Source organism: Schistocerca cancellata, chromosome 1, assembly GCF_023864275.1.
Source record: "Schistocerca cancellata isolate TAMUIC-IGC-003103 chromosome 1, iqSchCanc2.1, whole genome shotgun sequence".
In the NCBI taxonomy this organism is placed as follows: Eukaryota; Metazoa; Arthropoda; class Insecta; order Orthoptera; family Acrididae; genus Schistocerca; species Schistocerca cancellata.
In genome coordinates, this window is record NC_064626.1 from 1161137095 (window position 1) to 1161281273 (window position 144179).

Sequence of the window (144179 nt, forward strand, 5' to 3'; positions counted from 1 at the left end):
AAACCTCTGGTGCTGCAAGTGAGTAAATGGAAGCTATGCCTAGAATTCTCATACATTCAATTTTTTAAAAAACATATCGTGCTGGTCAAGGTAAGTGAAAATTCAACGTCTAGCTGTCCTCGACTTTCTTCTTATGTGGCGTGGCTTTTGTTAGTTTTTAATTTTTGAAATAATGGCCTCATCTTATACGATACTTTCTTTCGGAACGCTGAGGGCTTTTTCTTCGTTATTGCAATTATTGTTTGAATTTGAGGAATGCTGGCATTGAACTTCGTTCTCTCGAACAATTAAGCTGTGTCAATCTATGGATTCACTACCCTATTATCAATTTCATCGGGAACTCGTAGGTATGACGCCACCAACAGTGTGACGTAATTGAATTTTTCACTGTGTAAAATAAATATTATTTACATCTACACCAATAATTCGGAAGCCAGCTTATGTTGTATGGTGGAGGGTAATGTGTATAACACCGCCACTTCCTTGCTTTCCTGCTCCTGTGGCGAATGGTCCCGGGAAGGAACGATTGTCGATAAGCCTGAGTGTGAGCTACGGAAGGGAAAAACCGATAACTGGATTTTAGTTCCGATTAACCGGTATTTTTCGGTATTTGTTTGGTCTTAGTTATAACAGGTGTTTTTTTAAATTTTTTATTAATAACTGAGTAGAAAAACCGAAATATCATTTAGCCACAGCAGCAGTGTTAAAGGTTTTCATTTTTAAATAAACATTTTTTTAAAATAAGTGTATTTTTTATTCGTAACATTTGTATTGGTTTGAAATATTGCCTTATTATAGAAAATGGGAAAAACGATCAGTGCTGTTTTAATAACAATGCCGACAGAAACGAGCAAAAATCACATAGCACAAGAATTTTGTACAGCATTATTTAGACAATAATGTTCCCATTGCCGTGTGTCTTGGCATAAGGTACGCGTGTACGTATAGTGCGCCGGACTTTACTCCACCTGAACTATATGGTAGTTCCTCGTTGTCGTCGCCGGACCTAAAAAAAATGGTTCAAATGGCTCTGAGCACTATGGGACTTAACATCTGAGGTCATCAGTCCCCTAGAACTTAGAACTACTTAAACCTAACTAACCTAAGGACGACACACACATCCATGCCCGAGGCAGGATTCGAACCTGCGACCGTAGTGGTCGCGCGGTTCCAGACTGAAGCGCCTGGAGCCGCTCGGCCACTCGGGCCGGCGCCGGACAGCCGTTGTATTTCAGAATGGCACCAATCCTAGCCTGGAAATGTTTTGCAATGTGACCAATGAAATACAATGCTTCATTTGCTTATAAGATCAAAGATTTGTCTGCCATTTCTATGAAATAATGAAAGAGGAAGGAAATCATGATTACAGCAACAAATTAAGAACTTAACAATTCATTCATAGTATAAAATGAAAATAGAAAGTACCAAAAGGTGGACTGGCAAATTTTTTTTATTGTCATCTTAATTTAATACTTTGGCTGTATGTATCTTGAAACAGAGCCAAAATTTTTCTGTCTTTTCTCGATTTATACGTTTGTAACAGGAAGTAATATCAATAAAAAATAAAAAATCGGTCGTTCCAGAAACCGGTTATTTTGAGCAGTTTTAACTGTCAGGTTAAAATGGCATGAGAAAAAACCGATATAACCGAAAACCGGTTGTTTCAGCGATAACCGCCATCCCTAGCGTGAGCTCTGGTCTCTATAATTTTACTTTCATGTTATTTTTGCGAGATATACGTAGGAGGAAGCAGTATATTGGTGGACTCCTCTAGGAATTTTAGAAGTAAGCCACACCGTGCTGTAGAATGCCTCTTTTGCAGCGTCTGCCACTGAAGTTGGCTGAGCATTTCTGTGACGTTTTGATACTTACTAAATGAACCAGTGACGAAACGCGCTGCTCTTCTTTGGATCTTCTCGGATTACTGTATCAGTCCTATCTGATAAGGGTCCCTGATTGACTAGCAGTATTCAAGTATTGGTCGAACGAGGCTTTTGTATGTTACCGTACCAGCCGGCCGGAGTGGCCGTGCGGTTCTAGGCGCTACAGTCTGGAGCCGAGCGACTGCTACGGTCGCAGGTTCGAATCCTGCCTCGGGCATGGATGTGTGTGGTGTCCTTAGGTTAGTTAGGTTTAATTAGTTCTAAGTTCTAGGCGACTGATGACCTCAGAAGTTAAGTCGCATAGCGCTCAGAGCCATTTGAACCATTTTTGCTACCGTACCTCCTTTGTCGATGGACTACGTTTCCTGAGAATTCTTCCAATGAATCTCGATTTGCCAACTGTTTTACTTGTGATTAGTTTTATGTGGTTGTGCCACCAGCAGCGGACCCGTATGCTTGCTCTTTAATGGACATGACTGCTTCCTGTGATTGTTCTGCACTTGTATGATTATTAAGGCCCGGATTTTAATGACTTAAAAAACAGCGAAATAATTAAGCATTTACGAGTTACAACTCATTTTTACCTTAAAAATAAAATATGTCTTTATATTAGTTTACTTGAAAACATTCTTGTCGATTTTTTTAGATACTTGTACCAGCTCCGACGCCGGCTCCATGGGACCTGAGGGGGGCCGAGCTCCCTCAAAAATTCGTTTGGGGGGCGGAGTCCCCCCCTCCTCCCAATAATGTAAGTAAATTATTAGTTACATTATGCTTTGTAAAATCACAAAATTGTGTTGGAATTGTTTATTTTCCATTTTTGACGACAGTTACCTTTAAAAATATATTCAGTAATGATTTAAAACAAATAATTATTACGGTAGTAAGCAGGTTAACTGAAAACGAGTTTCCAGAAGGCTTTCGACACCGTTCCTCAAAAGCGTCTTCTAATCAAACTGCGTGCCTGTGGAATACCGCCTCAGCTGTGAGATTGGATTCGTGATTTCCTGTCAGAAAGGTCACAGTTCGTAGTAATAGACGAAAAGTCATCCAGCAAAACAGAAGTAATACCCGGCGTTCCCCAAGGAAGTGTTTTAAGCCCTCTGTTGTTCCTGATCTATATTAACGACGTAGGAGACAATCTAAGTAGCCCTCTTAGATTGTTTGCAGATGATGCTGTCATTTACCGTCTCGTAAAGTCATCAGTTGACCAAAACGAATTGCAAAATGATTTAGATAAGATATCTGTATGGTGAGAAAAGTGGCAATCGACCCTGAATAAAGAAATAGAAATCCGCTAAATTTCGATTACGAGATAAGTCACACAAAAATGAAGGCTGTAAATTCAACTAAATACTTAGGGATTACAATTACAGATAATCTAAATTGAAACGATCACATAGATAATGTTGCAGGTAGAGCAAACCAAAGACTGCGATTCATTGGCAGAACACTTAGAAGGCACAACAGGTCTACTAAAGAGACTGCTTACACAACGCTTGTCCGCCCTATTCTGGTGCATTGCTGTGCGGTGTGTGATTCGCATCAGGTGGCACTGACGGATGACATCGAAAAAGTTCAAAGAAGGGCAGCTCGTTTTGTATTATTCGCGAAATAGCGCCACGGACTTGATACGTGAATTGGAGTGGCAATCACTAAAACAAAGGCGTTTCTCGTTGCGACGGGATCTTCTAGTGAAATTTCAATCACCCATCTTCTCGTCCGTTTGCGAAAACATTCTGTTGGCACCCACCTACATAGGGAGAAATATCATCACGACAAAATAAATCAAGGCTCGCACAGAAAAATTTAAGTCGTTTCTCCCGCGCGCCGTTCGAGAGTGGATCGGTGGACACACATTTTGAAGGTAGTTGGTTGAACCCTCTGCCAGGCACTTTATTGTGAACAGCAGAGTTATCACGTAGATGTAGATGCTAACCTGCGAGTTGGTTGATGGACTGGTGTGGTGTGTATGTGATGCACAGTCTTATAAATCAGAGCGGGCATGCTTATCATCTTCTTGGCCTTCTTTACATATGACACTACTCTGTAGTTGTGCTTGTCGGTTAGGTAAGTTCATTGTCTCAATATGCCAAATATTATCTCGTGATTTCTTTTAATCTGTGCCTTATTGATGTCTATTACAATTTTCATGTCATAAAGAAAATCTGCACCTAATATTGCTCCTGAAACCTCTGCCAGAATGAGAGTCCAGGAGTTGCCTTGCTTGAGTGTTAAATCTATCTCTAACTTGCACATCATTTTAGTAACTATTGCCGATTTATTTGCTGCAATTAATCACATTAACGTAATGATAGTCTGCAAAAGTAGTACAATGACATCTGATGCACAATCCACTAGGAAATAGCGGCGTTATTTAATGTGACTGACATACAGCCTTCTGGAAGGGATAAGGAAATTTTTAAGACTGCCCCCCACCTGTATGTCGTAGGCGCTCTTCTCGAATGTTATGGCTCGCCACACCTATTGCTCCTCTTTGGTTAAAAGCATCAGTTTGAACATACTGTAGCTCTTTCCCCAAAACGCTGGTGGACCAACACATTTGTCCCGTTGCAGTTTTTTAGAAACATATTTTTGTCGAATTTTCTGTACTCCTGCCACCACTTACGATACAGCTCTCTCCTTAATTATTGCCTTGTATGCTGCACTTGGACTGTCCAATGTCACATGTACTCTCTTGGCTACCTCCAGCACAGCATGTGTGTCGTCATTGCCGCAGGCTGCAATTGCTGCTTTTACCATGCCTGACAACTGAGCCAGTCAAACATGCTTGAGTGTTGCATCCAGCAAATCCACTTCTTTGACAATCCCTCGAAGATGACTCGAATATTCTGATGGCGCCCTATCCCTTATGTGTTCCTCTTTGAGCACCTGTCATATGTGTTGACTCAACGGTGTCTGCACTTTGATAACTGCAGTATTTTTAAATGTTTTATATGGTCATTCTACTGGATGTCAGAGTATCACACCCTCTCCCCTTGCTGCTACTCCAGCATCATGCACATTCACTGTCATTGTGAACTTCTTGTGCTCGTTGATGAACTCAGTCTGACCAAAAGTGAGTTCGATCCTTGCAAAGCAAGTTCTGGTTTTCTAGTATGTACTGTGGTGTTTGTATTTTCATCGGTTGCTCATTTTTCATCATGTTGCTGTTATATACTGATGCTTGTGTGTTTGTCATTGGAGTAGTTAGTATCTCTAATCTCAATTTAAGTTCTTCAAGTTGTTTCCTTATCTAATTTTGGAGGCTTCCCAATCGCATTTCCTCAGTTTTCTGTAAAGCCTGTGAATCTCAGTTGCCTGTGCATACTACTTCTTGTTGACAGTTTTCATAGTCACCACTTTAGCCTATGGGGCTTTTATGTTAATGTAACTACAGATAAAACTATGGTTTGAGCCAACTCTTTATTGTGCTAATCAAATTAGAAAGATAACTGACATCAAGGGTAGCTCTCTCTGCCGAAAAAAGGAAGACTAAACATATTAGGGCTTGACACTTTTCATGGAGTAACCACCAGTGTGCTCTTTACACTTCTACTACATCACTGGTGGTTCATACAATACAACAAATGAACTTTCCACCTGTCCATAGACAACGCATTCCATTCATTTACAGTCAGGGTCAACGCCAACCCCTGCACCAGGTTTCAATTCTTTTCAGGTCTTGCCGCATTTTGCTACAATTTTCTAGCGTTGAAACATTTTCATATACAACAGTATCATCAGCAAGCACCTTCTTGGGGCTCCCGACATTATCCCCTAGGTGATATACATATTTTTAATGGTCCAACAACACTTCATTGGGGTACACCCAAAGCTACGTTAAGCTCTGAAGATGTTTATCAGTTCAGGGTGCCATCCGGTATTCCGTTTGCTAGGAACTCTTTAATCCAAGAACAAAGCTGGTCTAGTATCCTCATATTTTGTCCTTTAGGCAATAATGCATAATTGAATTGAATGTCTTTGGTAGTCAAGGAAAAGGACATCAACCCTGGCAGCTGTAATTTACTGTCTTCTGGACCTCATGGGCTAGGTTTCTCAAGATCATTATTTGTGTAATCCATCTTAATATGTACAAAGGAGACCTTTGGTCTCCAGAAATGTCATAATACATGAGGATAAGTGTTTTACAAAATTGTACAAAGAGACCAAGTTAGTTAAATGTTCCATTGATCAATCTCAGTGTAACCATTATGATGTGGAATATGTCAAGTACACAAGAAATGCACACATGAATCAAGGTTTCTTTCTTTTTTTTAAAAAAAATAGCTTAACATTTTTATTACCTACCCCATTCCCTTAAATGGCAAAAAATGCATATACCTATACATTTATTTATTCCCATTCACGAATTCATCTATGGTATGGAAGGAGCTGTCAAGGAAATATGATTTCAGTTTATTTTTGAAACTATTACTGCTGTCTGTCAGACATTTTATTTCATCTCATAATTTATTGAAAATTTTGCAGCAGCATATTTTACCCCTTCTCTGTGCCAGAGATAGTGTAAGTCTCTCTTTCTTCTGGTATTGTAATCATGAATGTCACTGTTTTTGAATTGGTCCATGTTGTTGAGAATAACTTTCATTACTCAGTAAATGTACTGTGAGACTGTTGTAAGAATTCCTAACCTTTCAAACAGATGACTACAAGATGAGCTCCACATGCTATTCTAACCAACTTTTCTTTTTAGCAGTGAATACTTTTTGCCTAAGTGTTGTGTTATCCCAAAATTTTATCCCATATGACATCAGAGAGTGAAAGTATGCAAAATATGTTAGCTTAATAATTTCTATATTCTCAAAATTAGCAATTATTCTGACTGCAAAAGTTGCTATAGGTAATCCAAAACATGAATTTTCCAATTAAGATTCCAGCCCATAATGAGAGGTACACTCAAAAACTTAGTATGCTCTACCCTGGCTACTGACTTCTGTTGATGTGTTATTGAAGGAACTGTACTCCTTGCAGCAGAAAATTGGATGCACTACCTTTTTTCAAAGCTCAGAGCAAGCCCATTTGCAGAAACCCAATTGATAACTTTTCCAGGGACATTATTTGTATCATTTTCTATTGGAGTTTCTTTTAGTGGATAAATAATGCTGCTTGTATCATCAGCAAACAGTGTCAGTTTAGCTTCTTGCTTCACATGAGAAGGGAGATGTCATTCACATATATCAAGAACAGAAGGGGACCTATGATTGAACCCTGTGGAACACCCAACGTAGTTTCACCCCAGTTACATGAAGTGGCAAACATCCCTAAATCACTTAAATCATATAAAGAAACTTTTTGATTCCTGTTCTGCAGATATGACTTAAACCACTCACATGCTGTTCCATTTATACCATAGAACTGTAATTTCTGTAAAATAATGTCATGGTTCACAAAATCAAGTGCTTCGGATAAGTCACAGAAAATTCCTAATGATTACATTTTACTATTTAAAGACTATTATGTGCACAGTGAAATGTATGTTACTGTCTCATTGGAACACAATTTTTGAAATCTGAACTGTGATCTACTAACAAGGGAACATCCCCATCGCACCCCCCTCAGATTTAGTTATAAGTTGGCACAGTGGATAGGCCTTGAAAAACTGAACACAGATCGATCGAGAAAACAGGAAGAAGTTGTGTGGAACTATGAAAAAATAAGCAAAATATACAAACTGGGTCGTCCATGCGTAAGATAGGCAATATTAAGAGCACTGTAAGGCGAGGAGCTCCGTGGTCCCGTGGTTAGCGTGAACAACTGCGGAAAATTTTAACTTTTTATTTTCAGTTTATGTGAAAAAATCTTATGTTTTCATCACTTTTTTTGGAGTGATTATTACATCCACAAGAAAACCTAAATCGGGCAAGGTAGAAGAAACTTTTCACCCATTCGCCAAGTGTACTAGTTAGGTGGGTCGACAACATATTCCTGTCATGTGACGCACATGCTGTCACCAGTGTCGTATACAAAATATCAGACGTGTTTTCCTGTGGAGGAATCGGTTGACCTATGACCTTGCGATCAAATGTTTTCGGTTCCCATTGGAGGGGCACGTCCTTTCGTCAACTAATCACACGGTTTTGCGGTGCGGTCGCAAAACACAGACACTAAACTTATTACAGTGAACAGAGACGTCAATGAACGAACGGACAGATCATAACTTTGTGAAAATAAAGAAAGCAAAATTTTCAGTGGAGGGCAGATTTGAACCAAGGACCTCTCGTTCCGCAGCTGTTCACGCTAACCACGGGACCACGTCGCTCCTCGCCTCACATTGCCCTTAATATTGCCTATGTTACGCATGGACGACCCAGTTTGTATATTTTGCTTATTTTTTCATAGTTCCACACAACTTCTTCCTGTTTTCTCGATTGATTTGTGTTCAGTTTTTCAAGGCCTATCCATTGTGCCGACTTATAACTAAATCTGAGGGGGGTGCGATGGGGATGTTCCCTTGTAAGCATCCCATTATTGTTGAGATGGCTAACAGCCATTGAGTACATTACCTTCTCAACAATTTTTGAAAATGCTGTAAGCAAGGATACTGGCCGGTTATTATTGACATCTTGGTCTCCCTTTTTGTATAGAGAGGCTTTGTATATATATTACTGACAAAGGCCTTTTTGTTGTGCCTATTGCGACTCAGCATCTCCGCTGTATGATCAGTAGCAACACTCCTTCTCTAATATTTCCACCATAAACTGTAATTATTGTTTATTTTCCACTATTGGCCAAATTTGGTTATTATGTCATTGTCATTTGTTAGGCGACATGCACGAGGACAGGCCATCAAGCAATCCGGCCACCAGAATACGGCAGACAAACATAACACTTCCATAAAATTTGTATAAAAAACAGTTTAAAAGCTGTAACAGAACTGACATCAATGCCCAATGGTGCAAGTCAACTAGACAGTGTTCTCGTTTTTGCTATTGTCTTATCATTGTCTCGGGAGTCTAATCATCATACACAGCTAATACTTCAACTTTGGAAATATGTACTTTATGATGGCTGCACCAGAATTTCCCACCCAAAGGATTGCACAAGTTCTCATTTACCATAGTCTTTTCAGTCTAATAAACAGATTATCCATATCTTTCTTTCTGACCGTTTGTTATAGACAGAGTGACAATTTTCTCATGGTAGATTGACTGATAATATTTTGTTGAAGTAAACATTCAATGAAAAATATCCATTTCTTGTGCCAAAGAATGATTTCCATCATTCCCTGCCAGTGAAATTGATGTTTTAACTTTTTTCTTGGATGAAAAGTGTATGTGATAGCATTAGCACTCATTCTGAGATGTATTTATAGCTGTCCAAGTTTCATCTCAGGTTTCAACATAGTTCGGAATAATCGTCTTTCTTATGTCAGGTTATTAAGCTAATACTTTGAGAGGATTTGGAGTCAATGTGGCCAATTTGAACTTGCTTTTCATGCAAAATGGTGATAGAATAGTTTTCTTGCATATGGCACATCATGTGGGAAACTGAGGAAATAGAACTTCTGAAAAATTAAATCAGTTTTCAATTTTTATTAACATGTATTTACTCTCTGGATAATCCTGTTACAAAACAGGCAGTCCAAAGCTATGTCGACACAAACAGAAGAGAGATCAAATCTGGGTCTGATGAGAATTATGACCACTGACAACATAATAAAAGTTCTAAAAATGATCAACACTTGAAACAGAAATTTAGCTGAGAAAAGACTGTACAAGTGAGCAACTACTACAATAATACTTTCTCTGCTACCTGAGAATGGCTCTTAAAAATATTTTAATAATCCACTGCTTCAAAGCTGCACCAGATCACACAGTTCATAATGCATTAGAGTCAGGCTAAGAAGAGAATTGCACATGAATTTTGTTACATTGTTAATGATGCATATAGGAAACAAAAACTTATGTGTGTAATGTGAAATGTAAGCTGAAAACGCATAGCATCTGATAAGAAAAATTAAAACTATTATTAAAAAATACTTTCAAGTTTTATTTTGTCCAGCTGTATTTTTACAGTTAATACTGATAACAAGACCAAAGAACAATTACACAAAACACCCCCAACATATGGAAAATTCAGGTCTTCTACCTGAAATTTCCAGTATGCATCAATAAAAGTTGACTAGAGATTTGCACAGGATTATGTCTCATCACTTAACTGAATCTTATCAGTCTGACCACACAGAAGGCTGCCAGTTACACAAAACACGCAGTTAACAAAGCAATATGAACGAAAACATGTCCAACATATAGATTACTATTTAATAAGGGGCAGCTGACCATCCATCACTTTGCTGATGGACAAAGTGTCCACTTCTATTTATTACTGTGTTTAATACTTCAAGCTGCTTTCTTATGTGTTGGAAACTCCAATTATCGTCAGAAGATACAACATTCTTTTCAGTAAATAACTTCTTGCTTCCTGGCATTAATTTATCACCCCAACTGTTATTGTGGCTGGTTATTTGACAAGTTTGTGTAACAGATAAATGAAAATAAAAGTCATGCTACTGAAATGCATACACATATTTAACAGTTGTGCTTAATAAGCTTTACAGTCTCACTGTACATAGTACTAATGTCAGATTATTAACAAACCTAAATACATTTTATTTTAGACCACCTCTGAAGTAATTGACAGTGTATTAACTAAAATTTTGTACTTTATTCTGTATTTCTGATATTATGAGTATTACTTCTGTGACAAGCCAGGAAACAGGACTGTTACTATCTACTCCCAAGTCTACATTAACTGTACAACATTACATTTTAACTTTTCTGTAACTTTTATGTTTTCTTATTTACATACATTAGTACGAAAAATGTAATATAAAAATAGTTTTAGCAATTTAACTTTTATATAAAATTTATGACAAATTTAACTAGTACATAAAAATTTTTGGAATCCTCTAGTATGGATACCATTAGAAAAATAAATGATCACATTTATTATGCAGCATTTCATCCCTTGCCCTAAATGTACACAATAATAAAGTGTTGATACCAAAATCAGAGAGAAACAGTTATAAAAAATAAATGCTTATCGTAGTTGTGATAAAAACTACATGGAAGTACAACATAGTGCCTTGGTTTTTAAGTGAGGAGTCTCTCCATCAGATTACAGGTTGGATTTGAATAGTGGTTGCATGTACTTTTTGAAGGACATGTTGACAGGTTCTCTGTTGAGTGGACTTTTTAAAGCTTCATCGAAGAGACGTTGGTACACTTGGCCGTCCCAGGAACCCAATGTAGAGCGCAGAATTTCATCACAGATATCAAAACCATCTACAATACCGACTGCATTTGGCCTTATTAAAGTCAATAGGGATTCCATCCACAGCTGCACATCCTCTATGTCTTGAGGCTTGGCTCCAGCAAACTGGAAATGAGAGAGAAATATTGAAATGAAAGGAACAAATGAGAGTGGCCTGACATGTAATTTTATAATATATTCTTTGACACACTGTGTTACATCTGATATAGTAGGATCGCCCTCCTGAAGTCACATGAATGATATCACTTTTCAAAGTTAACAGCCTCTGACAAATATTTATGCTAATATCAAGTTGTATACTAACCCGAAGAAAGTCACCTGACCGTTGCAAAACCCAGTAGGTGGCATATAATTCACAAAGCTGGGCCAAAACAGCTCGAAGAGCATCTGATGTTTCCAAACTGGATACTCTCTCAGCAAATTTTTCCACAATGAATGCACGGCAGTGAGACTGCAATCATCAACAACAAATTAATTATAATATCTACAGAAAACAGTTATTAATTAATAAACTATTTTCAGTCCTACAAACAAATACAACATTACATTGAACAGTGATCAATTATTGTAGCCAAGATAGACACGGAGCCCACACCTATCACAGTAGTACAAGTATATAAGTCAACTAGCTCCGCAGATGGCGCAGAGAGTGAGGAAATGTATGATGAGATAAAAGAAATTATTCAGATAGTTAAGGGAGACAAAAATTAATGGTCGTGATGGACTGGAATTAGATAGTAGGGAAAGTAAAAGAAGGAAAAATGCTAGGTGAATATGGACTGTTGGAAAGGAATGAAAGATGAAGCCACTTGGTAGAATGTTGCACAGAGAATAATGTAATCATCATTAACACTTGATTTAAGAATCATAAGAGAAGGTTGTATGTGTGAAAGAGACCTGGAGACACCAGAAGGTTTCAGTTTGATCATATAATAGCTAGATAGAGATTTAGGAACCAGAGTTTAAATTGTAAGACATTTCCAGGGGCAGATGTGGCCTCTGACCACAATCTGTAGGTTATGACCTATAGATTAAAACTGAATAGCTCGAACAGTACACGGGTATACTGCCGGTTCATAGTGTCCAATGGGCACAATATTTCAGCGATCAGACATGTCGCCATCGTCAGGTGCGCTGCCGAATGACTTCCTGAGGGCGGGCAGCCGATTTAAATCCCCTCCCCCCGCAGGCCGCTCTCTTTGCCGTCCGCGCTGGCGGTCGCGAAGACGTGGGCGTTGGACCCTATGAACCGGCAGTATATCCGTGGACTGTTCGAGCAACAAATACACTGGGAGAAACTGAAGAATCACATAAAACTGAATAAACTGGAAAAAAGGTAGAAAATAAGGAAAGGAGACCTGGATAAGTTGAAAGAACCAGGGGTTGTTGATAGCTTCAGAGAAAGAATCAGGCCACGGTTGACTGGAAAGAAACACAGTAGCAGAAGCATGGGTAGCTCTGAGAGATGAAATACTGAAGGCGACGTTGGATCAAGTAGGTAAAAAGACAACACCTTGTAGGAATCCTTGGATAACAGGTCAGATATCGAATTTAACTGATAAAAGGAGAAAATTAAAAGCTTGAGCAAAAGAAGGGATGAGTTGATAGGACACATTCTGAGACATCAGGGGGTCACTAATTTAGCATTTGAGGAAGTGTGTTGGGGGGTAGAGGTTGGAGGGAGTAAACATTGTAGAGGGAGACCAAGAGATGAATACGGTAAGCAGATTCAGAAAGATGTAGGTTGCACTAGTTATTCGGAATTGAAGTGGCTCGCACGGGATAGAGTAACATGGAGAGCTGCATCAAATCAGTCTTCAGACTGAAGGCCACAACAACAAACAGACTGTGGATAATCCCCAAATGGATTGATGAACTTTACATGTGGATTCGTGCCAACCCTCAGACAGCAAATTCTTGCAGTCAAAGAGATGTTATTGCTCCTCCTGACTTCGGGTCTCTTCATTCATTCATTCACTCATTGTGTTCTGTTACATCACATAGGCCTTCAAGGTTATAGATTGATTACAGTTATAAATTGACAAAGAGAAGTGAGAAATTAATTTTGTACGTTGCATCGTCAACTAACTGTAAGTAAATTCTGTACACAGGTTAAAACAAACATGCTGAAATTAGTCGAAAAGCTGCTGCTCTGAAAGACACACTGCTTCCTCAGTTATTCTAAATAGCTGCTTTTTATTTACCATTAGTAGCTTATTCGCCAGCTTATCAGCTGTACTTGAGTCTGTGTTTAATAACTATTGGTATTATTTACAGTGACCAAAACAAACTGGTTTCTTCACTCCTTAAGCAAAGAGAGCATCTGTAAATACCTATGATTTTGACATTAAAAAATTTAAAACTTTATCGTCATTTTTTATTGTGACATCTTCTGCAAAGTAAGAGCAAATAAATATAAAAAATGGCTTCACATTAATTAACTCTTTATCAACATTCTGTCATGATCTGCTAGCTTTAAGAAATCTGAGTATTCCATTTCCAGTTGTGTAAAATGTTTCAGCTTCCAACTGTGTAAAATGCTTTAGGTAAAGTAACTGTTTTTCTCTTTTTTAAAAAACCTTTTTAATGGTGCAATATTGCCTAAAACTCAAAAGTATTTTATTCATGTCAGAAAATGTTGGCTGAAAATGAGTCAGTACAGAAATAAGTGGAAGTGATCAAATAACTAAAACACATTAAAAAATTTTGTTGTTTCTGATGGTACTATGTACAATTTAGAAAATTTAACTTTTTAGTCCAAAATGGAAATTCACATAATAGCCATCATAAAATAGCTGTAGTTCCTATCTGTATCACTGTGTCACTCGTGGTTAAGCTTTCTGAGCTATGTTCCAGCGTATCAGCCATTACTGTCTTCCACTCAACTCCATTTCATGCTTTTTCTTTTTCGCTCCAGAAACTTTTGTTATCACTATTGTTGTCACAAGATATCTTGCTTAGTGAAGCCATGTTTATGCTAAGTTTAATTTACACCTAAAATTAATTGGAATTCATTTTCTATTATAAGCAACATTTTCTTTGATACTAATTTGTGTTGGTGTACGGTACCCTTGTCCTCACTACAGGTTGATCTCTCTCATCTTGGGGTTATGCATGGGCAGCACTTTCTTTTTAACTCTCTCCAAACTATCCCTCGCTCCTCTTGAGGAAGTAAGTATTAGTTCTGAAATCTAGGTAGTTGGCCGCTTTTAGTTTTATATTTGTCTATGGGAAGTGCAACCCATACACTCTTCTGAAAGTAAGCAATGGCCACTCAATCTCATAATTTATTAGTTTTCTTGACTGAATTTTCCTTTGATAGAGTTTGCATATAGTAACTCTAATTAACATAAAACTCCGTTGGATTTCAAATAAAAATTACCTTCCGTCAATCCCTTAAAGTACTTTCCATTAACATTCCCATTCACAAAAAGTAAAAAGTCTGAAAATGTCTAATAATAAGTAAATGTAGCTTACAGAGTAAAAGTAGTACTACGAATGCAAGTTAGAAGGATTATGTCATTTGGTTTCAGTTGAAGACACACTCACCTCTGCGCACTGTACAAGTTCTATAGACGTCATATTCCAGGCGTCCTCAGAGGAATATCCACCTCGTATCCTCCTTTCCATGTCTTGGTGACAAAGCTTAATTTTTCTGTGTACAAACACACTTAATTGAAAATGTGCAATTTTTGGCATATAATATCATCAGTTACTAATAAAACAAAATTACTACAATAGAATTCAAGAGAAGCTATATCAACTAATGGATATTTTGTGATACTTCAAGTCAACTAAATCATTAATAACTTACATAAGCAGCTCATTGTTGCACCAGTGAATGAATTTAAGAAAAGATTAAGGAAATACATACTGAATAATTTGTGATTAATATTCAAGACCATGCACTAAGTGAATAAATGTGTTCGGTCTGCATACATCTCATTTGTACATCAGCAACATTCACGGAAACACAGGAATTAAAAAAAAGGGGGAGCATGGATATTTTACTTTAAACATTTCAACTTCTTTAATCAACAGATTCCCAATTTCTTTAGCACTCCCTTCACTTTTTTGCTGTAATTTTATTGCAGCTCCCTAGTAGCAATGGAAGAGATGCAGATATCAGGAAGGTGTTCCCTTTTTGATATTACTCTCAAGTCACGTGCAGTTGGAGAATTTCGTTAATTTTATGCAAATCTTTCTTAGTAAAAAAATCTGATGTCTCACTAAAATAATCTTTCTCTCTCCTCTTTTAAGGGAATAGAAATATTGGTTCAGATGAACTTTTAAACAGCATAAATAAGCAAGCGCTCTACCAACTGAGCTACCCAAGCACGACTCACGCCCCGTCCTCACAGCCTTACTTCTGCCAGTACCTCGTCTCCTACCTTCCAAACTTTACAGAAGCTCTCCTGCGAACCTAGTTTGGAAGGTAGGAGACGAGGTACTGGCAGAAGTAAGGCTGTGAGGACGAGGTGTGAGTCGTGCTTGGGTAGCTCAGTTGGTAGAACGCTTGCCCACGGAAGGCAAAGGTCCTGAGTTCGAGTCTCGGTCAGGCACACAGTTTTAATCTGCCAGGAAGTTTCATATCAGCACACACTCTGCAGAGTGAAAATCTCATTCTGGGAGCATAAATAAGCAACAGGAAGGTCCTGATTCAGCAAATATTTTTGACATGAAAAATTTTAGAAACTCATTTCCCCGTCCATTCAGGGTGTAGGTACAGATATTGTGATAACTGGTGCCTTAATACATACCCACTTCAGTGTTTTAGTTGTTTTTTCTCTGCATCTAACAGTCTTCCCACAAACATATCACATAATTTACTACCTGATGTTTTTGTAACTGCACCATGAAGTGGATGACTACTTCAGTATAGACTATCTGCTTTGCAATCTACATTTTTAATACCTGACCTGTTACCCAGGGGAAAATAAATGTTAATGTCTTGCCTGTGTCATGCGTATTTGGAGGTACCAACCAACCTAAGAACATATTACTTGTAACAGTTACAATTATTAGTCTGTAAATGAAGTGAATATTGATGGTGTCAGTACACTGCCCCCCCCCCCCCCCCCCCCCGGGCACCCCCATCCCCACCATCAACAGAAATATCTGCACTTATACCCCTAACACACTGTATACAATGGTGACATACTGATTGTATCTTCCTCAACATTCTATACAAAGACTCCATCTGATCCTGCCTTACACAGATATCACAACGATATTTAATATTTGCTGATAGTGTCAGTATTCTGACCAAGGCTCTAAACTCAACCACACAATCAAGATATGTGCCAGATAAACTTCTAGTTAGTACACAGAAATCTGATGTGTAATCTTAAAACAGTCTGTAATGTCCAATCCCAAATATGTAAAAATAATTTAATGTTCTAAAAAGTAAATAAATGTAATCTGGGTCACAGCTGCTGCAAGCCTTCGAACATGAATGCCACTTTGATAGCTAGGCTAGTTATTGGTCACATATTACATGAAGATTCACTGGTAAAATGTTTTATATTTTGTACTGGGATGGATGACACATGCAAAATGATCAAGGAACTCTGTTTGTCTAATTTGGATTCAGAATATTATCTTTCTGTGTTAATATGCATGTAAATACATTAACTGAAAGAGACTTGCTTTGCTTTGTCTACTTTTCCACTTGTAGTGTGATCCGAAGACTGGTTTGATGCAGCTGTCCATGCTACTCTATCCTGTGCGAACCTCTTAATATCTCAATAACTACTGTAACCTACATCCTTCTCAATCTGCTTACTGTATTTATCTCTTGGTCTCCGTCTACGATTTTTACACTCACACTTCTCTCCAGTACTAAACTGGTGATTCATTGGTGCCTCAGAACATATCCTATCAACCAATCAATTCTTTTAGTCATGTTGTGCCACAGATTTCTTGTCTGTCCAATACTATTCATCTAACTTATGTTGCCACAAAAACGATTTGCTGCTTTGCTTTTGGATGCAAATCTGAATAAGTTTTGAGGTTAAAATAAAAGTTTTTTGTCAAACATGCTACTTTCAGTTGTCCATGCAAGATAAAAGACTTTTGAAATCCACTCCGCAATGTTAGAATGTTTGCCATTGCATTTTGTTGATTGTCATGCTGTATACTAATCTCACTGGAAATCGGAATCTTTTAAAACAAGATGGTACGTTGAAATAAATGGAATCTGTGGTGTGAATACTGACATTACTTTTCCACTAATTTCTCTGGTTCACGTAGTTTTATAGAAACATTTTTTGCAAGGGCGTACTGGGAACACTGAATTCAGGAATTCTGTTAGGTGCTTTTCTGACTGGGATTTATCTTTTCTTGCCAAAATTATTCTTTCACACATCTATTCTTTGTCTGCATGCTTTCTCTCTATAACAGGATATGCCTTTCTATGGGTTGTTCCTCTCTCTTTACTATCTTGCACAACTCATTGTCTAACAAGATCATGCCACAGTGCAGATCAATGAAATATGTGACGTTTCAAAGTGATAATCTAGAGAGAACACTGCAGAACATTCAAAAACATTTGTTAACATTAGAGAGTACTCATAAATACCTAAGAACATTAAAGAACAATCTTGAGTTTCTCACTTGAAAAATCCACTGATGCAAAAGAGACAGTCTGGTGACCACACAAACACTCATATCTCCACAATCACAATAGCTAATCTCCACAATCACAATAGCTACCACCACTTGGCCACTATAGCGCACAATGGAGGATTGAAGGGTAGTTCGCACCAGACACAAAAGACAGCTATATGAGTATATGAATGCATGGTGTCCATGCTTTTGGACATGCCCAAAAGAACAGACACCACGCAAAATCCACAGCTGTGATACATTATATGGAAATTGAAGGTGGGGAAGGGGGGGGGGGGGGGGGGGGAGAGAAATGAAAGGAAGAGGAAGGGGTTACTGATGTTAGATGCATCAAGACATTACGCGGAACCAGTGGCGACAAGTGATAATGTGTACCAGATCAGGATTCAAACCCAGGATCTCCTGCTTACAAGTCAGGTGCGTTAACCAATGCACCATCGGGACACAGTGTTATTGCAACAGCACAGATTACCTCGGCACACCTCACGGCCGACTCACATTCCCACAGAGCACCGTCTATCTGCAGTCCCTATCCATTTCCTCATGCTTGGATGTACTTGTGTATCCACCTTGAAGAAGTTGGATCCATGCCCAGCTAGGCGAATCAGTTGTACAAATGCGGATAGGTGGCGCTCGGTGGTAATGTGTGTTGGCTGTGAGGCATGCTGAGACAGTCTTCGCATTTACGATAACATACCAGCCAGCCCGGATAGTGTAGTAATTAACGCACCTGCCTGGTAAGCAGGAGATCCCGGGTTCCAATCCGGTCCGGCATACGTTTTCACTTGTTGTCGCTGATTCCACGTAATGTCCTGATGCAGCTGACATCAGTAATCCCTTCTCTTTCCTTTCCTTTCTTTCCACCCCTCCCTCCTCCACCTTCAATTTACATATATCAAAAACCAGTCATTGGTAATGGGTGGTTTTGAGCCACTGCCACTATATTTTTCAACCTTGCCATTCTATAGGATAATTTTCTTCTAAAACAGAAAATTTCAATATGTCATTTAAAGCACACAGTGAGAAAATTATTCTTTTAAAATCTACATATATACTCTGTAAACCATTGTGCAGTATATGATAGTGCGTGTTTCTGACTATACCATTGATCATGGACTCTTCCTTCCATTTGTGTATGGATCATGGGAGGAATAACTAGTTAGAAGTTCCTGTGCTCACTGTACTTCAGCTAATATTGCCTTTGCAATATGTAGACGGTTCTACTATATTCCTAAATTCCTTAAGAACATCATGGTTGCCTTTGACAGTAAAGTTATTTATTTAACACCCACTATTTCCATTTTGGCTGTGTGGTCATTATCAAGTAGAATACTGTGAAACTATGCTTCAGCTCATGTCAAACTGTAAGAACATATTTAAAAGTTTGCGGCGGTACAGTGACCTCACATGGCAATGTTTCTGCCATAGTGTAGCGATCAGCCATTGCTTATGTTTCAGTGCGGAAGTGATCGGTATCAAATTGTGGCATGTAGATTGAAATGCTGAATGTTATCAAAAGTGTTAATATTTACTGAGTGTTTGAATAAATCATAATTCATGGGCCCTTAACAAGCAATTTTCTCACTTGAAATAAGTCACTGTAGTAGCCCTGGAGGGATTATTTAATGAGATTAGCTGTACGGAAAGTTTGTTGGAAAAGCAAGGAGAGACTGCAATGTAAATATAGAGGGGCTGGAGAAATACTGACAGTGTTGTTATACATGAAGAACGATGACAAGGACATCACATTCTGAAACGATCTTTGGATCCAGAGCTTGAGTGCTAGCATCTGTGTATGGTGAGTGAATTAGACATTTTTAGAGGTGCCTCGACTTCCAAGCAATGTTGGTAGACTGTGAATAATCTCATTTTAATTATAATTTGTGTGTGCAGTATGTAAGTGAACAACAATGTTTAGTCAAACAGAGAATGATAACATAATCAACGGAGAGGACAGTCTTAATCAGGACAGTGGTGTGTTAATGAATCAGAACTGTGTGGAATTCAAAATGTAGATGCCCCAGGAAGTGGAAATACAAACTTGATTGTAAATGTTGAACCAAGCCATGCAGTAACAGATAACAATAGGGTTGAGGTTGTAGGAAACGAGGATGTACTGATGCAGTTTTTACAAAAACTGAATGCTGATTTGAACAAAGAACTATGATCATGAGCAAAATCTGAACAAAAAATTCAAACAACATATTAAAAACTGGACAAAATGTTTGATCAAAAGGTAGTGGATTTTGTAATGAGTGCCAGGGTCAGTTTAATAATTTTGTTCAGGAATGTAGGAGTCATGCACAAGGTTACAGCACAGTATCAAGAGATTGAAGCAGATGTAACTAAGATACAGTAACAAGCCAACTCACAAAAAGAAGTATTAAAAGAGCTTTACTGAGCAGTGCCATTACAAATAAGGAGGTATGTCTAGTTCAAACTGCGTGTCAAGAAAATAAGAAATCAGTCATTAAAGTAGCATCAGGTGTGCAACAATGTTTCAATCTAGGATAAAAAATACAGACACTGGCACAATTAAAAATGTAAGAATATGCCATACCCCAGTAGATACAAACATTATCCAACAAGAAATTGAAATTTTAATGCAAGAAAATCATGGCACAGGTTGTTGTCAAAACTTTGTTAACATTGTGCTTGGTCAAGGACAGCTAAAGAATTTGACCAATATAAACAATTACAATCCGTGGATTTCATGAAACAATTTAAAGTTGTATTTGCATGAATTCAAAATGAATAAAAAAAGAATCGATATTTTTGTATAAGACACATGCATGCAGGTGCTAGGACATGGGTAAACTGTGTATCCAATCAGTATACTCAGGATCGGCACAACGAGTCGATGCGTGGATTTCTTCAAAATCACTGGAAATACAGTAATTATCTGAACAATCCTATGTGTTGATAATTTAATCATAATTTTGATAGAGCATTTACCATGGAAAGTAAGGAAACAGTTAGCACTGTGTAAATTTGATGATTTTGATGAGTTATAATGGGTTGTTGTTCATATAGAAGAAATATATAATGAAGGAACACTGAGTGGATCAGAGTGAAACTCAACTCATCCTAATGAACTGTTTCAATGAAACGATGCACCGCAGAAAGATAATTATGGACCTACAATGCGGCAATCAACAGCAACACAATGCCACAAGAGGAGATGAACATTCGAGAAATTACTGGTGTAATGATGAGAGGAGAGAAAATGATTTTGGTAGACATAACCAGCAGATAGTAGATGATGGAAGAGTTTGGCATTATTTGTCACTCAGAGGTATGGATGACAGACTAGGAGTTTCGATGAGATCTGCTCCAGAATGTCTGGAAAGTCTACTGGGTCAAATAGGAGAATACAAATGATTAAGTATGAAAGTGAAGATATTAGGACTGAACTACTGAGAGAAGATACACACAATGTAAATAAAGTGTTGAATCCAGTAATTGAACTTAGTGTAAGTGGACAGAAAATTACAGCAATTTTAGATTCTGACAGTGGTACTACAGCAATTTCTAAAAGTTTGCATGAACAGCTTCAGGAAACAAAAGAGGTACCTGTTTTTCCTGTCAATAGTGTGCATATCATTACAGCAACTGGGCACAGAAGTTGTGCTGTTACTGGATGGACACTCATTAGAAGCAAGATTTTAGACAGATATTCTTGATTCTTTGTCTGTGGACTGGACTTCTGGCAATGATTGGCTGGCAGAAAGAAGATGTAAGATTTATTATGGAAGAGGGTGTTTAAGTGTTTGTGATGGGAATGATGAATTGGAGGCTTGTTTCATCAGTTTAGTAGAAGAAAAGGAGACATGTCTGCAGGATTAGGAATTAGTGTGATTCAAAACAAAATAGATAATATTGAAGCACCAGTGTACATGAAAGAAAATGTGTCTAGAGGAAAGGAAGAAATAGTTCGAGACGTCACATCAAAACTTCAGGAAAAAATAGATGACTTAGTAACTTGCCAGCTTCTTATTGAGAGGAATTACAAGAAGTTTTATGTATGTGCATGCCAAAGTATTTTCAAGTAAACAAGGATTTATTGAAGGGATGTAAATATCATATTAAAGTGTGGCCGCATGAGCCATTTAAAATTAAATCATATTTGATACCATTACCGTATTTACTCGAATCTAAGCCGCACTTTTTTTCCGGTTTTTGTAATCCAAAAAACCGCCTGCGGCTTAGAATCGAGTGCAAAGCAAGCGGAAGTTCTGAAAAATGTTGATAGGTGCCGCCACAACTAACTTCTGCCGTCGAATATATGTAGCGCTACACAGGCATCCTTTGTAGGCACAAAGATAAATACTGGCGCCAAAACCTCTGCGTCAGTAAATAAAATTTAAAAAAAAAATTGGAAGACGAGCTTTTTTTCTCCGCCCGAGTTTCGACCACTGCTTTTTCATACACAATCCAACGAAGTAAATACAAATTCCGTATTGTTCATCTTCGAATTTCAAATTACTACGAAAATCCGACTGGTAACACTGGGATTTTTGTCAATATGGCCAACTCTACGTTCTGAATTTTTTCCTACTGTGAGAAGAGATGGTTGCTAATAGGAACCTAATGAAATGTGAATCACATGCAGTATTCTCTTCACCATAAGAATAATACGAATATAAACATTTTGCCATGTATTCTTTCGTGTTTGCTTCTATCTCATTTAAATCCTGTCTACCAAATAAACTACGAAACTAGAGTGAGACAACAGCAAACGCGGAAGAATATACGTATCGTGTCATGTTTATATTCGTATTACTCTTATGCCTAATAGTGATACAGTCAGAAATGAAGCACGGCAACTGACTAGATTTTTAAATCTAAGATGACTAATTTCTGTGCAGAATTTGATGTACTAAAGAAGCGGCCGCAAAGATTTTCAAACGGAGAAAAATTTTCGCCAAACTCTCGTTCAGAACATGTTCTATCATACGCAGTCTATTATTTGGTTCTTGTTGATCATTATCAAAGAAAGCAGCAGTCTATGTAACAACAAATAGCAGTCTCTTGCCATTGTTTCGCTAATGAGACGATTCCTCTCTTTTTTAAATTGTAGGCGGCGGTAGCGCGCACAAAAGCCTGCCATGCCGCGAGCAGCAACAGGCCGTAAACACACACTATCAGAATGCGACAAACAATGCATGACACAGTATAGTAATGCATTTTCAGCTTCGAGTGACTGACGTAAACACCTATAACATAGAAAACGGCACTTATCAGATCAAAGCAAAATAGGCAATCGATTCAAACCAGACGAAGCACGTGAAAAAGGACGGGTATCCGTATAAATACGGACGGAGCGCGTGACACATAGCAATGGCTACCTGGTAAAGCTTAACTGCTAAGCTTTCGACTCGACCCAAACTACTGTAGCTGTATCGTCATTCATTCGACCTAAATTGTGTCTCATATTACAATGGACCAACTTTGTTTCGATTTGGAGGTGCGGCCTAAAACTTTTCTCTCCCCTTGAATTTCGAGTCTCAAATTTCAGGTGCGGCTTAGATTTGGGAATTTTTTTTTTTCCTTTATTTCGAGTCTCATTTTTCAGGTGCAGCTTAGATTCGAGTGCGGCTTAGATTTGAGTAAATATGGTAGCTAGAAGAGAGACCATAGGAGAGGAGATTAAACACATGGTGATCTCTATGACAGATTGGATAGTGAATATTGCAATCAGATACATCCAGTCGTTAAGAAAGATGGATCCATCAGGCTGGTGCTGGAGGTTCGAGGTATTAATTACATTATTTTGCCCCACAGGGATCAGCCCAAAAATATAGAAGATTTGCAGAAGTTTGCTGGCACTTGTTTCCTTAGTAGCCTTACATCATATGTAGCTATTGGCAATTGGAACTGGAGGAAGGGAGCTGAAAGTATGCTGCATTTTTGTTCAGTGGATGGTGTTATCGTTTCAAATGGATGCCATTCTTTTAAACATTTTGCCAGCAACATTTCTAAGAACTCTAGATGACATTCTTGGAGAACAACTCATACAGCACATAATCGTGTATGCTGATGAGATTTTAATCACGTCTCCATCTTCTGAAGAACACATGTATATCCTCGATCAAGTTTTGAATACATTTGAATCAGCTGGAGTTACAATCAGTTTGCAAAAGTCTGAATTCGCTTGAAAGAAAATCTAATTTTTAGATGTGTTATCTCATCAACAGGGATTGAAACACATGAAATCCATTCGAGCAAGGCATAATAACCCAGAACTTTTATTAATTGTAAACCAGATCCACAGAAATTACAAGCTGTATGCAGTTTTCCTGTGTCAACATCTGAGAAATAACTTCAATCTTTTCTTAGGTTCTATGGGTATTATTGTTGATTTCTGAAAGGACATTGTCAGTCATCATCTGCGTTACTGTCATTAATCAAGAAGAACTCTGTTTGGAGCTGGGGGACTGAATAACAAGAAGCATTTGATGAGATACAGTAACAACTTTTGGAAGCTCCACTATTACACCAGCCTGACCTTAATGAACCATTTTATCTTAGAACAGATCCAGTGAGTGTGGTCTTGGTGTTGTTCTATATCAAATAATCATTGAAGATGGTAAAGAACAGAACTGTACAGTTGACGTTTACAAGTCATGTTTTGACAGCATGGGAGAGAAAATATACAGTGACAGAAAGAGAAGTGCTTGCAATTATTTGGGGGCTTTGAACGATTCCACTATTTTCTTCTGGGACGGCGTACTATTGTACGGACAGATCATATGGCATTATCTCTCCTTCTGCACTGTAAATTATTTCTTAATTGTCTTGCCAGATGGGCTGTCGCTCTGCATGAATACAGTTTTGAGATTCACTACATTCCTGGTGAAACAAATGTGGTAGCTGATGCTCTGACACATCTTCCTCAAAATATGAAAAATGTTTGTACAGATACACCACATGTGAAGGACATCAAAATTAATTTCATGAAAGGATTTGAAGGAGAATCAAAAGTTTGTTCCTTTTTATGTAATATCAAAGCAGAGCAAGAGGCGGATGAGGTACTAAAAACGGTAAAGAGAATATATTCTGATGTAGCAGAAGTTAAAATTCAAAACTATTAAATAAACTTTTGGGAAACAAGGATTTTGTCAAAAATAGATGTCAGACACACACACACACACACACACACACACACGGAACTTCCACACACATGACCACAGTTTCTGGCAGCTGAAGCCACTCCACTATATGTTGAGTAGCAACTATCCTTTTCATAATATTGTTACATTCCATCCTGGATTTTCCATAGTTTGAATGTGTTATCTTGTACAGAAGAACAGGCTTGAACTCCGAAGAATGGAGGCTTTGCGTACCACAGCATATGACTGATTAATGTTCTAATTAAATACATCCACTATGGTTTTGGAAATTTTGGTCTGAAGAAATGCTTACAGCAATTTGAAAAACAAGTGACTTTCAACGACATCTCAGTGAGTTGGCAGAGTATTAAAGAATATGACTTATGTCAGTATACCAAAATATCTACAACGCAACATAAAGGACTTATGTACAACGTTTTGCCACATAAAATGGGTGAGATTATTGGGTTAAATCTTCTTTGACTTCTTCCAAAGTCTCATGGAAACTTCATACATAGTCATCATCGAATTATTTTCAAAATTTGTTCATTTCTTCCCACTAAGAAAAATTAACAGTAAGATTGTCATTAAGAAATTGAAGGAAGGTTACTTTCTGAATACCATTCGACTGTGCAGTATTTTGACAGATAACAGACTGTAATTTCATTCTAAGGTATGGAAATCATTTATTGAAGAGGAAAGAATTCGCCACATTGCTTCGTAAACATACAGACCTGCATCAAACCCAACAGACATACAATGCGCATACTTGGACGACTGTTTAGAGCATATTGCGGAAGGAAGCACATTAATTGGATCAATAAGTTGTCCGACTTTGAAGAGGTAATGAATAGCTTAATCCATGATAGTGCTGGTATTCCAGCTTGTACCGTTTTGCATGGTAAAGGACCTGACAATATCTTCAATGAATTTATTTATTTTCCATCACAAAGTGAATTGATGGCTGGGGGGCAAAAAAAAGGGGAGGGGGGGCGCAGCAGCAACAGACAGCTCTGAAGCAAATGGATGACTGTGGTGTGCGTACTGTAAGACCTTCAGTACACACACCATCAGATTATTTGACTTGTCGCTCTAACGAAGTAGGCGAGTGTGAGCAATGTGTCTTGTGGTCTTATCGTAGCGTGTTTATCTTCTGCCGTTAGGTCAGATGATAGAAATGCCAGTTGCACGCTTAGAGTAGCAGATTGACGGTGACAAACTTGGAACAGAACTTGATTGATTTTCACACACATTAATTAAAATAATAACAAGCATAAAAATTTTGTAACTTGGTTCTGGATGCTATTTACAATTGACAATCTGAAGTTCCTTTGGTATTGGTTGTTGTTGTTGTTATGGTCTTCAGTCCTGAGACTGGTTTGATGCAGCTCTCCATGCTACTCTATCCTGTGCAAGCTTCTTCATCTCCCAGTACCTACTGCAGCCTGCATCCTTCTGAATCAACTTAGTGTATTCATCTCTTGGTCTCCCTCTACAATTTTTACCCTCCACCCTGCCCTCCAGTACTAAATTGGGGAGCTTTTGATGCCTCAGAACATGTCCTACCAACCAATCCCTTTTTCTAGTCAAGTTGTGCCACAAACTTCTCTTCTCCCCACTCCTATTCAATACCTCCTAATTAGTTATATAATCTACCCATCTAATCTTCAGCATTCTTCTGTAGCACCACATTTCGAAAGCTTCTATTCTCTTCTTGTCCAAACTATTTATCGCGCATGTTTCACTAACATACATGGCTACACTCCATACAAATACTTTCAGAAACTACTTCCTGACACTTAAATCTATACTTGATGTTAACAAAGTTCTCTTCTTCAGAAATGCTTTCCTTGCCATTGCCAGTCTACATTTTATATCCTCTCTACTTCGACCATCGTCAGTTATTTTGCTCCCCAAATAGCAAAACTCCTTTACTACTTTAAGTGTCTCATTTCCAAATCTAATACCCACAGCATCACCCGACTTAATTCGACTACATTCTATTATCCTTGTTTTGCTTTTGTTGATGTTCATCTTATACCCTCCTTTCAAGGCACTGTCCATTCCGTTCAAATGCTCTTCCAAGTCCTTTGCTGTCTCTGACAGCATTACAATGTCATCGGCGAACCTCAAAGTATTTATTTCTTCTCCATGGATTTTAATACTTACTCCGAACTTTTCTTTCATTTCCTTTACTGCTTGCTTAATATACAGCTTGAATAGCATCGGGGAGAGGCTACAACCTTGTCTCACTCCCTTCCCAACCAATGCTTCCCTCTCATGTCCCTCGACTCTTACAACTGCCATCTGGTTTCTGTACAAATTGTAAATAGCCTTTCGCTCCCTGTATCTTACGCCTGCCACCTTCAGAATTTGAAAGAGAGTATTCCAGTCAACATTGTCAAAAGCCTTCTCTAAGTCGACAAATGCTAGAAACGTAGGATTGCATTTTCTTAATCTTTCTTCTAAGGTAAGTCGTAGGGTCAGTATTGCCTCACGTGTTTCAACATTTCTACGGGATCAAAACTGCTCGACCCCGAGGTTGGCTTCTACCAGTTTTTCCATTCATCTGTAAAGAATTCCTGTTAGTAATTTGCTTCTGTGACTTATTAAACTGATACTTCGGTCATTTTCACATCTGTCAACACCTGCTTTCTTTGGGATTGGAATTATTATATTCTTCTTGAAGTCTGAGGGAATTTCGCCTGTCTCATACATCTTGCTCACCAGATGGTAGAGTTTTGTCAGGACTGGATCTCCCAAGGCTGTCAGTAGTTCTAATGGAAGATTTTCTACTCCCGGGGTCTTGTTTCGACTTGGGTCTTTCAGTGCTCTGTCAAACTCTTCACGCAGTATCATATCTCCCATTTCATCTTCATCTACCTCCTCTTCCATTTCCATAATATTGTCCTCAAGAACATCACCCCTGTACAGGCCCTCTATATACTCCTTCCACCTTTCTGCTTTCCCTTCTTTGCTTAGAACTGGGTTTCCATCTGAGCTCTTGATTTTCATGCAAGTGGTTCTCTATTCTCCAAAGGTCTCTTTAATTTTCCTGTAGGCAGTATCTATCTCACCCCTCATGAGATAAGCCTCTACATCCTTACATTTGTCCTCTAGCCATCCCTGCTTAGCCATTTTGCACTTCCTGTCAATCTCATTTTTGAGATGCTTGTATTCCTTTTTGCCTGCTTCACTTGCTGCATTTTTGTATTTTCTCCTTTCATCAATTAAATTCAGTATTTCTTCTGTCACCCAAGGATTTCTACTAGCCCTCATCTTTTTACCTACTTGATCCTCTGCTGCCTTCACTACTTCATCCCTCAGAGCTACCCATTCTTCTTCTACTGTATTTCTTTCCCCCATTCCTGTCAATTGTTCCCTTATGCTCTCCCTGAAACTCTGTACAACCTCTGGTTTAGTCAGTTTATCCAGGTCCCATCTCCTTAAATTCCCACCTTTTTGCAGTTTCTTCAGTTTTAATCTACAGTTCATAACCAATAAATTGTGGTCAGAGTCCACATCTGCCCCGGGAAATGTCTTATAATTTAAATCTGGTTCCTAAATCTCTGTCTTACCATTATATAATCTGTCTGAAACCTTTTAGTATCTCCAGGATTCTTCCATGTATACAACCTTCTTTCATGTTTCTTGAACCAAGTGTTAGCGATGATTAAGTTATGCTCTGAGCAAAATTCTACCAGGCGGCTTCCTCTTTCATTTCTTAGCCCCAATCCATATTCACCTACTACGTTTCCTTCTCTTCCTTTTCCTACTACCAAATTCCAGTCACCCATGACTATTAAATTTTCATCTCCCTTCACTACCTGAAATATTTCTTTTATCTCATCATACACTTCATCAACTTCTTCATCCTCTGCAGAGCTAGTTGGCATATAAACTTGTACTACTGTGGTAGGTGTGGGCTTCATGTCTATCTTGGCCACAATAATGCATTCACTATGCTGTTTGTAGTGGCTTATCAGCACTCCTATTTTTTATTCATTATTAAACCTACTCCTGTATTACACCTATTTGATTTTGTATTTATAACCCTGTATTCACCTGACCAAAAGTCTTGTCCCTCCTGCCACCGAACTTCACTAATTCCCACTATATCTAACTTTAACCTATCCATTTCCCTTTTTAAATTTTCTAACCTATCTGCCCCCCCCCCCCCCCCCCTGCCATGAACCACGGACCTTGCCGTCAGTGGGGAGGCTTGCGTGCCTCACTGATACAGATAGCTGCACCGTAGGTACAACCACAACAGAGGGGTATCTGTTGAGATGCCAGACAAACGTGTGGTTCCTGAAGAGGGGCAGCAGCCTATTCAGTAGTTGCAGGGGCAACAGTCTGGATGATTGACTGATCTGGCCTTGTAACAATAACCAAAACGGGCTTGCTGTGCTGGTACTGCGAACGGCTGAAAGCAAGGGGAAACTACGGCCGTAATTTTTCCCGAGGGCATGCAGCTTTACTGTATGATTAAATGATGATGGCGTCCTCTTGGGTAAAATATTCCAGAGGTAAAATAGTCCCCCATTCGGATCTCCGGGCGAGGACTACTCAAGAGGACGTTGTTATCAGGAGAAAGAAAACTGGCGTTCTACAGATCGGAGCGTGGAATGTCAGATCACTTAATCGGGCAGGCAGGTTAGAAAATTTGAAAAGAAAAATGGATAGGTTAAAGTTAGATATAGTGGGAATTAGTGAAGTTCGGTGGCAGGAGGAACAAGACTTCTGGTCAGGTGACTACAGGGTTATAAACACAAAGTCAAATACGGGTAATGCAGGAGTAAGTTTAATAATGAATAGGAAAATAGGAATGCGGGTAAGCTACTACAAACATCATAGTGAACGCATTATTGTGGCCAAGATAGATACGAAGCCCACACCTACTACAGTAGTACAAGTTTATATGCCAACTAGCTCTGCAGATGACGAAGAAATTGAAGAAATGTATGATGAAATAAAAGAAATTATTCAGATAGTTAAGGGAGACGAAAATTTAATAGTCATGGGTGACTGGAATTCAAGTGTAGGAAAAGGGAGAGAAGGAAACGTAGTAGGTGAATATGGATTGGGGCTAAGAAATGAAAGAGGAAGCCGCCTGGTAGAATTTTGCACAGAGCACAACTTAATCATAGCTAACACTTGGTTTAAGAATCATGATAGAAGGTTGTATACATGGAAGAACCCTGGAGATACTAAAAGGTATCAGATAGATTATATAATGGTAAGACAGAGATTTAGGAACCAGGTTTTAAATTGTAAGACATTTCCAGGGGCAGATGTGGACTCTGACCACAATCTATTGGTTATGACATGTAGATTAAAACTGAAGAAACTGCAAAAAGGTGGGAATTTAAGGAGATGGGACCTGGATAAACTGAAAGAACCAGAGGTTGTACAGAGTTTCAGGAAGAGCATAAGGGAACAATTGACAGGAATGGGAGAAAGAAATACAGTAGAAGAAGAATGGGTAGCTTTGAGGGATGAAGTAGTGAAGGCAGCAGAGGATCAAGTAGGTAAAAAGACGAGGGCTAATAGAAATCCTTGGGTAACAGAAGAAATATTGAATTTAATTGATGAAAGGAGAAAATATAAAAATGCAGTAAATGAAGCAGGCAAAAAGGAATATAAACGTCTCAAAAATGAGATCGACAGGAAGTGCAAAATGGCTAAGCAGGGATGGTTAGAGGACAAATGTAAGGATGTAGAGGCTTATCTCAATAGGGGTAAGATAGATATTGCCTACTGGAAAATTAAAGAGACCTTGGAGATAAGAGAACCACTTGTATGAACATCAAGAGCTCAGATGGAAACCCAGTTCTAAGCAAAGAAGGGAAGGCAGAAAGGTGGAAGGAGTATATAGAGGGTCTATACAAGGGCGATGTACTTGAGGACAATATCATGGAAATGGAAGAGGATGTAGATGAAGATGAAATGGGAGATACGATACTGCGTGAAGAGTTTGACAGAGCACTGAAAGACCTGAGTCGAAACAAGGCCCCCAGAGTAGACAACATTCCATTGGAACTACTGACGGCCTTGGGAGAGTCAGTCCTGACAAAACTCTACCATCTGGTGAGCAAGATGTATGAAACAGGCGATATACCCTCAGACTTCAAGAAGAATATAATAATTCCAATCCCAAAGAAAGCAGGTGTTGACAGATGTGAAAATTACCGAACAATCAGTTTAATAAACCACAGCTGCAAAATACTAACACGAATTCTTTACAGACGAATGGAAAAACTAGTAGAAGCCGACCTCGGGGAAGATCAGTTTGGATTCCGTAGAAATACTGGAACACGTGAGGCAATACTGACCTTACGACTTATCTTAGAAGAAAGATTAAGGAAAGGCAAACCTACGTTTCTAGCATTTGTAGACTTAGAGAAAGCTTTTGACAATGTTGACTGGAATATTCTCTTTCAAATTCTAAAGGTGGCAGGGGTAAAATACAGGGAGCGAATGGCTATTTACAATTTGTACAGAAACCAGATGGCAGTTATAAGAGTCGAGGGACATGAAAGGGAAGCAGTGGTTGGGAAGGGAGTAAGACAGGGTTGTAGCCTCTCCCCGATGTTATTCAATCTGTATATTGAGCAAGCAGTAAAGGAAACAAAAGAAAAATTTGGAGTAGGTATTAAAATCCATGGAGAAGAAATAACAACTTTGAGGTTCGCCGATGACATTGTAATTCTGTCAGAGACAGCAAAGGACTTGGAAGAGCAGTTGAACGGAATGGACAGTGTCTTGAAAGGAGGATATAAGACGAACATCAACAAAAGCAAAACGAGGATAATGGAATGTAGTCGAATTAAGTCGGGTGATGTTGAGGGTATTAGATTAGGAAATGAGACACTTAAAGTAGTAAAAGAGTTTTGCTATTTGGGGAGCAAAATAACTGATGATGGTCGAAGTAGAGAGGATATAAAATGTAGACTGGCAATGGCAAGGAAAGCGTTTCTGAAGAAGAGAAATTGATTAACGTCGAGTATAGATTTAAGTGTCAGGAAGTCATTTCTGAAAATATTTGTATGGAGTGTAGCCATGTATGGAAGCGAAACATGGACGGTAAATAGTTTGAACAAGAAGAGAATACCGTATTTACTCGAATCTAAGCCGCACTTTTTTTCCGGTTTTCGTAATCCAAAAAACCGCCTGCGGCTTAGAATCGAGTGCAAAGCTAGCGAAAGTTATGAAAAATGTTCGTACGTGCCGCCACAACTAAATTCTGCCAGCGAATACATGTAGCGCTACGCAAGCATACTTTGTAGGCACAAAGATAAATACTGGCGCCAAAACCTGTGCGTCAGTAAATAATTTTTTTTTTTAAAAAGTGGAAGACGAGATTTTTTTTCTCCGCCGCGAGTTTCGACCACTGCATTTTCATACATTATCCAACGAAGTAAATACAAATTCCGTATTGTTCATCTTCGAATGTAGCACAATTTCAGTGTACTACGAAAATCTGACTGGCAAGACTGTTTGGGATGTTTGTCAATATGGCCAACTCTACGTTCTGAATTTTTTCCTATCTGTGAGAAGAGATGGTTGCTAATAGGAACCTGATGAAATTTGAATCACATACAGTATTCTCTTCACCATAAGAATAATATGAATATAAACATTTTGCCATGTATTCTTTCGTGTTTGCTGCTATCTCATTTAAATCATGTCTGCCTAATAAACTACGAAACTATAGAGTGAGACAACAGCAAACGTGGAAGAATATACATATCATGTCATGTTTATATTCGTATTATTCTATGTCTAATAGTGATACAGTCAGAAATGAAGCACGGCAAGTGACTAAATTTTTAAATCTAAGATGACTGTAATTTCTGTGCAGAATTTGATGTAATAAAGAACCGGCCGCAAAGATTTTCAAACGGAGAAAAACTTTCACAAACTCTTGTTCAGAACATGTTCTATCATACGCAGTCTATTATTTGATTCTTGTTGATCATTATTAAAGAAAGCAGCAGTGTAAGTAACAACAAATAGCAGTCTCTTGCCATTGTTTCGCTAATGAGACAATTCCTCTCTCTCTCTCTCTCTCTCTCTCTCTCTCTCTCTCTCTCTCTCTCTCTCTCTCTCTCTGTTTTTTTTTTTAATTGTAAGTGGCGGTAGCGTGCACAAAAGCACTATCAGAATGCGACAAACAATGCATGACACAGTGCAGTAATGCATTTTTAGCTTAAGAGTGACGCAAACACCTATAACAAAGAAAACGGCATTTATCAGATCAAAGCAAAATAAGCAATCGATTCAAAACAGACGAAGCACGTGAAAAAGGAAGGGTATCCGTATAAATACGGACGGAGCGCCTGACGCATAGCAATGGCTACGTGGTGAAGCTTAACTGCTAAGCTTACAACTCGAACCAAACTGCTGTAGCTGTATCGTCATTCATTCGGCCAAATTGTCAATCATATTACAATGGACCAACTTTGTTTCGATTTGGAGATGCGGCCTAAAACTTTTCTCTCCCCTTGAATTTCGAGTCTCAAATTTCAGGTGCGGCTTAGATTCGGGAAATTTTTTTTTCCTTTATTTCGAGTCTCATTTTTCAGGTGCGGCTTAGATTCGAGTGCGGCTTAGATTCGAGTAAATACGGTAGAAGCTTTCGAAATGTGGTGCTACAGAAGAATGCTGAAGATTAGATGGGTAGATCATGTAACTAATGAGGAAGTATTGAATAGGATTGGGGAGAAGAGAAGTTTGTGGCACAACTTGACCAGAAGAAGGGATCGGTTGGTAGGACATGTTCTGAGGCATCCAGGGATCACCAATTTAGTATTGGAGGGCAGCGTGGAGGGTAAAAATCGTAGGGGGAGACCAAGAGATGAATACACTAAGCAGATTCAGAAGGATGTAGGTTGCAGTAGGTACTGGGAGATGAAGAAGCTTGCACAGGATAGAGTAGCATGGAGAGCTGCATCAAACCAGTCTCAGGACTGAAGACCACCACAACAACAACAACAACAACAACAACAACAACAACCACCTATCTGCCCGATTAAGGGATCGACATTCCACGCTCCGATCCGTAGAACGCCAGTTTTCTTTCTCCTGATAACGATGTCCTCTTGAGTAGTCTCTGCCCAGAGATCCGAATGGGGGACTATTTTACCTCCGGAATATTTTACCCAAGAGGACACCATCATCATTTAATCATACAGTAAAGCTGCATGCCCTTGGGAAAAATTACGGCTGTAGTTTCCCCTTGCTTTCAGCCGTTCGCAGTACCAAAACAGCAAGGCCGTTTTGGTTAGTGTTACAGGGCCAGATCAGTCAATCATCCAGACTGTTGCCCCTGCAACTACTGAAAAGGCTGCTGCCCCTCTTCAGGAACCACACATTTGTCTGGCCTCTCAACAGATACCCCTCCATTGTCGTTGCACCTACAGTACGGCTATCTGTATCGTTGAGGCACGCAAGCCTCCCCACCAACGGCAAGGTCAATGGTTCAAGGGGGGGAGGGGGTATTGGTATTGGTACGTTAATCTTATTCTCACATATAACTCTGATACTTGACAAAAGTGTCTATGCATTTATCTTCATGGCTGTGTACAGGAATATGGTAATCTTATTAGGGCAGACTGAAACTTGACTATAGACTGGTACAGACTGGTGCAGACAAATGCAGACTGACTAATCGGAGGTCTGTACACTCATTATAATACCTCGCGATTTCATGTATCACTGCTCGAGTGTGATCCGTGAGGAGAAAAGGTTCTATGTTAGCAGCAATCTCATTGGCTGAGTTATATATTAATACGCAGATCGGCGGAAGCAGAATTTGGTCCGTCTCTATGGCAGTGGCATCTCGTAGTGCGGAGACAGATGAGCGCTGTGCCTGTGCTGTTGTGCTTAGCGGGGCGCGCTCTAATGGGAAAGTTGTGTACGCGCTGACTATGCGGAACTATTTACACAACAATGGCCTGGGCAAGAAAAGAAAGACAGAACCATTTAGTGAAACCTGTTGTGTATAAGATCAGAGATTGTTTATTAATACAATACCATTTTAAATAGTCCGTAGCAAAGGAAAAATTTATGAAGTTTTTACATTACTATTTGGGACCATTTAGAATTTTGAGAATAGTACAACCCAACTCTGTTGAAATAGAAAAACTTAATGGGAAAAATATTTTGGACCTCATCTTGTTGAGAACATTAAACTGTATCACATGAGGCTGGAAGGAAATGGAGAAGAATAGTGCGATAGTGATTAAGACCCACGTCGTACCTTTTAAGACGAGAACAGACTGGTTGAGGATTTTTTTCCAGTGAGTTAGGATAAGATATTGATTGAGTTTTTTCTTTGTACTCTGTTATTAAGATGTTAATAACAGAGAATTAATGAATAGTTTCATTTTTTGCAAGTGCTGTGATGTAATATGTCTTGTGATGGTTTTCAAACTTAATTTGCTTAGGAATTATTACAATGTGAATGTACTTAAAGTTCATCTCTGTGCCATTTTTAATTGTACTGTGAGCATGTGATGATTACATTTATTTTTGTTGTGGTTAAAGTGAAGTGTTCTGCCCAGCCATGCTACATTACCACCACCGCTGTAAGCAGCGCAATCATAATTCCTCTTCCCCCACTCCACCAGAGCATCTCTGTGTGCAGTCACCCTACCCAGCAGGCCATGGACGACGGGATGTTTATCAGCAAACCAACATGATGCGGAGCAGTGACACTGGTGTGAATCCCGTGTAATGTATTTACTTTGCTGGTTAGGTACCCACTACTGTAGTGATTAAATGTGATTCCAAAGTGCAACAAAAAATATTCTTGGATATTGCAAAGATGTAAGGTATTTATGTATTCATGTATTTGTTTCATGCACTGACTGCCACTGAAATAACATTTGCCCCCCCCCCCCCCCCCTTTCAAAAAATCCATTAATTACAGATGATGGCTGTCACTTTGATTACTTATTTATCTGTGTGGGTGCTTTGTTAAGCCTGTGATTACTTGTCTTCTTGTTGTGTTATGACAATATTTCATCTTTGATTATGGTGATAACAAGATCATTAATTTTATTAATGATTATTACTGTCCGGTTTATCAGTGCTTTATTGATTGATCTACTGAAATTGATTACTTCATTGAATAATTAAAAAGTTGATTACTTCATTAGATACTTTAATGATGAAGTTTAAAGTTGATGAATTCAGTTAGGAATTAAAGACAGAAAATGTACGGGCACAAAGTGGACTGTTTTGATGATGCTAAAAATAATTTCTCTTGGTAATGTGGTGTGGTAACTCTCTTGGAATGACAATAACTTCAATATTTCTTTAATTAAGGTTATATCTTATACTCGTCTGCTCTTTACTGTTTACTGGGGCCCTTCTTACATGACCAATTTCTCACTGAAACTTTGTGTCACCATAAATTTCCAGGCAATTAATTTTTGAGATCTGAGAGCATGTGAGGGTAGTGTCTTCACATGACAAGCCCTGTAACTGGGAAACATATACTATCAAAAGGGAAGCAACCTTGTAAAAAGACACGTGTCATAGACCGGCTGTTACATAAACACTGTTCGACCTTTTACATCGACGTGACTACCACCAAGTTATCAGTTAGAATGAATGGACATAGGCAACACGCAATATCCTGTTGCAGAGCATGCTTTACAACATGGCAGTTGTGACTTTGGTGCCTGTTTCACCACACACACACCATCTGGATTCTTCCCTCAGATACCAGTTTTACAGAACTCTGCAAGTGGGAACTAACACTACAACGTGTCCTAGGTTCTCGCCACCTCTCCATTTCTCCACAGTAGCTACTCCTTTCTTCACCCCATTTTAGTTTTCTACATCTTTCATTTTCTGACTTATCTATTTTTTGTCGTCCCCTCCTACCTCTGTTACGTACAATGCGCTTGGCTTTTCACTCTTATTAACTCATGCATGATGTTTCATCATTAATCTCTGTCTTGTGTATTACCTTGTCAGCCACCTTTAAACTCTCAGGTTTTCAAATCTTGTCTGTTGCAGTACCCAAAAATCACCCTTTCTTTCCCATCCCATCTGGTAAAAATGTGTTTGGACACAGAAGATTTTTCTATTTGCTTTTTTTTGTCACATATCAGCCATAATAAAGACTACAGTTTCAAAAAAGCTATCACCTTACAAGCAAAGTGTATCCCACACTTTATGCTACAGGTCAGTGCAACAGGATGATACTAGTGGCTAGTGTGTCACTACTAGTGGCTAGTGTGTCACATGGTACACTGTGTACTCTTGCTCCACATCGTCCACCATCTGCCTTCTTATATGCACACTACTTTTGTGCTTTGTCTTTAGTGAGTTCAACAGTGATGGACTAATAAACTTACTTTCTTCTAGTCCTGGTGCAAGGTACAGAATATGTTCCTAGTGGAATCTACACATTTTTTGAAAGTTTGTAGTATTTTCTAACCACATGCAAAAAGTATTTAATGACCTATCCATGGTCCTAATCTGGTGGATGTGAGGGAAAAAAATTCCTTGAAAACCATTTTGCTTTCCCCATGATCCTGAAACGAAAGTATCTGTGCCATGTCCCATCTACAGCACTGCTCCATTACAAACAAGAAACTGCTTACAGTGAACCAAAGGACAAACACTTTTGTCGCAAACACTGGTTTGTATTTTATAGCATAACTTCCATATGCTTTGTAAAAGCTTCATTAACATTGTTTTCTGTACATACCCTGCAGCCACTTGCCAGTATGCATGGATGAGTCCCTGCATCGTTTTCTCAAAGGTTCCCTCACTGCCTCTGCCTACAGCTTGGCGTAAGTAAGCCACCGTTGGTGTCAGTGCCTGATTGCTGGCAGCAAGGCCCCATGCTTTCATCAAGAACCTGCAGAAAGTTAACAATGATTTTACAGTTGAACAACATTTAATGCAAAACAAAATAATGTATCTTCAGAAAACAAACTGCAGTGAGTAATGACAGATAAAGAGTAACTGTGTTGAGATGCAGTAACAGCCCAATAGAAACCAATAAAAAGACAGCTGACACTGAAATTTGTTCAACTAAAGCATCCATTCCATTTCACAGTGTATAGGGTTGAGAGAGTGAGTGAGTGAGTGTGTGTGTGTGTGTGTGTGTGTGTGTGTGTGTGTGTGTGTGTGTGTGTGTGTGAGAGAGAGAGAGAGAGAGAGAGAGAGTGAGAGAGCAGGTAAGGAGGAGGGGAGGAGGGGGGGGGGCAGTGAGGGTGAGAAATAGGGAGACAGAAACATTTAAGAGTGCATATATTTGTAGCCATGGATTTCTGTCTAGCAAAATGTATGGAAATTACTGAATCACTTATCAGTTAAAAAATCTACAGATATACAGCTCATTTCAGGAGGAGCATATTTTAAGAGATGGTAGTATAGACTAATTCAAGTAAAACATTCCATATCACAATGCATCCAGTTTTATTGTTAACAGAAGCACAGCTGTTAGAATGTAACTCAAACAGAATACTGACAGACGGTTTTTACGCAAATACAATTGATAAACTTCAAAGTTGATTTTAATAAATTCCACTTATGACTTAAAAGTGCTTTTGAATTCTCTCTTCTCTGTTTGCGTGGTTACCTTTTCTGTGTAGACTTCGCCTTTCAACCATCACCACAGGCAAATATCTAAAAGGGACAAGACACATGAAATTTCTGCTGATCCATCTTTCAGGGATTGTTAGGTTTATATGATGTCTCACCTAACTAATACAATGTGCAGAACAACGTACTCTCCCTTGTAGCCAAAGGAACCTCTTCCCATAATGCTAGAAGCTAGTTTCCAGTGAATTCTAAATAACTGGTCCATGCAAGACAATGTGGTAATGCAACAGGCTCAATCAGCTAATTGTCTATTATACCATACTGCACATTTACAGAGAAACATTCTTGAAAATGTGACTCCACAAAGGCATGTGAGTTGTCATTGAAGCAACAATGTGAGTTATCAGTGTTATTGGATACAGTTATGAGTTAAAGTGATATGAGTTAAAGTGGCTTCATCTGTAAACAGTATTGATGAGATTAGCTGCTGATTTGCAATTATCTGACAACGACATTCCAGTTGTCCACCTTTATATCCTCCTTGAAGGTCCCGAATCCACTGTAAATAGTAATGATACAGGCTCTGCATATACAATGTCTGCCACATTTTTGTATGTGAAACACAGAGACATGTAGCAACTCTGTGTGTGCTTGTTTACGGACTATACTCTACAAATTTAATAATGCTTTGCATGAGGTCTGCTCAAAAAATTCTGGAACATTCGTAATTTCACGGTCACTGCTGTGTTGGAGTGAAATGCAGTTGGCATCTCTGCAAACGCCAGTTTTAATGTGTCAGTGCTCGAAGTTTCATTGCTGTATGTCAGTCAGTTGTTGTTCACTGCTGTATTGAGTAGAATGTTGTGTCGCACAGTTTGTGAATTTTGAGAGGGCAGAGTTACAAGAGCAACGTGTCTGCATTGAATTTTGTGTGAAACTCAAATAAACCTTTACAGAGACACAGCAAATGATACAGGATGCCTACAGTTATGAGTGCTTAAGCTGTACTCAGTGTTATGAATGGTTTATGTGGTTTAAAAATGGCCAGACGGAAGTTAAAGACGACCCTCATTCAGGACGCCCTTCGATGTCTACTGCCGATGCTCATGTCAGGAATGTCAACAAAACTGTGCATGCCAGTCAAAGACTGACTGTCCGAGAGGCTGCAGAGGAATGTAAGATTTCAGCTGGATCATGCGTGAAATCCTGACACGGCACCTTTTAATGCATCGTGTTGCTGCCAAGTTCATCTCACGGCTCGTGAGTCAAGACCTGAAAGGCCTTCACCTTGCAATCCATGAAGAGCTTTTGGATCATGCAAATGAGAACAAGATGTTCCTTAAGAGAATTATAACGTGATGAGACTTGTGTCTACAGTTATGATGTTGAAACCAAGGTTCAGTCTTCACAATGGGTTAGAAAAGGTTCTCCAAAACCAAAACAAGCTCATCAGGTCAGGTCAAATGTCAAAGCCTTGCTGACAGTTTTCTTTGACTTTAAAGGACTAGTTCATCATGGATTCAAGCCAAAGGGAAAAACTGTTTATCAATGCTATTATTGGGACATGTTGTAATGCCTGCAGGAAAACATGAGAAGGAAATGGCCTGAAATATGGTGAGACAATTCATGGCTCCTGCATCACAATAATGCACCTGCACATTCATCCCAGCTGGTGCGTGACTATTGCACAAAAAATGAAGTCACTGTGCTGCCTCATCCTCCCTACTCTCCCTCTCCAGACCTGGCCCCTGCGGGCTTTTTTTTTATCTCCGAAGTTGAAAACGCTGTTGAAAGGATGAAGATTTGCAACGATAGATGAAATAAAAGAAAATTCACAGACAGTGCTTCGTACTATCCAGCAAGAGACATACTTCGCACTATCCAGCAAGAGACATACTTCGCACTATCCAGCAAGAGACATACTTCGCACTATCCAGCAAGAGACATACCCAGACTGCTTCCAGTAGTGGAAATGGCATTGGGAGTGGTGTAACAATTGTGAAGGAGACTATTTTTAAGGATACCATGCACAATAAGTAAAAGGTGAGCATAGAAAAAAAATTGTAGACAAAGTTCCAGAATTTTTTGAACAGACCTCATACTTCATCCACACCCTCTTCATTTGCATGTTCAGATGAACTATGACTGCCGGACACTGCACCAGCCTCTCATAGTTTAATAAAAACACAAGTAAACAATCTTGAACCTGCTGCTCTGCAGTTAGAAAATCATCTACTATATTCTCTTCAAACAGCAGCAGGATTTTCGTTTCAAAATCTGTACACAGTTACCTTATTGGCAGACTGTATTTTTAAATATGTGTGGCATGTTTAAATGATAGAGTGGAATTGGCCAGCAAATCAGTCATGGTCCAAAAATACAATTATCTACACTCAAATGCAACTTCACAATCATAACATGTAGGCTTTCATGGCCAATGTCTTCATTAGCTAAAACTTCTGAGCTGATAGGGGGGGGGGGGGGTTGGGTTGTTTGGGGGAAGAGACCAAACAGCGAGGTCATCGGTCTCATCGGATTAGGGAAGGACGGGGAAGGAAGTCGGCCGTGCCCTTTCAAAGTAACTATCCCGGCATTTGCTTGGAGGATTTAGGGAAATCACAGAAAACCTAAATTAGGATGGCCGGACGCGGGATTGAACCGTCATCCTCCTGAATGCGAGTCCAGTGTCTAACCACTGCACCACCTCACTTGGTCCGGGCTGAGAGGCTGTGGTCGATCTGTAAAAGACTCACCTCAGATGATGTTCCCCACAGTTGGCAACGAAACATCAGGAAGAAGTAGTTTTACAGATTGACCACAGCCTCTCGGCCTGGAAGTGTTAACTATTGACAATTTCACAACTTGAACTCCAAAAGAAAATGATAGTTAATGACTAAACCCATGGTAAAGTGGAGTACTAACATGTGAAATGAAATCTTATCTCTGTAACTAGCTGTATCTCTGAACCAATAAAAATTGAGCACATGTTATAAGGAATGTTTTATTTGAATTAGTGTATTAGTACAAACTAATTCAATAAATATTATTTATTTACTATTCCTCCTAAAAACAGGTATATTCACATGCAATGTGCCATGAAATGAATATTAAAAGCTGTGAAACTCTTATAATTTCCTTTGAATGAAACGTTACTGGTTTGAAACATTTGGCCTCCAATCTGCTGATTTTTTAACAGAACTTGTACTGTTCCACTCATTTATACACACCTATTCTTCATCAGTATAAATAAAAAGAGGAAAGTGTTAAAGTAAGTCAAACATTCCCATATCATAAATATAGCACTTCATTTTATACCATTCTAAATCCTATATTGCTTTACAGCTGTTTTATTCTTCTGTTTTCCCAAATATACAAAGGCACTAACTGTGGCAGTACTATAAAGTTATTACCTGGCAGTCTGCAGAAGCATAACTGTGTTCTCTCCCTCGTATGTGCAGGCAGCAGTTACAAGTCCATAGATGCAGGGAAGATTGCTGGATGTCATGTAACCGTGACCACCACACGCTAGCCGGCAAGTTTCCACTCCTGCAGCTGCATCTGCAGTTGCAACAGCTTTCAGACAACATGACATTGCATGCAGCTAAAAAGAAAAGTAACTTTAAACAACAGCTGCAGTTGTTTTATTGATTCTTTCCTTTTTCCTGATATTACACATGTTTGAAACAATAAAACACATGTTCTCTTCAGAAAGAAGAAGAAGAAGAAGAAGAAGAAAGGATACTGTAGAGAATTGGCTTAGCCACAGACTAGGAGACTGTTTCTGGAATGAATTTCTCACTCTGCAGCTGAGTCTGTGCTGTGTTGAAACTTCCTGGCAGATTAAAACTAATTGTACACCTGGACTTGAACCTAAGCTTGTCTTTGAGTGTGGATCATGAATAGTGCCTGGCTGTCTCAGAGCAAGAGCACTCCACATGAAAGGCAGAATTCTGGTTTTGAGTCCTGGTCCAACCTAAAGTTTTAATCTTCCCAGAAGTTTCAAAACAATGCACACTGCCTTGCAGAGTGAAAAATTGATTTAAGAGTGAAACCAGTAGTTGGCCTGTTTTGACTTCACATAGGCGGTTTCTGTTCTTTGTTTATGGTGAAATTATACCACAATTTGATGTGTCACTTGTACCTGAATCAAATGATTTAGATTACGTATGTTACAAAACAAATAAATCACAATTCACACTTCTGGTACAGTTGAGTTTGATATGTAGATTGGGATGCTTGTGTCATCAGAAAACACTGTAGTCGAACAACCCCTGTCACTTTTTAATCATGTGCCAGTTAATTACAAAGAAATTATGGTGGACAATGAATAGCAGAGGAGAACAGTTGCTAATATGTTATTACCTACAGGTGTTAAATTTTTGGTTACAGCTGAAAATGGATGGGGGTTTGATCCATTCAAGCTTGCTTGACGTATGATGAGGCAAAACTCACATAATCTAAAAGACTATGCCTTAACAGGACTGTAACATCAAAGTAATTTTCCACATTAATGAATGGTGTACATTACATATGTACTTAATAAATTATCATTCTGTGGATAAAATAGAGTTAAGAACACTTATGTAAAAGAAAATAATTATTTTTCTCAATTTCAGTCCATAACTGGTGCTGGAGACATCAGATATACTAGTATAACCATGCTGTGAACTCATCATCAGAGAAAGTTAACTAGATGCAAATAAATAAGCTTACAAAACTGTAAATGTATTGTAGGGAAGAAAGTAAGTTAAACAATTCTGGATCAGTGGTTCTTGGATAATGAAAGCAACCAGAGGTTCACCAGTCTGTTTAACTTACAATTTTCTTTGTTGATAACCCAAATAAGTGTTTCAGTGTTAGTTTTTATCTAATTTCATTTTATATTTATTTCATTTACCTTTCAAAACTTGCCCAAGTAGCTATGATTGTGAGAGAAGCAGTGGTCAAAGTCATATGCTATGTCATTGTAACTGTCAGTTTGTTCACAATTTCAAAAAATGCAACACACTCTGTCTAACAAACCTCAATGTAAATAGCCTGTGTTTTTTAATCTGATCTGCTCTTCTTTCCCATGGAATTTGCACTCCTCTCATCCCCACGGGCCTTTGATCCTTTTTGTGCAGATTTTTTTTTACAGATTTCAGTATGCAGGCTTAAATTAATTAATTTTTATAAATACATTGGAAACCCCAGATTGGAATCTCAACAATGTAGGAAAAGAGAGATTGCTACTTAGCAAAAGATGACTTGTTAAGTTGCAGACAGGCACAATTAAAACACTCTTACACATTAGCTTTTGGCCACAGTATTTTTCAGAAAAAAAGAGGAGAAACACATGCACAGTCATTCACACAAACAAGCACACCTCACACACACATATCCATCATCTCCAGCAGCTCAGACCAGAATTGCTGCTTGTGTTCTACATTACACTTGCATTCCGATCCAAGATGTTGGAGGTGACCGTTATGTGTATGTGAGGTGTGCTTGCTTGTGTGAATGAATGTGTATGTCCTTCTCTTCTTTTTCCTGATGAAGACAGCGAATGAAAGCTAATGTGTAAAGTCTCTTAATTGTGCCTCTGCTACTTAATGATCTTCTTTATGGCAAGTAGCAATCTATCTTTTCCTACACAGTTAATTTTTATTCATTATTTTAACAAATTTTTTTACACGAGTCATGTACGCAAGAAAGTAAAAAACAAATGTGAAATGACTTACCTCAGGCAGTCTTTCCATCTCACCAGACTCCAATTCAGATGTGACACTGTTATACATTTCCCAAAGCCAATTGGCACTAAAGCGCAGGGCGAAGTACAAGGCAATATTTGGGAACAGTTTGTACTGTTGTGTAACATAATCTATAATTTGGGGTTCCCTTTGCCTAAAATAAACAAACAGGATTAATAAATTACAAATTTACACATTTTGAGTATAGCATGAATAATGTAAAACCAAACTCGTGCTCTTCAAGTACTGTCTTGTAAGAGACAAAGATGCAGATAATCAAATGGATTTGGCATTTCTTGACTTTCAGAAAGCTTTCGAATGTAGGTCACACAGATGTACACTACTAAGAAAACTACTTTACATCATGTAAAGTCGCAGTTGGTTCACTCATGTGGAATGCTTGTACGAGAGTCTACTACTCAATAGAATATCCAGTGATGTAACATCACAAAGGTCATTGATATACATAGGAGAAAGTAAGGGCCTATGAAGGAACCTTGTGGGACACCACATGTAATTAGTTCTCATATGGATGATGTGAATAAATGTACACAGTTTAAGTAAATTGAGATATTATGGGGTCACAAGAAATGCTGCAAAATGGCTCAAATTGTATCACTCTGATAGGAAACATACGGAAAGAAATTAATAACTTGTGGTGTCCCACAAAGCTCCATCTTAGGGCCCTTACTTTTCTTCTGTATACTTATTCACATTGCATCAGTACTAGCACAAGATCCCACACCTGTTTACTTGTTGATGACACACAGTGTTTCAATAAACAGCAAATCAAGTATAGTTTTAGAAAGATTGGTTAATGAAATTTTCATCAACATATGTCCAATTTTTTGTCACTAAACTTTGAAAAGGTCTACTATACACAGTGTAAAACTTTTAACACATTTCCATCAGTACACGGCTAAAATATGATGAAAAACAAGTAAAAGAGATTGACAGTGTTAAATTCTTGAGATTATAACTTATAATAAATTCAACTTGGAGCAGCATACCACAGAACTGTTGAAGTGTCTAAACATTTTTTTTTATTTGCAATATGGATGTTGTCAGACATAGGTAGTAATAAAAAAGCTAGCATATTTCACTTACTTTCATTCCACAATGCCATACAGGATCAATTTTTGGGGAACTCAACCAACCTAGTAAAGGCTCAAGAGTCTAATAGTGTGTAATATGAATTATTTAGTCACTTATTATTATTATTATTATTATTATTGATGTTGTTGTTGTTGTTGTCGTCATTACAACAAGTTATGCATCCCCAAGGGCATCCTCACTATGCATCTATGGAATCTAAAATAAATAAGTGAACAAGAAGTGCACCCAAATGCCTATTCCTGGTACTACGCTTTTTGATAACAGCAACCCAAAACAAGGTCTGTTAGAATTACACATTTTGAAACAATAAGTCACTTCTATAGAAATAAACGCCTGTATGTTTGGTGCAGTATGTGAATTTATTAGGAAGGGTTGCAAATCAAAGAATATGACTCATAAGAATGAAATGAATTGAATAGATTCAGAGTACAGTGTGTGTGAATTAACAGAAAATTGAACTATTATTGTATGTTTTATGACAATCTGAAGGGTTTCTGAATTATCCTAAAAATCAGTCAGCAAAAACAGTTGCCCACAATAACTACAACGTTAACTTCAAAAGTGAATGTATGATAAGCAATCAGTAGTTAATAAATTAATCTTTACTACTACTAATACTACTTTTAAATGTGCCTGTCCACTGCTCAGCATCTCCTCTATGTGACGAGTAGCAATTTGTCTAAATTCATATTGATAATTTTCAGAGAAAGACTTTAAAGCATTTATTTGCAGAAAATCTCTCTTATGTACCACTTATAAAACTGATTTTCTCAATATTTTTCATTGTAGTCACAAGTCTTCTTCAAAAATAGTAGATCAAAGCCTGCTGACATATTATGAATGAGATAGTTACAGTTTTAATGGGAGGAACTTGTTATTAGCCAAGTGATACAATATTATTTGAGGGGCATTCCATGATGATCTACAATTTATATATTCACTATGAAACTCTCTGTCTCAGCAGATACATGCACTTTTTTTTACACCACCAATGTGGTAACTACTTTATGTCCTCCTTGATCCACTTTTTCAGTGTCTGTTGCAGCCAACGCAGGACACCAGCTCGAAGTTCCTGGTTGTTTGTGGAATGACGTCTTCGCAATGGTTTCTCATAGTCATGAATAGGTGGTAATCAGGAGAGATCAAGTCAGGAGAATACGGTGCGTGTCGCAGTACCTGAAACCCCTCACGGTTGTCTGGCTTGGATGAGGATGGGCATTATCATGTTGCAAGAGCACACGTTTCACCCATTTTCCTGGCCATTTACTTTGAATTGCATGGTGCAACCTCTGAAGAGCCTCCAAATACATCATGCTGTTGATGGTGGTCCCTGGTTCCAGTCAGTTAATGAAGGGGTTCCATCCTTGTCCCATGTGATTTTCCCTGAAGGCATTGTATCGGACTTTTTCAACAGGGTGCTACCTGTATGCTTCTATTGCCTTGATTGGGCTTTGATCTCCAGCTCATGGTAGCAGAGTCATGTTTCATTGCCAATCCTGAGTTTCGATACACCACCTTCCGGATCCTAGTTGTGGCATTGAAGGGAGGCCACTGCACATGTCTTCGTAATGTTGTGTTTGTGCTGCATTCAGGGATCTGGGGATCCACATGGTGGACACCTTCCTGAGTTTGACCCTTTGAGTGCCTGTGGCTTCTTCCTGAAACTATTATTTCATTCCAGAATGAGATTTTCACTCTGCAGCGGAGTGTGCGCTGATATGAAACTTCCTGGCAGATTAAAACTGTGTGCCCGACCGAGACTCGAACTCGGGACCTTTGCCTTTCGCGGGCAAGCGCTCTACCATCTGAGCTACCGAAGCACGACTCACGCCCGGTACTCACAGCTTTAATTCTGCCAGTACCTCGTCTCCTACCTTCCAAACTTTACAGAAGCTCTCCTGCGAACCTGGTTCGCAGGAGAGCTTCTGTAAAGTTTGGAAGGTAGGAGACGAGGTACTGGCAGAATTAAAGCTGTGAGTACCGGGCGTGAGTCGTGCTTCGGTAGCTCAGATGGTAGAGCGCTTGCCCGCGAAAGGCAAAGGTCCCGAGTTCGAGTCTCGGTCGGGCACACAGTTTTAATCTGCCAGGAAGTATTATTTCATTATTTTTATAATTACCAGTGCCTTTAGCATGAAACAACTAACGCTGCCACTGATGCTGTTGCAAGACAGAGACCTCTAGTGGTACAGTGAAGTACTTCTACTAATACCGTACATTGTAGCAGTCACTTATAGCGTTGAGAGCAACAGTCAGAGCACGGAGACTGTGCTAGTGATTGTAGGCGATTGTAAATTTATTGTAATGTAATTTGAGTTTGTACTACTGCTTTTATGAGTGGTTTCAAACTGGAGCCATTGGTGCAATATGAATTTGCGAAACAAAATTTATTAAATTTTAGGCCCACTTTTGCTTGTTTTTAGGACTATAATTTGTTTTACATGTTACGAGTTCATGGAATTTCCAAGATGTGGGACTTCGCCAAGGAAAAATGCGAGTTTGCTTTCACACGTATCATATGAAATGATGGCTGGTTGAAAACTATGTCCCAGCAGTTCCAAAGTAAAACTACCTCCTTAAGACAATTGATTGTTTACAGTTGGCTGATTTCTTCTTTTATTTTATGCTCACTACAATAATAAAGGTTGATTTTATGAAAAAATTTAAAATTACACTTTTGTTTGTTTAAAATTACACTTTTCACATTGCTGGGACTCAAAAGATTAAGGTGTTCATGCACTATGCAGTGCACAGTGCTTTTTGCAAGACCTGTGGCTGCCTCCAATTCTGTGAACATTATGCACCTATTCTCCTGACTACACTTTTTCACTCTTAAAATGCTAACTGGTGTTACCAATCTTTTCCTTCAAGACTGGTTCCTTTTTCCATTGATGTGCAGCCATTTTTCCAGCCATATATCCAATTGTACACAGTTTTTCTTGCTGATGCACACTTTCCACACACTGCCACCAGTCACCTTTGAACATCCAAAATATTTATACCCTCCTTCCACAGAAACCAAGTCCTCCAGCACTGTCTTTGATGAACACTCTCCATCTTCTCCACCCACATTATGACAGCAGTTGAGAAAATGGGTTGTACTATATGGTGATTACATGTTTAATAACTGTCCTACTACCGAGACCAAAGCACGATGCACTTGTAATCATAATGATATGTCAGATGTGCATCATGAATGATAGTAATAAATAAAGTGTAAATCAATATGAAATGCCCTTTTACTTAGAAGCTACAGTAGGAATTTCATTAAGTACAACAGTCTCCTCATTCATATACAGGGTTATTACAAATGATTGAAGCGATTTCACAGCTCTACAATAACTTTATTATTTGAGATATTTTCACAATGCTTTGCACACACATACAAAAACTCAAAAAGTTTTTTTAGGCATTCACAAATGTTCGATATGTGCCCCTTTAGTGATTCGGCAGACGTCAAGCCGATAATCAAGTTCCTCCCACACTCAGCGCAGCATGTCCCCATCAATGAGTTCGAAAGCATTGTTGATGCGAGCTCGCAGTTCTGGCACATTTCTTGGTAGAGGAGGTTTAAACACTGAATCTTTCACATCACTATGCATGAAACTTGCCCGCACGCGTTCAACCGTTTCTTCGCTCACTGCAGGCCGACCCGTTGATTTCCCCTTACAGAGGCATCCAGAAGCTTTAAACTGCGCATACCATCGCCGAATGGAGTTAGCAGTTGGTGGATCTTTGTTGAACTTCATCCTGAAGTGTCGTTGCTCTGTTATGACTGACTGATGTGAGTGCATTTCAAGCACGACATACGCTTTCTCGGCTCCTGTCGCCATTTTGTCTCACTGCGCTCTCGAGCGCTCTGGCGGCAGAAACCTGAAGTGCGGCTTCAGCCGAACAAAACTTTATGAGTTTTTCTACGTATCTGTAGTGTGTCGTGACCATATGTCAATGAATGGAGCTACAGTGAATTTATGAAATCGCTTCAATCATTTGTAATAGCCCTGTAGAATCAACCAAGAAGTCAATGTCTTATAAAATGCTTATTCTACAAAACAAAAAATATATGCACACATACCCTGCTTTCATCTCCGATTGCCTTCGCACAGCGCTGTACCTTGTAGCAATTGTAACTGCTTTTGACAAGTGGCTGGACATATCCTGTACTAGAACAACTCTCACAAACATCATTGTTCCGTATGTTAACTTGTCACTAGGAGACTTCACATATGTACCATCCTAAAAGGAAATGTCAGTCTCAGTTTTATTTGGCAATGAATGCCTTGGCTATAGATAATTTGCAAAACTCAAACATGCTAAAACATAAATATAGCTTTAACACATTCACAATTAAATTACTCACATAATCTCCTGAAATTCGGCATTTTTTTCCCTAATAACACTCCATTATTTCTGTGCTGTGCTAAAAGCCAATTTTTACACTTCTCCCAAAAGAAATTTTGTAGCAGTATTTCCTTATGATTTTGCTAAAAGAAGTGCATAATTATTCCTATAGTAAAACAATTACTGGCTATTAGTGATGGTTCTTCTGTGTGTGCCACATAGCAGTGAACATTTGTCAGTTCCTTATTAATACTATTTTTATGCTATTGTAAGTATTCTTATTGCAGTTCATTAGCATCTGACTGAAACAAACAGAAATGAGGATTCTGAAATACATTTTCCATTATATTTTTGTACCAAAATCTCTGGTATTTATGTGGTATGTGAATTTATCAGAGTCACCTGTTTTATCATTTTGAATAAATGTGCTGTGCAATGTTCCAAAACAATCCTGTGGGCCTCATGAATCATCATCTGTCACAGTATGTATGATGATGCAAATGTTAAAGACATTCTACAATGCACAAAAAAAGTATCACTTTTTTAAAGCCTCATAATTTTCTCCCACATTGGCCAAAATTTTGAAATTTGGCTCAAAGACGCCTAGAAGCTTCCTTTGTAATGGTGCAAAAGCGTAATGCCTGGTGATATCACTCTTGGACTCACTGACAATTCAAACAAGGTGTCAACACATGCAAAAAGAAGGCCACAGCTTTGAAGTTGATGTGAGGTGTAAAATGGGATAATGATGTCACATTGGCACCAAATTTCACCACAATTCTGCCCAGCACCATCATGGACATGTCACACAATGGGGAGGTCATCACATTTCCCACATTTCACCCCCTTGTTTTGACGCCTCTGCGACGGAGGTAAGGACCGCAATACTCAGCATTGAAATCACATGATTTTCTTTTGGATGATGGAGAAAAAGATTCCGGGCTACCTACTGCTCAGAACTGACAAAAAAAAGTTCTCAGTAAGTGGCATAAAGTACGTCAGTGAAACCATCCCTTCCCTTAGGGTATGAATTCCCACATATATCGCGGTCTAAAACAACAGTTCACGACGTTCTTGACAATGTTCGCCACTGCTGACATCCCTCAGGCGATTCAACCCTACTGTAAGGACATTTTGGGGCTGCAATTGCATTGAATGTGATCCAACTCATTTGGCATGTAGTAAGATTGTAATTTTTGCTCTGGTATCCAGGGTGGCTGCACTAGACTGTTCAAAACCATTCTTTGAAATTTGAACATGATTGAAGCAGCAAAGGGCTCTTATGCTTTTGCAGCCTTCCTGTTTCGTATCATCTTGTGGCGTGATTACGAAGGAGTGGAACATAGAAATGTGCGTGAATAAATCAGCAAAGGTCCGTCTAAGACCCACCAGTTCGGCAACATCCTCGGTGCCCCCAACCTTTGTTAAGCACGTTAGATATGTACCTGCCAGGGACCTTGGCACCCATTCAGCTATGTGGTGCCTTCAGGGTTGGTCAGTTGGGGATATAATGCGAACACCTTGTGAACTACACAAGCACTTGTGTATCCTGTTGCCACAAACTGTTCTGTTTGGAGCAGAAGTAAATCCAGACCAATACCACGGATATCAGTGCTCGCTAGTATTTGCCTACCATATCTCTGACAACCACAAGCAATAACACAGGAATGGATGAAACTCAAAAGATACAGAGAATTACCAGTTCATGAAACCTTGTTCAATTGACCACACAAACAACTAAAAATCTAGAAATCAATATGGGTAAACAATGGTGAACTCATTCCAAAAACCTATGGTCTAAGGCAGTGATTTGCAATGTTTTTGGGTCCACAGCTCCAGTGATCGGTATCGCATTGTGTTCAGTGATGAATTGCGGCTCTTTATTACCCCAGATCACAATCATCAATGAGTAAGGTGGGGACCTGGGAAGAGATACCATTTTTCCAACATTACAGAGAGGCTTAGTGGTTTTACTCCTGGCATTATGGTGTGGGAAGTGATTGGGTACGATTTCAGGGCATGGCTGGTAGTGAATGTGGGAACTCATACAGCATAACAATGCCCCATGGCCCTCTCACATCCTCATGTGTTATTTCTCATGCCATACTATTGTGGTGCCATTTTTCAATAGTTTAATGTTCGCTAACACATGGCACATGTCTCTATGAACTGTCTATGTGAAGTTGAGGTATTCCCATGGCCAGCAAGGGCTCCAGACCTGTCTCTGGTAGAACGTGTGGATCTGGCTCAGACATCAACTCTGTCCCACCCAGAATGAAGGATATCAAGGACCTGTTGAAACAGTTGTGGGTCAGCTCGCTTCAGGAGAGGATACACTGATTTTACGTCACCCTTCCCACCTGAATCAGTGGATGCATCCAGGCCAGATGGAATGCATAATCATACTGATAAGTGGGCTCATACACTGGGGTGACAAAAGTCATGGGATACCTCCTAATATTGTGTCAGACCTCATTTTGTCTAGCATAGTGCAGAGACTCGATGTGGCATAGATTCCACAAGTGTCATTGGAAGACCCCTGCAGAAATACAGAGCCATGCTACCACTGTAGCTGTCCATAATTGCGATAGTGTTGCCGATGCAGGATTTTGTGCACCAACTGACCACTTGATTCTGTCCCATAAATGTTCGAAGGGTTCCATGTTGGGTGATCTGGGTGGTCAAATCATTCACTTGAAATGTCTAAAGTGTTCTTCAAACCGATTGCAAACAACTGTGGTCTGTAACATGGTACACTGCCATCCATAAAAATTCTATCATTATTTGGGAACATGAATGGTTGCAAATGGTCTCCAAGTAGCTGAACATAGCCACTGCCAGTCAATGCTGTGTTCAGCTGGATCAGAGGACTGAGGCCATTCCATATAAACAAAGGCACACCATTATGGAGGCAGCAGCAGTTTGTACACTGCCTTATTGACAACTTGGGTTCATGGCTTCATGGGGTCTGCACCAAATTTGAACCCTACCAGCAGCTCTTACCAATGGATATCGGTACTCATCTGACCAGGCCTCTGTTTTCCAGACATATACGGTCCAATCAATATTATAAAGAGCCCAGGAGAGGTGCTGCAGGTGATGTTTTGCTGCTAGTAAAGGCACTCTCATCAGTTGTCTTCTGCCACAGCCCATTAACACCAAATTTTGCTGCACTGTTCTGAAGGATACATGCATCTTATATCCCACATTGATCTCTGCAGTTATTTCATGTAGTGTTATTTGTCTGTTAGCACTGGCAATTCTACGCCAATGCCACTACTCTTAATTGTTAAGTGAAGGCCGTCAGGCACTATATTGTCCATGGTGAGAAGTAATGCGTGAAATTTGGCATTCTCAGCACATTCTTGACACTATGAGTGTCAGAATATTGTATTCGCTAACGATTTCTGAAATGGAATGTCCCAAGTGTCTAGTTCCAACTATCATTCTGTATTCAAAGTCTGTTAATTCCCATCTTGTGGCCATAATCGTGTTGGAAACCTTTTCACTTGAATCACCTGCGTATAAATGACAGCTCCACCAACGCACTCCCTTTCACACTTTGTGTACACGGTATGACTGCCACATGTGTATGTGCATATTGCTATCTCATTACTTTTGTCACCTCAGTGTACTCTCAAGTTCTTTGTAAAAATGACTCAATTTACTAATCACTGAAATAGCGAAACATACACTTTGAACTTATGAAGTTTCATTTTTTTCCCCTGTAATCTTCTAGATGCCTCACTTTTTCTGTCAGGTGTGTAGATATTGGTATTTCATAAGCAACTCTAAGGTGCAGCTGCACTATTTCTCCCTTTCTGTATTTCATTATCTCATTTTATCATCATGGGCACACAAAGACGCCTGTAATGGAACCACACTACGAAACATGCATATGAATGACTGGCAAAATAATGTTCAGCAATGAAAACTCCTGCGAAAAAATGTCTGATTAGCAACATGAACAGAACCCTTCTGCAACTCATATGACCTCTACACGTCATTTGGTGGGTGTGCTCACTGTTCTTATGCCTACAGTTCTATATAGTGGTAAAAGATATAATTGCTGTCACTGTAGTTCCAATTAAAATAACTGGTACCTTGATGTATTTGACCTTTCACCATCCACACATCTGTCCGACAACACACATGCTTTTAGACATATGATACTAACATAAAAAATGATATGAAAATCCAAGACTGTATCAGAGAGATTTAAGAAAGATTACCTCAAGCACTTGTGAATTCTTCATCAGCATATTTTCTCGAGGAATACGAACACTTTTGAAGCCTAGATATCCATTGTTTGTGCAGTTCATCCCCAGCTTTGTACCTATTTCTCCTATTACAATACCTGTTGGAAAAATGTTTGAAAATTGCACACATTGTTAATTATTTAACTCAAAGCTTATCTAACTGTGTTCACCTGTACAGTAATAATACTTATTTTGAGTGCTAAGTAACAATACTGTTATGTGCCCGAAATGTTCTTTTACTAAATAAAAATGTCAACAGAAGAAATTTTGTTTCTGTTACTTATGCTCACCCAGCCAGTTTCAAGTACATTGAATTTTTTTGGGATTGTGCGGATGATATTTTTCTCCAAGTCTGATGGTATGTCCCGATCTCACAGATTCAACACACCGACTTGAATAGTCGTTTGGTTGTGACTTCTCCTAATAACTTTAGAATTTCCAAAGCAATGTTATACCCCTTCTGCCTTATTTGATTGCAAGTCTTCCAAAGCCCTATAAAGCCTGACTAATACTGGATCTCCTGTGTCTTCCATATCAATTCCCACATCATATTATCAGGCAAGACCTCCCTCCATAGAGGGTTTCATTGTATTCTTTCTACTTATCTGTTCTCTCCTTTGTGTGTAACAGTGAAATTTCAGTTTCATTCTTAATGTTGAGGCCCTTGCTTTTAATTTTAACAAAAGCTGTTTTGACTCTTCTGTATGATAAATCAGTCTTTTTCCTAGCTCCCCTGTGCTTCCTATTTACTTCACTCTTAAGTAACTTACATTGTTGTAGTCCTGTCTTTTCCTAAACATTTTTACACCATCTCCTTTCATTAATCAATTGAAGTATTTCTCTTGTTACCAAACGTTTCTTCACAGTTACCTTCCTCGTACCTATGTTTATCTACCCAGTTTGTTGATAGTCTTTTTAAAAACATCCATTCCTCTTCAAATTAACTGTCTCCTGAGGTGTTAATTATCTCAGTAGCAATAGCTTCAGAGAACATCGAAAACATCTCATAGTTCTTGAGTACTACAGTATTCGACTTTTTTCCTTGATGATTCTTCTTCACAATTCTCTTAAACTTCAATCCACTCTTCGTCATTGCTAAATTGCGATATGAATCTATATATGTTCCTGGGTACACATTACAGTCCAATAACTGGCCTAGGAAACCACTCATCCACTGCCACTGACAATGAGTTGATTATTTTGATGAAACTTCTCGCAACAAAAGGGCACAGTTTGAGGTTAAAAAGCAGTTTCCCTCCCTCCCTCCCTCTCTCTCTCTCTCTCTCTCTCTCTCTCTCTCACACACACACACACACACACACACACACACACACACACACACACACACACACACACACACACACACAATTGACATTCACAACTGTAGATCTCTGTATGTGAGTGAAACTTCAACAGATTCTGTATGTCATAGTAACTATCAATAGTATTAATGATAGCATTGTTTACATCACAACTTACGTTACTGTTTTATTTATTTATTGTCATATGTAGTGATATATGTGCATCATATTTTATTAGCAGAGAAACCACCATTTTCAAACAGACTGCTGGTTTTTCAATTACAGTCTGCCATATATTATTCATTCAGTATGGTGAAGTACTGCATAAATCATAATTTAATCAAACTGACAATTTCCTGTAAGTAGCTAGTCATTTTATAACAAGATTAATCAATGAATTTTCTTTTTACAACGCTGTGTAAGCTCCCAGAAGCTACACATTGGATGTGAATGTGTCTGCAAATACACCATTAATGCATTTCTGAATGATTGTGGATCACTTGTGACAATGCCATTTGATATTGTTCATCCATTATTGTAAATTGATTCACACTTTCAGTGATTAATCATATCTGAGTTTATTTTACATCAGCAAAAAGAAAGCGTGATCAATAGCCCAGCACTCTTCAGGAACATTTGTAACTTAAAAATACTGACATCACAGTAAAGGATTATTAAATTTACCTGGCAATGGATGATGAGTCTCCTCATCCCTTAGCTGCACAATAAATGGATGAATTCCATGACACTTGCCCTTTGTGTGAAGCTGTGCCATGACAACTGCATAATTTGCTGTCTGCCCCACTGCAACATGAACAGAAATCCATGAACCTCATGTTGGAAATTTAACAGGAATATTTTTAGATTTATTTTTAATGGTAATGCAACTTGATATTAAAGCAAAGAACATTTTAATTGCAATACTAAAACGTCCTTAAAAAAATTAAAAGTAAACTTATCTCCAACATGAAGGTTGGCTGCTTTACTAGGCGCAGTTCTACAGGATGTGGTATGCCCCACCTTCCTCTGTCCTTTGATTTACCTTGCCAGTTATGAGCGAGCTATAGTTTAATATGGACTCTAAACTGTGGGGCAAACTGACATTTTTGCATGATTCAGTCTTTGCCAAGGGTAAAAGAAATGAAAAGTGACAGAAAAATTCCTAGTTCTGACAGGGAATCAAACCCTGAGCCTTTGAATTGTAGTCTGGAACTTACTATCGAGCCACACATTGTCAAATTAATAAACAATTACCTAATCATCTTCGTAAGTTATATGCACATTGCAAAAGAATAAAACAACTGTATATATGAATAAGAAAACTAAACATAAAAATTTGCAACCTGAATAACAACTGATCAAATAGCAGTCATCATTAAGAAATACAGAAACTGAACTTTGGTAGTACTCTTAGTAAATTTGGATGATGGGAAATTACAGTTTCTTCTGTTGGATACATGAATAAAAATGGAAAAAGGACACGTGATGGACATGTGGTAAGGTGTGGTGTTTCTCTTCTGTTAATGTATACTCTACCCCACCGACATCTATACCTTAAGGAATATGTCAGAGGGTAAATCTACTTTTGGTACTATTGTCATTTCCACCTACCTTTTGTGTTCCCTTTGCAAACGTTTCAAGGATGTTTGTCAGTAAGCCATCATACAACCTCAGAGTTCTCCGACTTTCTCATCACTGTTACTTTGCAAACTGTATGTGGGGGATCTAATGCCTTTCTTATGGTGTCTGCCACAGGAGAAGTTTGATGAGCATCTCTGTGATGCTAAAATTTACTAAACTAGGCAATTATTTTCTATTAATATGGCTTGATAGTCCTGCAATATTTTAGAAATGACAACATTTTCCAAGTGGTTTGTTATTAAATGTTTAAACTCAAGCTCACGCTCACAAATTTGCCCTATTATGTCATTCTCAAATGACAGCTCACTGTGAAGTGTGTCAGTGCATAACTGTTCCTTTTAAGAGGACACTGTCCTCATCTCAACCACGTTTACAAATTGCATATGCATAACAGGACACAAGTATTTGTCATTTATATAAAAGAATGATTCTGCACTGATACACACCTTAGTGAGCTGTCTCTCAGGAAAGGCATAGGCTAAAACTTCAGTTGTGAATAAAGACACACAACAACAGTCCAGGGAGGAAAAAGTCATGTCTAAAATAAACCATATTCAGAATGTCGTGTACTCCTTTGTATTTCCCATATCCCAAACTGGCCAGAGATTCTCAAGCATCGACAGAGTGTTTTGTAAGCCACGTTGCATCGGCTTGAGTGAGCCACAATTTGGTTGCCAGTTATGAAAACCCAGTGGCAGGCACTGCAATACTGCTACCTCTGCATCCTGAACTCTGCAAGCTGCCTTACGAGGTGCCAGCTCACTTCACATACAATGCCTGGGACAGCGCTTTTCAGGCATACATGACAACAAGCAGGGTTTCCTGTCACAATGATGCTGACTTGACAAGTATAGGTAGGCCTCCAGCCCAGCAGAGGAGCACATGCTGGGGACTCATCTCTCGTCATCTGACATTAGACTATACCTGTCCTATCCTGCCCCGATGTCACCCTGCACTATTGCTGGGGCCGTGCTGCACTTCGAGTCCAGTCCTGTTTATGATTCCATCCAGACCAATGATGCAGCCTCAGTGCCAGCCGACTGCCTCCATAGTCGATACTAGATGCAGTCATGGGCCTCATAGTGCCAGCTGGCATGATGTTCTATGTAAGTATACTGTAATTGATATCCTCACCAGTGAACTACCTAGCAGCAGGCACTAGCTGGTCAGCTTCACATTCTAAAACATTCTGTGGTCTCCCACCTTTTTTCCAGCAGACAGGGTCCTGTCGTGTCATGGCAAGAGGATGAGTTAGTAAGGAGGACGTGGGAGCAGTAGTGGGGCAGACTCAGTCAAGTGAATATGTAGTGAAATAGCTGTGAAACAGAAACACACAACGTGGATTATTATGTGTTTAATACTGCATTAAGGGAAATATTTCACTGAAACAGAAATGTTCCACCATCCATGGCTTTTTTGGAGTGTATGAACTTTAAAATTTGTCAGTATTATTGAAGTTAATGGCTGTGATATAATTAGGCATGTTTTCCATTGTCATTAATGTCAGATATGTTATCTTTTATTCTAGAAGGATCTTACTATCTCTGATTATAAATTTGGTAGTAAATAATTACAGATATGCCAAGTACAGTCTGGCAGTAATTTCATTTTTATGTGGTCATGGCTGAAGTAAGCCATTTGTCCCATAGTCTGATTGCTAACCATGAGAAATACGGCCAGAAAGCTTGAAATTATGGCTGGATAGCTTAAATCTCAGGCATCAAACTATATCTGTTCTGGTGGAGCCTACAGTAGATATCAGTGTCTAGCACTCCATTAACACCAGAGATCATGGGTTAATCACAGGCCATGCCAAACATGGTTTGCTGTCACACAGCCTACCCACAACTCGCACCGCTGGTTGCCTCTTTGTGGTGGGGCTGTGCTGACACAGTCCATCTCAGTAATTCTGCCCTAGATGGCTGTAGCTATCATTGGGGGTGGCATGTTCTGTCATCTCAATGGTTCTTGGATGCAGGCACTGGCCAATTCTGCCATACAGGATGGGCTGCTAATAAAAGCTGTTTAATTCAAGACGGCCACCAAGTGAGAGCACAGATATTTTCTTCGTCCCCAAAAAGAACTTATTGAAGACAAAATAGTGTCAAATTTAAATTTTCTTAGTTTCATATACTTGCTGGAGTGTCTATTCTTGTCACACAACTGAATATTAGCGACCCAGCAGAGCTTATTCTTGAAAAAACTTCATGTTATCTGAAGTCCCAATAACCGCGGCATAACCTGAAATTTTGCGTGACAAACACAAAAAAATTCTATGCAAGTTTTCTTGATAGTGCAAAATTTGTTAAAAAAAGACAGCTACTAGTTTCATTATTGTCTATTGTCTCGGTAAAAGTGTAATTAAACATTTCTAAATTGTATTTAACTAACACATTTTGTACTGTTTACCACTTAGACAGACACGATCTAGGCCTAAATTTTCTGAGTTATAAACATTTAAAAACTTGGCAAAACACATTTGATAATGTAAATTCTCTAAAAGCAAAGTAATTACTAATTCATTCTTCTGTCATTGTATCTCTAAATCAGTACAAAACAACAACAACAACAACAACAACAACTGCACATAAGACTTTTTTTTCCACACACACACACACACACACACACACACACACACACACACACACACAAAATCTCGCGTCCTTGACAAATTTAAAACCTTCTTCAAACTTAATTATTCTTTCGAAACTACCCATGAGTGAGAAATGTGGGAGCTGTTATAGGGTAGTGAGTAGAGTGATTTGTTGCTAATCTTGCAGGAAATATTTTCACAGGGAGGGGGAGGGGGGGGGGCGATGCAGTGGGAAGAATGTTGGGAGAACAGAAGAGGCTCTCTCCTGGTACTGCAGAGTATGCAGTAGGAACATACTGATTGGGGAACAGGAAAGGAAAATCCGTGGCCTTCAGGCACAGTTGGAGGAAGCAAAGAAGGAACTGATAAGGATCAATGGAGATAGGGGGCAGGAGGGTGGTTGGGAACTGGCAGCTGGTAGGAGGATAGGAAGAAAGAGAACGCAATCTGACGATTTATCATCAACACCAAAAACAGGTATCTACCACTGCCAGAGTTAAGGCAAGAAGAGCCTCAGGTAGAACGAGGAGCAGGAAATGTGCAGCACGCTTCAACCAATGCCAAGAAGCCTAGGAATGTACGAAGTGTTAGGAAGAAGAAAGTGCTGCTACTTGGTAGTAGCCATGGGTGAGGTGTAGGCCCCCGGTTACAGGAATGTTTAGGGGCAGTGTACCAGGCCACCAGTATCTTCAAGCCAAATGTAGGGCTAAGTCATGTAATAGAGAACTTAGGGTCTTTATATAAGGACTTTACAAAAGAGGGCCACATAGTGATAGTGGGTGGAGTGATACTAAAATGTAGACTTTCACGGCCGGAAATATCATGTCAATTATAATTATCCGGGCTGTTATGCCATGGTCGGTTGATGAATTCTGTGACGATTCCCAACGTTTCGTCTCCGACTGCGGGAGACATCTTCAAGGACAGCCGGAGGACATATTGGTCAGCTTCGATGTGGTATCGCTGTTTACCATGGTTCCACTTAATGATGTATTGGAACAGCTGGATCGAATTTTTCCTGCCGATATTTCAGAACTGTTTAAGTGTTGTTTGACGACCACATACTTTAAGTGGAATGAACAGTTTTATGAGCAAATGGATGGCATGGCTATGGGAAGCCCCCTAAGTCTCGTAATTGCAAACTTCTTTATGGAGAAATTCGAAGAACAGGCCTTAGGTACTGCCAGCAAAAAACCAAATGTATGGTTCTGATACGTGGATGACACGTTTGTGTTGTGGAGACATGGTAGGGAGGAACTAAGCCAGTTCCACGAACATCTGAACAGTATAAACTCGAGAATTCAGTTCACAATGGAGGAGGAGGTAGATGGCAAGTTACATTTCCTCGATGTGCTTGTTTTTAGAAACGAAAATGGTAGTTTGGGCCACTGAGTATACCGCAAACCCACGCACACGGACCGTTATTTGCACCAGGATTCGAACCACCACCCACAACTGAAGCGGGGTGTTATCAAGACGTTAGCAGACAGTGCTAGAAATATTTGTGAACCTGAGTTGCTCGATGCTGAGATGGAACATCTCCACAATGCACTAATGAAGAACGGATATTAGTCCGCCGAAATAAAACATGCTTTGAGGCAGCCACGCAGAAATCATACTGACGTACAGGCTACTGCAAAATCTAAGGTTTTCCTGCCGTTTGTTAAAAATGTAACTGAAAGAATAGGGAGGATCTTGACGAAGCGGAATATTACTGTAATTTACAAGCCCACCAGGAAGATACAGGAATACCTTAAGCCTGCCAAGGACGCTCGCAAACCACTGGAAAAAGCTGGAGTGTATAGGATCCCATGCAGCTGTGGTGATGTTTATGTGGGTACCACTAAAAGAACTGTTTCTAAACGTTTGGAAGAGCATAAGGGAAATTGTAGAAGAGGAGAAACGGAACGATCAGCTGTTGCGGAGCATGCTTTCCAGCCAGGGAACCACAATATTCGTTTCGAGGAGACGCAAGTACTAGTGGCCACAAGCAGATATTATGAAAGGCTCTACAGGGAGGCAATCAAAACCGCTAAACACCCAAATAATTTCAACCGAAAGGAGGAGGGTGTGAAATTAAACGGTATATGGATGCCGGTGTGAAAGAAGATGTGTACCACCCGTCCACTACTGGGTGATGGCAACGGCGATCGACGGCGACGGACAGCGGCCATTGCACTGACGTTTTCAAAACACGTGACGTCACGCCGCGGTGTGGGAGCGCGCGGACACGGAATTTAGCGGCAATCAGTAGCGAGCCAGTGGGTGTGTTGGACCTTCCATTGAGCTACGGACCCCCTTGAAGATGTCTCCCGCAGTCAGAGACGAAACGTTGGGAATCGACACAGAATTCATCAACCGACCGCGGCATAACAGCCCAGATAATTATAATGGACAGTGGGTGGGGTGGGAACAGTTTGGAGAGGGATGGGGCATATGACATAGGTGGTGACCTGGAAAAGATAGCTTCCCTGACTCATGGCACCAATGTACACTTTGTTGAGCTGTTCCAGCATCATGATCGACCACACCTTGATGGAGCTGTGAGGCGAATCAATGTGTGGTTAGAGATGGCCCTGAAGGCAACCAACTTCGCTCAAGTTTCTCTGGTGCCCATCGGGACTATCAACAGATGGAGTTTCACTAGGCATGGCCTACACCTAAACAGGACTGGGAAGGGAAGATTGGTACAGCTGAAATTGTGGGGGGTGGATCCTGGGCCACACATGGTCAAATACCTGTGGTCATGGGTAGGAATAGTAAGTCTTTTTTAGGATAAATCCAGACAACAGGGTCCCCTGCCTAAAGAGTATCTCCAGCAATTTAAAAAATACTGAAACAATCACACAAATATAGATTTTAACACTCCAAATGTCACTAAGAAAAACAAACCATTGGAAAGAGTAACATGGGGCATTTCACTGACTTAACAATCCTCCATAAAAACATGCAATCAATAAAAAATAAAATACAACTATTAGAAGTTGAGCTCCAAACTTAGAACTGCACAGTTACTGAGCATTGGCGCAGAAAAACAGAAATCCAACATGTAGTATTATCATTGTATGACAGGGCAAACTCTTACTGCAGAACTGCTTCAAGGGGTGGAGGATCATGTATTTATATCAGAAAAGGAACACAGTTCAAATCAAGACATGCCCTCAGTACAGTAAGTGAGGACAAACACTTTGAAATATCGGCTATTGAATTAACAGGGCTTGATATCACCAAGAAATTAATCATTTTGTATGTGTATATATCTCCCAGTGGTAGTGTGGACACTTTTTTCAATAAATTAACAGAAGTTCTAGATAAAGTCTCAAGTACGAAGGTCAGCAAAATTCTGTATGGGGACATTAATATCAACACTAATATGATAAATGAATCTAGCAGTACCCTCATAAATATCCTTCAGAGTTTCGGCATGTCCCTATTGGTCAATAGTGCAACAAGGGTTACTACACTGACTGCATCAGTAATTGACCATGTTACCACAAACATGGACAAGCAAAAATGTGACATAGCTGTAAAAGATCTCTGACTATCAGACCATCTCTGTCACATAACAGTAAAAATCAGGCAACGAACCATTCCCTGAACTACAAGCCTACAAATGACATCTATCAGAAATCTAAATAAAAGATTTTTCAAAAGAACTAGCAAAACAAAGCTGGGATGAAGTGTATAAGGAAACCAATGTGAGTATGAAATTCTCTAAATACTCCATATTATTTAAACTGAACTTTGAAAAGGCATTTCCAAAAGTATGCATGTCTGTATCAACGTCTTACAGATACAGATGGATAACAGCAGGTGTTACGAAGTCCTCCCAAACGCTTAAATACCTCAGTTCCATGAAAGAGTGCCGCAATGATCCAGAATTCTTAAATTTCTATCATAGATACAAAAAGATCTATAGGAAGATGCTGATTTCTGCAAAACAGTCATTTAATGACAAAATAATATATAATGCTGAGCATTAAAGCAAAACAGTCTGGGATGGTATAAAAAAAGGAAATGGAGAGAGGCAAACAGTTAGTGTTTTTTTTTTTTAACGTCCCATCGACAATGAGGTCATTAGAGACGGAGCACCAGCTCGGGTTAGGGAAGGATGGGGAAGGAAATCGGCCGTGCCCTTTCAAAGGAACCATCCCGGCATTTGCCTGAAACGATTTAGGGAAATCACGGAAAACCTAAATCGGAATGGCCGGAGACGGGATTGAACCGTCGTCCTCCCGAATGCGAGTCCAGTGTGCTAACCACTGCGCCACCTCGCTCGGTAGAGGCAAACAAATGCAGAATAACATACTGCTAAGGGAGGGGGATAAGGTAATAAATGATCCACAACTCTTATCAAACTATATAAACAAGCATTTTTCAAATACTGCAGAGAAGTTACAGCAAAAATTCCCCAAAGCAAATATAACACCTGTAAATAATGTTGCACTAAATACAATGATGTTACTTCCAACCACAGAGAATGAAGTCAATAAAACTGTTCAAAAAGTAAAAAAATAAAATGTCAGAAGGCTTAGATGAAGTACAAATATGTGTACTGAAACAATGCTTAGAGATTATACAAGGCCCCTTAACAAATATAATAAATGAATCCTTCACATCAGGGACATTTCCAGAGCAGTTAAAACAGGTAAGAGTTGTACCTTTGCTTAAGAAAGGTAATGCAGAAGACATAGAAAATTACTGGCCCATTTCCCCGCTGTCACCATTCTCAAAAATAATAGAAGCAATTATGAAAGACAGATTAATGAATTACCTGAATAAATACAATCTTTTAAGCAAATCAAAGTTTGGTTTTCGATGTGGCAAAAATACAGAGTCAGCGATAGTAGAATTCACTAAAGTTGTACTTGATGCTCTTGACAAAGATATTTTTGGATCTTTCTAAGGCCTTTGATACAGTTGACCACAAGATTCTATCAAATAAATTAGAAGCACTATGAATAAGAGAGGTAGCTAATGACTGGTTTCGATCATACCTAGCAGATAGATTACAAAGAGTAGAGATAAAAAACACTTATCAGAATCAAAATACATTAATATAGGGGTTCCGCAAGGTAATGTATTAGGACCAATACTATTCCTGATATACATCAATAACTTTCCCAGTACTGTTACTAATGGTGAAAAAATTCTCTTCGCTGATGACAGCAATATTATAGTCACTCAGAAAACATGAGAACTTGCAGAGAAAGCAAATGAAACTCTCAAGGAAGTTTACGATTGGTCAACAAGCAATGAAATGACATTGAACATAAAGAAAACGAATGCTATGAATTTCATCTTGAAGAGGGGAAAATGATGATGTTAAATTAAATGTAGATGGCACCTCTATAGACTGTGTAAGAAATGCAAAATTTCTAGGAATGAATATTGATTGTCAATTGAAATGGTGTGGACACACAAAGGTACTTGCAAACAGGATGTCATCAGCATGTTATGCCCTCAGAATCCTATCATCAGTGTGTAACATGCAGTGTCTTTTAGTTACATACTATTCATGCGTACACTCCATTCTTAGCTATGGCATTGTTTTTTGGAGAACAAATGCACAAAACATGAACACAATTTTCAAACTTCAGAAGAGAGCCATATGAATAATAACCAAAAACAGTGGTCGAGCTCATTGTAAAGATCTGTTCAAAACACTGGGGATTTTAACTGCTTTATGAGAATGTATTTACCAGTCAGTTTTACACATCAAAAATAACAATGGTAATAACTGCACAAACATCTCTGCCCATGACCATGGAACAAGAGCTAGACTCAACTTACATTTGCCAAGAAAAAATAAACATAAAAATAAAAACAGCATTTTCTACCAAGGAATAAAACTGTACAATAAATTACCGAAAGAGACTAAAGAAATTGCAAAAATACACTTATTTAAAAAGGCATCTAAAAAGTACCTGTAATGCAATCCTTTTATACATTGAAGGATTACTTAGATAAAACACAGTAGGGCTTTGGTAAAAAAAGATGTTACACAAATAAATAAATAATAATAATAATGATTATAAAAGATCCAACATTTTGTTTAATGCCTTCACACAATGTTTTTTCCTTCTTTTTTCCTTTTCTAGAATAACAGAAATGCTTACCCCCAAGCTATGCATAGCACAATACTAACACCTCTTCCTCTTTCTGAGCTCAACATCTCTCTCATTATAGAGGACTGCTGACCCAGGTTTTCAGGATAGCAAATGGGAAGTTGCAGTACAGAAAATGTCCCAGAGATACCAGTGTGTGTGTGTGTGTGTGTGTGTGTGTGTGTGTGTGTGTGTGTGTGTGTGCGCGCGCGCGAGCGTAGTGAGTGAAGTGTTATGAAACAATGTGTGTATAGTTTGTGCAGTGACTGATAGTGAGATATGAGTGAACAGTGTGGCATTATCATTATTAAATAAGTTATTTGTAAAAAAAAGTATTGTATACTAGGAGTAAATCAAATGACTGTCTCTAACTAGAAGTCTGTAAATGTATATGTATACAAATTAGCTTAATTTAAATTGGTCTAAACTTGTAAATACTTTGACATGTCCTCTATCCTTGTAAAAAGAGATCTATGGATGAACAAAGCAGCAGCAGCAGCAGCAGCAGCAGCTGCAGCAGCTGCTGCTACTGCTACTACTACTACTACTACAACTACTACTATTTCCAAGAACATTCTTTGGCTTTGTTGTTGCCTCTGATCTGGTGTTACCCATTCTCTGAGGTCATCCATACATAACATCCTGATGGCCAGGGAGCCAGTCTGCCACCAATGAGTGACTACGTATTTGTCAACAAGCCGGAAAGATACATACGAGTTAAATACCCTTGAGTTTCTTCCAATGAATCTCAGCCTGGCAATGACATTTCCTATGTTCTCTCTGATTAATCCACTTCTGGTCCTTCTGGAGACATACTCCAGGATATTTTACAGTTGTTACTGTTTCCAGTTCTGAGCACAATGTGTATATTGAAAAATAATAGACCTTCCCCCTCTATTTATGCAGACCATGTTACATTTATTTATTTTGAGGTTGAATTGCCAGTCCATGCACCAAGCATTAGTGTTCTACGAATCTTTCTGAATTTAACTATAATTTACAGGCATTTTTACTTTTGTATAAGCAACAAATCGTCAGTGAACAGCCTCTCAAAGCTTCCAACATTGTCCATGTCCTCACACCATAGCTGAAATCATGGAAAGGATATGTACAGCTGTGGATAAAATCCCACTGAAAATACTAAATCAGGATATGGCAGTCGGTTCACTGTCTGGAGGAATGCATGGAACATGATAGTGACCATCTGTTATGGTGTTATACTTAAAACCAAGTGAAGGGTGTATATGATACACAATGACATACATTTTTCTTTATTTTCAGTGTGCGTTTCAATAAATTTTTTGTTTTGTTTCAAAGTTCTGTACTCTTTATAGCCTACCATTCATTCTGTCAGCCCTGTATGTTTCACCTATTTTCTGTGTCATTTACATTATTACTGTAATTAAGCTGTAATTTGAATTTTTCCAAACACTTCCTTACATGCATCTACACTGCTCAACAAAAGTTTGGAATCCTATCATAAAATGTAGTCTACAACACTAGAGGCCTCACTGACCTGGGCACTTCATGCGTTATCAACTTGCTCATGGATGGTGTTTACTATTGGGCGCTCTCTGGCAGTTTTCCAGTCATGTAAACATATGACTGCCACAGCGGCACACTGTGAGCAGTCTAGTATCATTCAGTTTGTTTTCAGCAATGCAGTATCATGCCATGTAGAGGTGGTGGTGGTGGTGGTGGTGGTGGTGGTGGTGGTGGCGGTTAGTGTTTAACGTCCCGTCGACAACAAGGTCATTAGAGACGGAGCGCAAGCTCGGGTTAGGGAAGGATTGGGAAGAAAATCGGCCGTGCCCTTTCAAAGGAACCATCCCGGCATTTGCCTGAAACAATTTAGGGAAATCACGGAAAACCTAAATCAGGGTGGCCGGAGACGGGATTGAACCGTCGTCCTCCCGAATGCGAGTCCAGTGTGCTAACCACTGCGCCACCTCGTTCGGTCCATGTAGAGGCCATACACCACTTTGATGGATAAATGGCGCGAAACTGCTACGGTCATTAGCGCCCGGTCTGTTACTTAGGAAAAGGTAAAAAGAAACGAAACTGGAAACCAGCAGCAATGGGAACAAAACTCAAAAAATTGGAGAAACTAAAAACAGAAGAAAAGCTTTAAAAAACCACTATAGAAGGGGGTTGGTTGTCCCCAGAAAGAGCTTCAAATGACGGACATCATCTCACTGGCACTAATAAACTCGAGAATGCGATCGGCTGAGCGCGTGTCATCTGCTAAAATGGAAGATATATCAGGCGACAGCTGTAGACGGGCGCATAACGGAGTAAAAAAGGGGCACTCAAGAAAAAGGTGTCTTACCGTCCACAGCTGGGAGCAGTGGGGACAGAGTGGGGGAGGATCGCCACTTAAAAGATGTCGATGGCTAAAAAGACAGTGCCCTATCCGGAGTCTAGTTAAAATTACCTCCTCCCGATGACGCGTTCGGGAGGAAGAGGTCCAAGCACAGGGAAAAGGTTTCACGTCCCACAATTTATTATTGGGAAGTGTCGACCAATGTGCGTGCCATAAAAAAGCAACACGATGACATAAAACACTCCGTAGATCGGTGAAGGGAATCAGGCGAATAGCTGGCCGAAGAAGAGAGACTGCTGCCTTGACCGCTATATCGGCCGCCTCATTTCCACAGATACCAACGTGTCCTGTGATCCACAGGAACGCCACCGAGACGCCCCCCAAGTGAAGCAAGTGGAGGCAGTCCTGAATCCGGTGGACCAGAGGGTGGACAGGGTAGAGAGCTTGGAGACTGAGGAGAGAGCTGAGAGAATCTGAACAGATAACATACTGTATCCGCTGATGGCGACGGATGTATTGGACAGCCTGGAGAACAGCATAAAGCTCCGCAGTATAAACCGAACACTGGTCGGGAAGCCGAAATCGATTTGGGGTGTCGCCAGCAATGTAGGCACTCCCAACACCTAACGATGTTTGTGAGCCATCAGTGTAAATAAATGTGGCATCCTTCATTAGTGCGCATAGAGCAGCAAATGCCCGACGATAGACAAGTGAGGGGGTACCATCCTTGGGAAACTGACAAAGGTCACGGAGCAGGCAGGTCCGGGGACAGAACCAAGGCGGTGCTGTACCCCAAGTTGTCAAGAAAGTTTTAGGAAAGCGAAAGGAAAGAGAATGGAGCAGTTGACGGAAGCGGACTCCCGGTGGTAGTAGAGGGGAAGGGCGGCCTACATACCCTAAATCCAAGGAGGCGTCAAAAAAATTTTCATGGGCCGGGTTTGCAGGCATGGAAGACACGTGGTTAGCATAACAACTCTGAAGGACTGCTCGCCGATTGGACAGCGGGGGTTCAGCAGTCTCAGCATAAAGGCTTTCCACAGGGCTGGTGTAGAAAGCTCCAGACACTAAACGCAATCCACGGTGGTGGATAGAGTCGAGACGCCAAAGAATAGACGGCCGAGCAGAGGAGTAGACTATGCTTCCATAGTCCAATTTCGATCACACTAAGGCGTGATAGAGGCGGAGGAGGACCACTCGGTCCGCTCCCCAGGAGGTACCATTCAAGACACGGAGGGTGTTGAGGGATCGCAGACAGCAAGCCGAAAGATAGGAAACGTGGGAGGACCAGCGCAGTTTTCTGTCAAATATAACAGCCAAGAATTTAGCGACGTCCACGAATGGAAGGTTAACAGGGCCTAAATGTAGGGAAGGCGGAAGAAACTCTGTTCGACACCAAAAATTAACACAAACGGTCTTACTGGGAGAAAAGCGGAAGCCGGTTTCGATGTTCCAAGAGTGGAGGCTATCGAGACATTCCTGAAGAAGTCGTTCAAGAAGGCTGGTCCGTTGAGAGCTGTAGTAGATTGCAAAATCGTCCACAAAGAGAGAGCCCGAGACATCAGGAAAGAGACAATCCATAATTGGATTTATGGCAATGGCAAACAGTACAACACTTAGCACGGAGCCCTGGGGTACCCCGTTTTCTTGGGAGAAAGTACGGGAGAGAGTAGTGCTTACCCGCACTCTAAATGTGCGCTCTGCCATAAATTCGCGAAGAAAAAGGGGCACCGACCGCGAAAGCCCCAAGAGAACAGTGTGCGGAGGATGCCTGTCCTCCAACAGATCAAAAAATATCGCTGCTGTTTGGTGTTTCCGGAGAAAATTGTTCATGATATAAGTGGAGAGAGCAACAAGATGGTCAACTGCAGAACGACGCTTTTGGAAACCACATTGGGCAGGTGTTAAAAGACTGCGGGATTCCAGCCACCAACGTAAATGGCAATTCACCATATGCTCCAAAACCTTGCATACACTACTCATGAGAGAAATGGGGTGATAGCTAGAGGGGAGATGTTTGTCCTTTCCAGGTTTCGGAACAGGAACGACGATAGCTTCCCGCCATCGTCTGGGAAAAGTACTGTTGGTCCAAATTCGATTATAAAGGCGAAGGAGGTAACGCAGACAATGGTATGATAAATGCAGCAACATTTGGATGTGGATACCATCCGGTCCTGGGGCGGAGGAGCGAGAAGAAGAGAGTGCATGTTGGAGTTCCCGCATGGAGAAAACAGTATTATAGCTTTCGTGATTTTGAGAGGAGAAAGCAAGAGGTTGCCCTTCCGCTGCACGTTTCTTCGGGAGAAATGCTGGCAGGTAATTTGAAGAGCTCGAAATCTCAGCAAAGAGTTGACCCAATGAGTTAGAAATTGCGACGGGGTCCACTAATGTATCATGCGCGACAGTGAGCCCAGAGACCGGGAAGAAACTAGGCGCGCCAGACAACCATCGAATCCGACTCCAAACTTCCAAGGAGGGAGTGAAGGTGTTAAATGAGCTAGTAAAGAAGTCCCAACTTGCCTTCTTGCTATCGCGGATGATGCGACGGCATCGCGCACGGAACTGCTTATAGCGGATACAGTTGGCCAAAGTAGGATGGTGTCTGAAAACGCGAAGAGCACGTCGCCGCTCACGTATTGCGTCACGGCATGCCTTGTTCCACCAAGGAACTGGGAGGGGGGGGGGGGGGGGGGGGGGGAGGCACCGGGGCAATTCGGAGGTGTAAGGTATTGAACGTTCCGCAGCTGTAAGAATAACGTCTGTAATATGAGTGACCTCATCGTCGACACTAGGAAAGTGACAGTGATCGACTGTCACTAGAGACGAAAAAAGTGTCCAATCAGCTTGGGCAAATTTCCAGTGTCGCGGGCGCATATATGGCAGTTGTGGCTGCAATCGAAGGACACATGGAAAGTGGTCACTCAAGTGTGTATCAGCAAGGGCGAACCATTTGAAGCGCCGAGCTAGCGGAACAGTACCGACTGAAAGGTCCAAATGAGAGAAATCTGTCATGGAGGCAGACAAAAATGTAGGGTCCCCAGTGTTGACGCAAACAAGATCCGCTTGGTGGAAGACGTCTATCAATAGTGAGCCACACGGACAAGGATGTGGAGATTCCCAAAGCGGGTGGTGGGCATTGAAGTCCCCAACCAGCAAATATGGGGGCGGAAGCTGACCAAGAAGATGAAGGAGATCAACTCGTGCCACTGGTGTGGATGATGGAATGTAGACAGTACAAAGAGAGAAGGTGTATCCAGAAAGGGAAAGACGGACAGTGACAGCTTGGAAGGAAGTGTTTAAGGGGATTGGGTGATAATGGAGAGTATCATGGAGAAGAACCATGAGTCCTCCATGTGCTGGAGTGCCCTCAACAGACGGGAGATCAAATTGGACTGACTGAAAATGGGGGAAAACAAAGCAGTCATGGGGACGCAGCTTTGTTTCCTGAAGACAGAAGATAACCAGCGAGTAGGATCGTAAGAGGATCGACAATTCATCCCGATTGGCTCGAATGCCGCGGATATTCCAATGGATAATGGACATAGGGTGGACAGAAAATGGAAGAATGTGACCAAGGTTGCCGTCAATTCAATGACTGCTCAGAGCTTGCAACCGACAGCGTGGAACGGCATTCAGCCGAAGGCAGAAGATCCTGATCCATAGGTTGTTCAGGAGTAGCTCCTGCCACCAGTGATCGGCCGGTTGATCGGCCGCCAGCAGTGCACCTTGGCGACACAGAAGACGGCCGAGGGCGGCTACCGCCATGTGGTGCTATAGAAGAGACATGCCGTGGCGGAGAAGGAGAGGAACTGGGTTTCTTATTAGCCTGCTTGGAAACAGGATGTTTAGATGAAGGAGGAACTGACGGTTGTGAAGTTGGGGTATGTAAAAAATCTTCACGAGTAGGCTCTTTTTTGGAAGTCTGGGTGTCTGACTTTTGGGCTCGAGATTTAGCAGAACCCGATGAAGGGTGAGCCCTAGAGTGAGCAGGTGAAAGTGGGGAGGTTGAACGGGCGATCTTTGCACTGGCTGATCTGATGACCGTGGCACTAAAGGTGAGATCACAAGTCTGCTTGGCCGCCTCCTTTGTTGGCCGAGGAGAGGCAAGAACACTGCTGTATTTACCTGTCTGAGGCACAGTGGGCTTTCGACTGGCGAATAATTTTCGAGCAGCAAAGGTCGACACCTTTTCCTTCACTATGATTTCCTGAATGAGCTTTTTGTCTTTAAAAATGGGGCAATCTCTAGAGGAAGCAGCGTGGTCACCCATACAGTCGATGCAACGAGGGGTTGGAGGTGGACAAGCACCCTCATGGGCATCCTTGCCACACGTAACACATTTGGCCGGATTGGAACAGGACTGACTGGTATGATTGAACCGCTGACACCGATAGCAACGCATACGGTTTGGGATGTAAGGGCAAACGGAAATTATCTCATAGCCCGCTTTTATGTTCGATGGGAGTTGAACTCTGTCAAATGTCGAGAAGACAGTACGGGTTGGAACAATGTTCGTGTCAACCCTTTTCATGATTCAATGAACAGCCGTTACGCCCTGGTCAGACAGGTAGTGTTGAATTTCCTCGTCAGACAATCCGTCGAGGGAGCGATCAGGACCTCACTGAAGCTGCCACTGAGGAGTGGGACCTCACATCTCAAGATAAACTTGATAATCTCTTCCAGAGTGTGCCTCACAGAGTGGAAGAACTCATCCATGTGTGGGCAGGACATACTCACTACTAAAGATTATCATCATGATGAGGTAAAGATTATCACTGTTGTTATTGCAAGATGTACACTTAAGAGAGGGTCTGCTGTGCTCTGCAAGGATTTTTTGTAACTAACCACAATTGTTGTTGTTTTCAGAAGGAACTATGTTTATTTTGTTAAAAAGGTATTTTAAAAACCTCAATTGGTTTATTATAAGAAGTCATTGTAGTAAACTCTATGATATTCCAGACTTTTGTTGAGGTGCGTATATTCTACTCCAGCCAGGGGCAGTCAAGGTTTTGCGATCACTGAGTACAGTTACTATGTGAGTCTGAGATGTGTATCCACTGAAGATAGTTACTGTCACGACTTTGAACTACTACTTGTAGAATTACATTAGGTTAAATGGAGCATATATAAGCACTGGCCTGGTGTTAAGAGGCATATATATTTTTAAATTGATGTTTGAGATAATCATTGTAAATATGCTTGAGGTGCAGTAAATTTAAAATGAAGTAAAACTTAAATTCATCCGTGTTGTTTCCAGTTATTTGGTAACCATTCAAAGCAGTTATTTAGTAGTCAGTGAGACAAGAAGACCATACAGAGGACTCCTGAGGCATCGAAATGTACAAGTGAGAAACGTTATAACTTGAATTGGTAGTTTTTGCTTCAATAAAATAAGTCCATCCACAAGTAACTCCCTTGGCACCCTCCTCATCCAAGTAAAACAAGCACTGCACATATGTCTGTAACAGGCAGAGTTCCATGACCCAACAGTCAAAACTGTATGTCATGAATAACAAACTGTACTGAAAACACCGCACAGAAAAGAAAGTCAAATAAAACTTTCGTTTGTGGGCACACAGCTTGAAGGCATGTTAAGGTAGCAATTTTCAATCATGATATAATTTGAGAACATACAGATATTTTTTATGATGATAATGGGTATGTTTAGCATGCTGCATACTCTATTTATATCAACAAAACTTTTAAATGTGCTAAAGGGTGAAGGAAATGAAACCATAACTTACATCCACCAGGCCACCATTTGTACGATGTTAATGTAGGAGAATTCAAAACAAATTCTTTAGTTTTAGGATCGTAATGTGCCGTTGTCTCCAGCCCTCTAATAAAAGTACCATGTCCCAGTTCCGTCTGAAAATAATGAAAGATGAAAGATATAAAACTAAAATTAGGGAACTTCTATGAGTTTCTTTACATTTAAAATGAATGACTAACAATTACATAATTCTTAACTCACACATATTTGTCTATATTGTTCAGTGATCCATTCCTGTAAACAGTTGCACAAATTTTAACACGTACTAATTTTGCTATATGATGTTTTCATAGAGCAATTTTTCCAGAAAAGTCAACATCAACTACCATCACAAAGAACTAGTAACATACAAACTTATAAATGAATGCACAAGGTGGCAACCTGTCATCAACAGTGCAGCTCTTCCATAATGTCAGCCTGACAACAGGATCCCTGTCAATACTGAAGCCAAGGAGTGAGTTGGTTGGTTGGTTTAGTGATTAAAGGGACCAAACTGTGAGGAAATCAAGGTTCCCACCCCCACCTACCCCCCCCCCCTCCACACACACACACACACACACACACACACACACACACACACACACACACACACAGAAAAGGCAAGTCAACAAAAGTACACACCATAGAAGGGCCTAGTGTACGAAACCCAGTGAAAGAAAATCTCAATGTCTACCAAATGTCAACAAAGCATTGAGAAAGGAACAAGGAAGAAGGAAAGGGGGGAAAGCAAGAAAAGTGAGTGAGGTGCTCTGTCCAGGGAGCAGAAAGAGGCCCAAAAGGCAGAAAGTGCGATGGGGGACATGTCCCTGCAACTTACGAGTGTCACCCCACACAAAAATACTAGGAAAAAACTACAAGCATGGACAGGGTGAGAGATGCACAAGAAAACAGAGGAAGAACACCATATCAAACAGAGCACATAAGAAGGGGAAACAAGAGGAGAAAAGGAGATAAGGTGAGGACTGGGGCAGACCGCCAAGCCCAGACAGCTTCTGTCCTTTTGGGGCAGAAGAGGCAATGGGCGTCCTGGCATCCCCTCAATGGGCCAACAAGGATGAGGCATCATCCCTTAGAGAAGAACCATAAAATCAGGTCAAACACTGAGGGATAGTGCATTAACACCAAGGATAGCGAATCAGGAAGATTATGCGTCTGCTGCAGGGCAGCTAAGTTAGGACAGTCCAGCAAATTGTGGACTACTGTAAAATGGGCACCACAGTGGCAGTGGGGCAGATCCTCACGATGGAGGAGATGATCATGAATCAGCAAAGCATGGCTGATGCGGAGACGACAAACAGTAGTTTGTTCAGCAAATTCAGAGTATGCCAGTCTGTATTCCTGATCCTTAGAACTTAACGGCATAATACTAATCGAATGTCTGATTCTGGAATACCAATCCCAAAAGGTGGCTTGCCAGTAGCCAATTTGGCCAGCCTGTAACTGAGTTCATTCCCCGAGACCCCAACATGACCCAGGGTCCAGATGAAGACCACTGAATGTGCACAATGTTCGAGGGCAGAAAAGGAGTCAGGTTCAGAGAAGCCGATCTCCATATGCAGTTTCCACGTAACCTGTTTGGCCAGCCTGTCAGCAAGTTTGTTGCCTCGGATTCTGAAGTGACCTGGGGTCCAGACAAACACCACAGAACAACTGGACCTTTCCAGGGCACAGATGGACTCCTGGATGGTCGCTACCAAAGGATGACGAGGGTAGCAGTGGTCGATAACTTCTAGGCTACTCAAGGGGAGAGTACACAAAAGAAACGACTCCCCAGGGCACGAATTGATGTGCTCAAGAGCACGAGATATAGCCACCAGCTTTACAGTGAAAACACTGCAGCCATCAAGCAAGGAATGCTGTTCAATATGTCGTCCATGGACATACGCAAAGCCAACGTGACCATCAGCCAATCAGCCATCGAGCCGTCAGTGCAAACCACTTCATGCACTTGGTACACGAAGAATCGACAGGAAATGGCAGCGAAGAGCCACGGGATTAACTGAGTCCTTAGGGCCATGTACTAGATCCAGGTGAAGTTGCGGCCTGAGTGTACACCATGGAGGTGTACATGAATGGACCTCAAGTATAGGTGGTAAAGGCAAGGACTCCAGTTCGGATCGTAGGGATCAAAAGCTAACTGCAATTATAAGCCCTGACCTGGGCTACTTATGCAGGAGATGAACTGCCATGGGTGGGAAAAGAAGACGGTAATTCGGATGTGTAGGAGAACTACGAACATGTGCAACATAACTGGCGAGCAGTTATGCATGCCTAACCTTCAATGGAGGGATCCCAGCTTCCACCAGGATGCTGGTCACCGGACTCATTCTAAAAGCTCCCATCACTAGTCAAATGCCACAGTGGTGCACTGTATTGAGTAAACGCAATGCTGAGGGCACCATCGAACTATAAACCAGACTCCCAGAGTCAAAGTGGGATTGAACAAGGGCTCTGTAGAGATGCAGCAGCATACAGCAATCTGTACCTTAGTTGGTGTTGCTCAGGCAGTGTAGAGCATTGAGCTGCTGCCAGAACTTCTGCTTAAGCTGACAAAGGTGAAGAAGCCAAGTCAACTGGGTATCAAAAACCTGTCCTAAGAATCGATATGTCTCCACTACAGTGAGTGGATCATCATTAAGGTAAAGTTCTGGTTTCGGACGAATGGTACGACACCGACAGAAATGCACGACTTTGCGGCTGAAAACTGGAAACCGTTGGCTAGAGCCCATGAATGTGCCTTGTGGATGGCTCCTTTTAGGTGCTGCTGAGCAACACCAGTACTGGTGGAGCAGTATGAAACGCAAAAGTCATCTGCATAGAGAGGAGGTGTGCTGGACGGCCCTACAGCTGCTGCTAGACCATCAATGGCCACTAAAAATAGAGATACATTCAATACAGAGCCCTGCGGGATGCCGTTCTCCTGGATATGGGGGACTATGGGAGGCACCACCTTGGTCACAGAAAAGTACAAAGCGACAGGAAATTTTGGATAAAAATTGGGAGTGGGCCCCAGAGACCCCACTCACATAATGTGGCAAGGATATGATGTTGCCAGGTCATGTCCTAAGCTTTTCGTAAATCAGAAAAGACGGCAACTAGGTGTTGGAGTCTGGAAAAGGCTGTTCGGATGGCAGACTCGAGGAACACAAGTTTATCAGTGGTAGAGCGACTCTGGCGGAAACCACGCTGTCATGGAGCGAGTAGGCCACTTGACTCCAGGACCAAACCTAGCCGCTGACACACCATATGTTCTAGCAGCTTACAAAGAACGTTGGTGAAGCTGATGGGCTGATAGCTATCAACATCAAGCGGGTTTTTGCAAGGTTTGAACACTGGTATGATGGTGCTCTCCCGCCTCTGCGATGGAAAGATGTCATTGCACCAGATCCGGTTGAAGATGATGAGGAGCTGTCACTTGTAGTCAGACGAGAGATGTTTAAGCATCTGACTGTGGATCCGATCTGGCCCAGGAGCTGTGTTGGGGCAATGTACAAGGGCATTGAGGAGCTCCCATTCTGTAAATGGGGAATTATAGGGTTCACTGTTGCATGTAGTGAATGAAAGGACTTTCCCTTCCATCCGCCCTTTGAGAATGTGAAAGGCTGGGGTTAATTCTCCAATGCAGAGACTCGAGCATAGTGCTCAGCAAAGTGCTCGGCAAAGTGCTCGGCAAAGTGCTCGGCAAAGTGCTCGGCAAAGTGCTCGGCAAAGTGCTCGGCAAAGTGCTCGGCAAAGTGCTCGGCAAAGTGCTCGGCAAAGTGCTCGGCAAAGTGCTCGGCAGTGATGGCTTTACCAATGAGCCATCTCATCTTTTGCCTGAAGTGGTCCAGCTAAAGGACTATGGGCCTTCATATCTCTGAAATATAAGTTCACTCAATCACTATTCTACTTCTCGATGTAACCATGCTAAGGATGACAGAGTTCACACACAATGTTGTAAGTGGTTCAACATGAACAGCCTAAGCATGCACTATGTCATCAATCACGACATGTTGGTCGTTATGAATGATCTATCTGCTGGCAAAATATGTGCACATAATTTTAACATGGTACAAAGCAAACTGATATTTACAACTTAATCATTTACTTAAACTTATATATATGTGAAAAGTAATTATTGGGAATGCAATGTGTGTTCTGGCTCACTTTGATTACATTTGTGATGTCAGATGAGCAAGGTCATCGATCTAGAGATGTTATCAGCCTTATAAGTGATGCTGTCATCCTTACCGGTGGCAAGCCACACCCCAATTTCACCTCCCCCTCCCCTATCTCCAACCAATCACAGCAAAGTATTAAAAATGAAAGAATCAAAAAAATCCAAAATGGTGGAAATAGCCCAATTGTGTTAGTACGAAATTTAAAATCTCTCATCTCTCCAGCTGATCACAGTAAAGTGTTCAAAGGAGGCATCCAGTTGGAAAGTAGTTTTAATAAATAATTGAATTTTTAAAAATCCAACTAGTCCAATTGTGAAACTTTCTGTCAGATTAACACTGTGTGCCGGACCGAGACTCAAACTTGGGACCTTTTCCTTTCGCGGGCAAGTGCTCTACCAACTGAGCCTCGTCTCCTACCTTCCAAACTTTGCAGAATCTCTCCTGCGAACCTTGCAGTCCAATTGTATTTGAATTACAGTGCACTCTGACATTGAGGTGACCTTCAAGGTAATCACATGATCATGCAGGTCAAACATGACATCATAAATGACCTCGACATATACACATAAAGTCATCATTCTTATTAGTGACATCATCACTCAATAAAATTAATCAATCAACTAATAAAATACCTTTAAAAAATCCTCTCTCTCAATTGTATTTTATAACCGCACTCCCTTTCCTCTCTCCAACCAATCATAGTGTAGTATTAAAATGATTTGTAAAACTGGCAACAGTTAGCTCTCGTGTAGAAATGATGCCAAGTTACATTATTTACAAAAGATATTTATCTCTGGTGTAAAAATGGTGCCAAAGTCACATTATTTGTGTACATGTACATACCTCTGACATAATATTAAAGTGATGCCATGCTCAAAGACATGCATAATGTACATAAAATGGTGCACAAACCCATATATGTATTTCAAACATTAAATTTTGTACTCTTTACCCACAAAACCTGTCTGCATTTGTACGTCAAAAAATACTGTACTCGTTAAGCTCATTTGTGGCCTCTGTCATGTAAAGTAATCATCTCCCCCCACCCCTTTCACTTCCACACACAAAAACTGTGTCAAGTTACCTTTTCATTGAAATATATTACTGGAAAAAAAACATACTTGGTTAGCATCCAAATACCAATAATATATATGTATATCAAAGGAATGTTGATATCAAACTTAATTTTCTGTCTAGTAACTTCAGAACGTCTTTCAATGTACACTATATTTGCTATGCATATGCTTCTTTTTCACATCAGTACATGAAAAAAGCACAAAGCTAGCAGAAGAAATACCTGCGCATATGTTCCAATGATGTCACAATTCCATGCTCTTCCAACCCAATATGCCTGTTGTTCCACATTTCCTTGGCCCATAATTGTTGGAATAAACATGACAAAGTGAAGCGCAAATGGATTTCCATCATTCAGAACCGCACTGCCAAGCATACCACCCAAAACTTGCCTAAAAGAGAAAAATAGTGGTAATATTTAATAGAAAGATATTCAAAATGGAGCTTTGTTCTTATTGCTACATATAATTTAAGTAGAGTTAATGGTGTTTTGTTTTGGAAGTAGCTGCAGCAGTTTAAAGTACATACCTGTAACCATCAACACTTCCACCTCCTCCACTGGACTCATTTACTTTCTTGAATAATGCACAAGCCTTCTTAATAGAATTCTCAAACTTCTCCTTGTGGCTCAGATATTCATTAGGAACGTCATCTCTAAGTTCTGCATCCGACAGGAAGAACTGTTCTGCAAGTTTAAACAGAAGCCTATAAGATTCACACCAAATCAAAGACTTAAAAAGTATATTTTACTTTTTAATAATAGTTTTCAAAACTCCACCAGCAGTACCTAGTGAATGGATTGAATAGCTGAGTAGTTGCTGTTGCTAGTCCCAAGCCTGAACAAGGTGGGTATAGAGAGCATTAAGGAAACATCATAAGGCAGCTTCTGCAGTTAAAAATCACAGCTGCCAAGAGATGCCTAATGCACTGTTGTATTTCACTAATGATATCTAATATTGTCAGATGTCGTGCTGAAAGTTTGCCGGTAAAAACATACTGAATCTTTAGGCCCAACACTTTACATCTCAGAGTGCCTAGTTTTGTGCCATGCCCTTATGACAACGTACTTCCTGTACCATGACGAATATTATGACATGACAGAAGGCACAGTGACGGTATCCCATTGTCTCCAGCTGTTGTGAACTACTTCATGGAGTACAATGGTAAGCAAGCCTGAACTCAGTGATGCTGCATGTCTTGCTTGCTACGCTATGTTGATGACATCCTAATGATATGACCTGATGGCGCAAATGCACTGCAGTGGTTCATCAGTCACATGCACGGTGTCCATCCAAATATTAAATTTACTATTGAGATTGAGAGGAATGGCAACCTACCCTTCTTGCATGTTTTAGATGAGTGAAGGCAGGAGGCTGGGGATCATCATTAGAGAAAACCAATGCACAGTGAACAGTACTTGAGCACAAACAGCTTTCACCACCCAGTATATGAGAAAGTGATAATTAACATGTCAGTATGCAGAGCAGGATTATTTCTCACAATAATCATCTGCAGTGTAGAATGAAATTTTTGCTCTGCAGCAGAGTGTGCACTGATATGAAACTGCCCAGCAGATTAAAACTGTGTGCCAGACAAACTCAAACTTGGAACCTTTGCCTTTCGTGGGCAAGTGCTCTACCAATGAGCTACCCAAGCATGTCTCATGACCCATCCTCACAGTTTCACTACTGCCAATACCTTGTTTCCTACCTTCCAAACTTCACAGTAGCTCTCCTGTGAAACTTCCAAGACTAGCACTACAGGAAGAAAGGATACCGCAGAGACGTGACTTAGCCACAAACTGGGGGATGTTTCCAGAATGAAAATTTTGCTCTGCAATGGCTTGTATGCTGATGTGAAACTTCCTGGCAGATTAAAACTGTGTGCCAGACCAAGACTCAAACTCAGGACCTTTGCCTTTCGCAGTGCTCTACCAACTGAGCTACCTAAGCATGACTCTCAATCCGCCCTCACACCTTTACTTCCTCCAGTACCTTGATTCCCACCTTACAGACTTCACAGAAGCTCTCCTGCGAAGCTTGCAAGATTGTCACTCCTGGAAGAAAGGATATTGTGGAGACATGCAAGTTCCACAGGAGAGCTTCAGTGAAGGTTGCAAGGTAGGATACAGTAATGTTGTGAGGATGGGCTGTGAGTTGTACTTGGGTAGCTCAGTTGGTAGAGCACATGCCCACAAAGGGAAAAGGTCCTGAGTCGTAGTTTTGGTCCTGCACATAGTTTTAATCTGCCAGGAAGTTTCATATCAGTGCACACATTGCTGCAGAGTGAAACTCTGCAATATCCTTTCTTCCAGGAGTGCTACTGTTGCAAGTTTCACAGGATAGCTTTTGTGAAGTTTGGAAAGTAGGAGACAAGGTACTGGCGGAAGTAAAGCTGTGAGGATGGGTTATGAGTCATGCTTGGGTAATTCAGTCGGTAGAGCACTTGCCCATGAAAGGGAAAGGTCCCGAGTTTGAGTATTGCTACAGCACACAGTTTTAATCTGCCAGGATGTTTCCTCTACCATCTAAATTGCAACATTTAAAGACATGTGTCAGGGAAAAGGTTACATCAACTGGGACACTGCAAGGGACTTCACATGCCACCGACATAGGACACCCCATGAATAGCAAAAAGAACCCAAGCTAGCTGCATTCCTTTCATATTGTGTGGCCATGAGCAGCAGTATAGGATGTGTGCTGCAGACACATGGACTGAGAGTAGTGTCCCAGCCTGTCTCCGAGATACACACAGGTAAAGGTGATGTAATTCTGTTGTGATCCCTGCGTGGCAGCATCTGTATAACTATTCACACTGTTGCTGAGCACTTGTGACATATTAAACACAAAAAGCTTGAGAAGTTGGCCATAAATGAACGTCGCCTGGAAAACAGACAAAGAATACTATTTGAAAAGATGAGTTTCTTGGCTTATACATTGCCATTTTGGGATTTCATCATAAAGGAGGTCACCAAAATTAGAATAAACCAAAATTTTAATGGGGACTAGGGGTACACTTGGTAGGTCACGGGGATGGACTTTGGACGTCAAACAAAAGCAAAAATAGGTTATTTGAATGCTTGTGGATGAAGGGGTGGGGGGCAACAGTTCCAAATGTGGTGCCTGTTCCTCCTGCTACTGATGTCACTGGTTTCACAGTAGGCCAGAGCTTGTATGAGTGCCCAATTTGCCTTCCTGCACTTGTGCACTTTGGTCCTCTCTGGAAAGTTCCACTCACTGCTATCACACCTACATAAGTAGCAAACCATCTCATTCCCAGTAATCGGTGGCTCTTTTCCCTTGATGATGACAGCAATGATCACCATCAAAAGCTCGAGTGTTCTATTTGAAGTGACGCTTATATACCAAACAGATTTTATGAGTATTTGTATGAGTATGAGTTGATCAGTTCCCACTGTGGCTCATTGATATTATAGTCATTTTTTGTTTTGGAAAGTGCACAATCTTACATTTCTCAACATTTGAAGCAAGCCATCAATCTCTGTACCACTTTGAGATTTTATGAAGATCTGACTGTATATTTGCACAGTCTCTTTCAAACAGTTAGTTTGATAGATAACTGCAACATTTGTGAAAAGTTTGAGGTTATATTAACATTATCTATAGGGTCATTCCTTCAGTTATGCTTGCCTATCTTCTAGGCTACTTCCAAGATGTGTTATTAGGTGTGTTAGCTATTGACTGCTATAATTGATTATTTACATGTTTTCTTTAATAAGGGAGCTCTCAAATTCTTTAACTTAATTCCTGTTTTATCTTTTAACTACTGTATATAAAGATTTAATTTTTCTACCTGAGTAATTAATTTAAGACATTATTCAAATTTATTTCCTTAATGTTTTGATCAATATCCATATGACAGCACAATATTTCTTGTAATATAGAATTAGTTTTCTGTTTTTCCTAACTATTTCATAAAATCTCCTTCTCCTTGCACATAATTCGACGTTCTAATGTTCAAAGACTAATATGCTACAATTGAAGCCATTTTGGAAAAAGTGAAAATCAGTTATTGGTCAGTTTTCAACATCATGCACAATATTTTGAACACTACAAAGGCTGCTGCTCACTGGATTGTGTAACTCCTCTCAACCATTCAAAAAGCCCTCCAAATGGAAGCAGCAGTGGAAATGTTACAGTTATATCAAGCCAATCAGGATGGCATCTTTAGCTTCCTAATCACCATGTAATTCTGGATATTTCCTGGCAATATATTGTAAAATGTTTTAATAATAAATATGTGTGTTTCCAGTTTTTATTGAAAAACATGTTTTACCAGTTTCAGATTATATATATGTTTCTAGCTCTGTCTAGTAAAGCGTAGTGGTTTTTTAAGCTGAGCTTCCAGATGATGGCAGATTTTTCACTGTTTAAGCCCTTCTCCCTTCACTGGAGGTATAGCACAAGTTGTACGACGTACACAAAACTGGGTTTTGTAGTTCAAGCGAAATGGTTATATCCATAGATAGATGCTTTTCGTCGTCATTGTCATCATCATCATGTTACAGCTCCAGTTCCCTGGGTGCAGGTGAAAAGCCTTTTACACCTTTTTTATTGTTCTACAGCTCTTCCTCGTGAACCCCATCCCAAAGGAGACCACTTTTGTCACAATGTCCTTCTTCACTAAGTCGATTCTTGGCTGTCTGAAATGTCTTTCCCGATTTGTAATCATTTCAAGGAATTTCTTTGCTTTCCTGTTTCCTTCCATCTGTTTCGCATTATCATACCATCTTAATCTTGACTCGTGCAGTTTTTCCGGTACACTGAGTTTACATCTGCATCCATTCTCTTCCTAACAATTTCAGTTCAGCAGCTTTGTTGCTTTTAGTCTATAAAAAGTTACAGAAATGGATTGCAAACTGGGCATAGGAAATGTGATTCATTCTGACACACTACGTTAATCATATTCACAACTAAGTCTTTGATCTCCTTACATGCCAAGAAAGCAGCAGCACTTTCAATATCAGCACTTGGAGCAGACTTCTAACTAAAGTGCCTTATATATCTCACAAAGCCTACAAAATGTTTTAAATGGGTAAGTTGCATTTCATTGAAAACCTTTCCATTTTAGCAGGAAGAAGAAACTGTGTATAAAGTATTATCTGTTTCCTAAGAGTTCAAGATTTTAATCCCCACTATTAGTTACACAAGGCCTCCACATTAGCAGCTTCACCAGTCAGTTGCTCCTGGTGGTGACTGTTGGGGAAGCCATTGGTTGGTTGGTTGGTTTGGGGTATAAAGAGACCAAACTACAGGGTCGTAAGTTCCTAGTTCATTTCCTGGGATTCCAACGTGGCCTGGGGTCCACACAAACACGGAACGACTGGACCATTCCAGGGCATAGATGGACTCCTGGATGGTCGCTACCAAAGGATGACGGGAGTAGCACTGGTCGATAGCTTGTAGGCTGCTCAAGGAGTCAGTACACAGAAGAAATGACTCACCAGGACATGCGCGGATGTGCTCAAGAGCATGAGAAATGGCCGTCAGCTCTGCAGTGAAAACACTGCAGCCATCTGGCAAGGAGTGCTGTTCAATATGTACTCCATGAACAAACATGAAGCCAATGTGACCATCAGCCATCAAGCCGTCAGTGTAAACCATTTCATGGTCCCTGTACATGTCAAGAATCAAGAGGAAATGACAGCAGAGAGCTGTGGGGTTAACCGAGTCCTTAGGACCATGTGAAAGGTCTAGGCGAAGCTTCAGCCTAGGTATACACCATGGAGGTGTACATGAATGGACCTAGAGTATAGGTGGTAAAGGCAAAGACTCCACTTCTGACAGAAGAGATTGGACGCGAACCGCAATCTTAAGCCCTAACCTGGGCCTCCGATGTGGGAGATGAACCACCATGGATGGGAAAAGGAGACAGTAATTCGGATGCTCATGGGAACTATGAATGTGTGTAATGTAACTGGCGAGCAGTTGTGCACACCTAACCTTCAATGAAGGGACTCCGGCCTCCACCAGGATGCTGGTCACCAGACTCGTCCTAAAAGCTCCTGTTGCCAGTTGAATGCCATAGTGGTGCACTGGGTCGAGTAAATGCAATGCTGAGGGTGCCAGCGAATCATAAACCAGACTCCCATAGTCAAGGCCGGATCGAACAAGGGCTCCAGCAATATAGAGCGATCTGCACCCCAGTTGGTGCTGCTCAGGCAGCGGAGGGCATTGAGGTGCTGCCAGCACTTCCGCTTCAGCTGACGAAGATGAGGAAGCCACGTCAATCGGGCATCGAAAACCAGTTCTAAGAATCGATAAGTCTCCACTACAGTGAGCGGATCATCGTTAAGGTAAAGTTCTGGTTCCAGATGAATGGTACGACGCCGACCGAAGTGCATGCCTTTTCGGCTGAAAACTGGAAGCCGTGGGCTAGAACCCATGACTGCGCCTTATGGATGGCTTCCTGTAGGCTATGCTCAGCAACACCAGTACTGGAGGAGCAGTACGAAATGCAGAAGTCGTCTGCATACAGAGAAAGTGAGATCGATGGCCTGACAGCTGCTGCTAGACCATTAATGACCACTAAAAATAGAGAAACTCTCAATACAGAGCCATGCGGGACCCCATTCTCCTTTATATGGGGGGAACTATGGGATGCATGACTTGGACACAGAAAAGTACAAAGCGACAGGAAATTTTGGATAAAAATTGGGAGTGGGCCCCAGAGACCCCACTCATATAATATGGCAAGGATATGATGTCGCCAGGTCGTGTCCTAAGCTTTTTGTAAATCAGAAAAGACGGCAACCAGGTGTTGGAGTCTGGAAAAAGACCGTTCGGATGGCAGACTCGAGGGAAACTAGATTGTCAATGGTAGAGCAACCCTGGCGGAAACTGCCCTGGCATGGAGCCAGTAGGCCACATGACTCCAGGACCCAACACAACCACCAACTTACCATATGTTCTAACAGCTTACAAAGAACATTGGTGAGGCTGATGGGTCGACAGCTATCAACATCAAGCAGGTTTTTACCGGATTTGAGCACTGTATTGATTGTGTTTTCCTGCCATTACCCATTACGATGGAAAGACGCCATCACACCAGATACCAGGTCCAGTTGAAGATGACAAAGATATGTCACTTGTAGTCAGACAAGAGATGTTTTATCATCTAATTGTGGATCCAATTTGATCCAGGTGCTGTGTCGGGGCAATGTGCAAGGATGGTGAGGAGCTCCCACTCTGTAAATGGAGCAGTATAGGGTTCACTGTGATGTTTAGTGAACGAGAGGGATTTCCTTTCCATCTGCTGTTTGAGGGTGCGAATTGCTGGGGGATAATTCTTTGAGGCAGAGGCTCGAGCACAGTGTTCAGCAAACTGCTAGGCAATAGCTTTTCAGTAGATAACACACCATTGATGTAAACGCCAGTAACACCTGTCGGGGTCTGGTACCCACACCACAAACATGTCTGATCTTTGTCCAGACTAGGGAAAGTGACGCATGAAACCCAATGGTTGAGACATACCTCTCCCAACATACCTGTTTCTGTCTTTTTATAAGTTGGCGAACACGGGCATGGTGCCATTTAAAAGCTATTAGGTGCTCTAGGAAAGGGTGCCGCCTATGTTACTGTAGAGCTCACCAACACTCTATAATGGCCTCAGTGACTACCAAAGTACTGACTTTCCCTGGGGACACCCTAAAGAACAAGGGATCATGTTTTCCACCACAGAAACGATCATTCTAGTGACCTGCTCAACTACCACATTGATGATTGATGGTACCATGTGGGGGAGATTCAACGGTGACAGCAGAGGTGAAAGCTTCCCAGTCTGCCTTGTTTAAAGCCCATCTTTTTAGATGTCTGGGGTATGGTGCTGGGGGAGTGACAGAAAGATGGGAAAGTGCTCACTACCACACAAGTCATCGTGAGCTCTCCAGTGGACAGATGGGGTGCCATGAGCCACAATTAAATGTGTGGGGGCCCCAGTATTTAAGAGGCAGAGGTCGAGTTGAGACGGGAAAGTTTCGACATCTCTACCTCAGGCAGTAGGCACAGTGCCACCCTACAAAGGGTTATGGGCGTTATAATCTCCCAAAAGTGGGAAAGGTTTACGGAGTTGATGAATCAGTGCAGCCAATGTGTTCAGGGGCAGTGCACCATCTGGAGGAAGATATACGTTGCAGACAGGTATTTCCTCTGTCGTCCTTTCCTGACAGCCACAGCTTCAAAGAGGGGTTTGAAGCGGCACAGGTTCAGTGCATACTGAGTTCAGGACATATGACACAAACTCCACCTGACACTTATTATAGTGTTTCCTGGAGGGCTATGCAGAAAGCTTAACTGTTGCCATAGCTCAGCCAGGCGGTGGAAAAAACTGCAGCAATTCCACTGGAGGATGGCGTTATCAAAAGGTTGGGAAGGCACGAAGCATGCAAGGAGGCAGGTTATGCCTCAGGATCACCTGCTGCCACCAATTGAGTATTTGTATCCATTCCTTTTGTGGATGAGGCATCAGTGAGATCCAGGTCCTCAGAGGACGCTGAGATCTCCACCTCATCTGCAGGTGCAGAACTGGTAGGGACTGGTGGTGTTGGGGCCACCAGAGGGTGCTTTTTTCTTAGCATACTTCTTTGTTTGCTTGCCCTCTCGCTTCTCCTTAGGGGCTTGCTGGGAGGACTTTCTAAAGTAGCTTCAGGCACAGAGGAAGACCATGAAGCTCTTCGTCCAGCAGCTTTTGGCTCCTTTAGCCACTGGCGAGTGTCTGCTGTGGCATTAGTGGATACCTTCGGAGAGAGGGTCCCAAGGGACCCCTTCTGCATGAGAGGAGCCAGAGGAGGCTGTTGCTTCTCTGGCTGGGGGGAGGGGACCGATGTCCCCTGCATTTGGGGGGTGGGGGGTGGAGGAGGAGTCTTGCTCCCAAAATGGGTACTGTGCAGTTTGGCAAGTGGGGGGAGTGCTGCTCTCTACAGTTGATAGAAGTGGGAGGAGACGCACAGGGAGTATTTGGATGCGGTGAACGTCCACAGTTTCGACATGTGGTGCTGGAAGTGCAGCGGGAAGACATGTGTCTGAATTTCCAGCACTTAAAGCATCGCATAGGGGGAGGGACGTATGCTTTAATGTCACAGCAATAAACCATCACCTTGACCTTTTCAGGCAATGAATCACCCTCAAAGGCCAAGATGAAGGCATTGGTAGCAACCCTGTCGTCTTTGGGTCATCTGTAAATGCACCAGATGAAATGAACACCCCTCCGTTCTAGACTGGCGTGGAGCTCGTCGTCAGACTGCAAGAGAAGGTCGCGATGGAAAATAATCCCCTCGACGGTGTTGAGGCTTTTATGGAGAGTGACGGAAACAGGAATATCACCCAGCTGGTCACAAGTAAGTAACACCTGGGACTGGGCTGGGGATACTGTCTGAATCAAGACTGCACCACTTCTCATCTTGGACAGCGCTGTCACTTCCCCAAACTTATCCTCAAGATGTTCAACAAAAAATTGAGGCTTCATAGTTAGAAAAGAGTTCCCATCCATTCTGCTTCAGACTAAATACCAAGGCGAATATGGCTCCCTTCTTTCTGTAGCCCTAAGTTCCTCCCATCTTGTAGTGCAAGAGGGAAGTGATTTAGATCATATCTGTCAGCATTGTACTCAATCTTGCCCTTCTTAGACTCTGCTGGCGCCGTACAGACACCAGCACGAGATGACTTAGTCCACTTCATTGCGGGTCATCCGCCCTGATACCACACACTCTGATCACGGGCTCTCCTCACGGGTGCCACCCAGCCACATCAAAGGCCACCTGGCATGATGGCCATTGCAGGGAGTCCTGGTGCCCCAGGAAAACAGGCATCTACTCATTGGCATACATGGGAAGTTTACAGCGCAGGCATCAGCAGTGCAATTCCTGTGTTGTCAGGGGGCTACCACTAAATGGGTATATGATGGCCCCAGCACAATGGACTGGCTACTGTGTTAGATATTGGGTGCAGAGAAATCCAATACTGTCATGGGGGCGAAAGAGGACAGGAGACAATGGAAGAAGATGACATACCCAGGAAATTGTCCTTGCCCAAATAGTTGAATTGCAGGTGACAAGAGGTTCAGGAGGTCAAATCTAAGGACACTATGAATAACTCATGCACCTCGTAAGGCGTCCTTCCCCATATGGCCCGCACTTCTGTAGGATTTGGGAAGTGGCACGTCAAACCATAAAATGGGACTTGAACTTATAGGACCGGAAAGTGTGAGACTCCTTCTAGTCGACTCTTACGACAGGAACGGGGAAGCCGTTGAAAGGTCACGCTCACACCCAAATCAGGTGTGACAAGACAGAGAATATTTTATCCAAAGACGTTGACACGAGAAACTTTCTTCCAGCAAAAACTTTCATGGAGTCAAAATTCTGAATCATCATGGATGAAATCACGTTGTTAATGAATTTCTTGCTGGCCTACAGAACTAATTCCCCCAATCACAGAGTCATTCAGACATAAAATTCTTAGCAAAGATTTTTGACCACCTTCACGACTAGTCGAAAATCTTTTCTCAGTATTCTTTTGACTTCAGAAAATAGCTGCATACAGCCACCAGCATAAAAGTACACGATATGTACAAATTTTCAGCACATTTCAGTAGCCCACACTATGTCTGTAAACACTTATCGCAGAGTAACTTCATGCTCAACCGTGGTTGTACTGATATGTTACTGCAAGAAGGGCTGTCAGCATGCGAAGTTCTGCCTCATAGTGGTTGTGTGAGATCAACAGTACCAGGTGACAATCACTACCGACAAATTAGAGCTTGTGGGCACAATGATGAGACTGCAACAGAACACGAGTGCAACTGGTAGCTCTGTGTCAATTCGGACAATAAATAACTGATCAATCTGGTTTCTCATTATGAACAACAGTACAAATGCTGCAGCATCGTAGTCCACAAAGAAGATGGACAAGTTATTCCTTAAAATGGAATTCATGTTAATGGCATTGGGGTCTCTTCACTGCATGTCAGGATTCATCTGAGGCCTGATTTTCATCACAGATATTTGTGGAGGCGGCTAGGCATCAGCATCTGTCTCAAGCATGCTGTCCGACCTGTTGTAAGATGAGGGTAGACTCGCTCCTCTCATCCTGGAGATCTACCCTTCCTTATTAACCTCGCCAACCTAATCCTCCTACCCCATACAGAGAATAGTTCTGAAAGCTAGTGCAGCATCTTGTACTTTTACGCAGGATAGTCAATAAATTAGCTATACTTTCATCATAACACACCTTTAAATTTCTCGCACTGCCTTCTGTGCATGCATGCGTACAGTTGTACCACTGCAATCATGCATGTGACTTTCAATGCCAAACACATTAACTGCATTCTCTTAGTTACACCATTAACATGTCCGCTCTACTACTAGTTTGCACCAAAGATGTGTGATGATCTTTGGTTGCATGGCGTGAAAGGAGCTGAAATTCTTCATAGACTTTCAGCACAATACAGGGACTGTACTATGTCATGGCAGTATTTATTTGCTGATTGAGATGTCTGAAAGTTGCTAGACTAGTGTGACACATGAAGAGGGCGCAGGATGCCCATCAACGTTCACCGTGGCCTGAAAGACTCAACGAGCTCAGGAGATGGGTTTAGCAGATAGTCAGGTTACTATTGACACGGCAGCATCTTCTTCAAATGTAGGTCATGGTTCTGCCTATCAAATCATCTATAACTGATACTGAACCACAGCGTTTAAGCACAGTGGGTATCAAGACAGCTTACTTAAGAACTCAAGGCACAATATGTTGACATTCCTATTCTTACTCAACTGTTTCAACAGCGAAGGTGATTCACTTTTGATGAAATGTGAGTTTACCACTATAAGCCAGAGTCAAAACATCAAAGTATGGTGTAGAAACACGCTGTATCACCAAACATGAAAAAATTGAAGACTCTGCAATCAGCAGGAAAGGCTATGCATGCAATTCTTTGCATTGCTAATGGACCTAAACTAGGAGAGGACATGACAAAGGGAACAACCATCAGCAAAATGTTTTACAGTGAATTGTTGGAAAATAAGCTAAAGCTATCAATTCTCACCAGATGATACAGTCTGTTGTCAAAGAATGTGTTACTATTGGATGTCAACATCCACCAGTACACAGCTCACCACACCGCTGATGCCATCAAGAAACTGTATTTTGAACTGCTGGAACACCCTCCCTACATTCAAAGATCTTGCTCTCTCCAACTTTAATATGTTTGGGCTTCTCAAGAATGCTTTGTAAGATCACTGATTTTCCTCAGATGTGCAGGGGCAGAAAGCAGTGCAAAAGTGGTTTTGCAATCAACTGAAAACCTTCTTTGAACGTGCAAGTTTCTGGATCGCTGGTCCAAGTGCATTGAAAAGGACCGAGACTAGGATGAAAAGTAAGGTACATGCCAGACACCCTTTTTCGTGTTGCAGAATGAAAAGTAAAGACCATTTTTTACAGTCCCTCGTATATACACCTACTGGCAGTAGTGGAGGTAGGCTTAAGTACTGGCAAGCAGTTATGTTTCATACTTTTATATCAGTGGCATACCTGCAACATTTGGTTTCAAGTTTTCTCCATGCCTCTTAAGAGGTTATTTATGTGCCTATGGATTCCAATGCCACTCTAAATAAATATATTTGCCAACTGTTGACTTGAGTAAAAAATGATATGTTTATGATTGCTTAATGCACATTCAGATACGACAGAATCTATACATATTATTAAAAAATGTGTGTGTGTGTGTGTGTGTGTGTGTGTGTGTGTGTGTGTGTGTGTTTTCCTCATCTCCTCCTAAACCACAGGACGAATTTCAACCAAACTTGGTGCACATATCCCTTACTGTGACGCAATAATCACTGTTAGGGTACGAACCATCTACCTATCATAGTTTTCAGGAGGTATGACATCATAAACAATGAGATGAGTGAAAAATTGCTACAGCATGCAGGACATTTTAATACATTTTTTTCTTTGCCACTAAGACACTACTACTGTCGAATCAACTTAAGAAAATCCCCGACAGCTGGTGGTGCTCTTGACAGCTTTCAACTACGAAGCACAAATGGCTGTATGTAAGGGAAACAGCTGTCTATAGAGCTATGAAAAGGCAATGCGTAGAGATGTTTACGAAATCACATTGCAGACACATGAAGACATTATGCATATTTCTCTGTACAATTATTTTATTATTTCAAATGCATTTTCACAAATACCTGGAAATGAATTTTTTTTTATATTACACTACAAGTATAGTCCATTTCTTGTTTTCATTTTTGATTGAAAATTGGCAAAATGAATACACAGGTAATGCCCAGTTTGTCAGCTAGTTTTTCATATACAGCCATCAATAAAGTGTTTTGTGCTCCAGAATCTTAACACTTTCAGTACACCGATACATGAGATGCAATAAATTCCTGCAATGCACATTTTTCTGCAGGTACACAAAACGTGTATACACTCCTGCAGTGGGAAGCATTTTAAAGAGTGGTGACTGAGTAACAGTCTGAGTGACACTCCAGTTCTAGCTTACATCAACATTTGCATAATTCACTTGTTTATTTAAAGAGGCTGTAAAATTTACAGGTATATCAACAACTATAAGAGGAAAGAATAAAAGTTAATTGTGATATACAATTCCTTACAAAATAAGTGAAACACCCAGAAGACATGGTCAGATCGCAACACAACTTTGTATAAAAACACCATTGGCAGACACAAAAGTCACTGAAGTTGCAGGTCTCTGTGACGGGTAGAATGGCCTCCAGACTCCATTAGTATTGTTTGTGTTTAGTGTTGCTACCAAGCCTAGAAGAGTATATGAGGGGCATAAACAGTGTCAGATGTTGAGTGATCACTTTGAAGAACACAGAGATACCACGATTTCGTGTGAGACAGTGTGACTTCATTACCGGACAGTGTTTGAAAGGTGCATCATCACAGATCTACATCTGGTTAGCTGGTTGATTTGTGTAATCTCAAGATTTTTGGGGCATTCACTGCATGTGAATGCAAGTGCAGGTGTACTGTCATCAAGATTCCAACCAACCATATCTGGCGAAACGGGGGAGGGGGGGGGGGGGCAATCATGGTACTGTGCAGCGAGCAAATCGGAACCCCTTAATGTCAACACCTTCTATCCAAGAACAAGTGAACTCCCTGCAACATTCTGTGACATGCTGCACATGCTGCAGCCTCGGTCAGAGGCTAGCAGAAGCCAGACTAGAGAATTACTGTCTTACTGTCTCATGAGTAGGCTGCCATTAACATCACAACACAAACAGCTGTGTTTGGTGTAGAGCTCTGACCAGGAACTGTGGACTGCTGATCAGTGGCATTGTATTGTGTTCTGTACTACCCCTGGATGATCATGATGAGTGAGTATGTTGGTGACCTGGTGGGAGGTCCCATTTTTTCCAATAATCTGTAGAGACAAAGCAGCAGGGCTACTCCTGGCATCACTGTATTTGGAAGTATCAGATAGGACTTCAGAGCACAGGCAGCAGTGATTGAGGGAACTCTGACGGCCAACAGTGTTTCACTGACATCCTGTGTCCTCATGTGACAGTATCTTACTGCCATTTTTCAATACGACAATAGCATGCAACTCTACAAGCTATCTGCACGATGCTAAGGCACCCTACTGACAGTTTCAATGTGGGCAGCATGCTCCAGTGACAACAATTAAGCTGTGTTTACACTGCCTTTCACAATGCAGCACAGGAACATTAGTTTTGTCAGGGCCCACAGACTGACATAAATACAAAACCTAGTCACTAGTAGTCTTAGAATACGACTAAGGGCTTTAGAGATGAAACTTCCTGGCAGATCAAAATTGTGTGCCGGACCGAGACTCAAACTCAGGACCTTTGCCTTTTGCGGGCAAGTGCTCTACCATCTGAGCTACCCAAGCACGACTCATGCCACGCCCTCACAGCTTTACGTCTGCCAGTGCCTCGTCTCCTACCTTCCAAACTTTACAGAAGCTCTCCTTTATTTCAGGAGTGCTAGTTCTGCAAGGTTCGCAGGAGAACTTCTGTAAAGTTTGGAAGGTAGGAGACGAGGTACTGGCAGGCATAATGCTGTGAGGACAGGGCGTGAGTCATGCTTGGGTAGCTCAGATGGTAGAGCACTTGCCCACAAAAGGCAAAGGTCCCGAGTTCAAGTCTCGGCCCGGCACACAGTTTCGATCTGCCAGGAAGTTTCATATCAGCGCACACTCCATTGCAGAGTGAAAATCTCATTCTGGGCTTTAGAGATGCCTCATGACATTACCGTGGTTTGTTAGTTACTGAAGGCTTCCTGAAATGCTGGAGAGCAGTGAAGCATCCTTCTCTTAACTTTTGTTTATCTGCATATTTATGATTTCCTCTGTAACTAATGTGCAGTATTTGCCTTTCCTTACAAGCCTTCCTGATAATGCTTATGTATTAAACTGGATCTACATCTACATACACACTCCACAAGTCACAGTATGGTGCATGGTGGAGGGTTCATTGCACCACAACTAGTCACTCCTTCTTCAACAACCTCAATTATTCTGATAAAAGTGAAAGGTCCAGGTTGGAATATCAACAATTATGAAAAGTATAGACTGCTACTCACTGTAAAGACGACATGCTGAGTTTCAGACAGGCACAGTGAAAAAACTGTTATACATTGAGCTTTCGGCCTAAGCCTTCTTCAGAAACGAAACACACACACACACACACACACACACACACACACACACACACACACACAGATATATATATATTCACATGAGCAGACGCACCTGACACGCACAGGACTGCTATCTCTAGCTGCACTAGTCAGCTTGGCCAGCCACCCAGAACAGCAGGTCAGTGACGACTTACCAGAGGGGATGAGAAGGATTTCTAAAGTGTTCTGATTTTGAGTTTGCTATCTACAAATACAGTGCAAATATACTTAATTCATTAGACAATAAATTACAAGCTACTGGTGCATTTTGTAATATGTAAAAGGCATCTGACAGTGTAAATCACAGTATCCTTTTAAGTAACTTAGAATATTGTTGTGTAATAGGAAATGCTGCAAAATAGCTTAATAGCTATATCTCTGGCAGAAAACGAAGGGTGTCATTAGGAAAGAGACGTGAATGAAGCTGTCAGGCATCATTCAACTAGGAACTAATTACATGTTGTGTCCCACAAGGCTCTGTCTTAGGGCCCTTTCTTTTTCTTGTGTATATCAAATATCTTTCATCAGTAACATCTGCGGATGCCAAGTTTGTTTTGTTTGCAGATGATACAATCATTGCAGTAAATAGCAAATTAAGTTTTATCTTAGAAAGATCAGTTAATGAAATTTTCATCAACATTAATAAATGGTCCCTAACCCAATTCTTTGTCACTAATGCAATTCAGAACTTTTAATAGGTTTCCCACCAGTATATGCTTAAAATATGATGACAAACAGAAGTGGAGACTGTTAAATCCTTGGTATTACAGCATGATAAATTCAACTGGGAGGAGCACACCACAGAACTGCAGAAGCACATAAACAAATCTGTATATTCGCAGTGTGAGTGTTGTCAGGCATAGGGATATAAAAATGAAAAACCTGACATACTATGCTTACTTTCATTGCATAATATCGCATGGTATTATTTTTTGGAGTAACTTCATTAAGCCAAGCTATAGTTTTCTGGGTACAAAATGTGCAATAAGAATTATTTGTGGTGTGAACTCAAAAACACTCTGGAGAACCTGTTTATGGAACTAAAAATATTAACTACCGTTTCCAAAAATATTTATTCCTTAATGGAATTTATGATTAAAAATATATCTCTTTTTAAAACCAACAGCTCAATTCATGGAATCACTAATAGAAAGAAGAATAATCATCACAAAGATTTAAAGTCACTAACTTTGATCCAGAAAGGAGTTCATTATTCAGCAACACACACACATTCAACAACTTGCCAGCAGCCACAAAAAGTTTAACTAACAATCAAATTTAGTTTACAAAGAATCTAAAGGATTTACTGGTGACCAACTCCTCCTACTCCATTGATGAATGTGCAAACGACTGGGGTGTGTGTGTGTGTGTGTGTGTGTGTGTGTGTGTGTGTTTTACCAACAATATAAAATAATGTGAATATTAATTAGCTCAATATGACTTCTTTCCTACCCCCATTAACCATGGACGTTGCCAGTGGTGGGGAGACTTTTATGCCTCAGCGGTACAGATAGTCATACCATAGGTGCAACCACAATGGAGGGGTATTTGTCGAGAGGCCAGAGAAATGCGTGGTTCCTGAAGATGGGCAGTAGCTTTTTCAGTAGTTGTAGGGGCAACAGTCTGGATGATTGACTGATCTGGCCTTGTAACACTAACCTAAAGGGCCTTGCTGTTGTGGTACTGCGAACGGCTGAAAGCAAAGGGAAACTACAGCTGTAATTTTTCCCGAGGGCGTGCAGCTTTACTGTATGGTTAAATAATGATGGTGTCCTTTTGGATAAAATATTCCTGAGGTAAAATAGTCCTGAATTTGGATCTCCAGGCAAGCACTACTCAGGAGGACATCGTTATAAGGAGAAAGAAAACTGTCGTTCTACAGATCAAAGAAGAGAAGGAAAAGTAGTAGGTGAATGTGGAATGGGTGTAAGCAATGAAAGAGGAAGCCGCCTGGTAGAATTTTGCACAGAGCATAATTTAATCATCACTAACACTTGGTTTAAGAATCATAAAAGGAGGTTGTATATGTGGAAGAGACCTGGAGACACTGGAAGATTTGAGACTGATTATATAATAGTTAGACAGAGATTTAGGAACCAGACTTTAAACTGTAAGATATTTCCAGGGCCAGATGTGGCCTCTGACCACAATTTATAGGTTATGGCCTTTAGATTAAAACTGAATAAATTTGATAAAGGTAGGAAATTAAGGGGGTGGGACCTGGATAAGTAGAAAGAGTCAGAGATTGCCGAGAGCTTCAGAGAAAGCATCAGGCAATGGTTGACAAGAACAGGAGAAAGGAATACAGTATAAGAAGAATGGGTAGCTTTCAAGATGAAATACTAAAAGCAGAGGATCAAGTAGGTAAAAAGATGAGGGCTAGTAGAAATCCTTGGGTAACAGAACAGATACTGAATTTAATTGATGAAAGGAGAAAATTTAAAAATGCAGTAAATGAAGCAGGTGAAAAGGAATACAAATGTCTCAAAAATGAGATCGACTGCAAGTGCAAAATGGCTAAGCAGGGATGGCTAGAGGACAAATGTAAGAATGTAGAGGAATATATCATTAGGGAACAAGATAGATACTGCCCACAGGAAAATTAAAGAGACCTTTTGAGAAAAGAGAACCACTTGTATGAATATCAAGAGCTCAGATGGAAAATCAGTTCTAAGCAAAGAAGGGAAAGCAGAAAGGTGGAAGGAGTATACAGAGGGTCTATTTAAGGGCGATGTACTTGAGCGCAATATTATGGACATGGAAGAGGAAGTAAATGAAGATGAAATGAGAGATACGATACTGCGTGCAGAATTTGACAGAGCACTTGAAGACCTAAGTCGAAAAAAGGCCCCAGGAGTAGACAACATTCCATTAGAACTTTTGATAGCCTTGGGAGAGATAGCCATGACAATACTCTACCATCTGGTGGGCAAGATGTATGAGACAGATGAAATACCGTCAGACTACAAGAAGAATATAATAATTCCAATCCCAAAGAGAGCAGCTGTTGACAGGTCTGAAAATTACTGAACTAATAGTTTAATAAGTCATGGCTGCAAAATATTAACACAAATTCTTTACAGACAAATGGAAAAGCTGGTAGAAGCCGACCTCGGAGAAGATAAGTTCGGATTCCATAGAAATGTTAGAACACGAAAGGCAACACTGACCCTACAACTTATCTTAGAAGATAGATTAAGGAAAGGCAAACCTACATTTCTAGCAATTGTAGACTTAGAGAAAGCTTTTGACAGTGTTGACTGGAGCACTCTCATTCAAATTCTGAAGGTGGCAGCGGTCAAATACAGGGAGTGAAAGGCTATTTACAATTTGCTTAGAAACCAGACGGTAGTTATAAGAGTCGAGCGGCATGAAAGGGAAGCAATGGTTGGACAGGGTAGTAGCCTATCTCCACTGGTATTCAATCTGTATATTGATCACGCAATAAAGGAAACAAAAGAAAAATTTTGAGTAGGAGTGAACAAGAAATAAAAACTTTGAGGTTTGCTGACGACATTTTAATTCTGTCAGAGACAGCAAAGGACCTGGAAGGGCAAGTGAATGGAATGGACACTGTCTTTACAGGAAGATATAAGATGAACACCAACAAAAGCAAAATGAGGATAATGGATTGTAGTCAAATTAGATTACGAAATGAGACACTTAACATAATAGATGAGTTTTGCTATTTGGGGAGCAACATAACTGATGATGGTCGAAGTAGAGATGATATAAAATGTAGACGGGCACTGGCAAGGAAATCGTTTCTGAAGATGAGATATTTGTTGATATCGAATATAGATTTAAGTGTCAGGGAGGTCTTTTTTGAAAGCATTTGTATGTGACGTACCCACGTATGGAAGTGAAACATGGATGACAAATAGTTTAGACAAGAAGAGAATAGAAGCTTTCGAAATGTGGTGCTACAGAAGAATGCTGAAGATTAGATGGATAGATCACGAAACTAATGGGTAGGTACTGAATAGAATTGGGGAGAAGAGGAATTTGTGCCACAACTTGACTAAAAGAAGGGATCGGTTGGTATGACATGTTCTGAGGCACCAAGGGATCGCCAATTTAGTATTGGAGGGCAGCGTGAAGGGTAAAAATCATAGAGGGAGACCAAGAGGTGAATACACTAAGCAGATTCAGAAGGATGTAGGTTACAGTAGTTACTCAGAGATGAAGAAGCTTGCACAGGGTAGAGTAGCATGGACAGCTGCATCAAACTAGCCTCTGGACTGAAGACCACAACAACATGACTTCTGTACAAATTCAGTGCAGTAATGTGATCACTGTAAGTAAGTGTTGTGAAGTGATTTTTCTATTCAGTGTTTATTACCTCATAAATGAAAATATGTTTAAAATTTTTTGGACTCATTCCACATCCATGACAATTATTCCAGGTTTGTTTTTCATTGTAAATATTTATTGTGTATTCTTGTACTTCTGAAATGTTCTAAATCCTGGACAGTCTCCTCACTATAGATCACATTCACACAAGTGCAACTCTCACACACCAGACCACTCTGGTCACTGAGGCTAACCTCATTGGCCAGAGACAGTGGTCATGTGTGTGTGGGTTCCGTCTGACTCAGTTCTTCAGGTGAACTGAGGGAAGAACATTAATATATGCATCGGGAATAACAGAACATTTACGGGGGTGAAATCAGCTTTCCAAATGGACTGGAGTTAGTGCAAGGGACATAGCAGCAAGTTCATGGTTCTGAAGTCACAGTGGTAGCCCCTATATGTGCAAAATAACACAGAGAGAACTGGTGTTTATATTTAAGAATATTGTACAACAGGGACCAACTGAATGAGGTAGAGCAGTTGTTAAGGTGTTGATTCCATATTTGAGAGGAAAGAGTTTGCTCTGTCTGGCAATTCTGTTTTAGGATTTCTGTGGTTTTCCAAAATAATGTCCAGTAAATGCTGGAATGGTATTAAGCCCATGGCTGATCACCTCCCCTATTCTCATAAAGTATATCCTGCTCATGAACCATGGACCTTGCCGTTGGTGGGGAGGCTTGCGTGCCTCAGCGATACAGATGGCTGTACCGGAGGAGTATCTGTTGAGAGGCCAGGCAAACATGTGGTTCCTGAAGAGGGGCAGCAGCCTTTTCAGTAGTTGCAGGGGCAACAGTCTGGATGATTGACTGGTCTGGCCTTGTAACAATAACCAAAATGGCCTTGCTGTGCTGGTACTGCGAATAGCTGAAAGCAAGGGGAAACGGGTCGACAGAAGCGTCCGATCCCACGCGTCGGCTTTGACCCGTGACGTAAGGGTGTTGTCGTGTGTGACGTCATGACGGCGCGGAGTTTGGTTTGAGTGTGGCTGTCTCCAGTTCTGTTTTATCTTATTTTGTTTACTTTTCTGATCTGTTCGTTCTATCTTGTGAGATTTTTTTAAATTTAAAAACGCTTATTACATATTTTAATTATCTGTTTCCTCCAATTTTTGTTTTAGTTTATTATATTTATCTTTCTGATCTGTTCGTTCTATCCCGTGAGATTTTTTTTTAAAAAAGACAAAAAACACTAATCAGCTACTGAAGCGTCTTTATCTTATATGGGTTGCAGTGGTTATGACCCCTGGGGAGGTGGGTGGGTATTCATGCATGGCTGTCTTCACTTACACGTTGTAGCTACGCAAGACGTCTAAATTTGTTTATATTTATAATAGAAGGAAACATTCCACGAAGGAAAAATATACCTAAAAACAAAGATGATGTGACTTACCAAATGAAAGTGCTGGCAGGTCGACAGACACACAAACAAACGAACACAAACATACACCCAAAATTCAAGCTTTCGCAACAAACTGTTGCCTCATCAGGAAAGAGGGAAGGAGAGGGAAAGACGAAAGGATGTGGGTTTTAAGGGAGAGGGTAAGGAGTCATTCCAGTCCCGGGAGCGGAAAGACTTACCTTAGGGGGAAAAAAGGACGGGTATACACTCGCGCGCACACACACACACACACACACACATATCCATCCACACATACACAGACACAAGCAGACATGTCGACCTGCCAGCACTTTCATTTGGTAAGTCATATCATCTTTGTTTTTAGGTTTGTTTATATTTAGTTTGCCCCCCCCCCCCCCCCCACCCAAAACACCCCATTTCCCGCGCTTGTCCCTTTAGTGTCATTAGGCTTCTTGTTGAAAGTGTGTGTGTTTGTTTTTGTTTCCGCCATATTTGTGACGTCATGGGTCAAAGCAGACGCGCGGGATCGGACGCTTCCGTATTTCCGGGGAAACTACAGCCGTAATTTTTCCTGATGGCATGCAGCTTTACTGTATGGTTAAATGATGATGGCGCCCTCTTGGGTAAAATATTCCGGAGGTAAAATAGTCCCCCATTCGGATCTCCGGGTGGGGACTACTCAAGAGGACGTTGTTATCAGGAGAAAGAAAACTGGTGTTCTACGGATCGGAGTGTGGAGTGTCAAATCCCTTAATCGAGCAGGTAGGTTAGAAAATTTAAAAAGGGAAATGGATAGGTTAAAGTTAGATATAGTGGGAATTAGTGAAGTTCGGTGGCAGGAGGAACAAGACTTTTGGTCAGGTGAATACAGGGTTATAAATACAAAATCAAATAGAGGTAATGGAGGAGTAGGTTTAATAATGAATAAAAAAATAGGCATGCGGGTAAGCTACTACAAACAGCATAGTGAACGCATTATTGTGTCCAAGATAGATACGAAACCCACACCTACTACAGTAGTACAAGTTTATATGCCAACTAGCTCTGCAGATGAAGAGGAAATTGAAGAAATGTATGATGAAATAAAAGAAATTATTCAGATAGTGAAGGGAGACAAAAATTTAATAGTCATGGGTGACTGGAATTCGGGTGTAGGAAAAGGGAGAGAAGGAAACATATTAGGTGAATATGGATTGGGGCTAAGAAATGAAAGAGGAAGCCGTCTGGTAGAATTTTGCACGGAGCATAACTTAATCGTAGCTAACACTTGGTTCAAGAATCATAAAAGAAGGTTGTATACATGGAAGAATCCCGGAGATACTAAACGGTATCAGATAGATTACACAGCTCTACAAAATAAATTTTTTTTTTCGTTGCCAGGGAAGTTTGAACGTAAATGGGATATTGTTATGATACTCATTCCGAGTATATTGGTACTTTTTCCAAATTGGCTCTGGTTTTTGAGATATAGGTTATTTGTGGAAATGAGAGTTTCATGTGGATAATATCGACTGCAGGGTCCATATATGGTGTAATGTATTTGCTACCTGTTTTTTAATTAGTGATATTGTACTATCTTTATTAAACAATTGTGCTCAGAGAGTGCATCTGTGTGGTTGAGGATTACATCATGCAAACATCACACTGTCAGCATATGTTCAGTCCTGTTGTGCGGTGCGTGTGTTGAAGATATTGAGGGTTGTGCAGATTTGAATTCGGCGGTACTCGACATTCATTTGTTGGCCGAGGTAATCCCCGCAACAGCCGACAGGTAGCGTTCAGTGTAAACAAGAAAAATGGCGATGGTCGAAAGTCACACACATGTGCAGTGCAGCTTCAAGGAGATAGAACCTTTTCATCGTGACGTAGCAAATAAGAGGTGACTATTCATTTCACACAAAACAATTAATGATGTTTGTTGGATGTGATTGACATGCAAATACAAGAAAGTTCTGCATAATATGTAGTATTTGTGCAATTTTGTTTTAGGAAAACATGAGTTCTTCACGCCGTCTTTGCGTGAACCATCCAGATGAGTTCTGCTACATTTGTGGTGAATACGTTCTTCAAAAGAACAGGAAGAATATCACTCCTTTTGTGAAGGAAGCGTATCTGGCATATTTCGGAATTAAACTTGGAGATCAAGACAAGGCGTGGGCACCCCATAAAGTTTGTAAATGCTGTGTGGAGTGCTTACGGCAGTGGACAAAACGAAAAAGGAAAAGCTTAAACTTCGGAGTGCCTATGGTATGGCGAGAGCAGAAGAACCATACAGATGATTGCTATTTTTGCATTGTTAATGTGAAAGGTTTTAATAGGTTCAAAAAACGAAAGTGGGAATATCCCGATTTGGAGTCAGCAAGAAGACCGGTGGTGCACAGCAACGATGTTCCTGTACCAACCTTCACAACATTACCCATGCTAACATCATCAGACGACGAGGTGCACGGCAAGGAATGTACAAGTAGTGGTTCGGAATATGAAGGACGTGAGACACAACCCCAGCAGTTCGACCAGAAGGAGCTCAGTGACTTGATACGAGAACTCAATCTTTCAAAGCAAGCATCAGAACTCTTAGCATCCAGGCTTAAGGAAAAGAACTGTCTTCATCCAAGTGTTAAAATAACAGCTTACCGGACGAGAGAAGAAAACCTTCTTCCATACTTCAACCAAGAAGAGGTTATAGTGAATTGCAGCAATATACCTGGACTTTTACTTGAATTGGGGCTGCCGGAATATAGACCAGAGGACTGGCGTCTCTTCATAGACAGTTCCACTAGAAGTTTAAAATGTGTTCTCCTACACAATGGCAATCGTTACGCATCTATTCCAATTGCCCACTCAACAAAACTTTGTGAAGCATATGCTAACATCAAGATGGTTCTGCAGAAAATTCAGTATATGCAGCACCAGTGGTTGATTTGTGTTGATTTGAAAATGGTGAACTTCTTGCTTGGACAACAAAGTGGATACACAAAGCACCCATGTTTTATCTGCATGTGGGATAGTAGGGCAAAGCACGAACATTGGAAGCAGAAAACATGGCCTCCAAGGGAACATATGGCTGTTGGTGAAGCACACATCATTAATGAACCTCTGGTTAGTAGGGACAAGATTGTTCTTCCACCATTACATATTAAGTTAGGACTAATGAAGCAATTCACCAAAGCTTTAGACAGAAATGGTAATTGCTTCACATACATCTGCAATACGTTCCCTGGACTCAGTAGTGAAAAACTTAAGGCAGGAATATTTGATGGTCCTCAAATTCGCAGGCTCATCAACGATACCAATTTTACAAGTGTCATGACTGTCACTGAAGCATCGGCCTGGAACAGTTTTGTCGCTGTTGTAAAATGTTTTTTGGGCAATCATAAAGCTCCCAATTACGAGGAACTGGTCAAAAACATACTCACTAACTTTCAAAACTTAGGAGCTAACATGAGTATAAAATTGCACTTCCTTCACAGCCACTTGGATCGATTTCCTCGTAATCTAGGTGATTTCAGTGAGGAACAAGGAGAGCGGTTCCATCAAGATATGAAAGGAATAGAGGAAAGATATAAAGGAAGATGGGACAGGCATATGATGGCAGATTATTGCTGGAATCTGCAACGTGACTGTTCTGAAGAGACCTATAAAAGGAAAGCGTGCAGGAAGCGGTTCGTCATGGACGGAAAATGATATACTTATAGAGAAACTTTTCAATTATGTTTTATACGTGGACAAATGCCTATCAGGTTTTCATAGAAGCTATTTATAAAGATTATTTTCTTTTTTCATTGTAGTTTGTAGCGCTCGAGTTTAGTATTAGCAATTTTTTCTAATTTTTTGAATAAATCATGCATTATCTCAAAAACTAGAGCCAAACTGCATAAATGGTTGCTATATTCATCCTCAGCACCACTAACCCATCCTAAAGCCACTCAAATATCCTTGGCAAGAAAATGAGTGTTGACCAGTGTTATATAATGGTAAGACAGAGATTTAGGAACCAGGTTTTAAATTGTAAGACATTTCCAGGGGCAGATATGGACTCTGACCACAATCTATTGGTTATGAACTGCAGATTAAAATTGAAGAAACTGCAAAAAGGTGGGAATTTAAGGAGATGGGACCTGGATAAACTGAAAGAACCAGAGGTTGTAGAGAGTTTCAGGGAGAGCATAAGGGAACAATTGACAGGAATGGGGGAAAGAAATACAGTAGAAGAAGAATGGGTGGCTTTGAGGAATGAAATAGTGGGGGCAGCAGTGGATCAAGTAGGTAAAAAGATGAGGGCTAGTTGAAATCCTTGGGTAACAGAAGATATATTGAATTTAATTGATGAAAGGAGAAAATATAAAAATGCAGTAAATGAAGCAGGCAAAAAGGAATACAAACGTCATGAAATAGAAAATAAAATGTATAAACTGAGATTTTGCGTTTCATTTGGGATTTTTGTCATTAATAAACAGCGACACTAGATTTAAATGTGCTGATATTTTCAGCAACTTCTTAGACAATTGTGGTGAGATATGATTCACAAAAGTGGAAAAAAATTGGTGTTCCAAGGGTGGTACTACTCGTTGTGTGTAGTAGCCCTAAAATATACTAAAAATATTTGTGGGCTGAATGGAAAACTTACAGCTCTGATCACAGTGTGTTTTCATTCAATAACATCTTTAGCGTTACTTTGCGCTGTCAGATGCACGGAATATGATTTTAACTACACCACAATCCTGTGATATGTGTGTTTATTTTTTTTGTGAAAATTCTATGAACAATGCTACTGTGGCAGATATTAAAAAATACTGTTACACTCCATTTCAACAGACAGATTATTTTCCACTTACATTGTCTTTCTCTTCTCTTAAACGAAATAAGCGTCAAATACTACTGACACTTTGGGTTTAGTATGGTCTCTGAAAGGTTACGTTACGTTTAAATACATTTTTGACTTGAAAAATGTTTATAGTCTGTGTGTGCTGGATTTAACATGTTTTTCAATCAGGACTATGAAAATCGCCGAAGTAGTGGTTACTCACGTCTGTCTCTCCTCTCCTTCGTCTTGTCCTCGCCACCGTCAAGCAAGTGTGTCAGTTCAAGTGGATCAAATGTGCATTTCTTCCTCTCATTTTCGAGATCCTCGTTGCACTTCATGGTGCGGCCACTATACGAAGTCATATTTCTGGAAAACTGTTGTTCACAACTAGGACGGAATTTTTCAACTGTCTGTCAGTCGTCTGCTACGTGCGAGTTGACGTACGCTCAGTCCGATTTGGCTAAACAAGTTTTACACGTCCTTTGTACACACATACAACCAGTTGGCGATTAGAGCGTGAAGCGCGTCACCCCCCGAGCAGAAAACGACTGAAGAGAAACTGCTCCTGTCAAGTGTACAAGGATCAAGGGCAGGAGAGGGGGATTCAGATAAACGTGTTTGCGTCTTAACGCTTTGGAGTTTGTACTCTCTTCATGTCATTCGCTTGTGATTGCACGCACATCACCACATTAACGCTCTTCGTATGCTGACAGCTCAGCATTCTTTCGCTGCACAGATTTTCCATTTCTGGTACAAGCGCGAAATTTTCCATAACACTACTCCTCCGCCCTCACCACCACCCCACCAACACATATGCTACGTAATAACAGGGCGGCCAACGCCTTCTAAATTGTGGTGGCACTGGCCAGGAATGTGACAAATCTTCCCGCAAATACAGTTTGTATTTCTAGCGTAGGGGGAAACAGTAACACATTAGATTACACATCCTAAAGGTGTAGAATTTTTAGCAGTAAATATCAGTCAGAGCAGGTTTAAAGCGTTGCTCTGTAAATAATCAGAAATCTGTTCTTTGAATAATTGGTAGTTTTCTTAATGAACTATCACTCTACAACATGAACTCACTTGTAACTATCAAATAAAACAGAGATTTTATTATTTTGTTATAATGCTAGTGCTGAAGACCTCTTTTGAAATTGAGAAGAGACAAAAATGTCATAGCTCTTCCCTGCGTTCTGACATTGTACTGCTTTGGCAGCCAGAAGCATTCCCTTGAGTAATTGGTACGTTATGCAAAGTACGTACCGTTCAAAAGACTTTTTGCAAACATGACATCATACACACTAATCGAAGACCGCAGGAACTGCTACAGACTTTCGTTTCGTTAACATTCGATGCTGGGTGCTTGAGAAACACCATAATGACCATACTGGAATCCACGCTATTCTTGATATAATTTGTTATAATTAAGAGCCACATAATGACGTATTGGCTGTTAAAGCCTTCATGAGATCTAAGTTATAGTTAAAAATGGAAACTATCAATACCTCATCATGGTGTAGTGGACAGTCTGCGAGCGAGCGCGGTTTGTTTACCTCCCCGTTGCGGCTTGTACGACCAAAAGCGTATGAGGAAGAACGGTTTATACGGGACGAAATGGGTCTCCCGCCGCAAGCTCTTCTCGGAATTCTTTTTTCGATCCGTAGTACCACTGTGTACACAAGCTGCCGAATGAAGTACTGTTCTGCGCCAAGATACCGATCTCAAGTTCCGATACTCTGACCGCCATATAGAAGCTGCCGTGGTTGATAACGCTGGTTTTGGGCTCCGAACGTTGAGGGTTTTCGAATTCCCGTTTGAGGTGCCGTTGGATGTTGTGGTGCCCGCCTATAAATCTTACGGAAACGTTCTCAGTCATGTCGCTGAAACGTGGAAGAGGGTCGAAACATACCGGGCCTCAATGATGTCCATCAGGTAAAAACTGAACTGAGGAAACACATGCCTACTTGGTAATTGCCAGCTGCAGGGTGTTGTCATGTACGATGTCCAGCCATGCACTTGTTCAAGTTGTGGCCAGCAAGGTTATGTCGGTTGAGAATGTCTCTGACGTAGACTGGTTCAGACGCCGACTGGAGACGTCACTCTCCCTGTGGCGGCCACTGCGTTACCTCTATGTTACTGGTTCGCAGTGGGGCTGCCTGCTGCGTCCACTCTTATTCAGTCGCCACCAGCTTTGGCTCCTCTTGACAACGCGATGAACGTTTTGCCTGCCTCTCCTACACTGCCGCCAGATTCAGTACCAATGGACGATAGCTGTGAGTAGCCACAAAACATCTGTTCCAACCCCATAGTTGTTGATCACAGAGCTGTATCGACCTCTGCTTTACTGTCATCTGGCTGTGTGTCGGACTACAGCCACTACTCAGTGGCTGAATTTTTGGATATAAATTAAGGGAAAAAAAACCCTTAAACATTAGTGTCATGCAATATTTTGTGTAATGTAATATCTTGTACAGACATCTTTTATTAACCTGACACGTTCCACATCATTACGAAGTGTCGTATTCACGATCTATGGAACAAGTATTAATCTAATCTAATCTAATCTCTGCCTTCTGATACAGATCAACATGGCAGGAAGCAATGGTCGCCAAGGAAACGGAAGAGACTGTGCCATATCCCTTCTGGTGACCGTCTCTATTGGATGTGTGCATAGTATGATGACCCACCTACTGATGATGTGTTGTCCTCTGACGCCATGACACTGGACGATGCGACATCTCCAGGTTTTGCGCATTTCAATAGCCATTCTTCCAGTCACCTCAACTGTGTTTACATCTCCCTCAATATTATCAGTGGAGTGCAGGCTGTTGATGTCTGGCTCAATGCATTTTCTGACCATGATGCATACATCTGCATCAGCCTCTGCTGCCAAAGAGTGAAGCATGGCTGGAGACCATGGAAAATGTACGCAATCCATCTTTCTTCAGCCAACTTCTGGCAACTCATCAAGACCAGACAGCTTGTCGTCAACACTATGATGCTATCAGTCTGTCCTGTCTTGGTGGGTGCTCTGTGCAAAGCCTGTCTTCCACAAGGCCTTCGTTGGTTACAGAAGGGAGGTCACAATGTGGTGATGACAAACCCAGGTTTCTACTTCACCATTCTCTGGGAATGTACTACGATGTCATATTCACCAGAGTGTCAGGTGATGGTTAATCGTGCCAGGACACAGCCCACTGCTATCTCTCGATGTCATCTTGAAGGAACTATGGTCAAGACGTGCACACATGACAGATTAGCACAGGAACATCCGGCTGTGCACCATGTCATAGTGGAACATTGCCACTGTCAAAGGACTTTGATTAATGTTCTTTTGACTGATAATGGGGGGCACATATAGACACCCATCGTGATAAAGGGTCTGTCCTCTACCAATATTAATTTATGTTTTACTCTGCACAACATCACCAACCTGCCAACATTACAGCGATCTCCTGATTCTCCTTTGGCTTGTTTCTGGGGGCTGCAATGATGGATCTGCTTTTTGACATCATGAAGGGTGAAGTCCATGATGCTATCCAGGTAGGTTCTACAAACAAGTTGCTCATGCGTGACTGACTCCTCCCCTACTGGCACAGGTGTGGACAGAAATTTATTGGGACCCCATGACACCTATTGTGCAGATTCCAGACAGTTTTCTCGATGGTTTCCCCTGATCAAACCTGTTTGGAAGGTGCCAATAACATCTGTACTGCCTTCTGTAGCTATTGACATATAATCACTTTTTCTCACACTCATTGTGTGCCTGGACTTTTGGCCCCTCTTGACTTCAGCCAGGTATTTGATCAGGTTGATCATGACTACCTGGAAGGGGTGCTCTGCAATCTGGAATACATGATACTAACATCAACATTGTAATGTCTCTCTTTTATGCAGCGATGTGCTGTGTACCCTACAATGGCCATCTCACACCTCCCTTCTTGATACATCATTCAGTGCACCAAGGCTGCCTGCTCTCTGCTCTGTTGTATGCTTTCGCCATGGAACAATTGCTCTGAAGCCTCTGTCATTGGTCTGGGATGTCTCTCGGTGGCCAAGTATTTTGCTGCACTGGTAGTGTGAATGATCTCATCCTCGTTCTTCGTAGTGGTGCTGAGGTCAGGGAGTCCTTGGTATGGGTTATCACCTACAGTGAAGTTTCTAGTATCTGCCTTAACGTCCACAAATCGAGCGCTATGGCTACAGGTGTGGGGCTTCCTGCAGACAGCACTGCTCCATTGCATTTGCTGCTGCTGTCAAATGCTCAGGACTCGATTGCACAGGTGATCTGTGGTGCACTATTGCCATCAGCTGCCAGGGCCTACTATCCCAACTACGAGCTGGACTTCTAGACCACTGCTTATGAGTCCTCTATCTTCTGCAATTGACACAACATGTAAATGTATATTTGGTATCACGTATGCCCCACGTGGCACAGACACTCCCCATTCTGCCATCCTTGGCCCACCGCATGCTATCAGCATTGGGTTCATATGTTTGCCACAACTTGCTGTTCAACATATTGTACAAGACCCTCACCCTCTGACAGTACAGGGGCAGTTTAGGCCTGTATCGCGTCCCTGGCAGAGCGATAGCCCTTTTCATCTGCTCTCAGACAGAGCTGTAGCGCCATTTTCCCACGTGCCTTACTAGCCTGTTGTTGGAGACCCTTGGACAACGATCGCTGTCACCCCCGTCCTTCTTTTACTTCCGTTATTGTTTTTTCAAGCTGAGCTATGTCCACACTGTGATACTGCCAATGGACTTGATGTCCACGAAGGATATCTACAACTTTCTTCAGCAGAATAGGTCACTTAATGTGGTTGAGGGGAAGCATCCCCACATCGATTGGCGTCCTGTATGACGATCGGTGTACGCTTCTGATCTTGCCACTGACGTCCAGTCTGCATGGTACCTTGCGGTCAATGGGAAGCAAGTATGCTGGTTTCGCCTTCACGGAATTCACCTTGCAGACACCTCGTTGTGTGTCACCTGTGTTCGCTTCGTGTGCAGACCGGCGACATGTGTCTGATTCTTGGTGCGACAGATGCTGGCCTTAATTAGCCCTACGGATCGTCATCAGATACCTCACACCTGCTCCTCTTTCGCGACTTGGGTACTTCGACAAGCTAAGACGAACCCTGTGAAGTGAGTTGTGGACACACAGTTCACTATCTGTTTGTTGATGGCGAGAAAAATGTCCTCGATTTTTGGGACTTCCTTAATAAAAGATACTGTGCAGCTGTCTGCAGTTCCAAATACAAACAATTTTTCTCCAATTTTGTTTGTAATGTGTTTTTTAACCTACCTCGGATTTAGTGTATTACTGCAATGAGGAGTTGATCCACGCCTTTTCCACCCATGTTGTTGTTGCTGTGGTCTTCAGTCCAGAGACTGGTTTGAAGCAGCTCTCCATGCTACTCTATCCTGTACAACTTTCTTCATCTCCCAGTACCTATTGCAACCTACATCCTTCTGAATCTGCTTAGTGTACTCATCTCTTGGTCTCCCTCTACGATTTTTACCCTCCACGCTTCCCTCCAATACTAAATTGGTGATCCCTTAATGCCTCAGAACATGGCCTACCAACCGATCCCTTCTTCTAATCAAGTTGTGCCACAAATTTCTCCCCAATTCTATTCAATACCTCCTCATTAGTTATGTGATCTACCCAACTTATCTTCAGCATACCACCCTTAGTACTGGTTATTCTCTGCTCATTGGAATGTTGTGCTCCCAAAAACGATGTGTCGACAGTCCCACCGAGTGTGGCGACTCGCCGCTTCCCCCTCCTCGCGACGTCGATTTCCTGCTATGTTCCGTAGTATTAAAAAGTTAATTAACTGATTAATTACAAAAAGAAAAGAAAAGAATGAAATAAAATAAAAAACAAAATCATTGATGTACTTTGCACCTATGCTCCACGTTCCATATGTTTTCCCTGATTCCTGGGGGAAGGAATGGGACACGATGGCCAGACCTCAGGTTGCGACCCCTGTTCACTTTGCTCCCAACCCTCCCTTCAGGCACCATGAAAATTCCTTTGAAAAGAAGTAGTGACTATGTGTTAGTTACAAAGTGTTGTGTAGCAATAGAGCTGGTTCGGGTACTGCCGTATCTGAATTTTTTTTTTCACCTTCATATTTACACAAGGTTCTGGGAATACCTTATTAAGTTAACAGAAATATATTCTGTAATATTCCGTGTTACGTAAATAGAAGAGTGCTCTCTCTCTCTCTCTCTCTCTCTCTCTCTCTCTCTCTCTCTCTCTCTCAGGAGTGAATTCTCGTTGTCAGTTATTTACAAATGAAGCATGACACACGCAAATGTGAATAAGTATTCAAAACACGTTATCATCTGTTAAAACAAACTACCACTCAGAACAAGAAGCATAGAAAAGACTGACACTTTTGCAAAAGAATTAAAAGGTCGGCTTAGTTTCAGTCATCCATAAAGTGTAAAAGAAAATTTACTAGATAAGTTTCTTAGGACACTTCTTTGCCAAACAAAAATGTCTTCAATTAAAGTACATCTTTAACCTCCAATATCACGTTTCCCGTAATTTTGTTACAACAAATTGCACCAAAATCGACGCGTTTTCGAGAGATCCTCAACGTCTTGGTGTTCTGAAACAGCATTTATTCATTGCACATAAGAGAAATGAGCTGCCGTTTTAATTTGTCTGCTGGAGTGGCTTTCCATCCCTTGTAATTACAGACCAACTCCTGAAACTACGTTTTGCTTGGAAATCAGTAACCGTCTCACTTTCTGGGTCGAAGATATATCAGAAGGCATATTACAAAAACAATACAACTTTTTTAGTACGTTTCGGAGTTAATTCTTGCCCACATTTTAATTCCTCCTTTACCCACAGCCCAGTCTGCATGAACGCAGAACTAAAAGTATTTACGAATGGCGTTAACTTCAAGGTTAACGTACACTGCAGTAAAGAGACAACGTCATCTCCAGTTCTTTCTACTTGAAGTGACTTATTGTTTTGAAAGTCATGTTCGTCTCGTGTGTAAAGAATCGGATGGTCACGAAAACCGATAGACAGCTGTTTGCGTCTTCGATATAACAGGGCCCACGAGAACTACGGGCTTCGCAACGAACTTGTCACACTAGTCGGCTTGTCCATCACACTTCGCGAACGCTCGGCTCCTTGCAGGGATGACTGCTAGCACTCGTAAGACCTGCAGTAATACGTGATCTGAAGTAAGCGCCACGGGCTGTCTTTCTCGTGGGCCTCGTCTAAGACGATATAGCAGTTCTAGCCTCGCTATCAGCGTGTGACGTTAAAATGACGTCACGTTTGCGCGAAGTGTTGTGAACTGTGGGTAACCCCGTTATGCAAACGTGAGAAATTAATGCACTGTCCTTTGAAGTTATTCTGTGTTTTTCTGGATTCGTGATTACAACTTTTGTAACATACCATACAGCCGAAAACGAATCGTCTTGTTGCATTACTGAGGCCAAACTCACAACTGGGAGCGAAATAACAGAATTTTACCAAGAGACATCAAGCCCAAATAGTAAGAGCATTCGAGGCGCACAACAGAATACTTGGTTCCGATATACATGATCTTCAAAATCACCTGAGTATGGTATGAGCTGTTTTGCCGTAAGCGCTCTGCATATTTCGAATGAAAATACTTTACTATTACAGATAAATTCCACTTAAAAGTAATGTCGATTTTGTACACGCGTTTGGGATATTTGGAATTAACTTGGCTTTGGAGAGATAAATGCATGGGCATTTTGCTTGTTTACTGAGCTGTCGCAAATTTTATTGCTATAGGAAAAGAAACGGCAGCTACAGCTATTTTTGGGTTTGTATTGCACTTGATCTTATTGCTGAGTATCTGTTTTCATACATTGTGCTGGTGTGGCATTGCGACAAGGCTTCCTATAATGTATGGCCGACGCCAAAGTAAAAGAGCCCTAAGAAACATTGAACTAGAGAACTAGAGAACGAAGCAAATTAGCAATTTAACACACATTGAAAGGTTTTTAGGGACGAAATTCATCAGTTTCTACTTTCTGGTGTGATATGATTACTGTTCGTTCATGCCAAGGGGAATTAAAGAATTAATCAACATTCTACTCATTCTCATTAGGTACTTAGGCCTACTACAGTTTGGTGTCACGACTATTTTAAGATAAGCACAATAGCTTGGAGATCTGTAAAATGTGGAGTTAATAACTCGAAACTGCTATACATAAATCTTATCTGTAAGTGAAAACTTCTCAAAATGTGTAGACACTCAACAGACTAACTGACAGCCGATTGTCACACGACAATTCCATTCTGGCGTAGCCATTTGTAGTTAATTCTATGGGTGTGGTGTGCTCGCTCCATAGATTTTTCTACGAGGTCTGTTCAAAAAATTCCGGAACATTCGTAATTTCGCACCAATGGTTTGTTGGAGCGGAATGCGCTTGGCTTCCCTGCACACGCCTGTGTTTAATGTGTAACTGCTGGAAGTTTCATTGACGTATGACTGTTAGTTGTCGTTCAGTGCTGTATTGAGTAGAACGTTGTGTCGCACAGTTTGCGAATTTCGAGATGGCAGAGTTAGAGGAGCAACGCGTCTGCATTAAATTTTGCTTTAAACTCAAGAAAACCTTTAGAGAGACACACCCACAGTGATGAGTGCTTAAGCCATAGTCGGTGTTACGAATGGTTCACGCGGTTTAAAACTGGCCGGACGGAAGTTAAAGGTGACCCTCGTTCAGGACGCCTTCGACGTCCACCGACGACGCTCATGTCAGGAACGATAACGAAATTGCGCGTGCCAGTCGAAGAATGACTGTCCGAGACACTGCAGAAAAATGTAACGTTTCAGTTCGATCATGTTATGAAATCCTGACACAGCATCTTTTTGCCGCCAAGTTCGTCCTACGGCTCGTGAGTCAAGACCAGAAAGAACTTCGCCTCGCCGTCTGTGAAGAGCTTCTGGATCACGCAAATGAGAACGAGATGTTCCTTAAGGGGAGGTTTACTATCTTTGGGTTCAAAAAATCTATTTTTTAAAATTGCCTTTTGGGATCCATAAAAGTGTTTAGAATCCACCCCTGAAGCGTTTTTTCCGAATACGGAACGTACCTGTTTGTTATTCGCGGTTGAACAAAAGAATGCACCTGCCTGAAATCGGCCTTTTTCACGCACCAGTTTTTTTCTTTCGGAGGACGAGTTATTGTACCGGTGCTTGGGAGGAATCATACAAAATTCAAATGAAAGTTTGAACGCGTGTGTCTGGAAGTTAGCCCCCAAGCATTTGCATTCTGGTGCGAAGACTGTGGAGACTGCGAGTTTCCTGGCAATGAACAGCTTCAACGAAGGGTATTCTGAAGACCATGACAACGATGGACGTCATCCTGGGACTCCATTCGACCCAGTTCGCCAAGCATTAGGACGACCACCGGATTCAAGCGGCCGAAAACCGCTTGTCACGGGCCGTACGAGCGGCTCTGGAGCAGCGCAGGATGGCCCAGATCGAGCAGAACCCCCTTTATGAGAAAGCGGAAGGACTAGTTTATGGACCCGGAATAGCAGATTGAACGTACGTTGCATAATATTGCATTTATATGTAGTCAAAACTTGAAACGCGTTTTTCTCGAAATGACTTTTTTTTATCGCGTGGTATGGTAACTTCAAATCTACTGAACCGATTGGCATGATTCTTTGTTTCCGGCGAAGCTAACTAAATTGTCTAGGAGTTGTACCACTTTTATTCCGATCCATAAAATATAAATAATTTTACTTGGCTGACGAAGTCGAAAAGTCGATGAAAAAAAACCTTATTTTTTTTCAAATGGCCGCCATTTTGTTTCCTATGGTCCAAATAACTTAAGCGAGATACAACTCCTAAAGAATCTAACATACTTCGCTAACGTCAACTCGATTTTGATTTCAGACAAGCCGGCTGACCTGTGACATACCGTGCGTGAAGGTCTACATCGAAATTTTGTATCGTTCCGATGGCACTTCCGCCTTTGTTCTTCGACATTTCCGGTCGAAAAAAATCCAGTTTGTAGAGGAAATATCAATAAACATTTTGACCAAATTTGACACTGATATCCATAACACATCCCGAGAAAACAATTCTCAAAGAACATGCTTTTTTCAGGCCAAAGATGATAAACCTCTCCTTAAGAGAATCATAACTGGCGGTGAAACGTGGAAGAGCTTTCTTAAGGGAATCATAACTAGTGGTGAAACGTGGGTCTATGGTTACAATGTTGAGACCAAGTTCAGCCTTCACAATGGGTCAGGAAAGAAAAAATGTTGAAATGTGTGTTAAATCTTATGGGACTTAACTGCTAAGGTCATCAGTCCTTAAGCTTACACACTACTTAACCTAAATTATCCTAAGGACAAACACACATGCCCATGCCCGAGGGAGGACTCGAACCTCCGCCGGGATCAGCCGCACAGGGTCAGGAAAGGTTCTCCAAGAAAAAAAGGTCGTCAGGTTAAGTCAAATGTGAAAGCCGTGCTGATAGCTTTCCTTGACTTTGAACGGTTGGTTCATCGTGAATGCGTGCCGCAGGGACAAACTGTTAATCGATGGTACTATTGGGACGTGTTGCGACGTCTACGAGATTATGTAAGAAAGAAACGGCCTAAAATGTGGCGAGACAATTCATGGCTCTTGCATCACGATAACGCACCCGCAGATTCATCCCTATTGGTGCGTGGGTATTGCACGAAATACGAAATCACAGTGCTGCCTCATCGTCCGTACTCTCCAGACCTGGTCCCTGCGGACTTTCTTTTATTTCGAAAATTGAAAACCCCATTGAAAGGACGGAGATTTGTAATGATAGACAAGATAAAAGAAAATTCGCAGATGGTGCTTCGCGCGGTCAAGCAAGAGGCGTACCAAAACTGCTTCCGGAAGTGGAAACGGAATTGGGAGCGGTGTACTAATTATGGAGGAGAGTATTTCGAAGGAGACCAAGCACAATAAGTTGAAACGTCCCCTTAGAACAATTATACAAGACTGTCCTTATACTCAAAAATCACTTACCTCACAAAAATCTTCGTTACTCGAACTACAGCAATACAGCGAGCGCCACTACTGCCAGCTAAATAACAGATTCAAACTACGGAAGGCACTAACTACTAATAGGCATAGTTAGCAAATGAAAGATTTTAATAGAGAACAAACTATGTATTTACCTTAATAGTCATCAAAAGTCATAATATATACAGCAGTTCATGACATCCATTTTTACAAATTTCAAAACTCCGTCATCTCTCTCCTCACATCGACCACTGCTGGCGGCTCACCTCCAACTGCGCAACGCTACGCGCTGTTCACATCCAGCTGCCGCTGCCCAAGACTACAATGGCAGACAACAATGCAAACTAGCCACAGATTGCACACAGCACAGCCAGTGATTTCCATACAGAGCGCTACGTAACGTTGTCAATAATAAAACATAAACAGCCCACTTACAAAGTGAAAGGCACGCGTTCAAAAATTTTGTGGTAAAGTCCCAGAATTTTTTGAACAGACCTCGCCTGCTACCCCCCAGGGCAATGATAGTATATCTAATACAAAAAATGTGTACTCATGGAGGTAAAAATTTCCTTTATAAACTATGAACCAAATAAAAACTAGATTTACGAGAAGTTGTTTTGCACATAGTTTATTTTTAGGTGCACGAGCCACTAATACCTAATGGAGTGATAAAACAAAAAATAACTCCTCCTTCACAGGCCATGAAGGCTCAACGGTACTGACCGACCGCCGCGTCATCCTTAGCTCATAGGCGTCACTGGATGCGGATATAGAGGGGCATGTAGTCAGCACACCGTTCTCCTTGCCGTATGTCAGTTTCCGAGACCGGAGCCGATACTTTTCAATCAAGTAGCTCCTCAGTTTGCCTCACAAGGGCTGAGTGCACCCCGCTTGCCAACAGCGCTCGGCACACCAGATGGTCACCCATCCAAGCGCTAGCCCAGCCCGACAGCGCTTAACTTCGGTGATCTGACGGGAACCAGTGTTACCACTGCGGCAAGGCCGTTGGCAGTGATAAAACTAATGATATTAAATGATGGCTCCTGTAGAAGTGATTTTTTGCGAAAATGCTACTGCATCTAAATACGGCAATATGAAATTGGCACTAAACGTTTAGAGCCTACATTCAACTTCTAATAGAGAATGTAATCGCTACAAATAGCAACATGAACTTCCCAATGACACTACATGCTGTTAGCTGGCGTCTGTTTCACTCTCTTTAGATTAATGTGGAGGGACAAGATTAATTAGGCACTGATTGGGACAATCTTACTGGACGTGCAGTACACCAGTAGCTTTCGTCACATTGGTCTTCTGTTATCCTGATATTTTGTCTCTCTGAACATTGGAAAATAATATTTGCTTTATATGGTCCAGCATTAACATTTTGTGGAATGATATAGTCTGGTGTGAATATCCTAACATGACAATATGAGGTCACTCCAATGTACCTGGGAAGTCTAGCTCCCAATATGAACCACACCAAAAGCTGTGTATTGTGCCAGCAAGACACATCATGCAAGCACTGTTTTGACTCTGTATATGGGTTTTCTCAATGACACAAAGAGTAGTAAGAGAACCGACTAGAGCTTGTGGCTTGCAACAAGGGAGCATAGAATTTCAAATCGTGGGAAACATCTTAGACCGTATAGAAATAAAATATTTTTGTCAAAACCATGCAGACTGTGACAGGATAAGCGGATATTCTGTAACGTGGCCATTGTAGAAATTGCTAAGGGACTATATACTAGACATTTTGTTAGGTGTCATGACCGTCACAAATAGGTTAATACATGTCTGCTGGATCATCAGATGACTGACCTATCAGTAGCATTTCATGTTTCAGAGGCGCATCTGAAAGTTACTGAACACATGCGCCAAAGTGTGCTGCATAGTTACTTTCACGTCTTACTGTGCAAGCCGTGAAATATGTGCTGAAGAGCTACTAAATGATATGGGTTAAACTCGATAGATCCCAAAGACGAAAAGGCTCTTCTGATAAGCTCTTATAATCTCAACATTAAAAACATAAAAACAAGCATATTATTTTAAGAAGATTTTTGGAAGTTTGTTTGGCTATATTTGTAGAAAGAAGAGCAAGCCTCCCAAAATTTCAGAGGATATTTGACTCCCGCGATCTCAGCCATTGGCCTCTTTAGCTGCTTGCACACTGAAATTTTCGCTTCTCATGTTGCAAGCCACAGCAACAAAGCTTAGTCGAGCTCCTTCCAGTTTTTTTTATTAATTTAAGGGCTCACTACTTATCTTGGTTAAAACCGTCTTTCTCTATTTCCGTTGAAGTTTTTACAACTCCAGAAGACTGTGTTTCACATAAAACGCATTATAGACATCGAATCAACTTTGATGAAAAACACAATGGCAAAATATCCAGGATTCCATTAGTAACAGTCTTACGTTCCACTTCATAGACTTTTGTTAAGACGTGACGTGGCCTTTAGCCTCAATTTGTCACTAGTTGTTTCCTGAGGTTCTCATTTTACTTACTTCTTATAAATATGGTTGAATACGAGATGGATTCCACACTAACTGCTTGTTCAAGCTTTCTCTTTTTCCGAAGACACCAAATATTTAATCGCTAAAGCACTTCCTGGCATAAATGCGATACTCACTTTTGTAAGGATCAAGAGATAGAGATAAATAATAAGCACGCACGTGCTTAGAGGTTGTCAGTGATATACTTTTAACAACAAGCTCGAAAACATCACATTTAATATTCACGAAGCACAAATCACAACGACCAAAAAGAGAAACTTAGGAAAGTGTTTCTTAATGCTTCGTAAACATAATTAACAAATTAATTCGTACCCTTTTCTCTTACATATTATAACTTGTTGTAGAATTATCAGTTTTTATCTCCCAACGGTATATTTACTACGAAGAGGCTGTGTTAGATTTCCTCAACTCCCTCATGTAATTCACAGGAAGTAAATTTGCTGAGCATGCGTTTGCACTACAAACATTTATTCTCTCCACCCATTTCCGCCGAGATACCGACGTGTGCTGGACGGTAACGTTCCCCTATACCAATTATTTCACTATTGCGACCGTCACGAAAATAGACACCTCATGGTCATATCATCGTCTTACGGCATTGCCAGTTAGGGATAATTTCAAAGTTTAATAAAAATTCCGAAAAAATACTAGAAATCTCTATTTTTCCAAAAGAAAATTCTTGCTAGCTGCTAGGAAAAAAATAAAAATAACGTTAGAAGAAATTTTGAAGAAAAATAATTTTTTACTTCAGAATGTGGAAAAAACGGCACCACTGACATATTTCGATTGAAAAACTATAGGTACATTCTCAAAGTTTATAAATGCAGGTGGTGCATATTTTATCGTGAAAGCCTAAAAGTTACCCGAGATTAAAAAAAAAAATAAAATACCTTAAGAGATGTGAAACTGTTACACTGTGTAAAGAAAAATGTCGTCGCTCATGAATTTACGTTCTGTTGGAGCTTACAGAAACTTCCAGCGAGCAAGTCGTTAAGAAAACTATAAAATTAATTTTTGAAAAATATGAGACGTCATTATCGTATCGTGCCATCCATGGTCGCACATTATTTACGAGACACTCCGTGCGGGGCAGAGCGTGAGTAGTTGTAAGCCGCCAACAGGACTAGTTCCGACGGCTCGCCCTGATGCGACCGAGAATGTTCCCAGCCTCCAGAACTGTTTTTTACTTGCAGTCATTACAAACCCTTCATCGCTGCACCCATCACCCAAATCGCCGATATACGCTATACAAAAGTAAGTATGTATTTTCAGCCCACTATTTCTTTTGAAGTAGAGCAAAAGATATTTGTTTCTATAGCTTTGTGAAACCTACGTTTCATCGAAGTGTACAACAAAACTAGGGTTGCCATGCATCCTGATATATCGGAAGCGTCACCGTAATGGATCTTCTTGTCCCGACATTCCGACAAGACCCAATTTTGCCCCGATTATGCAAAATACTGTTACGAGCTTAGATTAAGGACTAAAGTAACGCCATCTGTTAGCGTAACATGTAGATGCAGCCCATAAACTATATTCCGCACGAACAAGCCATGAAGACCCAACAGTACAGACCAGCCACCGTGTCATCATCAGCCCAAAGCCATCACTGGATGTGGATATGGAGGAGCATGTTATCAGCAAACCGCTCTCCTGGCCGTGTGTCAGTTTACAAGACCGGAAGTAGTATGGAAACAGGGACACCACTTCAGGTTGCATTGTTGCAAAATTTATTCAAGATGTCAGATCCAAGATGGCGGCGATAGAAGTGGCAATATCGCAATGACGTCATGGTGGGAAGATCAAATTTTGGCGGGAAAATAGGTCAATTGGGCAACCTCCACGAATCTAAACCCCTCCTCTCCCCCCTCCAACTCTCCCTCCCCAAGAAAATGGTGGGAAGTTCAAATTTAGGTATGGAAAAAAGGGCACTTGGGCTACCTCCAGTAACCTAAGAAAATGGCAGGAAAAGTTCACTTGGGCTACCTTCACCATCCTAAGTCACCTGAACGCCATCTCCTCCTTGGAATTGGCAGGGAAAGGACTCAGTATGTGCTGGGCCGCTGTAAAGGATGGACGTAAGTCTTTATTTTGCAGGCAGTCTTTATTTAAGCAATTTGAGGCAGTAGCTCCATCCAGTCTATTCACTATGAGGTCCAGAGTCCAACTGACCTATTACACAGTACTGCCACCAGAGGGCTATCGTCCCATGGAAGTCTGGGGGAAAATGGCGAGAAAAGGACTCAGTCTGTGCTGGGCTGCTGGACAGAGGAAAGAGTGTACTTTATTTATTTTGGAATGATTTATTTAGGGACAGATTTCACATAGTTTATTTATTACACTGATACAAAACACTCGCTCTGACATGCTTGGGGTCACAATAAACAGCCTACAGACTTGCTAACTACTCATAAGTCACCGAAATAATGCAGTACACTGATGTCCAGACACGATAACAACTCGTAATTGTAAAAATAATGCATGTAAAACACTCTGCAGACACGCTCACTAATTCTAAACTGTCCAACTTATGCGTAGCACAGCCTACAGACCTGTTCACAAAATAACGCAACAGACACGCCCACTATGCGTGAAATTGACAAAATAATGCATATATAATGTACTGCCAACACGCTCACAACGCCTAAACATCCGAAAATAACGCAGTGCACAAATACTCATTGTATATAAAAAATGCTTTCGAACTATCGACAACCGCAACATATCAGAGGGTCCAACAAGCGCACGCACTGACGCCACCATGACCCACCACCGGACAGCTAGAATTTTTGGGTATACAGCTAGAATTCTTCGAGTGTTATACTGACATCACATGTCTATGTAAATAAGAGCCAAGTCGACCTCTCGGAAATCGTAAAGTGTCGCAGAAATAGTTAACGGTCACTTTTGTAGGAGTTTTCTTGAGGTCTCAGCTTGTCCGCATGGAAATTATTCTCCTAAGAGAACCTGTTTACGAAAATAGCCCAGAATAACGCTGGATGCATACCTCCTGATGGTCCTAATGTGACACCCCATACATCACATATTACCCTTCCAGGAAATCGTTAAGTCCTACTGTCAACAAACATCTCTGAAACGCGAACGTTCTCACCATTACATAGAGGCTCCTATGCCCTGACACGAAGGATGTAGTGTGAATGAATAGAGCATTATGATCGGCTCTTACTGAATTTACCCGCCAAATTACTGATGCTGCTGGTGAGGAAGCACTGTCTGCCTTTTTCTCTCTGCAGACAAGACTTTCAGTGGCTAAACTATTTTCACAGATCGCCATATTACACTGACAATTGAACCATGCAAAAGTGGCCTACAGATCGTCAGAAATGGAAAGACTCTTACTCGATTACACTGCTCTGCCACTGAGGACAGAAGATTGAATATTGGAGCGTGAAGCCGATCTCAATCCCAACAATGTATCACCATGTAACGTGTCGATGTGATAAACGTACAATTCGTATCCTGCGCCATACAAAATCACCCCTTTTGCATCATTCATATAGCTATCGACAGCCAGACACTTGTACATATACTGAAGACATACGGCATAAGCACATGCACTGTAGGCATAATCCTCGCAGCACTAGATATTTTCCCACGAGATTGGGCAGTCATCCACAACAGCCGACAGTCACAAGTCATCCTCTCCCAACGAGTGACCAGAGAACCATCAGTGGACTGAAGTCACTCCCCTCAGGCCTAAGGTGTTACTGCTCCTGGCCCTGACCTGCATGCCAGCTTGCTTTCTACACCCATCTCCAGACTCTTGAATTACAAGAATATATGTAATTTCACATGGGTTGCCAGTATATCATGCCATTTACGCGATACTTCTTGATATCAAGCACACAGCAACATCGCTTGCATAGCAGTAATATCCGAAGATATAGACAGGAAATTATTTCTCCAGAAACCCGTAACTTTAGCGAGGTGTAGCGTGCTGTAAACCACTGAGTAACTAGAAACTTATCCCGTCTGCGAAGACCTTTACGTGAGAAATGCAAAAAAAAAAAAAAAAAAAAAAAAACAAAAACGGAGAAAACTAAGATTTCCCATCATGAATACCGATGTAGGTGATGTTAACAGACTCCAAATCATTCTTATAATTCACAAAGTGAACTAAGGTGTTTATCAACTCTAGAGAACCAGCAAACGTGTCTTCCACCCATCTTTCATCTGCTAGATGCAAACACCACAATCAGCATCCCCTCAATGAAATTAAGGCGCCAAATTACTAGAAGCTGTCAACCGTACAATTTACATGGGAGGGAATAATGGTCCAGCATAAATACACGTCCATATTGAAACTTCTCAAATTTCCACGTGATCACGAAAGCTATCCAACACATACTAAGTATTAGTCCACTATTCGGCCGTCTAGAAGACGTCCTGCATCCCAACAGGCCTCTCCATTCACACAGCTCCTCCTATTAGCCGGAAACGTGAATCATTCCAACCACAGGTCACTGGGGCAGACAGAACCATCCTAGGACACTGGCCACATATATATTTTGTCTAGCTACTTTAAGAGAAATGCGAATTCCATTAGATAAATTAACCACTTTTTGTGGAGACAACACCAATATCAACTTCGGAGGACTTCATCGACGTGTTTCACCAAACTCAAGAAGAACTAGGAAAAAGTGTTGAAGGATTTGGATGCCTTGGCCATATTCTCCACAATACTACATCAACCACTGCTGAAGTGTTAACTGTCAACATTGGAATAATCTTCATGAAAACATTTAATTATTTTTCAATAAAACGGCAAGGACAGAGAAGCTGAAAGAGTTCTGCTTGTACGTTGATGTCAAGTTTCGGAATCTCCTATCTCACTCATAAACAAGATGTCTGTCGTTAATGGTCGTAGATGACAGAATTCTTGGGCTTTGGATTCCATTCAAACAGCTTTGTGACCCTGAAGACAAGCCACCTAAAAAAATTTAGATTTTTCCTGTTGTCCGATCAGTGAATCCTATCAATTCCTAGGAAGAGATGGCGTTTGGATGACTTAGGATGGTGAAGGTAGCCCACATGAACTTCTCCCCTGCCATTTGCGGCCGGCTAAACCAAGATGAATTTGAACAAATTAAAGAATGACAACGCTAACCAAGAAATAATTAATTTGATTTCGAAATCTGAGAAAGAGACAATGCATTTGATTACTTAGAGAAATGGACTATCCTTTTAATAAATTTCAAATATTTGATTGGATGATGCTACCTGAAACTTCAGATGGATTATGATGGATATCACTATTACATACCTGACTAAAAATGGTCTGAAGATTTCAGGCCACTATTGCTTTCGGAGATATATGTATCTGAAGAGCTTTTCTGAATCCAAGCGTGACTCGGAAGAATGTAAGTCTAAACAGTCCGTGGAAATAGGGAGTATTTACTTTCCTAAGGAAACCGAAAATCCTGGACGAAAATGACAACTGCTAAAACTATGGGAGTGTTTTTTTTTTCCTATTCCCGCACACAACGCTACGGTGGGAACATTATTTTACTTCATTTCTCCACCTCAGAGTGTCTCGATGAGGTACCAGCTAGATATGACAGCCCTATACAAGACTATTGTCTTTATCACACAATAAGTGCATTGCACATAAAACTTCGCTCGTGCTGCTGCAGTGTCTCTGCATGCCATTAAAAATTTGCGTCCATCATTAGTCTTGCTAAGCACACACCAAGTACGCGGAGAAGACGAAAAACGGAATTATTTCACAGAGATCGCCCTGTATTTTTTAATCCGTCGGATGCCTTCCGCTCTCGTGGTAACCAAGTATAGTTCTACGTACTAATTTTTTGTTAAAACCGTCAAATTCCGTAGATTAAGCACGTGCTCACATCTTGAGAGTCTGCCGTTGTTGTCTACTGCTAATACGGAATATAGTCGATTCGGAAATATCACGAGGTTTTGCTGTCAGTTCATGAATTTGCGCAAAATTTATATTATTCCTGGCTTCTTCAATGTTGGTCGGGTCACAAAAAAGCTTCAGTAAGTTCGATAGACAATCTTTCGAATGTCCTGTCGCATTTCACGCACTCCGACCAGTTGAAACCGTTATTCCTCCATTATCCTCACTACAAAACAGAAGTCAGTGGGCCTTTCCACAGAAGACGGAAACCTCACGTGAACACACGTCACACGGCAACACTAAAAATTATTTTATCCGTTTTGGTTGGAGAACACCGCGGCTATTTTCGTAAATTACACTGTAGGAAACACTGCTTTCGTAAATTACACTGCAGGAAATACTGAAATAAGGCGAGAAGTTTTCTTGAAATGATTTTCTTATAACGTTACTAGTTACCAAAGATTTTTCATTTTACATTTGCGCCCTAAAATTCAGAAACGGTATGGTCTGCAAAAGAAAACCAAACCTCTGTCTTATAATTTGTAAGGGAGGGGTTAAGTTCACAGTAAACAGCACCCGTAAGTGTAATACTATGCAATCATAAAAACTTTGTTAAATTTTAACGCGCTCAGTGTGGACCCGCCTTAAGTCCACGGTATTGGTGATACGGTGAGGAAACCGTGCCGAAACACATGTGCTACAAAACGCCACTGTTTTTTGCGCATGTGCCCTGACATCAATATGGGATATGATCACCATGCACACGCACACAGGCCACACAACGGGTTGGTATGCTCTGGATCAGGTGGTCGAGCAGCTGCTGGGGTATGCCTCCCATTCTTGCACCAGTGCCTGTCGGAGCTCCTGAAGTATCGTAGAGGTTTGAAGACGTGCAGCGATACGTCGACTGTCGACTGAGAGCATCCCAGACGTGCTCGATGGGGTTTAAGTCTGGAGAACAGGCAGGCCACTCCATTCGCCTGATATCTTCTGTTTCAAGGTACTCCTCGACGATGGCAGCTCGATGGGGCCGTTCGTTATCATTCATCAGGAGGAGGGTGGGACCCACTGCACCCCTGAGAAGGCGGATATACTGGTGCAAAATGACGTCCCGATACACCTGACCTGTTACAGTTCCTCTGTCAAAGACATGCAGGGGTGTACATGCCCCAATCATAATCCCACCCCACACCATCAAACCATGACCTCCATACAGGTCCCGTTCAAGGACATTAAGGGGTCGGTATCTCGTTCCTGATTCACGCCAGATGAAAACCCGTCGAGAATAACTGTTCAGACTATACCTGAACTCTTCGGTGAACATAGCCTGGGACCACTGTTCCAATGACCATGTACTGTGTTCTTGACACCAGGCTTTACGGGCTCTCCTGTGACCAGGGGTCAGTGGAATGCACGTTGCAGGTCTCCAGGCGAATAAACTATGTCTGTTCAGTCGTCTGTAGACTGTGTGTCTGGAAACAACTCTTCCAGTGGCTGCGCTAAGGTCCCGAGCAAGGCTACCTGCAGTACTCCCTGGCCATCTGCGGGCGCTGATGGTGAGATATCGTTCTTCTTGTGGTGTTGTACACTGTGGACGTCCCGCACTGTAGCGCCTGGACACGTTTAATGTCTGCTGAATCGTTAACATAACCTTGAGATCACACTTTGTGGCACACGGAGGGCCCGTGCTACGACCTGCTGTGTTTGACCAGCCTCCAGTCGCCTTACTATTTTACCCCTCATAACGTCATCAATATGTCTTCTTTGAGCCATTTTCGACACACAGTCACCGTTAGCACTTCTGAAAACGTCTGCACACTTACTCGCTGCACCGTACTCTGACATGCACCAACACACCTCTGCGTATGTGGACTGCTACCAGCGCCACCGTGCGACGACCGCAGGTCAATTGCACCGTATCGTCATACTCCGAGGTGATTTAAACCCGCAAATCGCCCACCAGAGCGTTGTTTCACCATGTATCAGCGTTATCCTTAATTTATGAGCCTGAGTGTATTTTGGTGACGGCCACTTTAGCACCTCAACCTTCACAGGAAAAGTAGTAATCACAACACAATCCTCAATACCACTATCCCCACGCGAATTTAATATTGCTTGCAGGCTGTAGTTGGATACAATTTCATCTGTATTGCTGTTAGTTATCCAGTTCCTGCAACCTGAACTACGATAAGTTACAATTAGCCGTTATCTCCTCGGTTCCGGAGAAAATCGCAATATTTCTAGGATAGCTATTTTGTCTTCAACGATTCAACACAACAAATGTAGAAGAGTATAAAAAATTCTGGAAAAAAGCATTTTGAACAATCTGGACCGGAAATTGAGTACAAGAGGACTCAATTAGTACTAATGTAAACTCGTCCTAACAGCGTAGGAAAACTGATAACAGGAAAACAGAAAAATAATGTCTCAGTGAAATGTTGTCAAAATTTTCTCCCCTTACGTTTACTATTGGTATACTAGAAAATCTTGCGAGGTCATCGGTGGTGCACGACTTCATCACATCAAACGCTGAAACAGATTTAAATTTCCACTGGGAATTATAGTAGGTTTTCCAGATTCCTACTAGCAGATCTTCCCTACTGAATTTAACAATGAATTATTCTTCCCTAACAGATGGCAGCGGAAAAGTCGGCAGTCCGACGGCACTGAATATTTGGCGCACTATAACGGGAACTCTTCGCTGTGCAATCTTCTAGCAAGCGCTGCGTTTTTTACCTGCCTCATTACCCCTTATCTCTGACAACACTACGTAAAAACGCGAAATCGCGCCGCAGTTCGGATTCCAGAGAAGGCTACCGCCCACTAACGAGCTGTTAAGTCTCTTGCCGCCATACTAGCATTTTTGCTCGACGACAAACGGGGAAATGCAGTGTGCAGGCGCCTACTCAGTCTGAAAGTTATTGGGCGAATGATGCTACCCTCTAACAAACAGAAGGAAGTGGGAAACGTTACACCGTGAAGCACCAGTTCGATATTTATGAAACGTAGTGAAGATGTTCATCACATAACGGATATTAAATGATTAAACTTTCATTCCACTCGAAACTGACGTCCACCATCAGCATCAGTATGAAGTATGACCACGTTTGACCTGAGGGGCAGGAATAAATTATTCGTATTCGTCGTGGCATGGAAGCAAAATCCACCGAATGTCATATCGAGGAAATGCTCACCATGCCTGAAACATACGACGTATCAGTTCATGAAGGTTTTTGCCAGTAGGTTGGTATGGAAGTCCACAAGTGTCGGGCAAAAATATGGAAAGACCGCAAGAAATGCGTGCTTGAACATAAATGACGATGTCAGCAAAGCCTGCTATTGTGTTTGACCATGAAGCGCACCTATGCAGTGTTCTCAATACGTCGCAAATATCAGTGGCGGTCAAAACAGTATTTTGTATAGTTGTGAGTGCATTATGTCGGAAGCTAAGTGAAATCGAACGTGGGTAATTTGTTGCCGCTGGTATGGTGTGTGCTTCCGTAACCAAAGTAGCGGAAATGTTTGATATTTAAACAGGTACCGTATCGAAGATTTATGCAGAATACAGGGAAAACGAAGAAACATCATCCGCTAAAACACAACGCGAACGAACGTGTGTGTCAAGTGAACGTGACAGATAGTCATTAAAGAGGATTTTGACAAAAAGTAATGCAAAAGTCACACCAAAACAACACGAAGGGGGCACCTTAAGAAGGGAACTGCAGGGTGAGGTGGAATTCCAAAACCACTCATCAGCTATGCAAGTGGCTGTAGCAGCAAAACGTGATGCCGAAGCCTTAAAAGGTGGACAATAGAGCAAAGGACGACAGACATTTGGTCCGATGTGTCCATGTTTTCATTGTTTTCAACTTATGGGCGAGTTGATGTCCCAAGAGGGAAACATGTGTAAGTAGGCTGTTTAGGTTTTTATGTTGGTAAAGTCACGTAGCGCTCTGTAGGAAAATCACTGGCTGTGCTGTGTGCAGTCTGTGGCTGGTTGGCATTGTTGGAATATTCGCTATTGTAGTGTTAGGTTCTTGGATGTGAACAGTGCGTAGCGTTGCGCAGTTGGAGGTGAGCTATTTAGCAACCTTGGAGGTGAGCCGCCAGCAGTGGTGGATGTGGGGAGAGAGATGGCAGAATTTTGAGAGCGGACGATCTGGACGTGTGTCCATCAGAAAGAGTAAATTTGTAATATTGGATATCGTGAATATATATATGACTTATTAAGGTAAATACATTGTTTGTTCTCTGTCAAAATCTTTCATTTGTTAACTATGCCTGTCAGTAGTTAGTGCCTTCAGTAGTTAGAATCCTTTATTTAGCTAGCAGTATTGGCGCTCGCTGTATTGCAGTACTTCGAGTAACGAAGATTTTTGTGAGGTCAGTGATTCATGAAAGGTATAGGTTATTGTTAGTCAGCACCATTCTTTTGTAGGGATTATTGAAAGTCACATTGCGTTGCGCTAAAGATATTGTGTGTTAGTTTAGTGTTGATGAGAATAAGTAAAGAGAGAAATGTCTGAGTACGTTCAGTTTTGCTCAGCTGTTTGAAAATCAAATAACGTAAGAGGTTTACCAGCACAGCAATTCATTGATTTTTCAAAGGGGATGCTTCATATGTCGACTCCTTAGGCACACTGTTCAGCAAAGTGGAGGTTCCCTGCTGTTTTGGGGTGACATTATGTGGGGCCGACGTACGCCGCTGGTGGTCATGGAAGGCGCCGTAACAGATTTACGATACGTGAATGCCATCCTCAGGCCGATAGTGCAGCCATATCGGCAGCATATTGGCCAGGCATTCGTCTTCATGGACGATAATGCGGGGGCCAAGCAGCAATCGGTATTGTAATTGTAAACTGTCGAAGCTGCATTGGTAAAGTAGCGGAACTTCAAGCGCTGTTAGAAAGCACCGAAGCTGAAATCGTTATCGGTACAGAAAGCTGGCTGAAGCCAGAGATAAATTCTGCCGAAATTTTTACAAAGGCACAGACGGTGTTTAGAAAGGATAGATTGCATGCAACTGGTGGTGGCGTGTTTGTCGCTGTTAGTAGTAGTTTATCCTGTAGTGAGGTAGAAGTGGATAGTTCCTGTGAATTATTATGGGTGGAGGTTACACTCAGCAACCGAGCTAGGTTAATAGTTGGCTCCTTTTACCGACCTCCCGACTCAGCAGCATTAGTGGCAGAACAACAGAGAGAAAATTTGGAATACATTTCACATAAATTTTCTCAGCATCTTATAGTCTTAGGTGGAGATTTCAATTTACCAGATATGGACTGGGACACTCAAATGCTTAGGACGGGTGGTAGGGACAGAGCATCGAGTGACATTATACTGAGTGCACTATCCGAAAAGTACCTCGAGCAATTAAACAGAGAACCGACTCGTGGAGATAACATCTTGGACCTACTGATAACAAACAGACCCGAACTTTTCGACTGTGTAAGTGCAGAACAGGGGATCAGTGATCACAAGGCCGTTGCAGCATCCCTGAATATGGAAGTTAATAGGAATATAAAAAAGGGAGGAAGGTTTATCTGTTTAGCAAGAATAGAAGGCAGATTTCAGACTACCTAACAGATCAAAACGAAAATTTCTGTTCCGACACTGACAATGTTGAGGGTTTATGGAAAAGTTCAAGGCAATCGTAAAATGCGTTTTAGACAGGTATGTGCCAAGGAAGGGACGGGAAAAACTGACCGTGGTTCAACAACAAAGTTAGGAAACTACTGCGAAAGCAGAGAGCTTCACTCCAAGTGTAAACTCAGCCAAAACCTCTCAGACAAACAGAAGCTAAACGATGTCTAAGTTAGCGTAAGGAGGGCTATGCGTGAAGCGTTCAGTGAATTCGAAAGTAAAATTCTATGTACCGACTTGACAGAAAATCCTAGGAAGTTCTGGTCTTACGTTAAATTAGTAAGTGGCTCGAAACAGCATATCCAGACACTCCGGGATGATGATGGCATTGAAACAGAGGATGACACGCGTAAAGCTGAAATACTAAACACCTTTTTCCAAAGCTGTTTCACGAGGAAGACCGCACTGCAGTTCCTTCTCTAAATCCTCGCACAAACGAAAAAATGGCTGACATCGAAATACGTGTCCAAGGGATAGAAAATCAACTGGAAACACTCAACAGAGGGAAGTCCACTGGACCTGACGGGATACCAATTCGATTCTACACAGAGTACGCGAAAGAACTTGCCCCCCTTCTAACAGCCGTGTACCGCAAGTCTCTAGAGGAACGGAAGGTTCCAAATGATTGGAAAAGAGCACAGGTAGTCCCAGTCTTCAAGAAGGGTCGTCGAGCAGATGCCCAAAACTATAGACCTATATCTCTGACGTCGATCTGTTGTAGAATTTTAGAACATGTTTTTTGCTCGCGTATCATGTCGTTTTTGGAAACCCAGAATCTACTCTGTAGGAATCAACATGGATTCCGGAAACAGCGATCGTGTGAGACCCAACTTGCTTTATTTGTTCATGAGACCCAGAAAAGATTAGATACGGGCTCCCAGGTAGATGCTATTTTCCTTGACTTCCGGAAGGCGTTCGATACAGTTCCGCACTGTCGCCTGTTAAACAAAGTAAGAGCCTACGAAATATCCGACCAGCTGTGTGGCTGGATTGAAGAGTTTTTAGCAAACAGAACACAGCATGTTGTTATCAATGGGGAGACGTCTACAAACGTTAAAGTAACCTCTGGCGTGCCGCAGGGGAGTGTTATGGGACCATTGCTTTTCACAATATATATAAATGACCTAGTAGATAGTGTCGGAAGTTCTATGCGGCTTTTCGCGGATGATGCTGTAGTATACAGAGAAGTTGCAGCATTAGAAAATTGTAGCGAAATGCAGGAAGATCTGCAGCGGATAGGCACTTGGTGCAGGGAGTGGCAACTGACCCTTAACAAAGACAAATGTAATGTATTGCGAATACATAGAAAGAAGGATCCTTTATTGTATGATTATATGATAGCGGAACAAACACTAGTAGCAGTTACTTCTGTAAAATATCTGAGAGTATGAGTGCGGAACCATTTGAAGTGGAATGATCATATAAAATTAATTGTTGGTAAGACGGGTGCCAGGTTGAGATTCATTGGGAGAGTCCTTAGAAAATGTAGTCCATCAACAAAGGAGGTGGCTTACAAAACACTCGTTCGACCTATACTTGAGTATTGCTCATCAGTGTGGGATCCGTACGAGATCGGGTTGACGGAGGAGATAGAGAAGATCCAAAGAAGAGCGGCACGTTTCGTCACAGGGTTATTTGGTAACCGTGATAGCGTTACGGAGATGTTTAGCAAACTCAAGTGGCAGACTCTGCAAGAGAGGCGCTCTGCATCGCGGTGTAGCTTGCTCGCCAGGTTTCGAGAGGGTGCGTTTCTGGATGAGGTATCGAATATATTGCTTCCCCCTACTTATACCTCCCGAGGAGATCACGAATGTAAAATTAAAGAGATTCGAGCGCGTACGGAGGCTTTCAGACAGTCGTTCTTCCCGCGAACCATACGCGACTGGAACAGAAAAGGGAGGTAACGACCGTGGCACGTAAAGTGCCCTCCGCCACACACCGTTGGGTGGCTTGCGGAGCATAAATGTAGATGTAGATGTAATTCGCGCCCCCATCGTGCACATCTTGTGAATGACTTCCCTCAGGATAAGTACATCGCTCGACTAGAGTTGCCAGCATGTTCTCCAGACATGAACCGTATCGAACATACCTGGGATAGATTGAAAAGGGCTGTTTATGGACGACATGACCCACCAACTACCCTGAGGGATCTACGCTGTGGGACAATCTGGACCAAAAGTGCCTTGATGAGCTTGTGGACTCATTTCAGTATGCCACGACGAATACAGGCATGCATCAGCGCAAGAGGACGTGCTGCTGGGTATTAGAGGTACCAGTGTGTACAGGAATCTGGACCACCACCTCTGAAGGTGTCGCTGTATGGTGGTACAATATGTAATGTGTGGTTTTCATGAGCATTAAGAATGGCGGAAATGATGTTTATGTTGATCTCTATTCAAATTTTCTGTACAGGTTCCGGAACTCTCGGAACCGAGGTACCGCAAAACTTTTTTTGATGTGTGTATATCGTGCAAGTGTACGACGCCTTCTGTAGGCTGATGTTAAAAATTATAGAATTCGTCCTAATGAACGTTAAAAGATGTCAAATGAGAAAGAAAACCAAATAAGAATGTTTTAACTTTTATATAATGTAAAATTGGCTGTGTTTTGAGCATGAACGTTTTATGTCAAAGAACAATTATTGTGAGACATTACATTGTAGACGGTTTCAAAACAAAAGTATTGGCAATAGGAGGAAATAAGGAAATAAAAATTGTGCTGAATGGAGAAACACTAGAACAGGTGCAAAATTTTAAGTATCTTGGAAGCAGGATAGACACCGACTGGAAGTGCACCACAGAAATTAAAACAAGGATAGCAATGGCAAAAGAGGCGTTTTATAAGAAAAGGAGAATCTTCTGCAGCAATCTGGACAGAGAACTCAGAAAGAGACTCATAAAATGTCTTGTATGGAGTGTTCTTCTATATGGCGCTGAAACATGGACTATGAGGAAAAAAGACAGAGAAAGGCTGGAGGCTTTTGAGATCTGGACATGGCGGAAGATGGAAAGAATAAGTTGGATGGACAGAGTAAAAAATGAAGAGGTACTGAGAAGAGTGGGAGAGAAAAGACAGTTACTAGATGTAATAAAGAGAAGAAAAAGAAATTGGATTGGGCATATATTGAGAAAGAATGACGGACTGATAAAAACAGTTTTAGAAGGTTATGTAGAAGGGAAAAGGAAGCGAGGAAGGAAGAGATTCCAGATACTGGATGACATGATGGACGGTACAACATACAGCAGCCTCAAGAAGGAAGCAATGGATCGCAGAAAATGGAGAGGCAAAGGACCTGCTAATATAGCAGATAACTGATGATGATGATGAGACGGTTTCAGATTAAAGACGTGTTATTACTTGGAGTCTCACGAACTCTATAGTGCGTTATTTGAGCTTTTTTCCCAGAGCACTGGTGAAGACGCTAAACTAAATGTCATTTCTGAATAATAAACAAAAGTCATTCTATCAAGTAACAGAGAAATGCATAAAGTGTAAAGTATCGCATCTATACCTATAGCAAGAATGTAGTTCAAAAGAAAGGAATTTAAGTTTGGTTCTTTTCACTAAGCACTGTTGAGGAGAAAAGTTAATTACTTTAAAATCTAGGTGGCACAGTCAAGAAAGAAGAGGTACAACATCATGTCTATAAAAAGACGTCGGAAGAATTTTCCTCGTGCGCGAAAGTAAAATCACTGCGCAAGATCCTGATAAAAAACACAAGAAGCTTTGCACGCCTTTAACGAAATACATGGATTCCAAAACTGACTCAGGAACGCATTGTAATGCTTTTTGTAACATATGCCTAACTTTCAAACGTCAGTCACAACGTCGCGTCATGTCGTATGCTGATAATACAGTATCCTTGGAATTCCAGAGGACAGAGACTCCAGACGCAACCCGGCCATCCTGATTTAATTCTTTCGGGAGTTCTACAACTACATCTACATGATGACTCTGCAATTCACAATAAAGTGCGGGTTCATCGAACCACCTTCAAGCTACCCGTCTACTGTCCCACTCTCGAACAGCGCGCGTGGGAAACCAACACTTAAATCTTTCCTTGCGAGCTCTGATTACTGTTATTTTACGATGACAATCATCCCTATTTAGATGGGCGCCAACAAAATATTTTCGCACTCTGAAGAGAAAATTGGTGATTGAAATTTGATGGGAGATTCCTGGCGCAACGAAATAAAGCGTCTGTTTTAATGATTACCACCCAAATTCTTGTGTCACTCTTTCCCCTATTTTGCTGTAATACGAAACGATCTGCCCTTCTTTGGACTTTTTCGATGTCCTCCGTCAAACCTATCTGACGCGGATCTCACACCGCACGGCAGTACTCAAAAAGATGGCGGACAAGCGTCGTGTAAGCAGTTTCTTTAGTAGCCCTGTTTTATTTTCTAAGTGTTCTGCCAATAAATCGTAGTCTCTGAAGTGATTCCCACGCAACATTATCAATTTTTTTGTTCCAGTTTAAGTCATTCGTCATTGTAATCCTATTTAGTTGAATTTACAGCCCTTCGATTTGACTGATTTTTCCTGTAATCGAAATTTAGCGGATTCCTTTTAGTACTCATGTGGATGACCTCATATTATTTAGAGTTAGTTGCCACTTTTTGCTCTGTGCTGATATCTTTTATAAATCATTTTGCAGTTGATTTTGATCATGTACCGACTTTACAGAACGGTAAATCACGCATCACCTGCAAACAATCTATGACCGCTGTTCTGATTGTCTCCTAAATCGTTTATCTAGATAAAAAACAGTAGAGGGTCTACAACACTTCCTTGTGGAGCGCCAGATATTACTTCTGTTTTACGTTGTGTTTTCTAAGTTCCTACGAACCATGAGCTTTCTGGCAGGAAATCATGAATCCAGCCGCACAACTGACATAATACTCCGCAGGTACGCAATATATTTAGAGGTTGCTTGCGAGGCATGCTGCCAAAAGCCTTCTGGAAATCTAAAAATATGCAATGAGTTTAATGTCCTCCGTCGATAGCACTCGTTACTTGGTGAGAATAAAGAGTTCGTTGTGTTTCAACGATATTTGCTGAATCCATGTTGGTCGTTTCTTAATAAATTGTTTTCTTCGATATAATTCATATTCTTCGAACACAGCATATGTTCAGAAATCCTACTGCAAATCGACGTTAGTGATATGGGTCTGTAATTTGGAGGATTGCTCCTATTTTCTTTCTTGTGCGTTCGGGTAACTTGTGCAATTTTTCGTCTTTAGATACAGATGTATGACTGCTAAGTACGGAGGTATTGTATCAGTATACTCTATAGGAGAGTTGACTGTAGCGTAGTCTGGACCGGGGCCTTGCCTTTATTAAGTGATTTAAGTTTTTTCTCTACAATGAGAATATCTACTTCTAAGTTACTCATGTTGGCAGTTGTTTTGATTCGAATTCTTGAATATTTGCTTCGTCTTTTTCGGTGAAGAGATTTCGAAAAACTGTGTTTAGTATCTCTGCTGTGGTAGTACTGTCATCAGTAATATCAACATTTTTTTAAAAGTAGTTCAAATGGCTCTGAGCACTATGGGACTTAACTTCTGAGGTCATCAGTCCTCTAGAACTTAGAACTACTTAAACCTAACTAACCTAAGGACATCACACACATCCAATCCCGAAGCTTGGAACCTGCGACCGTAGCCGTCGCACGGTTCCAGACTGCAGCGCCTAGAACCGCTCGGCCACTTCGGCCAGCTATCAACATTTTTACTGCGTAGTGAAGGCATTGTCTGCTTCTTGCTCTGGTGTACTTTATATTCGACCAGAATCTCTTTGGGTTTTCTGCCAGATTCCGAGTCAGAGTTTCGTTGTAGAAACTATTAAAAGCATCTCGCATTGAAGTTGGCTCTAAATTTCGAGGTTTTGTAAAACTTCAACACTCTTGGGGTCTTGCCTTCTTTTACATTTGCCTTTTTTTTCGTTACATTACATTAATACTTGTTCCATAGATCATGAATACGACATTTCGTAATAATGTGGAATGTGTCAGTTTAACATGAGGCTTTTATATATATATATCTATATATTACAATTATTACTTCATATTTACCTATCTATCTTCATATCTATCTGTCAGAGTTTTAGCGCTGTTTGGTAAATGACCAAAGGCTTTTGTGGCATCAAAATTCACCTCTTTCTAGGCCAAAGTCACATTTAATCCAGACTAGTGAAGATCATCCTTTCTTCTAGTGTTGTAGCTATGCACTTTGCTGTTATTTTGCACTGGAATGGGTAATTAATAACAAACTTAATAAGTGAATATATGTGTTGTGAAGGTACTGTGAATATCTGTATGTTCCCTAGTTGAATGTCTGCCAGGTGATCTTGGATAGGTTCCAGGTATTATTCTGATCACACGTATTTGTGGAATGAATACTTATAATTTTTTTTCCTTATCTACGTAATTCTGTAGCTCTCAATTCGTTCGAGCAATCAATCATTCATGATAGGAAACACAGTCATAGCTCAGTCACTCCAAAATGATTCCCAAATTTTACTTGTTAGAATGAAATCAGGCGATGATTCTTCTTCTCTGCAGGCTCGTGCTTTGCGGCAGTCTGCTAATCTGTACAAATAAAATGCCTCGTAATTTTGGAAGCGTTGTATAATCAGTCGGGAAACCTCAGATCAAGCGGATATTTGGCTTTGATGAAGTTTAACCTTCCGAAGAAGTAATGGAGCTCTTGGATTATTAAATGCAGGTTCGTATCCAGTCTTTCGGAAGTCCCTTCTGATTAACAACTACGCAATATATCGATAAATATCATTAATTCCCAAATGTCACATACACACCTTTTTTTGAAGGAGCAATATATATATTTCCTTTTTAATCGTATAGTTCGTATCAGTTATCTTCTGTGATAAATCTCAACAATCAGATTACAGTTCTTCCAAACCAAGCTCAGGCTAATCGGCACGAAGACAATCTCGGAAGCCCCCTTTCTTTTTTTTCTAACAACCACCAGAGAGAGTACTACAAAGAATACTTATGCGCTCATGGCATAGCTATTGTATGAACTACTTTTCGCATGGATTCTGCGAGTATAAAGATAGAAAATTAGTAAACGTCATTCAAGGGTAGAATTGTATCAGAATAATTCATCGAATATAAAGAGATATTACAATTGCCCCTCGCAGCGAGCAAAGTTAATGATAATACACTTTCCGAGCTAACAGGAAAAATTTGTTGGGTTCTTTATTCAAAAGAGGAATATTTTGAATTAATAGAATTTTACTATAGAGAGTATGGGTATCATGTTAAGAGAGTAAGTTACGAGAATACCTAAGCTGTAGCTTTTATATGTACCGGGGTATACCCGCATCCCGAGTACATATCCAGGGAAGATGTAGATTGGTGTAGTTACGAAAAAGGTCTACCCATTTGGGAACTGGCCTTCACAGGGAAACCCTGGAAAACCCGGAAGAATAGACCCCAGCTTAGGTATTAAAGAAGATAGGAAAGCCTAAATCCAGTAATTTTGAAATATATAGAAGCTCCATATATTAGATCGAAGCAAAAGTGCCTCATAGCCAAAAAAAATTTACAATATTGCTCAAAAAAAATTTTCAAAATTCTTCTTTTGACGATGTAGCCGGCGATCTCGTTGTGAAGTCGATGGAACAGGAACACTGGGTACGGACACCGGGTAGGCGACGTACAGCGTTTGGTGGAGGCGGCACGGAGGACAGGCGATGGCTTATGGTACAGGATAGAAGCTGGTAATGTGCCGTAGAAACAGGAAGATGATCTCAGGAACATGAAACAGGTTTAAAGTGGAATAAGAAAAGGTTCTGACTGAATAAACCCCTGGAAGAGAGTGGATTAAGGCAACGAAGTCCATATTTCATCGTTGAACTCAAAATCGGAGTGGATTCCTATATTCTTCCATCTGTACTAGAGTGGAACATCCATCAGTCCTGACAATTGCGAATTTTTTTGTAGTCCTCAATACCAATTACAACTGCTGATTGTCCAAAATATTGCCAAATAGACTGTGGGCATTTAAATTTTGTTGTAGCTCATATCGAATGTATTCCTCTCAAAAAAGTTTTTAGATCTAATCTTCGATTTGTTATAGTGCAGGTGGGAATGTATTCCTCTCAAAAAAGTTTTTAGATCTAATCTTCGATTTGTTATAGTGCAGGTGGAAGTAGAGCATTGAATCTGTCCGAGGTTTGCTTTCAATCACGAAATTATGGATAAAATTTAAGTTTACACCTGATGAAAAATTTTAAGCATAGGCATATGACACTGACTCCACAAAAGGAATAATTTGAAAAATTTTCATTATTCTTATAATTAATTGATTTATAGATCCACTTGCAAATAAATATTATTAATGATGACGTATGTTCATTTAACAAATCATCCACTCGCAGAATCTTCTTCATCCTCTCATGAACATTTATGGAAATATATTTCAACAATTATGTCCATAATATGAAACACACAAACTGCTATTCTTAAAATGTTAATTAATATTCTTAAATTAATTCTCCTGGTAGAGAAGGCATAATGAAAAATCTAAAAATTATAATAATTTTCTCTCGCGCAACCAGAGAGTTTCTTCAATTGTTTGCAACAGTGACATTATCGACTGTTGCTACATTTCACAGTTCATTTGTTTTCTTGCGCGAACAGCGCACATCATACACACAGCGTATTTACCTACATATCCCACACTGTTCAAGTTTCACACGCAATTCTCACATAAGTGCCGTGTCTTAAGGAAATGTAGATGCACTTTCATTGTATATCACTGTGGCTCATAGTCCACACTTACAAACACTAGTAATTAACAAATTCTTCTACCTATCTTAAAATTTTGTGCTAAACTATCACAGGAGTAATCTCACTGTCTATTAACCTATCACAGGAGTAATCTCACCGTCTCTTAACCTATCACAGGAATAATCTCACTGTCTCTTAACCTATCACAGGAGTAATCTCACTGTCTCTTAACCTATCACAGGAGTAATCTCACTGTCTCGTAACCTATCACAGGAGTAATCTCACTGTCTCTTAACCTATCACAGGAGCAGTCTCACTGTCTCTTAACCTCTAGACAACATAAACTTCTTGATATTTATATACACATTCGACTCATACTCAAATTCCACTCTAAATTCTTCTCCATATTTGGTATCACAGAGCTACGATCCTTCAAAAAGTTTCTTAATATCATTATGCGGGAATAATCCCTTTATTGTTTTCGATTCGGGATATGCCAACAAGTATGATCCAGGATTTGGTATATTTACAATAACATATGGTCCGGTATAAATAAGATTCCAATTCTTTATGTTCTTCATCAGTTTCGAGGAATGGATGTGTCGCCTCAATAAAATCTTTTTTCCAAGATGAAACGTCTGAATCAAGTGAATCCGTTTATCATATGTCAATTTCCGTTGTATTGCCTTTTTAGTTAAATTGACAAGTGCGAGTCGAATCTTTTCCTCCCATTTTAAATTCTGGTCTTCATACTTTTCTTCTGTTGCCTCCAGGTTTTGGAACGACTAAGAGCGGAGAACAATATGGACTAGTTGATGGCTCAATCAAGTTCCATTCTAAGATTCTATTTATCTCCCTTTGAACGGATTGTTTTAAACGCCAGGGGATCGGATAGTGCGATAACAGTAAGTCTGATGTGGCTTCACTTGTAGGTGACAAATATACCCTTTAATAATTCCTGGTTTCTCATCAAAAATCTCTTCATATGCCTCTAACAAATAATGAAGCTGCTGCCTTTGTTCTCCGGTAAACTGATTTGATTCACTAGCTTTTATCATTGTTGTTTGGTTAAAGTCCTCCTGTTGTATCAAATCCTTTGAAAGCTCCTTCCAACGACCGTTTGTAGTGTCAATTAATTGAATTATGGCACCGCGACAATATTTCTGATGCACCGTTTCCTTTCTATTTAAATCCAGTGCTATCTCTTCTCCATTTAATCTAAATTTAACTATTCCTTCCAAAAAATCAATCTGACAACCGTACTCCTGCATACTCCCAATACCAAGAATACAGTCCACTAATAACTTCTCCACTACAAGGAACGTGCATTTTATTGCTACATTTCCCATTTTCATCTCTAATTGTGTTTGTATTTTGACATTGGGAGAGCGTGCTCCAACAGCTCCGATGATTTTGCAGTTCTGTACTGGCAAAATTGGTACCTTCTTCTTCCTAATAATTCTCCTAAAAAGAGCGCCTGAGATGACATTGGCGGAAGCGGCGGTGTCTAATATCACATTCGTTGGAACTTCCTCTATTTCAACAAATACTTCCGATACCGGAACACTCGATCTGTCATTATGACACGTTATTAAATCCTTTGTTAATTCTTCAGTCAACAGCTCACCATCATTATATCTTAACAATTGTAATTTTACTGTTTCGCCCCTAACAGATCCCCTGACCGCTCCTCCGGGGCACGATGCGGTCATGTTTAGTTTGACTGATTGTTGGTCCGATTGGTATTTGTCCCTTCAGCTACTTCAGTGATTATCGGTTGTTGTGGTGAATTCGGTCTATATTGTCTTGCTTGATTCGTGTAATTATTGTTGTTGTTCTGCTGGTGTTGGTAGAACTGTCCTGTGTTGCCATACATTGGATTATATCGATTAAAATTCCTATTGTTCCTAAAATAGCCCCTCGCTGCACCATTATTAAAGTTTCCATTATGGTAGTAATTATTGTTTGCATTTTGTCCATTGCTAAGTCCTCTCGGAGAGTGTAGTTGGTTATGATTATTGTTACTGCTACCATTACTGCCATTCCCACTCGAGTTGCAGCTCGGATTCGCTTCTATTGCTCTTCTTTGATATGACATTTCTCTTGCCCTTTTATTGTCATCCTCGATTATATCAATGCGATCAAGCGTAGTCATAAATGAGTCTATATCCTTATCATTTATATATAACAGATGATTCCTTATACTGGTGGGTAGTCTGGACTTGAGTATTCTAAGTATATCCGGCAAAGGAATCGGTACATCCCAATACAAAGATTTATTAATGTATTTCTCAAAATATCTCTTTAGAGATCCTCTAGGAAATGAAAAATGCTCAGGATATAATACTTCCTGCCTAAGTCTTTCTTGTATTTCAGCAGACCAATATTTTGCTAGAAAAGCCTGCTCAAATTCTTTGTAACATTTACAAGAAGATGTTAGTTCGGATGCCCACAGTGCTCCTGATCCTAGTATATATCCAGATACAAAACTAATCTTTTGCCATTCTGTCCAAGATCGTGGAAATAGACCTCTGAAACTTCGAATAAGGACTACAGGATGAACATTCTTTTTGTCAGGGTTAAAGATTTGAAATTGTCTCCGTTTAATCATCTTTTCCTCAACGGTACTACGATTCCAAAAATCATCCTGTTCGTACTTTTCCCTGGGGCTATCCGTTATATCGAATCTAACTTGTGACGTTCCAGTTCTGTTTACATCGGATCTTGACGTGGACGGGATGTCACGCGCACATTGAGAGTTTTGTTTCCTACTTCTCGCGGTTCCTAAATCCTCCTGCGAGAGATTTAGTGATCTTTCGATATTTTCTTTCCAACGCGAGAATTCTTCGCCAAGTTGTTCTCGAACTTCCTTTAACCCTTTGTTAAAAAAATTCTCCTCGGAACTCTCCGAAATTGACTGTAAAGCTACTTTCACAGTTTCTTCTATCGTTTCCGAAGGAAAATTTTGCCGCTCTAATATCATTTCTGAAAACTTTCCCGCAAGTACATTCATTCTATGTTCCACTGTCGTCTGGTTTTCCTTCACTTCGTCAAATTGCTTCTTTAGATTATCTTGGGATTCTATAATTTCTGGTATCATAGCTACGGAACACTGTATGTCCTCTTGAGCTTGTATTACTTGAGGAAACAGTTCTACTTGTTTTTGTATCGTGTCAATTTTGACGGATACATATTCGGTTAGTTCCGCTTTTAATTTACTATTGTTTTCTTGGCATTGTTGGCGGACCTGCTCAATTTGAGCAATCAGATTCTGTTCGGTCTTTTCTGCCTGTTCTTTTATTTCCTGTGTCTGGGTATTTAATCTCTGATCTAATTCGGTAAAGGTTGCTCTTAATTGATTTTGTAATTCTGTTTGATTTACGGCTAATTGATTTTGGAGTTCATTTTGTATAACGGATAAGTCTCGTTTTACCTCCGCTTGGCCTTCCGCTAATAGAGACAACTGTTGCATAATAACAACTAATGTTTCAACAACCCTCTGATCAGCTGTTGTATGAATGTTTTCTGAACCAGCGGGATTATTTATATTGCTACCGCTAGCCACAACAGTCTCAGAATTGCTATCCGTGGCCTCTGCTTCTGCGCAAACAGCTGAAGACTGTTGCACGTCTCGTTGCTGATTCAATGACATTTTAAATGCCGCTCTAGTTAATACCATTAAATAACTGTCAATATCAGGTTCTAATCACTAAATACAGTTTCAAATTTACTGTCATAGACACACTTAACTTTCAAATTACTTCACAGATGGTATAAAGTTCAATGTCCAGATGCGAAAATCACACAATATACAGTTCTACAATCTAACTACTCTCTGGAAAAAATTTTTTTTCTAAATTGATTTCAAACTATTTTAACTACAGGATAAAAAAATTAGATTTCTCTGGCCTTGTTCTGTAGTCTCGGTGTTGTCCAATAGATGAAATCGATGAAACAAAAAATACATATATTATATAACAATCCAAGAGAGTCCTGTCACGGTCGCCACTATAATTTTTTTTTCCTCCATATCTACGTAATTCTGTAGCTCTCAATTCGTTCGAGCAATCAATCATTCATGATAGGAAACACAGTCATAGCTCAGTCACTCCAAAATGATTCCCAAATTTTACTTGTTAGAATGAAATCAGGCGATGATTCTTCTTCTCTGCAGGCTCGTGCTTTGCGGCAGTCTGCTAATCTGTACAAATAAAATGCCTCGTAATTTTGGGAGCGTTGTATAATCAGTCGGGAAACCTCAGATCAAGCGGATATTTGGCTTTGATGAAGTTTAACCTTCCGAAGAAGTAATGGAGCTCTTGGATTATTAAATGCAGGTTCGTATCCAGTCTTTCGGAAGTCCCTTCTGATTAACAACTACGCAATATATCGATAAATATCATTAATTCCCAAATGTCACATACACTTTTTTTTGAAGGAGCAATATATATATATATATATATATATATATATATATATATATATATTTCCTTTTTAATCGTATAGTTCGTATCAGTTATCTTCTGTGATAAATCTCAACAATCAGATTACAGTTCTTCCAAACCAAGCTCAGGCTAATCGGCACGAAGACAATCTCGGAAGCCCCCTTTCTTTTTCTTCTAACAACCACCAGAGAGAGTACTACAAAGAATACTTATGCGCTCATGGCATAGCTATTGTATGAGCTACTTTTCGCATGGATTCTGCGAGTATAAAGATAGAAAATTAGTAAACGTCATTCAAGGGTAGAATTGTATCAGAATAAGTCATCGAATATAAAGAGATATTACATACTTTTTCTCATAATGATAAATTATCCCAAAATAAGATTCTGTATGAAAACAGTGAATAAAAATAGACATAGTTGGCTTATTTACTGATATTTTTACTACCAAAATTGGCAATAATTCGAAGAGCACAAGCATATGAACCCAAACGTTTCAGCAAATCATCAATGTGTTTCTTCCAATTCAATTTCTCATCAAGGCACACACCCAGAAATTTGGAATATTCTGTCTTAGCACCAGACTTTTGTTCAAAGTCTATGTTTATCAACGGTGTCATGCCATTTACTGTACAGAACTGTATACACTGTTTTTTCTCAAAATTCAGTGGGTGTCCATTTGCAGAGAACCGTTTAAAATTTTCTGAAAGACATTATTTACAATTTCCTCAGCTGATTCTGGTTTGTTAGGTTACTATACTGGTATCATCAGCAAAAATCACTATCTCTGCATCTTCATGAATAT

General features: G+C 40.8%; 1 protein-coding gene and 1 pseudogene across 1 annotated transcript; both read right to left on the reverse strand.

Moving 5' to 3' along the window:
* Window positions 1-9416: 9416 nt before the first annotated feature.
* On the reverse strand, window positions 9417-105902 carry LOC126093545 (probable peroxisomal acyl-coenzyme A oxidase 1). The gene is made up of 13 exons (XM_049908728.1): window positions 105334-105902; window positions 79428-79584; window positions 79123-79291; window positions 73637-73760; window positions 55916-56035; window positions 53904-54028; window positions 49406-49566; window positions 44209-44371; window positions 41899-42089; window positions 37647-37799; window positions 14727-14832; window positions 11482-11628; window positions 9417-11282 (listed from the first exon to the last, which is right to left on the reverse strand). Exons 1-13 carry the CDS (start codon window positions 105470-105472, stop codon window positions 11022-11024), a joined length of 2016 nt encoding a protein of 671 aa, XP_049764685.1. The 5' UTR covers window positions 105473-105902; the 3' UTR covers window positions 9417-11021.
* An 11130-nt stretch (window positions 105903-117032) lies between these two features.
* On the reverse strand, window positions 117033-117150 carry LOC126102276 (5S ribosomal RNA; annotated as a pseudogene).
* Window positions 117151-144179: the final 27029 nt, after the last annotated feature.

Excerpts from the sequence above, each read along its gene's own strand:
- LOC126093545 (XM_049908728.1), bottom strand. The coding sequence starts at position 105,472 with ATGACTTCGTATAGTGGCCGCACCATGAAGTGCAACGAGGATCTCGAA. Across the intron at positions 79,292-79,427 it reads GGAAGTGTTGATGGTTACAG|GCAAGTTTTGGGTGGTATGC; the intron begins GTATGTACTTTA and ends TTTCTCTTTTAG. Across the intron at positions 54,029-55,915 it reads GACTCATCATCCATTGCCAG|GTATTGTAATAGGAGAAATA; the intron begins GTAAATTTAATA and ends TTTTTCCAACAG.